Source organism: Delphinapterus leucas, chromosome 11 (genome assembly GCF_059928025.1).
Source record: "Delphinapterus leucas isolate spDelLeu-1000000601 "Yukka" chromosome 11, BTC_Dleu_Yukka2, whole genome shotgun sequence".
Taxonomy (NCBI): domain Eukaryota; kingdom Metazoa; phylum Chordata; class Mammalia; order Artiodactyla; family Monodontidae; genus Delphinapterus; species Delphinapterus leucas.
Window position 1 is genome coordinate 79,012,597 of NC_143139.1, and position 144,179 is coordinate 79,156,775.

Sequence of the window (144,179 nt, forward strand, 5' to 3'; positions counted from 1 at the left end):
TCAGATTTGCACGGAAAATAAGAACGACTGATCTTTGCAATTTAGTATATTGTATGATAGCGTAATATCTTAATAGACTATATTGAAGTAAGAGGCATACAACTTGCTTAGAAAAATCTATCGTAGAACTATAAAGATCCTGCTGGGCAATATTCCTCTTTTTGATGGGACTGAGAAAGACTGAGTTGCAGGGAAAATCAGGTAGAATCAGAACTAATCCACATGGAAAGATCATACTAGGTTATAGGATGCTAAAATAACATTTCTTTTAAACAAATTTCTAAAATGAAATATGTATGTGTGAACTTGTGTGACGTGGGAATGGAGGAATGTTGAAGGAACAGCATGGATTGTTTGCTTCCCCACATTAAAGCATATAAAGTTAGGATTAATTGAACCAGAAAATATCAAGTTTTTATCTGAGTAACCTTTGATATTCTAATTTGGTATCTTGAAGACTTGTATTAATTCTTTTTATTTTTAATTCCCCACAAATCCTCATTTGTCTTTAAGTATACCATGATCTTGTGATGATAATGTAATGTCAAAGCTGTCAGAATAATTTCAGCTGAGCAAAAAACTGATGTCTCATAAGAGCCAGAAGCCCTTGAGAGTGTTATGAAAAGGTTTCTCTCCGAAAGGAGGAATATTGTGATATGACCTTCTAGTCTATTAAACATATACTTTATCCCAACATACATACAATAACTATACTAATGACTATTAGTGAATTGGTCAGAATAAACATTTCCCTTAGAAATATTTAAAGTATATAAGGAATTTAATCCCTACTCGTAACCCTATCATATTGCTGTTTTAAAAATATTCAGCTAACTTCCTTCCACTCAGAAGTACCCCTCAAACCCCTACGTGGTATTCAGCACCGACCTGGGGATTCTTTCATCACTATTCTTGTACTTGCCATATGGAATCTGAGAATAACTGTACAGGAAGGAAGTAGGGACATTTACTCAATCCTTCTTCAAGCACAACTACTCTAAACTACTCACTAAAGCTAGTATTACTCCCCTCTAACCAGTTTGTCTAGCTTACTACCAACTGGGATGTGCTTTCCTTGTATTTATTTACTTATTTACTTACTTACTTCTTTCCTACTTACTTATTTATTACTTAATGCTTCCGTTGGAAAAAGAAGATCTAGCAACCAGCCAAGCAAAGATATGTGGTCTCAATGAACTTCATTTAGGTTCCCTGTTTTTATTTCTTTTAGTTTCTTATCTCACATGCCTGATTGTTCTGTTTCTTCTGTAAAATTGAAACAAAAATGCTTACACTCTTAGTCTAGGTATATAATGCCTGATTGTAATGATTCTGTGCTGCTTGAACTTCTGAAAGTTATGGCCTTGCCCACATGAAATGGATCGACACAAGCCAAAATCTTATTTTATTTCTATGCTTTTCTGTGATTTACAAGTCCTGAAAAGTTCCAGTTTATGTTAGAATACTGTTCATTTGGTTCACCAATGTAATTCTCAGGTCAATGCAGCTTACTGTATTAGAATTTATTTGAAAGACGCTACATTGCTACCTGCACATTTCCTTACGTTCATCAGTTCATACCCATATAATTATTAACTTGCTTTCTTATTGCTTCTTAAGAGTAATTGGGTAATTCATTTGACCTATGTTAATCCTACCTAAATGTGAAAGGTGATTTTCTTACATTATCCTCCAAAGAAGGGAAAAACATTTATAGGTGTATTGGTGGAGATATCGTTTCTAACTATTACCTGCCACTGAAATGCTCTTGTACAAAATACATGGCTCTCTGACCATGTATTTTGGTCTATGACTGTCATTGCATGACCTCAATTCTTGAATATCTGTTGCACCCATAAGTTGCCAGAGAACCAGAAGTTACCCAAGGCTGTGTCATTTTCAACTCAGAAGTTTGAATGACTAATTAGTGAGTCATGAAATCAACTTAGTACGTAGATCGTAATCAGCATAAAAAGAAAAAAGAGAAAAAAAAGAAATGTTAGAGCGTGTTGTGTATAATGAGACTAAGTATTGTTATCATGAACAAATTGTTTCAAAACTATTTTGAATGTATATGTGGTACTTGCTTGTGCTGTAAATATATATTTTTTTTTACCATGGATCTCAGCTGTTTTTTTTTTTAAAAGCCTGAAAATCCAAACCAAACCAAAAGTGAGCTGGATCTTATAGCTTCTAGTAAGGTTTTGCCTGTATGCTGGGTTTTAGAATTTAGAGTATTATTTTACCATATTCGAGTTATACTTTTCACCAGTTAACCTCAAGCAAATCAAATGAATTAGCTCATTGCAATATAAATAATAATGAAAGCTTAGCAAATGTTTCCAGAATTGTTAAGAGCTAGGCTATATCAGCACACTGAGGGTATAATATTCTTACCGATCAGACCATTTAGCTTTAAGTAGTTGTTTTAGAAACATGAATATTTAGTTACACAAGAGAAGCACAGAGACCACAGAAAAGGGATTTTGTTAATACCTTATTTTGTCATTGAGCCAGAGTAAATATAAACTATGACTGTATACTTTTGTTATGACAAGAAAGAAAATAACAGTTATCACTCTTCTAAAATATCTCAAGGTTAAAATTTTTGCCTTTTCACTTAAAAAAGTCTTCCTAAATGTGATCCTTTCATTATGAATGATATAACTGGGGATTTCCCCCTTGCCTTTGTATCCACCAGGAGTTAATGTAGAGAGGAAGCTCTGCTTGTCCTTTCATTGCACACTTGCATTTTATTTCATGACTGAGAAATGTAAGTGCTGCTCTGCGAGGTCAGCATGAGAGAGAGAAGAAAATTATCATTTGGTTGCGCACATGTGTATATGGTTTAATATTTGTTGTCATGTCATTCTTACCCTCTCTAAAGTCCACAGTGGTGTGTAATTGGTACCCCGCAAGCAGCAGCACCAGAGTCACTTCAGAGCCTGTCAGAAACGTGGGCTGTCGGGCCCCACCCCAGACCTAGCGAATCAAAATCCGCATTTTAACAAGATCGCCAAGGGAATTACATGATCATGAAATTTGAGAAGTGCTGGTATATAAGCTAAGTATTACCAATTGCTATATGGACGTGTATCCATTTCATGGATAACATTTTCTCTGGAAAAGAAAAATTAACAAGTGAGAAGAACCAGCAGCTTTTCGTATCTTAGAGCAGCTGTGGACCATCTAACGGTGTTTATTATTAACAGTGATGACCATGCTGCTGCTGCTGGTGAGAGCACCTATTATCAAGTGCTCCCACGTCTTGGCCATTGTGTCTAGTACATCAAGTAACACATTTCAGCATCTTCTTTCTCCTACCAGTTGGATGCTGTTTTACAGATGAGGCAGTAGAGGCCAAAGGTTGCCTAAGATCACCCTGGTGTGAATCCAGGCCTTCCAATGGCTAACATCTGTGACTGGTAGTCTCACCTTTTAAAAGTAAAAAAGCCTTATTTGTTTCAACTAGGGAGAAAACTTGCCACTTGAAAGATTCCTATGAAGGTATCAATTGACACTTGTTTAGATAATATTTTTAATTAACAGTGAGTTTTCAAATTTGCATATTTGAAAAGACAAGAAAAGCCTTAAGTTTTAAGCCCACATCAAACTTTAGGGTTATCAGTTCACAATCTATTATATACTGGGGGCGTGTAGCTGCTGTGTTGCATCTTGTACCGCCTTGGCTCTAGACATTCTGCTGGCATCTAGGGAACTTAGCCTTGAGAGCAAACTGCCTATCTGAGGACAAACAATTGTACATTTGTAACATGAATAGAAGACGCCTTACTTGAAACAACTCTAAAATTGTACAGAATGTAGGAATGCGGTTTGTCTTTCATGTGCTGAATTAAATCCTTTATAAGGATGACATCTTTTGAGAAAGGAGATGCTGTAGGAATGTCAACATTTTGGCATTTACTGCGTGAGGAAAATCAACTTACATAAAAAGTGCTATCAATAATAGCTTGAAATATTTTTTCTTTTTCTTTTACTTTGTGTCTATATGAGGTGATGGATGTTCACTAAACTTATTGTGGCAATCATTTCACGACGTATGTAAGCCAAATCGTTTTGCTGTATACCTTAAATTTATACAGTGCTGTATGCAATTATGCACCAATAAAACTGGAAGAAAAAAAACAAATTATGTAGAACTGGAAAAAATAGCATTAAGATGAGAGTTGGAAGCAAAACTTGACAAGGTCATGTTATGGTTCAGAAAAACAGTGCTGTGTCCTTCAGATCAACTGGGCAAACATAAGCTGGTGAACCATGTCCAGTAACATGGGGAAATGGAGGGTGTCTGGGCTTTTTTGTAAAGAAGCAAAGGTATACTGACTGCACATTCAAGTAGGGATAATGAAAAAAATTTTAAGTGTTAAATTTGTTAATGTCTTAAATAAATAAATATATATATATATATATATATATATATATATATATACACATAAATTCATACAATAGCAAAGAATATATTGTGAAAAGTAGTTCTTCCTCCACTCCTGCTCTCCAAGCCCCAGTTTCCATACTGAAGCAATCATTGTTAGTAGTTTCTTGTATATTTTTCAAAGATATTCTCTTTATATACAAGCTTTATGTACAAAATCCTTATTAAACAAAATGATAACATATAGTACACATGGTTCTGCACCACTCTTCTTTCACTTAAAATGTATCCTAGAAATAATTCCATGTCAGTACTTTGTTCATTTTAATGCCATGCAGCATTCTAAGGTATGGCTATAACATAACTTATTTAACCAGTTACCTTTGGTGATTTTCTTTAGATCATCCTCAGTCTTTTGCTATTACAAAGAGTACTGCAACTAGGATTACTGTCCATGTAATGTCAAGCATATGTAATATATGTATTCTCAGGTCTTCGTGTACACAGTAATCAATGTATGTACAAGTCTGTATTCTGCTTTTTTCATTCAACATAGTCATAAGAATTTGGTTTTCTCAGTCATCCTCATTATCACATAATGACTGCATACAAGTAATTGCCATAATTTATTTAATAATTTCCCTCTTTGGGAACATTAGTTTGTTTGCATTTTCTCTTATAGATACTACTGTGATGAAAAACTTTGTGTATGTAACATATTTTATTCTCTTGGAATTTTCTGGAGGAAAGTTCCTTTTTTCTCTCAAAGTGTAAAGAGCTTTTTGACTCATTTTGAAATTCTGAGTCAGAATTATTTTCATAGGAGCAGATAGCATTATTGAAATGCTTGTTTTGGAATCTTATGAGAAATGTCTATTTTGAATTATTTTTAGATGAACTCTTTTTCAGTATTTTAAAGATATAATTTTGAATGAATATATGCCTAATTAATATATAGCCATCAGCATAAGGCCAAAGGAGTGATTTTTTTTGCATTATGAATTTTTAAAGTCAGTAAATTAGGCCTTGAGGGAGGGTGTATGCTACAGAAGTGTTCATTTTTCATCAACGTGTATTTCTTGAGAAACTACTATGTGCCAGACCCCATGATGGTCACTAAGTCTACGACGATGAATGTGATGGGCACAGCTCACTTCCTAGCAGAGCATTTCTAAAAGCCACATCTAAGATTCTTTGTCCTTGATGTTGTGTTACAACACACTCTTGTTCTCCAACATTTCCAGTTTCTTTGTTCTTTTGCTTTTAGGGTATCTGACTCATCTCTTAATATCAGCCCAAGATGTGAAGAGTATAGAATATCTTACTCTCAGAAGGATATATATATATACACACACACACATATGTATATGTATGTATATAGTTTAAGAATCCCTGAAGCCATATTTTCCCCTACCTTTCTGATACTGAAGAAACCCTTTGTCGTCTTAGGATGAAAATATCTTTCTCTGTAGTTTGTGGGATCCCTAAATCATCTTATCCTCATTGTATATACTTTAGATTGCATCTAAATACATTTATCTTTTCAGCAATTTAGCCTAAATAAACCACGGGCAGGGACTTCGGACCCTCTGTTACAGGAACATCTTCATGTGAAAATAAAATGTAAATTGAGGCTACATACCATGATTGATTAATACAGTGCATGAGAACTGCAATTTTCACAGGTCAAGATAACCATTTTGCTCCCCTTTAGGGAACCAAATATAAAGAATCCCTATGTAAAATTGCACTTCAAAATTGCATTTTAACTTTTCACCAAAATCTTTCATCCCAGAAAGACCCACTAATTTCTTGATGAATATAACTTTATTATTATAGTGTATATTATTCTTTTTTAAACACTGTAGTGCAAACTTTTTACTTCATTGATGCTTAAACATTTCAATGGGAGAAAATAATTCTTTAGTAAATATTACATCAGTTTAAAGGTTACCAAGCAGATCAAGCTCTTCACTGACCAAGTGAATATTTCACTTTCAAAGATATTGTCATATCATTTTTTAGGAACTTTACGTGTGCTACCTAATATGCATTTAAATTTTACTAAATTCTGTATATGTTTGTGTATATCTACACATTTCTCTATGATTCAGTAGACTGACCTTTAGAAGGGAAAATGTGTATTAGGATGTAATGATACCTGTCTCTCAATCTAAGGTTGTATAAGCTATTGTTACCAGAGATACCCAAATTCGTTTCTCATTATTCTGTGTAAATATGATTTGAACTTTTATGTCAGGATATGTTCCAGGAGTTGGAATTTATAGAGTACTCTTCTTGATGAAAAAGGAAAGGGTGGAGACAACTTCTTAATGTCAGAATACCGCTTCCATAAGTTGACTTAAAGCTATTTAGCCATTAAGCTGGCTCCTCCTGGTAACAATCTGCTCGTAAGCCATTACCAAGGTAGCACAAAGGTGGAAAAGAAAATACAAAGGCATCTGAAAATGGAACTCTGGTAGATTTTTAAAATTCTCCTCATTCTATTATCCCATATCCTTAATGTTGAGATTGAAGTCCTCCTTATTGCCACTTTGCACATACCCTACTGTTTGAACCAAAAACCCTAGGAACTCCATGTCTGAGGTCTGAGTGTATTCTTGGTCCCAAATCAATCTTGTCACTTCTCAGAAAGCAATGCAAGATAATAAGTAGTATTCACCTGATTGCTTTCCTGCTCCGAGACAGCTGGTGACGCGTGTCTTCCTGATAACCAGGAGTTTCAGATCTAAGGCAGGGATAAAGGGAAGCTGGGAGCTTGCGGAATCTAAATTTGACAGTCGATGGCTGAGGAGAGGGTCAGAAGGGATAGAATCTGTGACACGTATGAGAAAGGAACAAAATTTATCTGCTCTGGTTGCAATGATTAGATGTCTCTTTGTCTGGCTTTCTTACAGTGGTTGACTGATTGTACCTGCCAGCTGGCTAATATCATAATTAACAAAGTTGCTACTACGTCTGCAAAGTTAAATCGAAAAATTTGCCAGTGATATGATGTCATTGTCACAAAGATCACAAGGGACTCGGAGTCGACTTTTGCTCAAGGTGGAGCGGCAAAGCTGTGTAGACAAAATGAGAAATCTCAAACTTGTTCAGCCAAAGGTAGGTTTCTTTTATAGTCCAACCTCCTGGGCTTTCTTATTAAGACTTTTGTTTGATGGTTAGTGGGCTTTTTTTTGGTTGTGTGACTAAAATGATTCAGAGAAAGATCCACATGCTTCTTGAGCACTTACAGCACATTCTCAGGAAGCTTTGGGTTTTTTCCAAATATAGAAATTCAGAAATATAATGAAATAGCTTTTGATGCTGAGAACGGAATATAAAGCAATGTATTTGCCTGTTGTTGTGTCTAGCTAATCTTTATCAGTTTACAGACTGTTTGGTAACAAATATCAATTGAGCATTTATATTGTATAGCACTTGGAATTATTTTGCTCAACAGCATAAAAGCCATTACTTTGCTTTATTCTATTGTGTCAACCTAGTTATAGGAGTGAAAAAAAACAAGCGTAGTTATAGAATATGTAGAGATTCTATTTCAGTTTCAAGAAATGCTCAAAGTGGGGGGAAAAGGGCTGAGGTCTTGACTTAAGTCAAACACAGTGATTGGGGCTTTTTCTTTACAACACTTAGAAAGACTGGTATCTTTTGAAATCATGTGCTATTCCTCAATGTCTGTCTGGCCATTGACGTTTATACCTGTATTTTCTTTTTACTGTGATTTGCTTTGCTTGATTGAATATTCACGCTCTGGGGAGTTTCCCGTATGATAGCCTTCACATATTGCTAATTAATGGATGTGAATTATTGATAAGGAGGGGCATGTGCCTCTGTGCTTCCTCTGAGTACAGAGAGAGAGGAAAGCATCTCAAAAAATATGCAGAAGGCAAAGTTTGGGTTATTTATGCTGTGTCACAGCACAGCTATAATCCAAGGCAATCAATTTGCAATGTAACTGAGGACAAACGTTAAGGTTCTTTTACTTTCCCCCCATGGTCATCCGGGCACTGTATCATGGCAAAAAAGCACAGTAATTTGTTTCTTGTCCATTGCTATTTATCTTTTGTGTTAATAGCAGTTTTGAAACATCCTGAAATAACATTTTAGAAACAAATTAATGCACAGCACGTACATTTTTTAATAAGCCCGTAAACTTTCTCCTGGTTTTATTCTTAACCACAGGAGACTAGATATTTTGAATATACTCATTTTAAAATGTGACAATCAGATTTCATACTCTCAAATTTAAAAAATGAATCCTTTTATGGGATTATAAATTGTAAAGCCTTTAAGAGTGGATAATTTACAAGACTGTTTATTGAAATTTTGGTTAAATTTTGACTTAACATATCTTCAATCTTCACTAAAATTTAATGACATTGATAAGAAAAACTGAAATTTGAGGTTTAAATCATTATTTTATCATATTCTGGACATCATTTTCGGAAAAGACTGTTATTTTCCTGATAAAGGCTCTCTTTCTTTTTTTTCTTTGACTTTACATCTCTCCCTTCCTAGTATCTGGTACATAATAGGCACTCGATATATATTTATTGAGTGAATGAATTAATGAATTTGAGTCTTTCTACTGCTATTCAAATATGGTTAACATTTGCTGTCTCCAAATCAATAACTTTTGTATGCAGTAAACATTATAGACAGAAACAAGTAGATGAATGGCACAATCACAGACAACAGGGAGGATTACGTTCCTAAAATAATATAATGTTGTTTTAACCTAAACCTCCATAATATTTTGTGTAATTGAGATTTGCTATTGTAAGAACTCAGCTGGAGGAGCAAAGGTCTATGAGGATTAGAAAGGGCTGGGAAAGTGGTTCACAGCTGATGCACCCGTTCTTTTAAACAGGATTATCTCCTGAGATGTGTAGAAATGAACTTTTGTCAGAGTTTCAAAGGAATTAATATTTTTGGTAAAATGTGCTAATGTAAAGAGTTAGAAGATTAGTGATGCATAATGAAGGCAATGCATTCTTTCACATGGAAATAGGGATATAATAAATGTCCTGCAGGTGATTGGGGCTGTAGCAATTTTATTCAAGATTAAAGTTTGATTGACCTTTGTTGGGGTGATTAACCCTTCTGAAATTAAAAGCCAGAGCTGAATTATTCTGACCAATTTAAATGCAAACATTGAGCAGGTCGTATGTCATTCAAATAATAATAATAATAAACCCTCCTATTTTAATTTTCATTTTTGCACGTCTGAATGAGATGCTGCTTTGGAAGGATTACAGCTCAGGCAAAAGCATGCTGGTGGCAGAGAATACAGAATAACATATAGATAATTGGGAACACGTGGGAAGAGTCCCAGGCATTATCCCCCCCCATTCAAAACATCAAAACCACCACCCCAACAAAAGGAGGGAGCCTGAAAGCAATCTCCACACACTGAAAATGTGTGCTCTCAATAGAAAAACAGTCTGGGAATAGCCTGAAAATTCTAGGAATAAATAACAGTGACATCTCTATTCTAATCCAGTGCCAACCACCTAAACTGCATATTAGATCCACATTAAATCCATATGACATCTTCTGAAAATGGGGGCTTTGGGGTACAGTTGCTTACGAAGCTGTTCATAAAAGTTGACTGTTTCCGATGACAGGAATTTCATTCCCCATGGTCTCTGATAGTCTATGGATAGAGTTGGTATTTTCAAAAACATTTTAAGAGGAGCAAACTCTAGTTATTTACCAAGCTATGCAATGATTTGGTTTTATTTTTCTTTTTTAAATTTTCTTGAAGCCTTGTGAAAAGTTGAGTGTTCACGTCGCTTCAAAAAACTGTTTCCATTTTTCATACCATATTAAATGTTTTTATTCCTAAGTCAGTGAATATTTTTAGTTTTAGGTCCACCACATGGTGAACGCATCTTCCTTTTATGTGTCTGTGGACTATTAAAATGATAATAAAGGTTCTCTTCCTTCCATATGTAATTTATTTCTCGCTCTTTTCATCAAAGGAGTTACTCTGAATGTGTCAAGGTAGAAAAGTCCAAGGTATTGTAGTGTAAAAATTAAGAAGCCCGAGGTGTTATAGTTTCTTTTAGTACATGCTTTTCATGTACTCTTTTAATGTCCTTTTGAACAATGGGCTTCTACTCCAGGCCTATGAAGAAAGTCAAAGATGAAAAACTTGTGATAGACCGACTGAGATTGTTCAGCTAGCAAAGTGACTCTGACATCCTCCAGAGAGCGGGATAATACCTTGCAGCATAGATTAATAACATGTTTAACTAAGATCTGTTTTCTATAAGGATAATTTCCTAATCCTTAATCACGGGGCCAGTATTCAACCATAAATGGTAAACAAATACTTTCTGTACCTTGCCTGATAAAGTGTAGATTATCAGCTTTAGTTTTGGTACATTGAATTGTCAAACTTTTTTAAAAATCCAGCTGTTCCATGATAATATTTTCACTAAAAAAATAAACACTACCATTAAATCAAATCCCTAAAATAAACATTACTCATTCTTCAGATATAAGTCAATAATCTTCTCTAATTTGATTATTCTTGTTTTACTCTTACCAGAACTGAATGAAAATAATTTGGGGCATTATAATTTATTGTAAATGCAGCATTTTCTAAGCATAAAATGCTAATATGCCAGACTACTGATAACATCTTGGTGTTGCCATTAATACGCAGCAGTCTTTTCCATAAAAGAAAATCATGGCACGAGAAGAGAAAGTCATACTGTCTTAGGGTAGAAAAAATAATTGGTGAAAGAGCAAGGTCAAATAGATTATATTTTGTTAAATCCCAAATCCAATCATTTGTTTTGCTTCAGTGTGTTTAGAAGACATTTTTATTTCTTTGTTGCCTTTGTTTCTGGCAATCTGTTTCCCTCTAATCCATCCAGTCCCAGACCTGACATTTTCGCTTTTAGTTATGAAATAACATTCTTTGCCATTAACAGGCCAAAATTAATCCGTCTGATATTTTCGTGGGGCACACATTCTAGTTGGAGTCCTTCTGTTCAAAAAAGCATACGGTTTTAAAAGTGACTGGTGGCATTATTTTATACATTGCATATTATTTGCTAGTCAACAATTTAATTCAATTCCACAAAAATTTAGAGTAGGGCTACCATGAGCAATTTTATTGTTCTGGGCTAAAGAGAGAGAACAAGTGGCAAACTCAAGGATTTTCAGCGTTTTAAAAATCAATACGAGTGAAAAAATAGTCAGGAATTTTTCAAGATGTTATTCTCTTTAACAGACACTCATTCTAGAATAAAATTAGTGGGTTATGTCAGTCCAATGAGTTAATTTTTGTAATTTGTTTGGCAAAATAATATGCTCTCAAGACAATAAATGCTCTAATGTTGACTTTCTGGCTAATTGTGAAGGTTAGTTCCCTAGCTTTGGTTTTCAAGTGAATTGGAAGGCTCCCTAATAGAGTGCAGTGGCCTCTGGCCTATTGATGCATTCCCTGCTATTTATATTAAATGATCACACCACCTCTACATAATACCTTGGAAGCTGGAGAACTGCTTAATATGATAACTTTGACTAAAATGCCTTTAGCTTTAGTATTTCTGGAGCCATCACTGTCTGACCTTTATTCCATTTCAACATTTATTGAGCACCTCCTATGTTCCAGGTACCCCCTCCAAACAAGGGAGTTGGGTCTATGAGCCACATTTTATGAACCAGAAACTGAGACTCAGGGTGGAGAGTGATTTGCCTGAAGTCACATAGCAAGTCAACGGCTCAACCTGGGTCGGAAGCTGGTGCCATATTTCAAGGTCTTTGAGACCAGAGCTGCCCTTGCATTGTCCATAGTGTTCACTTTGCCAAAACCTGGTTATTGTGCACACAGGATATTTACCACTTTCCCCAGATGAAGGAATTTCCTAAATCGCAGGAACTACAATGAAAGAATTAATTCTCTCCTGATTCATTGCTAAGGAAGTAAGAGAAGAGGTGGTTTAGAACGACACAGATTATTCACTGGCGTGTCCGGGCAATGAATGTCACTTAGTTGGCTCATTTCATGGAGACCAGAAATTATCCTCCGCAAATACTGATCATTTAGTTCATTGAAAACCAGTCTTCAGGATCTTTTAAAAATTGTCTTTAAAATGTGTGTGCTTACCTATCTTTCATTTAAAATTCATAAATAATTGTGTCTAACAGAGTCCGAGTCAGAGGAACCTCCATCCCACCTCATCTACTGTCATTGGTTGAATACTTGGACCACCATTGATAAATGTGCCTCCAGATTTTATAATTCCTGCCCTTGAAACTGGATATGAGCACAGAGTCTGTTAGATTTCTACTCCATAGGGTATTGTCCAATTGTTTATGCCAATTGAGTTTAAAGGAATATATGGAGACATTTTTTTAATAAATATTTTAAAAATATGAGTTCTATGGGGTGACTGCAATATGAGAAAAATACATCATGCTACTTGGCAAAAACAATTTTGCTTCTCATTTCCTGATCTATTATGAGAATAAAGGAATTAGCATGGGTTAGACAAAAAGTAAACCTCTGAAAAATTGGCCTAGGAGGTCCCAAAAGTTTGGGATTGACAGATAAATTTTTCCATTGGAGACTTGTTCCACCTTTTGAAAGTTGGTTCTTTTGGTCTACAAATTCTCAGAGCATGGCTCAGAGAACCGTGATGGGTCCAAATTCGTCTCTGTATCTACCCATAGGGCCTAGAAAAGTGCCTGATACAGGTAGGTACTGAGGAAATGTTTGTTAAATTGGATTGAAAGTGACTATTACCACTAAATAATGCTAGGCATGCTGAAATCAATACTTCACTTAAAGGCCTGGTGTCTGCACTAAGAAATAAACTAAGAAATAAAGTTTCAGACTTTCAAACTTCAAAGTCTGAAAAGGGAAGAGAGAAGTTGAGAGAGAGAGATGTAGAGATAGTTATAGCTATATTCCCATATCTACGTCAGGATATTTTTTTAAATGGCCCAATTTTCTCCTTTACTTAGCTTTACCTCTAGGCCTATCAACCTATCCCAGCCCTGACTTGTTAGTCATTAGTTAGTCACTTAAAACCTACCGACAGTGAAGCTAGTTTTCCTGAACTGATTAGAGTATTTAATCAAAATGATCAGATTGGATTATGTCTATAGGAAAACAGGGAAAATAATTCACAATATTCATTTTGAAAATGCATGAAAAAGCAACTAAAGGGCATTGTGTAGAACCAGGAAAGTTTAAGAGTATTTGCAGGAAAATAAGAAATTACTATTGTGATTCTAACTGCAAATGAAAGTACTTTGCAGCAGAGAAAATTAAAGTGTGTGATAAGACAATACATACTGAGAGCATCTTCCCTAAGAGATGCTATGCAGGATGGGAGAGCAAGTTTGACCAACATCTCTTCTAATGAGATAAATATTTGAGCATTCATTAACCATTTGAGTCCTGCGTGATGACGATTAAACCCTTAGGCAGATGTGAATCAACTTTACTATGTGGAAACATTGAGGAAAACATTTATGAAAAATATGACCCAATTTCCGAAAATACAGGCCAATTAAAGTTCGAGATTTAATTTAGGGATTTTTACTCTGTCTGCATGATGTATATATTAATGATGATGTCTCTCCTCTCATTCTTCATCTTCTTAAGCAAAAGGGGATTTTTACTTATTGACATATTACTGAAGAATCTAGTTTTTCTCCAAAATTACACTTTTTTTTGCATAAATGTGCCTAATTACCTGAATTCAGTTTTGATTAGCAGTGTTAATTGATGCAGCTGTGGATGGTATCTGTTTACCTAAATTACCATGTGCAAACAGCAATACGTCTGGAAGTGAATATGCTAAACTGAAAATACTAATTAGCTAAGACAGATTGTTATTCAAGTCACATCGTGGAGCTTTCTAATGAAAGCCTGGATGTGTCAGGGCTTTATGATATTCAGACAGAAATGTCTATATTATATATGATTTCTAAATTTAATTCATAAGAACAGATGGGATGTCAGCCAGTGTTCTTCTGCCTTATTCCAGTATTAATGTGAATATTTTACTCAACTGGAGATATATTCATACGGCTTTTTTTGATAAGAAACTGGTTGTGTGCTTTGACAGTGTGTCAGTTCTGTGCATTCAGAGTCATCTGTTTCTTGACCAATATATTCCTAGATTATATCCACCTACTGTCCCAAAGATGAAGATAAATAGACCACCTTGCACGTTTGATCACATCAACTGGCTAATTTAATGAAATCAAATAGCAGAAAGTTTAGTTAAATAGACAGCTTACACTGAGTTGTATTTTATGGGTGTTTTCTTCTTGCATCCCAAATTAATAATAATAATAATAAAAGTTTGATCAAAGGACTCTTAAGAATCAGCAAGCAGTTTGCAGGGCTGAAAGGTGATTTCTCAGTCTTCAAATTGCCTGGCATCTTTAATCATTTAAAAATGAATAGAAAAGCAGTGCTTATTTTCAAGCGCCCAGTTTTAAAGTATTAGAGCTTTTTTTGTCTGAGGTTACCATTACCTTTGTCCTAAAACATGATCTGCTTTGCTTAAGGATTCCCTCCAAAGAAAGCATTAATCTTTTACTGTCTGCTCAGGCACTCAGCGCTCATTAACAGCAATGTAACTTAGAGGTACCCAAAGATTATAGTACAAATCCTGCACATCATATAGTGAAGAAATAATGGACCCATATTCTTTTTCCCAAGAGGCAAAATAACTGTGCTTACTGCATAATGTCTCTTCTTCCCAAAGGCTGTGAAAATAAGGCCTCTTGACTCAAACTTAAGAGTCTAAGATCCCTTATTAGATATTTTAAGATGCCATGAGCAAAATGGGGATAATTTTCATGATGCAAATTTGAACATAATTATAGTTTGGCATATTTAATTTAGGTTTAAGTGAGAATTATAATTACCAAAAATTGAATTATTTCAATTATGCTAATTTCTATCCCCAAAGTTTTATGTAATTTGAGTTCTCTAAGATAGGTTTAGACCCAGCAAAATTACAATGGAATCTAGTACTAAAAATAAGGAATTTGTGAAAATGACTCTGCTCTAGTTACATTTTAGCTGCAAAAAATGTTAAAGCACTGTTAACTAGTCCAGGAGAACATGCAGTGCTTGAAATACCTTAAATCAAAGTAGAAAAAAGGAACATTACACACTGCTTGGACCATTTGCATTCCATTTTCTGTATCAATACCAATTGTAGTATATTATTGCTATATGTTGTCTAATCAATAAGGCTAATCCCAGTATTTTTAAAATAAAATTCATGTATGTTACAGTTATGGTTATTTAATAGTACACTTTGAAAAGTCACCTTCAGAATTGTCTTGCCTTTTATTATCATTTAACCATTAGTCTTTTCAAAGAGGCTTAATGTAAAATTCCTTTATTCTCAGAATTTCTTTATTCTTGAAAACTTGGAAGGTTTTATTTCCCAGTAGCTAATGGTAGTTTGCTGCATTGTTCTGTGGACAGGCCAAGAGATTTACTGTTATATAACCAAAGTGTGTGTGTGTGTGTGTGTGTGTGTGTGTGTACACACACATTCATAAAATCACCTAAGTGAAGAGTTGAATTCGGACACTAGAGTCAGTCAACCAGTTTGATTGTCGGGTGTGTTTACTTTCTGTGCTGCTGGATTCACCAGAGCAACTGCTGAATTAATGTAAGTCTGCTTTCCAAGCATAGATAAAAGAAGAAAATCCTCTCTATAAAGTTCAGCCATCTATTCTATTCAAAGCAGTGTTTAGGGAACCTTTGCTCACCATTAGATTCCCTAAATATTGTAGTAAAAGTTTCTTTTTGTCTCCATGTGGAGCCATGAACTTGTTCTACGTCAGAATCTTTTCTAGAATCTTTGTTGACGCATGTGTGCATTTCTACGTAATAACCTTAAAATGGGAAAACAGGTCAGTGATGTGAAATGTAAAATGGAGTTAAGGAGTTTTATCAGACATTCCAATGAATTGTCTTTAGGCAAATCACTTAACTTCAGGGTGCAAATTAGTTAATTTTAAGAATAAATATAGTCCTCTTTCTGACTTATTAAGGATTTATCACTTGTGCCCAAGGTTCAATGGATCTGTAAATGAAACGTAGGAATCTTTTCTTTGAACTCTAATTGGCATGTGGGGGAAGCAGGTCAGACTGAGTTAAAGGCTGAGGGACTTAATCCTTTGAAGAAATTTTGATTTAGTTTTATTGCTTCTAAGTATTACTAATATATTCTAAGATTAATTTGACTCTTTCACTGCTTTGTGTGTGCTGGTTTCTTTTCAGAAGGATAGTTTGTAGGCTCCCTGAGGGATGTTTCTTACTTCTTTATTAAATCTCCCCTCTGCCTTCACGCAGCTTTATGCACACAGGTTCTCGTTGAATGAACTGTGGTTACCACTGAGTAAAACTCATGGTCATTAACCCCATTTATAAATCTCAGTAACTTAAGTTACAGGATCCCATGTATTATCTGACCCAGGGGCTGTAAGACATTTAAAACTTTTTTAAGCTTCTGGTTATTTTGAAAAAATCGCATATTTTTGATCAGTTTATGTTTTGGTCAAAGGAACCCTAACATTTCACAAAGGATAGAATTCATTTGAACTTGCTCCCTGAAAACTATAACTAACATATGCTACACTTGAATTAATGCAAATTTCAAATGAATGGGATTTGAATTGGTAAACAAAGCTTAGTAGACAGGCAGACCTAAATGCAGATTTTGCCTGTCATGTGTCAGCCATGTGATCTTGGGGCATTTTCTCAATTCTTCTGGGCCTTAGTTTACCCATGTAACAGAGAGAGAATGATACCTACTTATAGTGGTGTTACGATGAATAAATTATATAATGTATGTAAACACCTTAACTCGATGCCTGTCATCAAGTTGACAATAAATAATAGATACAATTACTGTATAAAATATAGTTGCTCCATATTAACAACCAACAGACACAATTAGAGAAATACTTTTAATGTGGCATTCATTAACTCTTAAAGTTTTATGCAGTAAATTGATTCAGGTTTCCCACCAGTATATATACAAGCCCGTTTATCCCAGGTATATAGGTACACATGCGTATGTATACACATACACACATCATTTATATAGGAATGAAATTAAACACCCAGCTTCCGAAGGTATGTAGTTCATGAACCTTCTTTCTTATAGCTATCTAACACTTCATAGCTCAAAAACTATTCTGTACACATTATCACATATAATCTTCACAGTAACAGGATAAGGCAAATGGCATTACATTCTTCTTTATAAACGAGATATGCAGAGATGTTAAGTGACTTACCCAATGTCTCTTACTACAGTGAGGGACAGGGCAGGGGGATAGCGGGGAATAAAGGAAGGAAAATACACTCAGAGTCTTTATCTGGGCTGTTTGGAGAAAAGAAGCTAATGATGCTGTTTCTCCATGCAATATTGGCAGAGTAATGTCCTAAGAGAATATTACTACACTTAAGTATAGGACCCAGGGATGAGTGTATTATGAAATCCAGGACATTATCCAGGTTTTGACAGGTGGAGTGGAATTTGTTTCTCCTCAACAAAACTTTAGTAAGATATTCTGACTCATTGATTGTTCATAATAGTTAGACATTATCATTTCCACAGATACTACCAGGGCTTATGTGGAAATGGGGTGGGCCTTATTTGGAAAAGCTGGGGCCAGGAACTGAGGTCTCCCTCAGGCCTGGAAAAAGACCCAGAGGTCTAAACATGGGTGCAAGTCTAGGGATTTCTTAAGATATTAGCACCTGGAGCCAGATTTCTGAAAAATGTATTCTTCCTTCATGTAAGGAGCTAGGATAAGAGAGGGGAAATGACCCCAAAAATGCCATTCCACCCATTTATAATTTGTTATGTTGGGTTAAAATATTTCACTGATTCAACAAATATCTTACAGGTACCTTGTATTTGTGAGATATTGCAAAAAGCACTGTAGGTATATAGAATAGGGATATAGAAACATAAGATGCAGTGCCTTCAAGAATTTTACGTAACTATCCTATCCTTGTATACCTATTATTGCAACAGCAATATAGTTTAGGTGGTAAATTCTTCCTCCTTTAATTCTAAAATTATTGATATCAAGTAATGCGTTTGTCCATTCATATGTGCATTCAACGAGCATTTTATTCCTTCCTGCACTGAGTAGTGGAATATGAATGTAGCTTTTGAAATTGGATGTGCTGGCTATACATCATTATTTCTCCTCTAATTAAAGGTGGGGCAAATAATTTGAATCTTCAGCTTGCTTATCTGTATAAAATTGGTTTGATCATAAAAAGATTGATATGGGAATTGACAATATTTATAAGGCACTTCCCACTGTGCAGGGCACACACAGGTGCTATTATTTCTTGAAAGTGAATGCTCTTCCACTCAAGGGTTGTTAAAATGGTTGGAATGGATATACACGTACCTAGAGCAACTAGAGAATTCTAACATGTGAGTAAGTACACTCTAACATGGTCCAGACTCCATAGGTGCTGACGGAATTTAGAAACAGGAAAGGTCTTTTAGAGAAAGAGAAAACAGTAGCAAAAATGCTTTCTGAACAGGGTGGTGTCGAGATTCTAGCCATGCCTTTCCCAGTATATGCAGCCTGATGAGCATCTCCCTGGAGACCACTGTTAATTTAGGAACCTACAACATCTGTGCAGTTTAAATAAGACCAGAGCCCAAATCCAAAAACACATAGAACGCGATTTCTTATTCAGTGTGGTTGAATAGGACAACACCCATCCCTGGGCTTTGATTCATAAACTACATGGACCTAATTGACACCGGTTGTTGCCTTTTCAGATAGCATGCATGGTAGAGTTTTGGTGTATTTGGACTTGTTCAGGGCTCTCATGTCCAGAAGTTCCAAATTACTTTTTTGCCATTAGCTTGTCAAGCTTGTCTTAAGCCCACTTAATGAGGTCTGCCAGTGGAATGCCTTTTATGTTCTGTGGCCTTTATGCTTTAGTCTCAGCTACTCTCAACTGTGGCTAAGTTAATGAAGTTGCCACAGTGCTCGCTTGTCTGCTGCTTTTGAAAACACACCTCGTATGTGTTTGGGTATTTAAATTCTGTTTTCTGGCTTTTAGGGTTTATATCCTCGTAGTGCATTCAAGTGCTATGGAAATAAGACCAGATGGATGTGACAACCAGCCATTCGGGAAATTACATACACATTACATTTTAGAAAACCAGTGTACATATGTCTTTCTGGATGCATTCATATGCTGGATTATTTTTGTTGCATCCAAATGGTTGGGATTTCAATGAACCAGTTACCTAGAATGTCAGCTAGAGAATTCCTTTCGGAGGAAAAGCATAGCCTGCAATGAGCCATTTTGTCAAACCCAGTTGAATATGGAGACAGAGTAAAGGTCACTCTGCATTTCTCTGCCTTCCTTTAGTTTTCTCCTTAGTACTCTTCACTACAGACATTATATTATAAATTTGGGTATCATCCCCCTAGAATGTGAACTCTAAGGAGAGGAAATTTTTCTGCTTTGTTTAATACTGTAGTGCTTGATACATGGTAAGCATGCTGTATGTAATAGTGAATAAATTGACTATCACTGAGAAAATGAAGTGGTATTTAATTCCCCCTTGTGCTAAAACCAGCATAACATGGAGATTTTCTTTTGTCTCTTAAATGATGAACATGTGATGGTGAATAATAATGATGATGATCATACCGAACACTTATATAGTGTTTACTGTGTGCCAGGCACTGTTGTAGGCATCACAGGAACCTCTGGTGGGGGGACTGTTATTTTATGGATGGGGGATCTGAAGCACAAATACTATGATGTGACAGAGCCCGGGTCCAAACTCATCAGCCTGCCCTTCGACATTTCATGTGCTGTTAAAATGTGGCTTCCAGGGCTTGAAAATAAGTCATCTCGGGAGTTTATCCACCCTTTCGATTAGCAAAAAATCATCACATAACCATGATTTATTAGTTCTGTGCTATTCTTAAATATGCTATTCACTTCAACACAGCGGTGCAAGGAGAATTACTCATATTTCGCCCTAAGAAGTGGGAATCTATAGAGGCAATCACTTTTCATATTTTGTGTTACCCTCTTCATTGATTTGCCTGTCTACTTACTCTTCTGTGGAAAGGGGAAGACTAGATGATAAATGCTGTAAATAAATATTTCAAGTTTCTGTGCTCATTAAAATATTATGTTAACAAGCCCAAAGCATAATGTCAAGCTAAATGAACTGTTGGCATTGGGGATTCTACCTTGGCTTACTCATGGTTACTCAAGTTTTATTCTTACTAACACAAATGGTGACGGAATAATCAAATTTAGATTTGAAATCAAAACATAGAACTTTTAGCAACAAATGTGTCAGTCCAACTGGGTTTATTTAGGTTGATTAAAGATTAGTTTCTGTAACTCAGCACAGACCTCCCATGGGGGTGTATGCTTTGTCCCAGGTGAGTGCCAGAAAAGAATTGTTAATTCCCTACTAACTGGCAAAAATCACCTCCAGACACATAGGTAATCAGGGAGTGAACAGTATATAGAATGTAACGTATAACAGATCTTCAGAAGAATAGCACAGTTTTGAGGGATGCATTTGTGTACTGAGGGAACAGTGTTCCACAGCCATAGGGACCATATCTTCACTAGAATTGGGAATTATGTTCATTACCTGTACATTTCCCTGAAACCTTTCCTATTGTCTATCCACCTAGCTGTATTATTTTACCAATTCATTCAAATTAATCTTCCTGCCTTCCTTCTTTTCCTGAATTTATCAGTTCCATGAAATCTCGTTCAGAAATGAAATAGCTTTATTTTGGGTTTACATAGTCCTACATATTCCTTTTATATAATATACATTTATATGGTGTGCAATTTTAATATTACCTAATATGGTAGGATATCAATTCCTGCCCCTACTAACTGAATGAGATAATGAATGCAGAATTACTTAGCAATACTGAGTACATGGTAAGAAAGCCCAATAAGTGACATCTGTTACTAGGCATCAATTCCTTGTAAACATACTCAAATACACTGGAAGAAAACTGAAGAAATCCATTTTGCGCAAGAACTTTTGGATGAGCCCATGATTTTTCTCATTCAGGGTCAGATAAACAAAATCATACGTTTATGATTTAAATTACACTCTTGGATTTTATCATCATACTCTCTCTAGTCTGCTTCCTCATACCTTCCCTTTTATATATTATGAAATGAATTGGTCCTCGTCTAACGATCATCATTACCATCATCATCACCATGATAACTGTATCTCAGAAAAACACTTAACAATATTTACAGAGTACTTTACAGTTTATACGGCACCTCCTGTTAACGTTTTCTTCTTTCCACAACACTCTGTGGTTGACATTGCAAGTACAGAGGAAAGAAATCATGTTGCTAGTGTTGGACACATCTAAGATTCAGAGTCTAACTCTCAGATTGTACATCACAATGATAAATGGGAGATCTGTGCAATTATTAGCACTGTACAGAATTTTTAATAACACCTGCAGGCATGTCCCACCTTTAGAGAACAAATGTTGGAAAAGACTTTTTTGAACTAATCAGTGATTGAGCCTGACCTTAAGGAATGTAGACATTCTCTCCTGTGTCTCTTCCCCTATCACTTCCAGTTAGTGACCTTGGAAAGGGTTCTCAGACCTTGGCTTTCAGCTGCCCCCAAGCTCTTCTAGCAGGCAGAAAGCAAGCAGGTATTCAGGGTATAGGGCTAGATATATTTTGCTTTGTCATCAGGATCGTAATGCGGCAAGGCCAGAAATATGACAGGTCTCGGCATTTTTTAAAGACTTAATTTTTTTAGAGCAGTTTTAGATTTACAATAAAATTGAAAAGAAGGTACAGAGATTTCCCATATGAGCTCTCCCCTCACCCATGCATAGCCTCTCGCATTATCAATATCACTCACCAGGACAATACATTTTTTACCAAGGATGAACGAACCTACATTGACACATTGTAATAACCCAAAGTTCATAGTTTACCTTAGAGTTCACTCTTGGTGGTGTACATTCTGTGGGTTTGGACAAATGCATAATGACATACGTCCATCATTATAATATCATACAGAGTACTTTTATTGCCCTAAAATCCCCTGCTCTGCCTATTCGCCTCTCCCCTCCCCAGCCCTACCCCTGGCAACCACTGATCTTTTTCTGGGTCCATAGTTTTGCCTTTTCCAGAACTTCATATAGTATTGTCTTCTTTCACTTAGTAATGTGCATTTGGGGTTCCTTGATGTCTTTTCTGGCTTGATAGCTCATTTGTTTTTAGTGCTGAATACAATTCCAGTGTTTGGATGTACCACTGTTTATTTATGCATTTACCTATGTAAGGACATCTTGGTTGCTCAGGTCATGGAACTGATGAGGAAAAAAAATCCTAGGGATGAAAAAGTTCTACTCATTAATGTTGCTAATATTGCACTGTTACTATGACTCCACACAAGTATGTCCAACAGCTCTAGAGCTGAAGAGATGAATGGGACATGGTTTTTACAAACTATATGTGTCATTGGGTGGCATGAGAAATGGGAATGTGCCAGTTCTTATTTAAACAACAGTTCACCAGGTGACAAAACATTCAAGATAACAGTAAGGACTTATCTTTGGGTGCCATGTTGAGAGCTTAGTCATTGCAGGCACAAGAGGAAGTGGGAAATGGAAGAGGATGATTTAAGAGAACTGAAGGAGATATGCCTCAATCATTATTATTATCAAAAACGCTTGTTCTTTTTCTATCGTATATCCCAAATTGGATGCCGTCTTCATCCTCGAAGGGCTTATATCTTAGAAGGACATTGCTGTTTTGTTAACTTATTTTCCTAGTCATTGAGAATATTTGAAGAGTATATATTTTTGATGGTAAAGATGTAATCTTTCACATCTATATTTTTAATCAAGGAAATGTTGGTGTCAAAGTAAATTTTTGTGACTTTGACTATTCTGTTGTGGTGGGAGGGAAGAAAAATATTTTGATCGCATAAAGAACAAATGAAGAAAAGTCTACTAACCGAACATTAAAAATAACCAGTGGAGGTTGACTTGAAAGGTTTATATTTATTTGATCAAGCTCTAACTGACTCTAAGTTCTGAAAGCAGAAGCTTTGGGAAAGAATGATTTGGGAACATCGACAAAATGGAAAAAAGATATTAGATTTTGCAGAAATACAGGGCTGCTCATTCCCTGCTACTCACCTCGAGTGGTTTAAAACTCTGAAAATGATTCTAGAACAAACACATCTGCACATCATTAGCTTTAAAACCAGGCCCTGTAACAAGTCGAAATATCCTTATTGGAACAAATCGGTAGAGCCTCAAATCCTTTTTGGATTTCAGAAGAGAACATGTTTTACCTTACCATGTGACTGGTAGAGTGTTGAGAATGCCTTTTGTATACATGTGTTTTTATTTGATTTGTGAAACAGGCCCTTCCCTTTTATAGCCAGAGGAGCCATTCTCGGAAGGCATGCAGGCAATCAAAGTATTTTCAAATCCCGAAAGCCAAAGAAACGCTAGCTTTTGGTTTATTCACTGGGCTGTGTCTTTCTGAACATTTTCTTTTTTAAACTGGCCCTAAAGGGCAATAAACTAGACCTCTATTAGGCCTAAGCGAATAGAAAAGATGAGGATTAAACGACATTCAGCAGGAATGTCACTCAGATGATGTCTGTCTCAAGACGAATGGCCCATGAGGTAAGTTTAACCAGGAAAAGGTAAACAGAGGGCCATCGCTACGTGTTCACGCCGATCAAAACTTACTCACCAACACGTTTACTGCAAACTCAACTAGGTAGCATATTTGTCAAGAAAGCATGCATATGAGGGGTTTTCTTTCTCAGTTTCCCCCCATTCCAGTCTCCTTACTATGTATCGGCAGTGTGCTAGGTCTTGATGAGGCAATATAAACCTTCAGGAAACTGATGGGTATTTATTACTGAAAATGTAACTGTTGACGTAGAAGCAGGTATTAATAACAAAGGGTAAAAGTTCAAGACCTGTGCTCCACAGAAAGAGAATGAGGTGATGTAAGCCAAGTTGGAATTTCAAATCTCTACAGAATTCAGTATTTTGTAATGAATGTTTCCTTTGCCATTTTATATGCCAGGAGACCAAAACACACAATGGTTGTTAAGTAATTAGCATCCATTAAAAGTTCAAAGTTGAAAATGAATCGAGAAAATCAAATGGTATTATTGGCAAAGGAACCTTTCTTAGAGCTCTAAATGCTATATTGACAGCCATTAAAAGTAACGAAATATTATAAGAACTGAAATAATGTCGACGGTGTCCAAATATGGGGACATAGCCTGTGTTTTGACAGTCCAACATGGGAATTGTTCAGGGAATTCACCTGTGTCAGATAATTTAAGATGTGGTTGACAAATCCTTACTACCTTTGAATCATATAAAATATTTGTGGACTACTGTCAGTTGCTGCAAAGTTAAATTTAAACCCACACTCTTGGCTTCATGAAATGAAATATTTCTGTTGGATCTTTATTTTCTTGACTTTATTATTTCCAGTGCAATTTATACTGCCACCTACATAACCCCCTGCCACCAGGGATCCGAGACCAAACATATTTTGTGGCATCTCTCCTTAATAAGTGTCTTTTGGTCATACATTCACCCACATACATGCCAAGTGGGGTTGGGAAAGTGTGGCTGGAAAGTAGGCTTACCAAATCTCAGAAACCCCAGATTATGGAGTTTTCACTAAAGCCATCGAGGGAGGTGAGTTGAGCGACCTTTGCTGAGCATGTACTATATTCCAGTTTACATATACGGGTTTCCCCCTGCTGTCTGAAAGTAGAGCATTTCTATGAAACCTTTCATAGGCCAAAATGGTGTAAAGCAAAGAAGCAATCATCTTAGGATACATCTTGGTAACTGATGCAAAAAATAAATCGAGGTAAAGCACAGATGTTCACAAACACAGTTCAAAGCTATGGCGGCTTGTTGCTGAGATGCTGAGTGTCGTTCCCAGGGAAGGGGCTTGGCGATGCCACTCTTGCTGCTGGGATGCACTGCCTCTAGAATGGCTCATTGCAAAACAAACACTGAATGCTCTTTTCACTTTTCTCCTTTTTTCGTAAAAGTGAAAATCCCCTTCGGATTTCTTTCAATTAGTAAAAAAAAAAACCAGGTATTAAGTGTAGGTCTTTCATAAAAGTGAATTGGCCTAAACTTTCAAAAATCAGAGGATACCTATATAACCTCTGATTGATACACAACAACCCAGAAAAGTAGACAACACTCTCACTATTTTATAGACGAGAAAAGTGAAACCGAGTGTGTTTAATAAACTTTCCAAGGTTACCCAGATCGGATTTTTAAATGAGGGTTGACTCTAAAGACCATATTCTTCCTAGGACAACACACCATGCTCTCTTACTGCCTTGAGAGGCTGTACCAATTTAAAGTACAAAAAGAATCAGTGGTGTTTATGGTCCACTGTTAACAAACACGAAGCCCTGACCCACTGGCCCCTCAGTCCTCTTGGTAATTGAAATCACCAGGCCTGGCATTTCTTATGCCATCTAGGGGAAGATAGAAAGTCAGCTAAAGGAGGGAAAAAAACACAGAAAAAGAGAATATTAGCTCTGTCTATTTGGTGGTGGCTCTTCGAGGAAATAAAAGGACGATACATGTTTTCCTCCTAATTTTTCTGTTTAAAAGAGAACCCAGGGTTGCAGGGGAAATGCCTGGGGTGAAGGGCCAATAGAGAATATTGATGCTGTGATAATGAGCAAAGGGGAGTTGGTTTGGGGCTTATTTCTCCATCACCCTAGTCATTCCATCCTTCACAGAATGAGAATATTCTGTTCGGCTTCCAGGCTGGGGTTGTCATGTGAGAAGTGTACGTTAATTTCATCTTTTCTCATAACTTTCTTTTGGGGATAAGCATTTTGGTTTTCTGCTGTTTATTATTTCAAAGGCATCTATATGCTAATATGTTTTATGCTAATTATTTTCATGTTTTCCCCTTAGGTTATGCTTCATATCATCCACCAGGGAGGATCATATCTCTTGAAAACTTTCAAATTTGATTTTGAAAATTATTCAGAAAATTTAAGCCATGCTATCTCTCAGTGTAGAAAAGCATAGGCTCTGGAGATTCCTATAATTCAAAGAAAATGGACTGGGATAACATTTGAGTTCTCATGCTGCCAAAATCCTCTTGAGGAGAACAGCCAGGTACACAAAGCATTTAACATTGTGGCATTGAAATGTGGGAAGAATAATTAAAATAAAAATCTAATAACAGGTTTTCAGAAATCACTAAATTACTGTTTGATCCAGAGAGGAGAAAGGAAAGACTGCTTCCATCCTCCACCGCATCTGAAGTGTGCTAACTGCTTCTATCACTGTGAGTACCGTATTTTAATTGTATGTCATCACTCCTTAGTGTCATTTCTAGAAAGTTAATTGTCATGATATTAATGCCTGAAACTGAGTTTGTGCTTACAGGAAGAATCAGGTGAGAGAGGATTTCATACAGTAAGCTAGCTTGATGTTTTCTTCCAGTTTTTTTTATTACAGAGATTTTTTTTTTCCGAAATTGCAATTGGGGGAGTAGGTTGCAATTTTTTAAAAAAACATAGGAGTGAGCCAATTAATCTGTCTTCAAAAAACCTTTATGCAGGCATCTTCATCTGAGGATAACCAAGGCACAGAAACTGATTTCTCAACATGAGATATTAAAACCTTGGAGAGTATTTTACATTTTTCCTTTGGTCAGGAAATGGACTTCTTTTGTCCCCAGGCACTTCAGGGGTGCAAAGAAAAGCCCCCCAAATCCCACTCCTCTGCATTGTTCTCTGCCCTGCTGTGTGCTTAAGAAAAGCAAGGATTCAGAAGCACTGGGGGAGTCACACTCCAGAATTCAGTTCATTTTGTGACTCGTCTTTTCTCTCTCTGCCTTTGATAGCTGCACCTCATTTCATTTCTATTTTTTAAATGCTTTCACTTTTAGACCTCAGTCGTGTCTTCACCCTGCAAGAAGTAGAGCCCAGCTGCTGCTATTTCTCCTCTTGCTTCACTTTAATGCCTCTTGAGCTCTAAGGTAGCTTTGTCAGTAGGAGAGTTCCCTTTCGGGGTCTCCTTCTGGAAGGGGGCAGGGCAAGTAAGCTAGGCTCTCCTCCAGACAGAAGAGGCTCAGAGTCAGCCTCCAAAAGGCAGGTGAAGACAGGTACCAGGACGACCTGTTTTGGAACAGCCAACCAGCATCTCAACACGTAACAGTCTTCACCTCTCTCCAAATAGGAAGAATCATTGCTGGGGATACGTTTGGTAAATTGGCTAGAATCAGTGATTGTCCGTTAAAGGTAAAATAACATTTTGTTGAAACCTGGCTGTGTTTGGTACATTCTGTTGAAATAAAAGACCTACAGTAGTTTATGTGCTAAACCTTTGTGACCCATCATTATTTTCTTTTCATTCTACTTATTTGTCCGTGACAATAACAAAATAGCTAACCATTTTCCCTTTAAAAGTTGTGGTTAGAGAAGGATCCCTTGAGCTAACACATTCCATATTTTTTCCTTTTAACAACTTTATTGGAGTATAATTGCTTTACAATGGTGTGTTAGTTTCTGCTTCATAACAAAGTGAATCAGCTATATGTATACATACATCCCCATATCTCCTCCCTCTTGCATCTCCCTCCCACCCTCCCTATCCCACCCCTCTAGGTGGTCACAAAGCACCAAGCTGATCTCCCTGTGCTATGAGGCTGCTTCCCACTAGCTATCTATTTTACATTTGGTAGTGTATATATGTCCATGCCACTCTCTCACTTCATCCCAGCTTACCCTTCCCCCTCCCCGTGTCCTCAAGTCCATTCTCTATGTCTGCATCTTTATTCCTGTCCTGCCCCTAAGTTCTTCAGAACCTTTTTTTTTTTTTTTTTTAGATTCCATATATATGTGTTAACATACAGTATTTGTTTTTCTCTTTCTGACTTACTTCACTCTGTATGACAGATTCTAGGTCCATCCACCTCACTACAAATAACTCAATTTTGTTTCTTTTTATGGCTGGGTAATATTCCATTGTATATATGTGCCACATCTTCTTTATCCATTCATCTGTTGATGGACACTTAGGTTGCTTCCATCTCTGGGCTATTGTAAATAGAGCTGCAATGAACATTGTGGTACATGACTCTTTTTGAATTATGGTCTTCTCAGGGTATATGCCCAGTAGTGGGATTGCTGGGTCGTATGGTAGTTCTATTTTTAGTTTTTTAAGGAACCTCCATACTGTTCTCCATAGTGACTGTATCAATTTACATTCCCACCAACAGTGCAAGAGGGTTCCCTTTTCTCCACACCCTCTCCAGCATTTATTGTTTGTAGATTTTTTGATGATGGCCATTCTGACTGGTGTGCAGTGATACAGTAATCAAGACAGTATGGTACTGGCACAAAAACAGAAATATAGATCAATGGAACAGGATAGAAAGCCCAGAGATAAACCCACGCACATATGGTCACCTTATTTTTGATAAAGGAGGCAAGAATATACAATGGAAAAAAGACAGCCTCTTCAATAAGTGGTGCTGGGAAAACTGGACAGCTACATGTAAAAGAATGAAATTAGAAGACTCTCTAACACCATACACAAAAATAAAAAAATGGATTAAAGACCTAAATGTAAGGCCAGACACTATAAAACCCTTAGAGGAAAACATAGGCAGAACAGTCTATGACATAAATGATGGCAACATCCTTTTTGACCCACCTCCTAGAGAAATGGAAATAAAAACAAAAATAAACAAATGGGACCTAATGACACTTAAAAGCTTTTGCACAGCAAAGGAAAACATACACAAGGTGAAAAGACAACCCTCAGAATGGGAGAAAATATTTGCAGGTACAGCAAAGACGAAAACGAAGCAACTGACAAAGAATTAATCTCCAAAGTTTACAAGCAACTCATGCAGCTTAATATCAAAACAACAAGCAACCCAATCCAAAAATGGGCAGAAGACCTAAATAGACATTTCTCCAAAGAAGACATACAGACTGCCAACAAACACATGAAAGAATGCTCAACATCACTAATCATGAGAGAAATGCAAATCAAAACACATTCCATCTTAATGCAGCCCAGCTAAGAAAAAACTTTCTCTTCTTGCTCTTCTCTGAACATAAGTCAAAGGTAATTCAAATAGAAAAGCAATTCGCGTACAATTAGGCTCCAGAATTTATGAGGTGTAGATGAGCCATGTAATTTGATTAAGGAGGCTGCTATGAGTGTATTATTCCGTTGGAGAACTAAATTCTGTGAGGACAGAAAAGAGATCTATCAGCAACTGTTAGCCTGTAGTAACTCTAGAAGGTGGCTGCAGTTGGTGGACTTGAAGCAAACATTTGGTGGGCTTCACTTGGTCTATCTGAGCAGTGAAATTGGCTCAGCACAGCTCCAGAAATGCTGTATGATCCGAGAAGAGTAGCACAGCTGGGTCCTGAGCATGGTTAAAAGTACACGGCGTTGAAATGATAGAGACTAGAATCAGAGAAACTGGATTTGCATCCCGCATCAATACCTGCTAATTGTCTGACCTGGATGAGTTTCTTGGCCTCCTGAGCCCCATTCTCCCCATGGGTGAAATGGGAGGAAAAAAAAAAAATCACACTTACTTTTTTAAGTTGGCTGTGAGGATTAAATGTGTGCATGATGCCCACACCTAGTAAATACTCAGTTAATGGTCATTACTTCTATTATCATCATTATTCTTACTGGTCAATGATACTTGTAGGATTTTTATTATCATTATCACTATTAATGATGTTAATGGCTATGTGACAGGTTCAAAATTTTTCCTTATGGAGAACTTCGGTAGTTGAAATTCAAAGATGCATACACTGGGTACTTTTGCTGCTAGTAATACAGGTCCTGTGAAATGAAGATGTGGACAGGCTCAAGCTTTAAATGATTCACTGGAATCCTCTGGAATTCCAGTGATTCACTGGAAGCCTTTATACCACCGCAAACTTTCAGTAAACACTTTTTTGGTGGTCAAAGCTAAGATTTTGCACAGGATGGAAAAATTTTTAAGGCCTCCAAATGTTATTGCTTGTATTAACCAATGCCAAATATTCAGTAAGATAGGAAAAAAAGTCACTTCGCATCTCAATATTTTTACCCTCACTGCCAAGAATTCAGATGTCTAGCTAATGAGCTGGCTTTTTCACTTGTCTTTTCCATACCTGAGATTATGAAAATCTTCTAGTCTTGCTGGTATTAGTGGCCTTGTTGATTACAGGGTACAATTTGAAATTCCTGAATCTCATGAGGTGTGGAATTGCTCGGGAACGAAGGCCTTCTAGAGGAAAAGCCACCTTGCTGGTTGAAAAGCCCTAGTGAGCTGCCAGGCCATCTTCATGGAGCCAGAGCTTCATATGAAAGCATGCAGTCAGGTCTCAAGGCCATTAAAAAGTTCAGCCTCGCTTGCTAAATGGGAGGAGCGTAACTAGTTTGTGCTTGCCTCCAAACACATGGCTGTTCCCAGACAGAAAAGTCAAACATTAATTAAACCATTGCAGGGTTAGAATGGATCATGCCATTCTGTTTTGAAAAGTCAGCTTTGACTTCTACTTGCATGCCAAAAAAAAAAAAAAACCCCACAAATGCATTTGCTAACGAAGGTTCTTATTGCATGCAAGCCACATTTAAAGTAAAAGAGAAATCTTTTTTCTTCGTATGTAGAATGGCTCTAATCACAACAGAGCCTTCATGAAAACAATATCTTGAGTGTATGCTTATATGTTTTATTTAATTTTCATCCTTTGTATTTAATTTTCCTCCTGTGGATTTCCCTCTTTCACGAAGCCATCCCCCAAAGTAAATGCTTACAATAAATTAACATCCATACCCCGGTGTATTTTAAGGGGTTTCATTTTAAATGTTCACACTTGGATTAAAGTGTGGTATCATTTACCTTCACAATGCTTAGCATATAGTAAAGGGTAAATAAATAGCAATTACAATAAAATAGCCTTATCAGAACTATAGTGATACTTTTCTAGATTTCATTTCCATTCTGTCATTCTTCAGTGAAGTTGGTGTAATTTCTCCTTGAATGGGCAACACTTAGGATTGTTCACAGTCACAAGGAAGAGCACAGAATAAGAGAGATTTTCATTTATAAGGTTGCCTTTCTCTTATCTACTAGTCTTGCCTCCCAGACTGTCTGTCTGTCTCTGGAAAGCCAAGTCAATAAAAATGATGAGAGTTGGCATCTCACAAATGGATACCCTTAAACCATGAAGTAGTAATGCTGTGCAGGAAATATTTTTCTGACCTTTTCAAATTGCATCCAACTGTCTCGGGAATTTCTCAGTGACTAGAGGTAATAAGGTTCAATCCGTTTTACTGGCTGGCTTCAAATTTAGTTCTGCCGAATCTCTAACTTATCAATTCTTTGCATCTTGGCTCTGGAATCCATTCAGCACAGAAATCCACGCACCTAACCTTCTTTCCCCTCCTCAGGTTTTGCTAAAGGATCACACTGTGGAATCTACAACCATGACAACTCTCCACTTATTGCCCCTTCAAAAACAAAATATTAGCGTGGGGAAAATTAGCGGGCATAATGTCTTGTCAGAAGCCCTTGTTTAATTAGCTTGTAGATTTCAACTCCCTCTTACATCTCAGTTTTTACCTATGTGATTTATGCCTCAGTAATCTTCATTATATAAAACTTTTTCCACTTCACTATACCAAGGCACTCTATAGAATATTAAAGAAGCAAAAATATGTGAATTTCTTTTGTGTTAAGTTGATTTTGGTTTTTCTTCTGTGAGTCCAAATGCGATGAACACACTCCCTTAGTAAGGATGGGAGTCATCCAAGTGTGACTTGCTAAAAGGCAGCTGGGCGGCCCCATTCTTCACTGTGTTCCCTGAAGGAGAACAGAAAACAGAAGCTGGGGACACATTTCTTGACCTCACCAAAGTGTTGGATGTCAGGAAGCCTTGACGAGGAGTTAAAAAGCTTGTCTTACTTTTCATATTTAGAGCATCTCTGTGCTGAATGGGATGCGGGGGGAGATGTCAGTGTTTTCTCATTTGTAGGAAACACCAAATTCAACACATTTTGTCGCTCCCATCCATTGCCTTTGTACTGCCTTCTTCAGTGGTGATTAGAATCCTGGCTGGAAGTTCCTGTGGTCAGTGGAGCTTGGAGTCTTTTTCTGGAGCCTCTCTGTTCATGGGCAAACAGCCACCAGGAAGAGGAAATCTTTTTGAAGTTGTCCTTCTAAGAATCTGTATTTGCTTGTGCAGTGATTGTCAAGTTTGATCACCATAAGATATTTGGCTTTATAAAACTGGACTGAATGTCAATATTATGACATAGCGTGAGTGTGTTTCGTGTTTGGGAATTGCAATCATTGTTGCTTTTTTGTGGTCATCCATTTACAATGCTTGGCGTCAGTTTATTTATCTCTTGTAAAAATAAAATACAGTGTGTGTGTGTGAACAAAGAAAAAAAAATGAGATTATTTCAAACATCCCTATTCGGAAAATTGGTTTAGAGGGAAGGGGACAAAGGGCAGACGTTTTTTTTTCATAGCTGTGTATTTTTTTTTTTCTTGAAAGAAACTGAATCTACTTATACCAAAGTTCATCTTCATAATATAGCTTAACTTTTCCATTTTAGAAAACAGAAATAATGATGTTGATGAAAGTTAAAAAGAAGCTTACAAAGTATGTTTAAGGACATGAGTGTTTTTTGTCATTGCTATTTCGTCACTTGAAATTCAGTTCATCTTGACAGAGTCACAGTCCTGATTTTGTCCCCTTACAACCTGCGTATATGGTTAGCTGGCATTTTTTTTTGGTAGAGATGAGGCATTTTGGTGGTTTTGCATTATCAGATTACCTAGCAGTTGCAATGCAGCACCGTGATTTTTATCACTAGCTGGGGAAGAATGAAGACCTGCAGAGGAGGTAACTAGAGCAGGTCTGTTCCTTGAATGCAGCTGCATACACCCGATAGGTTGTTAATGCAGGTGCGTGTCAGGTGTGTGCACATCTGCATGTATGTGTGCAGCCATGTGTGAGGAGTGCACGATAACTTGAATTTGGGGTCAGAAGGCAACAACTCCAAAACCAAATGGATTCCAGTTTCTCCCTGGAAATGATATCTCAGTAAATTGGAAACTTGACTATATTGACAAACCCTTTCAAAACAAGAGTAGCTTAGGGACTTCCCTGGCGGTCCAGTGGTTAAGACCCTCTGCACTTCCGATGCAGGGAGCCTGGGTTCGATCCCCGGTCAGGGTGAAAAACAAAACAGAGTAGCTTAGCCAACTAGCTCTGATTATTACACATTTGGTGCCTCCTTTTCCCCATTTCTAAATAAACCATCATTCCTGCCCTTCAGGACCTGGAGTTAAAACAAAATCAGTGTCCAGCCCTTCCACTGAAAGTGTAAAGTGATTTGAGTCTGGTGAAAGAAAGGAGCGAGGGTGTGCCAGGTTTCATTTGGAATGAGTTACTTTGCTTTGCTGACTGTTCTTAGAGTTTGGGGGCATGCTTTGGGAGCTAATCAGGAACCTCCAGGTAAAGAGGCACAAGGGGAATGAGTAGTCTAGCGTCCAGTTAGCAGTGCTGTGAATACTAACAGCTGCTCCGTATTGACTGCTATCCACCAGGTGTGTCATTGATAACTCACAGCCTCCCTTAATCTTCCTAGGAGCCCCATAAGACAGGCACAACTATCTTTGATTTACAGGGGCCGAAAGTGAGGCTTAGAATGGTTAAAACTGAGTTTGCTTGTAAGTGGCAGGGGCACTGTATGAAGAGAATTATTTTTATATGGAAAAGAAAGAATTCATTTACTGAACTCAGTGAGTTTTTGACATTTTCTCCTCCTCTACCACCTCTTCCTCCTTTCTTCTTCTTTGCTTTTCCTTCTCCTATTCTTTTCTCAAAGAAGGAATGAAATGAGGCCAAAACGGTAAAGCACTGCCCCACTGTGTCTTCAACAAGACAGCCATTCTTCTCTCCATCGTCATAGAGTTGCTTTCAGTAGAACTACATATATAATTATTCTGAAAGTTTAATAAGAGCCAAGCGTTCTGGCTAGTGGCTTAAATTACCTTATACATAAGGTAGTTTTTATTACCTTAAAATAATAATACAGAGGCAGAAGATGGTGATCATATGCTGTCCTCACAAGCTCACATTCAACCCTGTCTAATCTATCTTTCATCCGTGGTAATGATTTACCAGGATGAAAGGATGGATGCAGAAAGCGGAAGTTCAAAGCTATTTTTGTGAGTAATCCAGTAAAACCTACTTCTATAAATGTAATCTTTCTAAATCAGGATATCTAGGAAACTGAATTCCTTCAAATATACAACTAAGATCTTTTTTCTTCTTCTATTTTCTTCACATCTCAATATTACAAAAATAAATATTCCCGATTGCCAAAGCAGGCTTGTTATTGTGGCCTTAGCTCAATGACGACATCGACACATAAGGATTACATTTCATTCTTACAGTGATGTACTTTAATTTGTTTCTCCGTGAAGGGGCTCGGTTATTTATTCTGGGTAAACTGGGCTTGTGTTTCCACAGCTCCACTTGCTCTCTGATGCCAAGGCCAGCAACCTGACGGGGCCTCATTTCTCCCTGGCACGTCAGGCAGAAAATTGATTCAAATCTAAGCCAAGTGGTAGAATCTCAAAAGCTCTGTCACCACTGTTCACGGCAAATATATTTCTTCCTAGAGTGGGTGTTCTGAAATTTTGGTCTGTGTCTCACTTGAAATAAATAAGCCCCTTGAAAAAATTTCAAACAGGACTACACAGGAAAGGCAGCATGGCTTTAGATGGAAATATGATTTCAAGGTTTGTCTGTCTGTCTGTCTGTCTGTCTCTGTCACTGTCTCTCTGAGGTCTCTTGAAAATGCATGTGATCCCAGTACAGAGTTCTTCCATGAAAGCCTTTATGTTTTGCACAAGGCCCCTCCGACTCCCACTATCACCCTTATTGGAAATAAACTCAGAATAATATAAACAAACAGGAATAGATTGTTCTGAAATGATCTGCCAGACACAGTTCGTCTTCAACACTTTGCTTTCCATTACTGCTGAAGGAAGGGAAATGACAGCATCGGCTTTAAATCTGTAGACTGAGTAGTGGGCCCCTGCCTGTGCTTCTATGATATAGTGGCAATCTCCACTTATTGTCCGGGTTCAGCAGTATTTATTATTCCTTAATTGGAACCCCACTGATACGCTGGGGGATTTCCTCTCCATGGCAAGGCAATATATCCATATAGACATAGAGCATAGCCACCATGGCCTATTGTAATACTGTAGTCAGAAATATCAACGTTGGGATCAAAATTAAACCAACACCTAGGCTAATGGAGTTTCTAGACTGCCTCTTGATATTATTAGGAACTCACCATGTTTCTGTGTTTATCTTTGGACTTAAAGTGATGTCAGCAGAAATTCAAATTGAATACACTTTATCACAATGTTTCCTCTTCTGTTTGAACCCCTCACTGCGTTGCTTTCAGAAGTGAGGAGAACACTGGCAACATTACCAAAGATTACACATTACAAGGACACAACAAACACCAGAGGTCCGGGCACTCTATATAGAAATGTTACTGTTTTATTCTATCTTTATTCTACTTTCTATCTTTTTAGGTACATCAATATAAGGTCAACTTTAGGAAAAGGCCTGGAAAGTCTTAATTTTGCTAAAATTAAGTTAATTAAAATGAAATTAACAAGTAAATCCCCTTTATCTTAATTTTCAGTGCCAAAACAGGTGGCGTTACTTTGGACATCAGAGGGCCCCTTCATTGTGTTTATTTATGGTCACAGCACTTGCATTCCCTTCTCCCTTGTGCTATTTGTATTTTTGTCATTGGAGTCCGTGAAGACCCAATCATCAGTCCTCTAATTTTCCAGAAAAAAAATGTTGATTTATCGAACTGGCTGCAGAAAAGGAAGAAGAAGAAGATCAATCTGACATTGTAGGTTAATAGTAGGAAACAAAACACATTCATAATTAGAGGAGAAAAGGACTTTTCTTGTTCATTCCAGTTTATAATAAAAAGCCCCTCGCCAAAGTGTCTTAGAAAATAATGCATTCGGACTGAGTCGAATTACCGCCTAGCAGATTCTATTTATCTGTAGCTCAAAAAGCAGCTGCGTTTTTGTAAAAAGCAATGAATGTGGCAGTCCTACTTAAAGGTAGAAGAAAAAGAACACCCCTTGTTTTGTAATAAGGGGATTTTCCATTTAAAAGAGAGAGCGAGCCTGTTGTGTGAAGTACGATTATTACATTCACTGTATTCTATCTCACCCACCAGGAGGCTAATAATGAAGGGGCCAGAGAAGGAGGCCAGTGCTACGAGGGTTATCTCTCAGCCTCAGATGCTGGATAAGTCGAAGAAGGCAGAATCGCTTTTGGATGACATTCAGAAAGGCCGGAGTGATTATTTGGAAGAGAAAAGCCTGCCTATTCTTTTCCAAGGTAAACAGTTCATTTCATCTGTCAACTGCATGTTTTATTATAAAAATATGTTTATATAAAGATATCTATAAAGTTTGCCTTTAAAAAATTATTTTAGGTGCCTGAATATTCCCCCAGCCTGCCTGTCGGTCCACTGATGAATCACTAGCAACCTGCCTTAGACAAAGGATGCACTCGGAGCCCCGCCACACCTTAAGCCACGCTCTGAAGGATCTGCCCAGCTCACTTTTAATCATGAGCAAGGAATTACCCACGTGGAGTCAGCAGAAAATGAGAAAGTAAAGCTCGTGATGCGAATAATTCCAGCAAGTGCCAAGGGGCTAGTTGAGGAATGGCTTCACGAGGTGAATATCTTTAGCTTGTACTTAGGGTTTGGGTAGCGTATAATCATTTTCTCTTTTAGGAGCAATGCCTATCGTAAGTGTCCTTCCCAGCTAAGAGCGCTTAGAGCATTTGTCAGGCTGTTGACAGATTTGATACCAGTCTCGTCCTTGTTGTTATTTACTGTGACTAATTTTACATCTGCAAATATGCAGCAACCCACTGGGGCCGGGAGGCTGTCGAGCCCGTGGCTGTGAATAGCTGTGTGTATTCGTGTGAGTGCCTGTCCGGTAATCTCCGTCTCTGTGTGCGTATGTGCCCTTGTTCTCGTCTCCTCTCTGTTGTGCACGTAGGCGGGGAGGATTGGCCAGCCAGCAGGTTCTCAGATGTGATCCGAGGCTTTCCTTTGATATTTGGACCAGGAAAAAAAATGATCGTGTCACATCATGATGAATGGTCAATCTGAATTTTCAATTCATACAGAAGGCGAAGGGGGAGGAGAGTATGAGCTCAGTGATGAGACTAACCTTTTCCCTTTGGGCAGAGCATGATTCAAATTAAACATCGCGTTCAGTATGAAATTTGAAGGCCTTTTTTTTTTTTTTTTTTCTTGTGCCTGGTTTAACTCCTTGATGGGCTGCTCTTTCAGGGAGGATCCCTTCTGTCCACCTCTGTGCCTGAGTCTATTCCCAGCAGCAGCCCGTAGTTCCTCTTCCTTTGTTCTATTTTTCTGAAGGTCAGGTCCAAAAGAAACCAAGAAAAGCATATTTTACTATCTTCAAAACTCTGTTATTCACAAGATAACATTCTCCCTAAAACATGTTATTTCTTGATATCCCAAACTAATATCTTAAATAAACAAACAAATAAATAATGTTCTAGTTTTAAGGGTAATTTTGCCGGGGAGGAGGGGGAGGGAAAGCGAGGGATCCTTTCGAAAGACCCTTCAAGGGTCCTCTGCTGTAGACCAGTGTCTGCTGGCAGGGGGAGCCTCAGAGGAAGAGCAGCAAACAAAAAGCCCAGATTTGCTCTCACTTCCCTAGTTCCCCACATAACTGAGTCACAGGATCGCCATGCCAACCTGCAGCAACTTTGGCCTCAAGCAAGCATGTGCCGGGACTCTTTGAAACCGCCCTTCAGTACTTACTGGTCCAAGGACTCAGGCCCAAATGTGTAGAAAGAACTGCTGTCCGTGGACACGCGAGGCTGCTTGCCCATCTGGGTACATCCTTGCTGCCTCTGTTAGGCACCAGCAGGACTGAAGATGTGACTGATTCTCTTTCTGGAGTTTGGTGGCTTGTGGGGAAAGGGATAGTATTGAAAAGGCTAAGAGACAAGGTCATTCTTCCAATGCATCTTCAGAAGGAAAATGTTAGGGCTTTTAAATTCCTTTCCTACAGGGAAGAGGGTTGTGGTGGAGGACCTGAGGCAGCTGGGGGTGGAGGTTGAGGTGGGAGGGGGATGGGAGGTGGAAACAGAGGAGTAGCTGTGTTTATTTTAATACATCTCATTTAACCCTCACCTAAAAACAAATTGGAGAGGTTTGGGAGTGCATTAATCTGGACCCAGTTAGCAAGTCTTTCTCCTTCAAAAGTGCAACCTGAGATTAATGAATATAAACTAGAGTTTCAGATGCAGTGCTTAAATCATTTGCATGTTTCATGCATGATAATTGAATTTATGTCTGCACTTCCTTTCACTTACCTATTTCCAGTTCTGTCCCTGTGAGTCACATAAAGCAAGATTTCATTCTCCTAACCCCTGGGTTGGAAGAGCTTGCCTAGACCTTACTCCTAATGAGAAACTCAGGTGCTTGTTTCTTTTATTTGAATTTGAATAATACGATATTTTTCACAAAGCGGAGGCCAGGGCTTAATAGTCTGGGATGCTGTTTCGGGAGTTGGTAAGTAAGCACTCCAAGTTTATTTTTGAGAGGCCAGAAAATCCATGGGAACTGAAGGCATTGAGTTTTCAGTGGTCCCAGAGAATTGGGTTTCAGTGTGGCCACTTTTAAGTGTATTACTAATGCCAAAAGCAAGGTCACTTTAATCAGCATAAAGAATGTTCTTGGACTCTGCACCGGAGTTACTTAGATCACAGGGATTTAGTGCACAGTATCGTTTCTGGCATAGTTAGATATTTGCTTCCGTAGTTGGGGGAGGGGATGGCATCAGCCTCCACGAAGGTCTGTAGATGGTAGCACTTGTAGTCCCTTAGCATGCTATGGTTTTCCTTCCTTTTTTTTCTTTCTTTTTTGTTATTTAGGTGTAGAAGGCTTAATGCTGACTTAGTGCAAGCGGGTGCTAAGGCCCTCCTCCCCCCCGCTCCAACATGAAAAGCCTAAAAGCTGGCAGTGGGTATGAAAGAATGCTTCCTAGGGAAAAAGTTGAAGCCAGAGGCTTGAAATAATCCCCCTGGGTTCAGTTTGTATCAGTGGTTTGTCTGTCTTCTGTGTTTCCTCATGTGTTTCCAAGTCCAATGTCAAAGTAATGAGCTTTTCTCCAGGAATTGTCCCCAATGTCCTTTGTTTTTGGTGAATTCAGTGGTTGAGTGTTGCTGAGTGTCTTCTGGTCTCGTTTCCTAGTCCTTGTAGCTAAGCATGTCGTTGAAGGGTAAAATCTTGTTAATTTGTGATGTCACAATTTAAGTGTGCTTCCTGTCACTTATGTGTAGTTTAAAATGTTCCTTAAAATAGCATGAAATGATTGGTTAGCTTTGAAATGGTGGTGAAGTCATGTGAAGAAAATAAGTTTTGCATCCGGCCAAGATAAATTCACTCTAGTGCTTTATGGCTTTTTATTCCTATGTGATAGTAATAAAGTCTCATGTAGGGATGGAAGCCATGAAATACATTGTGAAAAATCATCAACTAAGAAGGGGCCATCAGTATAGAAAACGTTAGCCTGTGGAGCTGTGAACGTGGAGAAATGATTTAGCATATAGCTTTGCTACGTGTGTGGTGTTTCTTTGAGTTTCTTTATCCTGAGATTTTGACAGCTAAGGAATTTAGGTTACAGGAGTTGATTCATCTTTGTAATCATTGATTTACATGCACATTTGGGTTTGCACATTTCTGTTTATCATATATTTTTCTCCGTTTTCTATTAACGAATGTGCTCTAGGGGGACTATTTATAACCCGCCAATCTGGGAGGCAGCATTTGGTCCTCCTATGCCTCCTTTCTCCTGATGTGGTCTTTCTTCTGAAACAAAGAAGAAATAGTCAAATCAGATTTGCCCTCTTGGAAATGTGGTCCAGATTGCTCTACTCCCAAGCTCCAAAAAAGGTAGACGTTGGGTAGGCTAGATCCACACCTCCTCAGATCCATGGAGCCACAGAGAGTTGTTTCCAGCTTTACAGGTGTAGTATAGTCGAGAAACTCCGGGTGTCAGAGGAAAGGGGGGCTTTGGAGCAGAGTTGGGTCCTAATCTCTCTGCCACTTCAACTTCAGGAACTGGGGCAAGTCATTTAAGCTCTGTGAGCCTCTTTATCTTTAAAATGTGGAGAAGTAATGCACCTCAGGGGGATATTGTAAGGATTAAAGGAGCGTTAGGCATACCAGTGCCTAACAAAGCATTTAGCATGTCAAAAAACAGTTCATGAAATATTACGTTTTCCCCATCCTCTGTCTCTTCCCTCTTTTGTTCCCTTTTCTCCCCCTCTCCCCTCAGATGTCAGTCTAAAACCAACCCCTTTTAGAGAGAAAAGACTAGAGTGCCTAATAAAATACAAGCAAGCAACTAAAAAAAATAAAAAGAATGCCTAGTTGCCTCCTTTCCATATGTGGCTGAAATCTCTCTGTTGGATCAATAGTTTAATTTTTTTCCTTGAACTGTTTTAATGTTGATTGACCTATTTTCACTGCTACTGTTTTCTGTATATTTATTTTTGCTTGATTGTTTTAATATTGACTATTGACCTCTACTCATTTTTACTGGTTTTCTGTATTTTTTTTCAATGAGAATTCCAATAAAACTTATTTTTGTTATCTTTTGCCTCTCCATTTCCTCCACACAATGGGATTTCAGCCTGTGCTCTGAAAATGTCTGGGCTGCTCCAGAAAGATAAATGATGCCTTTTCCTTCGAAACTGCCCACTGGTACTACCAGAACTCTGTCCTCCCTTCATTTGCATATCAGTGTGCTTGGGGAAACTGATCAATTTAGTTGTAACTTTGATGCTAGTATAACTTTTAAACATACAGGAATTATAACAGACTTTATCACTAAAGTCTATAGAATAATTGTGGATAAGTAAAAGGACTTCACAAGTACACAAATGCTGAACCTTTAACAATTACAGAATAATATAAGTGTATTGCTATAAAAAATAGAGTTTAGTGAAAATCTGTGACACCGTATTTGTATCCAGAGTTCTTTTATTATAACTGAATTCGTTCTTTAAACCTCATTCTTACTCCTATATATCCAGATCCTAGTAATATCCCTGATCCTTAGTAATTACTCAAATATTAGTGGATTAATTAATGAGAAAGGAGAGGAAGGAAGAAGATGGGGGCAGGGAAACAAAGAAGTAAAAGGCCATATCACCATAAGATGTAGACTGTATGGTTAGGAACGTAGGGCATACACACTCAGTTAAACGTCTACTACAAGAGTGTAATTCTGGAGTAGGGCAGATACTACTAGGACATTCAAGATAAAATGTAATGAGTGACATATACAAAATTAAGCATTCAGAGCACGGAAAGTTCCCTAGAATCAGGGAAAGAGCTATGTCAGGATTTAGGACATCAGCCAGATTTCCAAAGGCAAGAGTCAAGGACTTAAAAATTAATTTATCAAGGAATTTATGAAAAGCTCAAGTGAGCATTTCTTGGAAATTTTTCCAACGTATGAAGTATTCAACCCTGGAACACATATTTACTTCTAAATATCTTCACAAGTGCCGTTAGAAACAGATAGAAGATTTTAATGGACACACTTAGATTAATTAATTACTGCTGAATCCCAGTGGGCTGCATTTAACTCTTACCCATGTGAGATAGGACAAGTCTAGACGACCAGCATGCCTCTGATTTCAAGGATGGCCATGTATTTGCCCAGTCTTTCCCCTCCTTTATTTTTGTATGGTTGTCTTTAAACTCCAGTACTTGCTGTAACTATGAGGCAACTTGTGCAAAAGTGGTTGCCTGCAAGAAGGGCTCAGCATCCCCCAAAGCGCCGGGTATTGAATGTGTCACAAGCCTTTCAGGGTGATTGTTTGACAGTAAATCTCGCAGTCTGTTCCTATGTCAAGTGGAACAGAATGCTGCAATAAAGAGCGATTTCACTCAACAAGTGAATGAGTAAAGCTCTGTCTCACCAGTGGTCATGGCACAAGCAGGAGGCAAGAGCATCAGAAAAGAATAAGAGTGTGAATATGGGGCAGAACAATGCTTCTCACTTTGTTTCCTTCCCATATCTTTATCAGAAGTTTCACTTCATCAGAGGTTTCACCAACAATATTATCTTAATCAATGGAGGATAATATCTGTGGGATCTGGATTTGGGCAGCTTAAGAAAAGCTACACATTGCCCTATACATTCAAATCCCAAAATGGTGCTATGGAATTATAAGGCCTCCTATTTGGTGAAATAAAGAGTTCAGAATTCTTCTCTTGTTCTTTGGATAGCCCCGGGGACTCTGAAGCCATGGTTCAAATAGCAAAGCCCCATCTCTTTAGTCACAATTTGGACCTTGCCAAGTAGGCATGTACTCTGAGTTGTCTTTGCCCGAGTGAGAACGGACTTATGCTGACCCACACTCTCACCTGCCTACCTTTATGACCAAAGTCACTCACACCTGCATGTCAGGCATGACTGAGTGGGAGGTTCATTACTAGCTCTGGATCAGAGTGGGGTCTTCACAGGAGAACCGAGCCCAGGACCTCAGTGAGCGCCAAATAACATGACCCTCTTGGTCATGAGCTTCAGGTCTTCCATCTCTAAACCGTTCTTGGAACCGGATCTCCCAAGCATAGCTACCCCAGACCCTGTATTTATAGATTAAACTGTCCTTGGATTTGAAACACTGGTGGTCAAAGTGTGGAGGGGGATGGGGTTTGAAGAGATCTTTCATGATGCTACTGGATGGCTCTGCCCTTCACAACATTCCATGAAACAGACCCCCTAGACATGTGACAATCTGCTGCATGACCTCCTCACCTTTCTTTTCACCTTTAGTCGTCCTCGAGATGAATATAAAATAAACTGGTTGGTTTAAGGTAATAGTATTAGCAGCCCTCCTGGTTCATTCTTTCATTCCATTAGCTCTTTTCTCTTTCATATGTTTAATTAGGCATGACGAAGTAAAACTTTCTAGCCAAGAGACATAAAAATATTCTGGGAATATGTGTTAATAGGGAATATATAAGTAACTTATTGGTCATCCAAAATCAGGTTACACAAAGAGGGCTCAATAAATATCGATGACTTAATTGCTTGCTGAATCAAGTTCAAAGTGCTTACTGTAACCCACAGGGCTCCACCAGGTCTGCATTTGTCCTCTCTTTCTGACATCATCTCCTGCCCCTCGTCCACCCAGCCCAGCCTTGTGGATTTTGTTGTATTTCCTGAATATACCAAATGAACTTCTACTGCAGAGCCTTTGAAATTGCCATTCCCTCTACCTAAAACCCTCTTCCTGGAAATCTACAGGTCTCACCCTCTCGTTGCCTCAAGTCTCTGCTCAAAAGTCTCTTTATCCGTGAGACTTCTCAAGTGACTATGCCCTATAAAATAATAAGTCCCATATATGTATATAAAACATATATATATAACATACACAACTGAGTCACTTTGCTGTGTATCTGAAACTAACATAACATTGTAAATTAACTCTACCTCAATAAAAAAAATAATAATAAGTCCCCTCCTTCTCCATACTCCCACCACCTTATCCAGATTCATTTTTCTCCATAGATAACACTTTTCATTATCTAATATACTACATATTTACCTGATTTTTTAAAATGGATTGATTGCTTTTCCTCACTAGAACATAAGCTCCAGGAGGCCAGGGGATGGATCTGTCTCTTTTGTTCACTGCTTCATCACCAGAGTCTAGAATCATGTCTGCACATAGTAGACACTCAAATATTTGTTCAAAGTAATTTTCATCGGGCACTTCCTGGCATCTGTGTGTCAAGATACTGACAATATATAGCCTAACAGCAAAGAATCACTTGTATTTCTCATCATTCAAATTAACCACGCTTTAAGCATTATCTTCTCGTAAGACAAAAATTTTACTTTTCCGGTTTCTCCTCTTATAAGTAATAGTGTGATGTGCATCTTTGTCCGTCAAATTTAATCCAAATTCTTCCCTAGGAAAAATTCTTAGTTGTGGAATTACTGAGTCAGAAGTTAATGGGCGTCTTTATGGCTCTTTATTTCTATTACCAAATTGCTTTCCAGGCATGTTGTACCAATCCACACTCCAAGCAGAAGGAAAATGTCAGAAAATTTTTGTTTGACTTTTTTTTGAGCAGCATCACACTGATTTCTACCAAGTTAACCAGATTCCCTTGCTCTCTCAGTTCTTTTGACTGATGCCTCCTGAGAATGTCAAATTGTGCTCTTTTTATTTACATTTTGAACTTTGATTCTAGATCTAGAATGAAAGAAATTACTTTAGAAATGGAAGGAAGTCAGAAATTATATTTTCCAATTCCTCTGTTATACACAGGAACAGTGAATTTCCAAGATCATCCCGTTGGTTGCAAGCAAGGCTGGGAGTGAGGGACACAGGGCTGCTGGCTCTCAGGTCAGCACCTAAAAATATGTGAAAACAGTGAGTCAGCTCACAGGGATCAGAGTACACCATGCTACCTCTGAACTATCGGTGTCTACCTGTTCCTCATTAAAATCCATGTCAAAATGTCCACAAGAGTATCTCTTGATGTTGAGAGATTAGTGATATTTACGGTGAGTAGGATATCATTTTTAACTTGAACTACCTGTACTACTGGCTGTGTTAACTTGTTCTGGAATCCTTTGTTTATCTCAGTCTCTCTTGTACAATCTGACCCCTTCACATTTACCTTCTTTCTGAATTTCATAGTTACAGGACATCCAAGAAACGAGTAGCATTTGCTGCATTTCTTTGAATATAAGTAAAACAATTAGGTAACTGGTCTTTTTTACCAAAGAAGAATGTTTTGTGCTTCTCTGAGCTAACACGAAATTATCATTTGGGCACTGTGGGAATGACTATTCAAACCAGCTCGTACATTGATAAAAATCTATGCACCTTTGAAGACACCTATCTCATGTATAAACACATATAATCTCCCATTTCTCTCTAGAGAAATGTACACTAATGAAAAACTTAGAATTGTATCTTGCCGTTCCTTTAAAATCCTCAGAACTGGTCCTGTATTTTTTTTTCTCACATGTATATGCCCTCGTAAGATCTCTTTTCAGATGAGGTGTTCTTACCTTATTCATGGATTGAAATGTTCCAAGAGTGCCATAAGTGAAGATCAAACAGTGCTTAACATCCGTGGTCAACAAGATTAATAGAGCTCTGTTTATTCCAGAAAGATCTTGAGGGATCAATCAATTGATAGCTTAAATAGGGCACTGTGTCCTGATAAAAAGCACTTGTATGTGAATATATGTCTTAGCTTCGGTGCCTCCTCTAAATGCAGGAATTCTGAAATTCCAAACTATTTATGGAGAATACACTATTATTTACTGATAGGCATTAATATCTCCCAAGAAAATGTAGGAGCCCAGGTAAAATAAACAAATAGCTCAAATTGACAGGAAACTTCCAAAGGGAAACAGAAAGAATGGATTTAATAGTCACTCACCATAGCTGTGTGGGATAGATGTGTACATGTGGGCATATCAGTTTGTTTCAGGAGCACAAATTTATTTTAAATTCAAGGCCAGAAAGCTGTGAGGCTCCCCTGAAAGAAACCAGACTTGAAACAAGTAACACTTGTGATTCTGAAAATTTTATTTTTACTTTAAATATGTATTTCTTAGTTATGGCCCCTTCTTATTTAGATTATAGGAAATAATTTCAATAAATATTTTCCACAGTTTTATCAAATCCAAATCTTTAAAGCCAATGGACCCCCAACATCTGTCAGCAGCTATGCCCTCTCAAGTCTAGTTAATAGCCTTTTCTTAGATATTCAAAACTTCATTCCCTCTCACTCCATTTCTACACTCTCTTTCCCTTCAAGGCGCACAGAAACTCAAAACAATAATCCACCAGCCTGTTTCAGGCCGTGCCGTTTATAGACATCATCTTGATTAATCCTCTCGGCAATCTCACCAGGAAGTTTTTGTCCTCATTTTTTTTTTTTTTTTTTCAGATTTAGAAACTGAGGGGCTGAGAGATTGTGATTCACCGGCTGCTTTTCACATACTCATTATGTCCCTGGTGTCCATCCTCAACCCCAGGGCATGACTCACACCAGGTGTGCCAGTTGTTGAGATATTGTGTCTCGGCTCCAAACCCCCTTCTGTGTCTTGTATATGGTGACACTATAGGATCCCCTACTCCTTCTCGGAGGATTGGGATTGGAGTGATTGCCCAGCCCACCCTACACACACACACACACACACACACACACACACACACACACACACACACACACACACATCCCCTTCCTCATTTCCTCTAATGGTTGAGCCTGCCCAGGAAAGAGAGGATTTGTGACCCTGTCCCCCATCACTCCACACCCCGAGCCACCCCAGCTGCTGTTTTCTGTCTATTGTTGCCAACATTTTCCCATAATTCTTGCTAAAGGTCAGAATGATGCTAGAAAGGGCAGAGCGGGCCTTATCGGGGCTAAATGTCCTCTGAGTACCTGAGCAGTGAGCTTCCTGTCTCACATGAGGGAAGCAGGGTGCCGAGGGTCCCTGGGTGCCTTGGGGAGGCTTTCCAGACCTCCCCCACTTCCAGAGAGTGCAGTTGATGAAGGTCTGTAACCTAATTCTGCTAGGGCAAGTGACACCAAGAATAAAGGAGAGTGCTAGAGCAGATACTTCAAAGTGACTCAGCATCCTTTTGCAATCCACACAAGGAGCTTTCTGTATTCACAGAGTACATTGTCCGATGATGGCTAGCGAACATGACAGTAGAATCACAATCAGAGGGCCCAACTCTGCCCCTGGCTAGATGTGTGAGCATGTGAAGGTCACTTGCTCTCTTGACCCAAGTTCCTCATCTGTAATCTGGGATAATTTCCATCCTTAATCCGGGTGGTTTTGAGGCTCAGCTCAAGAGATGCATAAACAGAAATGCTTTCGTGAAATACAGCACTTTGGAGATGTAGCATCTAGAGGGTTATTAGGTTGGAAATTGACACAAAATGGCAAAAATGTAATTTCACTTGAAATGGAACTTGGCGATTTTAAGTTCATTCACTGGTTCATATGCCAAGCCCCGTACCAGGGGATGGGACGTTGCCAAGAGCAAGGCAGGCGCAGTCCTCAGTGGGGACTAATGGCACTGGGGGAAGACACAGACAGAGCCTGCGGTCAAAGTAGAATGAGGGTTATGAAAAGGGGCTGGGGCTCAGTGGGTATATGGAGGGCTCCATTTGGGGGATCAGAAAAGGCGTCCTAGAGACGCAACATTTAATCCTGGTTTCAGAGGTGGGAGGCCACAACTTCCTGAATACCCTAAAACTCTCCCATTCTCTGATACTCTCCTACTCCCTGATTTACACACCTTAAAAAAAAAAGTCCAGCCATTCCTTCTACTGTCACACAGATGTAAAAATAAAATTAAAAGGAATTCTTAGTCTAAGGATAATAACTGTTTACATAAAGCATTTTCCAATCTGCTCCTCCTTGGCTAGCTGAGCAGGGCTCAGTATCTACTGAACCGTGTTTGGGACATGCAACGCCATTTCTCCTAGTGGGTATAAAACGGGAGCCATGGGCTTCCCTGGTGGCACAGTGGTTGGGAGTCCGCCTGCCGATGCAGGGGATGCGGGTTCGTGCCCCGGTCCGGGAGGATCCCACATGCCGCGGAGCGGCTGGGCCCCTTGAGCCATGGCCGCTGAGCCTGCGCATCCGGAGCCTGTGCTCCACAGCGGGAGAGGCCACAACAGTGAGGGGCCCGCATACCACACAAAAAAATAATAATAATAAAATAAAATAAAAAATAAAACGGGAGCCATATCTCCATTTCTTTGATGGGATAGAAATACATTTTCCTGTGGCTGCAAAAACAAACCAGGTTTTTAAAGTCAACCCCTCCAACTACTTTCCTAAATAAATCTCACCTCTCCTACATGCACCAAACTTTCTCAGAGAATTGTCATTGGGCGGACAAGCTATTTAACCTCTCTAAGGAGGAACACTAAAACCACAGGGTGCTTCTTATGGGTTGTTGTAAGAGCTAAATGAATTATAACTTAAAATAGTGCCTGGAACATAGTAAATGTTAGACAAGTGTAGCCAACATTATTATGATTATAATCACCATCTCCTTCTTCCTACCTCCTACTTACTCTCAGTTCACTACAGCTTGCTTATAACCCATGACTCATATCTGTATACAGTTCTTGTTAAGGTCACCAATAACCTCCATGTAGCTGAATCTAAGGGGCTATTTCAGTTCTCATTTTACTGACGTCTCCATAGTGATCTAGCCTGTTGATCAGAGCCTTTTAAACATGTATATTCTCTTCTGTTGACATCTACGACACAATTTCCTATTTTCCCTTTTATATCTCTGGCTACGGCTCCATTTCTTTTGTCGGCTTTTTAATATTTAATATGAAGTTACTCAAGATTTGGGCCTGCGTCTTTTCCTCTTCTCTCCCTAGGTAAGTCTCTTTAGGCCTGTGGCTTCATAACTTCTTGCCTATCTCTTCTCTTAGTTCCAAATCCATGTACATAACTATCTTCCACTACATTCACTAGGATGTTTCAAATGTATTTCATTTGTATATCATTCAAAACAAATTAGTTTTCTTCTACCCTCAACCTGGGCCTCCTCCACAGTTTCCAATATCTGTGAATTATATCCATTGCATAAAGTAGAAATCCAGGAATAATCCTTGGTATAGTTCTTACCCCATTTCCTTTTTTTTAATTGAAGTATAATTGATTTACAATGTTATGTTTCTGGTGTACAGCAAAGTGATTCAGATGTATATATATATACATATGTATGTGTGTGTATATATATATATCTGTATATATAGAGTCTTTTTTATATTCTTTTCCACTACAGTTTATTATAAGATATTGATTGTGCTATACAATAGGACCTTGTTGTTTATCTATTTTATATGTAATAGTTTGTATCTGCTAATCCCAAACTCCTAATTTATCCCTCCCCCCACCCCATTTCTAATTTCAAGTTATATCTTTTATGTATCTATTGATTCCATCCACTTTTCTCTGACCCCACTGCCACGACCCAAGGTCAAATGCCAGAATGACTGCAGTAGCCTGCAGCTTGGCATTTCTGACCTATTCTGCACCCTCTCTGGGTCTCCAGTCTCACAGCACAGGCAGACATAGCTCTTCATATTCAAAACTGACATGTCAACTTCCTCTCCTTCTTAAAACCTTTTTAGTGTTTTCCAATGCTGTTAGAAGAAAGGCCAAAGTCATCACCATGCCTTCCAAAGTACTACAGGATCTGGCCCCTGGCCTCCCTGTCCCCCTTGCTCTGTGCACTCTGTTCTCCTTCGTGTCCCTCAGTCCTTTAAACAAGTTTGTACTTTCCCACCTCTTTACACTCATGGCTGCCTCCATCTGGAAGGCTCTCCAGTTCACCGCTCCACCTCCATCTTTCTAGGAAGGGACGTCTACTCAAACTTTAGACTCTCCTCCTCCCATACGCCACCTCCCCAGCTTCCCGTGCTAGATCAGGTTCATCTGTTACATATTCCCACAGAAGTGTGTGCCTTTTTTTCAGGAATTTTGACTCAGTTTGTAATTATTCATTGTGTAATTAATTAATGTTCTTATCCCCAAATATGACTTAGGCTCCGTGAAAGAAAGGGCTTTTTCTGGTGTTGCTTCTGTTTTCCTGAAGCAACTTACCAGAGGACCTATTATCTAGAAGGTACTCAACATTTGCTGAGTAATTGAGTGAGTGATTTCCCCATCCTGGGTTATCAGAGTATTTCATGTTTCTTTTCAAAACCCTCAAATCCCCTCCAAAGCTTGATCTTACCACATTCTAAGAAAGATTTGAAGATTATAATTAAATTTTTTGGCTAAAACATAGCAAGGGTTTCTTTTTAAATAGATGTGGTTTCCCTATAAAAGTGAGATTCATTAAAGCACAAGTTGGGGCTTCCCTGGTGGCGCAGTGGTTGAGAGTCCGCCTGCCGATGCAGGGGACACGGGTTCGTGTCCCGGTCCGGGAGGATCCCACATGCCGCGGAGCGACTAGGCCCGTGAGCCATGGCCGCTGAGCCTGCGCGTCCGGAGCCTGTGCTCCGCAACGGGAGAGGCCACGGCGGTGAGGGGCCCGCGTACCACAAAAAAAAAAAAAAAAAGCACAAGTTGAAAGAATGTGTGTAAACAGCATCAAATGGAGTACACAAGATTCAAATAGGAGAGAAGCCACAATTAATTTGAAACCTAAATTGTATTTGTGCATCAACAAAGTTATAGAAAAACAAGTCATTAAGTAGTTGCTATTGTGACATAGATTCATGCTCTAGTTGAAGTACTTTGCACAGCTGTAATCTCAAACTACCTCGAGGTTTGCCGCGTTCTTTAATTTTCTGATTGACTAAATGGGTTATTTGACATTTTGGCAGATCATAGAAATTACAGAATAACAAAGACTTCTTTCATTCCTCATTATTTGCTCTCTCTGAGCTTAATGCAAATTCTTTACAAAGGTATGATATTTCCTTTTCTATAATTTTATTTCAGTGTTGTAGTTTTATTGATAATAGTAGCAGTTCCTACACAAAAATTTCACATTATTAACTTAGCATTCTCTCTAATTAAAATGTAATGCATAATAAGATATAGACTTCATATCATATTCAGACTTTTATCTTCTTGTCACTTGTACAGAGAACTGTGTACTTTTATATTCTTGTCATTGGAACAAAGGATTTAAAAAAAAAAACAAACACTCACTGATGATGGAAAATTTCTTCAGTTCTAGCTGCCAGTGCATCCTTTGGGAGATTAGGTATTTCCAGGTGGCCAGTTAAGTGATGGTTTGGACAGTGTTTACATTGATTAGACTGGCCAGAGGAGGGCTTTTAGGTTCCAGGCTCATTTTCTCTAGTCTATTCAGTTAGTACTGATTATATAAATATATAATAGTTGTCACTCGTCCACTGGGACACCCACAGACCTCTATTTACAACCTCCATCCAACTTCTAACTTGGGTAAATTTCCTTAGGGCAACCTCGCTAATCAGGTTCTCATGCCCACTCAAGGACAGAGCGTATTTGTCACCTGGCTGATTGCCTAGGAAGGCAACCCCAACAAAGGTACATTGAGTTTCTACTAAGTGATAGGAGCTGGTCTAGGCATTAGAAATAGACACTGAAAAGACACCAAGTTCTCTTTAGCACAAGATACTCAGACTCAAGTGAGGAAAATAATTGTGATGTAGTATAATAACTGCTATCTTGAACAATTTAACCATCCCCTACCCAACTTGGCAAGCAGGGAAAGCTTGTCAAGGAACTAACATCTCAGCTGAGATTTGAAGGAGAAATAGGAGGAAATGCAGGGAAAAGGGGTGGAGGGGGAATATGCAGCATTCAGAATGAAGCAGCAGTGTATGTTAAGGTTGGAAGCATCATCCACCGTGACAAGATTCAAGATATGTAATCAATTCCAATTCAGTGCATCCCAAGCACAGGCTATAAGACGGATAGCTTAAAAAGAGGTGATTCAAGTAGAGAACTGAAGGGTGTGTCAAATAAGGAGCTCAATTTTATCTCTTATGCAGCGGGAGAGCCACTTAAGATTCTGAGACAGGGAACACTGTGGTCAGCTTTGCTTCTCAGGAAGATCTCTCTGATTGCAGGGGTGGGACGAAAAGATAAGATGGAGAAAAGGAGACCCATTTGGAGGTTAAGGCAGTAATCCACTACCGTGCTCATCAACCTACTATAGCAGCAGCGGAGATGGAGACCTCAGGGGACAGATAGGAAGGCTACTCAGGAGGAATATTAGGCAGGAATTTGCAACCACCTAAAGCAGACAGGGAAGGAGGAGTGGAGTTGAGGGCAATGCTTAGGCTTCCTTGGGCTCCTGCGTGGATGGCATCAGTCCCTGAGATAACACAGGCTTCCTGTTGGCAGTGCGAATTAAAAATAGGTAGATACACTCCTGGATCCTGGAAACTTTAAGCAAAAGGGATCCATAGCATTCATTAGCTGGTCACTTTCAAGTCTGTGCAAGAGATTTGAGCCTGTGGCCTTTTTCCTCCAAGGGAGTCTTCAGTTAGGCGGCCCTTTGTCTTCTCAGGTCACCCTCCCTCCTGAATTTCTCTTTTGTTAACACATTTCAGATTGTGCCGTAGTTGTCCCTTAACTGTTTTCCTCACTAGAACACCTTTCGGACAGGAACAGTGTCTTATGACTCCTTACTCAGACATTTGTGAACTCAACAAGATACTCAACATCCATGGTGTCTCCTATGTGTCAGGCACTAATCATGCTCAGGACCTTATACAGTGCTTGGCACACAGGGGTCCCACAATGAATGTTTGAGGCATTGAATTCAGGCCAGCATTTGACTTGATTGGCTACTAGTCAAAGATCTTCACTCTCATGTGAGGAAATCTCAGAGTGTGAAATTTTTGCAGACAGGTTGTCTAGACCAGCCTTTCTACGCATGTGGGCCAAGGACCAATACTATTGACGTCACCTGGGAGCTTGTTAGAAACACAGAATCTGAGGCCCCACCCTGACCCACTGAATTAGAATCTGTGCCGTAATAAGGGCCCCGGGAGATCGGTGTGCACAGTAAAGTTTGAGAAGCCTGGCTCTGGAGAGTCAGTGTGAATTGCTGTGGCCCGCAGTTGAGTTGTGTACACATGGTGATTCCCCAGTACTCGTGATTATCCCTCAGCGTGCTCCAGTCCAAGCTAGACTTTCTTGGAGGAGTCTATGTGTAGCAGGTTTCAGACCACAGACATAAGAAATCCAATGAGGGAGAAATTATTTAAGGATGAGATTCCAGAAGAAGGCTTCATGTAGAAAAGGTTATCTTGAGGGATGAATATGATAATTTTTAAACTTAATGAATCATACATTTGATTATAAAAATTAAAATGGTAAAGACTATTTTAAAAAATATGTAAACCCTTCCCCAAATCCCATCATTCTTTTATTTCTATATTGTTTTCTCCCTTTTTTTGTCTATGGGCGTACATATTTCTCATGCCAAAGCAGAACTAGTCAATAGAAATGTAATGTGAGCCACAAATTCAAGCCAGACATATAATTATAAATTTCTCAAGATCCACATTATAAAAATTAAAAAGATACAGGTGAAAGTAATTTTAATAACATTTTATTTAACATATTATATACAAATATTTTCAATACAAAATTAATGAGATTAATTCATATGTAAATACATCCTTTTGCGTGCTAGTTCTTCAAAATCCAGTGTGTATTTTACACTTAATACAAATCTTAGTTCAGACTGGCCTTATTTCAAATGCTTTATGGCCACATATGGCTGGTGGCTACCATATTGGCAACATCATTCTAGAAGGTATGATCTACACAGGACATTTAAGGGATTCAGAAATAGTGAATATATATTAACTATTATTGTTGTTGTTGTTTTCTTGTCGTTGTTGTTAAAATAGAGATCTGGTTAAGACAAATCCCATAGAGTCAGACCACCGTGTGGATTACCCCAAATACTGGGTTAAGGGATTTGAATTTTATTTAATGGCCATGAGAAAGCACTGGCAATTTTGAGTAAAAATGCCAACTGGGCTGTGTTAGATGAATTGGAAGAAAGGGCAGTTGGAGGTGAGAAGACCAATTAGAAGTCCAAGAGAGAGGTAATTATGGTGTGGATTCCAGCCAAGGCAGGGGAAATGGGAGGAAAGGAGCAAATGGGATAATGTTCACAAAGACATGGTGATTAATTTCATTTGGGATGGGGTAGAGAAACAATAGAGTCAAAGATGACTCCGTGGCAGATGGGAAGGTCAGGGGAAGAGTTTGTCTAGGGTGTACGGAGGAGTGATTCTGTTCAGGTTTATACATGTTGGATTTGAGATCTAAGTAAGATGACGTCCTGATCCAAATATCTAGCAGGTAATGATTGGTATGTGGGCTTGGAATTTATCTAAAGGAAGGGTTAAACCAAAGAAGAAAGTAGAGAACATAACAGAGGAGATCTGTAGGGGAATATGAAAACTGTCTTTAAATACCTAACGAATTGATATTTGGGAAAGTGATCACAGTTTACCAGTGCAGCTCTGAAAAGTAAAAATGGCATTAGTCAGAAAAGTCATAGAGAGGCAGAGTTTAGCTTCATATGTAAATAAATTACCTAACATTTAGATAATGGTCCATTCATAGAATAAGTGGCCTCAAAAGGTAGTAAATTCCTTGGCCCTTTTTAGAGCAAACATTTAGAAATAAAAGCACATGTAGATACAAATCAGATGTCTCTCTTCCTTTCTAACAGGACATTGCATCATTTCTGTAAGAGATTATCTAAACTCCAGTCTTAAACACATAGCCTGAGTAGACTGTTAACCTCTATTAAACTCCTTTATTCATAAGTGGCTGTGCTTATGCCATCCCCATTCATAGTTTAACCACTGGCAGACAGGTTTGATTAGCCTACCTGGAGTCATCCTTCCTGTGCTTCTCTCTGAGCCTTTCTGACAGAGAATTCTCTCATCACATGGCTCTTCTGTTCTCCAGCCAGGGACCAACCTTTTGGCTTTCTTCACTCTATTCTACCACTGATATCTATTAAAAGGGCATGAAAACTTCGGCTTCTAGGAAGATTTCATTACTTCCTTTACTCCTCCTCCCTCTCGTTAGATTGAATCAGAACCAATAAAAAGAACATTTAGTCAATTATGGGGTTAAGTTGTGGTATGATGTGAAAAGAAGTAAAATGTGAACCTTCATGAGGCTGCATGGTCTCTCTCTCTCCTTCCCCTTTCCCTCCCTCCCTCTCTCTCTCTTTCCTCCCTCTTCCTTCTCTTCCTTCTCGTTTCCTCTTGGATCTTTTTCTTACTTTGGCTTGACATTGGAAATACTGGTGGTTGGTTAGAAACAGGCTTAATATCCCACTACGAATAAGAATTCTTTCTCTTCCATCCTCATCTTTTTACAAAACAAGCAGGATTCTGGGAGGATTTGGGACATGCCAGATGACACCATTGTGTTTTCTCTTTTAGTTTTAGGCACAAATCCTGAAAGCAAAAGTTTTGTGGATCCACGTGGCCCAGGTTATTAACTAAAACCTCCTCCGTTAGAGAGAGTACAGTGTAGTCGGTAAGAGCATAGACTCTGGAGTCAGGCAGCCAGGCTCAGTCCTGGCTCTACCGCTCATTAGCCGTGTGTCCTGGGTCAGATTGCTTAACCTCTGTGTTTCTCCCATTCCTAACCTGTAAAACAGGGATGAATTATTTCTGCAGTTGTGTGACTTGCACTGAGAGTAAAGCAGTATCCAAACAGATGACATTCATGTTCTGATAAGAGTTTGCATTCTAGCAAAGAAGACAAAACACAAACAAATAAATATATGATTTGTTGAGTAGTGATAAGAGCAAAGAAGAAAAGCAATGCAAGGTAAAGTGATAGAGAGTGATGGAAGGGGTACTAGTCTGTGGAACAATCAGGTAAAGCCTTTGTACGGAATCGTGTCCCAGCAAAGACCTTGCATATATCTGGGTGATGCATGTCCAAGCTGAGGGAATGGCAGGTATAAGGTCCCAGTGAGGGAAGCTTCTCTGGGTGCTCAAGGAATAGTAAGGACCAGCATAACTGGAGTAAAGTAAGGGAGGAGAAAGTGGCAGAAGATGAAGTGAGGAAATAGAGGACAGATCATTTTGGCCTGTAGGCCATGGATGTTGGATGGTATTCTAAGTGAAACGGAAAGCCATTAGAGAAGAGTCAGAGGTGACTGCAAAGTATTTTGCCAGTGCAGTTAGAATTCTGCATAAAGTTGTCATTTACTGAGGTGAGGGAAGATGGAGAAGCAAAATGGGGAGATCAAGAGTTTATAACCAGACACATTAAATTTGAGAGGCCTATTAACTTTTTAATTGAAAAAGTCAAGTAGAAAGTTTAATATATACCTTTGGAGTTCAAATGGTGTGGTTGCTGTGAGTCCATATGAGATGAGAACTAAGAATTGACCACTGAGTTTGATAACAAAGAGGTCATTAGTGACCTAGACAGGAATATTTCAATGTTTTAATATTTCAATGCGAGGATGAAAACTTGACAGCAGTGAGTTAGAAAGATAATGGGAAGATTCTGCTTCTGGCTATGATGATTGAGCTTATATCAAACCAGTCTCCTGCTGAAATAACTAGAAAAGCTGGATTAAAAAAAAATCTCTTTGAAGATATTTGAGATAATGCTAAGACTGACAGTACTGGAGAAGCCAAGAAGAGAAGAGAAAGGAAGTACATGGAGGGAAGCTCAATATTTGTTGCTGTCTTTTTTTCCCCATTTAAGGCATTTGCCTATTCATAAGTGGTACTGAGTAGAGGCTAGGAGACAAGAAGAAAGTGATAGCCAAGGAATTAAGAAGCTGACTGGACCTATGGACAGTCTAACGGAGCTGCAGAGAAAAAATTAGAGGGAGAGCTGGTAAATGGCTCAGGATTTCATTTGGAGACCCTGAAGGGCCTCATCCTGAGAGCAAGAACAACCAGAAACAGACCAAACTTCCCAAACAGTAAGCCCAGCTTCTACTCGCCCCAGTCACAGCCTGCAGTAACAGTCTTCCAAAAGCAATAATAAATCCTCTGGAGCAGAGTGTCCAAGAGAACTTTTCATGAGGAGGTAAATGTTCTATATCTATGCTTCTAATGAGGCAGCCACCAGCCACATGTGGCTAGTGAGCACTTGAAATGAGACTAGTATAACCAAAGAAATAATTGTTCATTTTATTAATTTTAATTTAAATTAATTTAAGTTTAGATGGCCACATGTTCTATTGGACAGTGTAGCTCTGGAGGAAAATAATATATTTAGAGCCTCAAATTATCTGTATAATTTTTCACACATCATGTCTACTTTCAACCCAAAATTACCAGGCATGTCAGAATATAAGAGCAAATGACCAAAAGACAAGAGAAAGAAATTATTAAGAAGAACCATAGATGATCCAAATGGATTAACTATGATTAATATATTTTTAAAACTTAATGAAAAGATGGGGAATTTCAGCAGAACACTGGTACTAGAAAAAATAGAAATAAATGGAAATTCTAGAATAGAAAATTTTAAAACTCAGCAGATGAGTTTAATCATAGAATAGAAACAACTTATGAGAAGATTAGGAAACTAGAAGACAGATCATTAGAAAGTGTCTGGATTGAAGTACAGAGAAAGAAGAATGGAAAATATAGAAAAACATCCATATGTCGTATGAAACATAGTAAAAAGGTCTAACATACATGTAACTGAAGTACCAGAAGGAGAGGAGAAAGAATGGGGTATAAACAATCATTCAAGGCATAAAAATTTCCAAAACTGAGGAGAGGCTTCAGACCATATTCAGGAGGGATGAGCTATGATGGTATAAATTTCAGAGTCATGGGCTCAAACAGTCTATCAGTTCTTAGACTAAATGAATCAAAGCGCTGTATCTCTTACCTAACCAGTAGAAGCTGGTATAAATCGATGCACAGTGCTGGATTAGTTATCAGGTTACCCCTATAAATCTAAGTAGTTGATCTTATTAGAATAACCACAGTTAGAAAAATTAAACACAACAGAACGATGCCTTGAAGAAAACATAAATGAAAACAATGATTTTTGTGTTGAATACCTGACTGCCCTCCTTACCACACTGGAAACTTGCAGCGTAAAAACGATGTGCCCATTCTAAATTCTTATTCACCTCCATTTTGTTTTAAGAAAATAGACTGGACCGTATACTTTAATCTGCCTCCTGGTTCTCTTTTCCATATTAATCAGAAGTCCCTCACTTACTTTAACTTCTTTTTTAGGGAAAGAATGCAGAGAATGAAAGTACCAACAATGAACCAGATACTTAGAATGGAAAGCTTACATAAAAGTAAAATAATGGAAGGAGAAAAGACCTAAAGGTTATTTAGTTCAGGGAGTTCTGGAGGGCTTGGAAGAAGGATGGGACAAAACAGGGGTGGGAAAAAGGTCTACAGGGGCTCTTCTGATTTCCTTCTTCAGCCAGAGCTGTCCCGAGTGTTCAGTTATGGTTTTATTTGAAGAAATGTTTCGATTGATTACATGAAGGTAAAAAAAAAAAAATACTTTTCAAATTAAATGGCAGCCACTGGTCTAGTCCTACCCACTCAGTGAGGAAACTGCCTAGAGAAGAGAATAGCAAAGCTTTAAGTTACAATTGTGTGGAGCTTCAAAGCAAACTTTTTTTTTTTTTTTTTGCTGCAAAAAAAAACCTCCCAAGCTTTATCCAGCAGGAGTACTCACGTGTGAAATCTTACATTAGTCAAGTTGAGAAAGTTACCTGGATAATTTTCCTGGCAAATAAATCAGTAATCTGAAATGATTTAGCATGGGACTAATGACACTTTGTATCATTTTAATTACAGTAAACTTAATTACAGACAGTTTAGAGACTTAGAAAAATGGCTACGATAATGGCACGTCATTAATTCTAAGGAAACACAGCTTCCTGGGCAACACCTGCTAGATACATGTAATTTCCAAGTTAATATAGACTTTTAGAAATTAATAGTTTCCTTGCTTTTAAGCCGCAGTGAACTCCCAAAATCTCTACCCAGCTATGCCAGTGTCCACAGTGGTTCATTTCAATATTTCATAACTTTCAGAGACTGGAAAAATTCAGTACAAGTATTGAGTACTGGACACAGAATAAGTAGAGGCTGACTCCTCTCCTCGGAACTGCACAATCTAAACATGAATCTTTTAAGAGAAATAATATGTGCTTAGTGCAAGTATAGAAGAGAAAATAAAAGATGGCACTCTCCACATAACTTTTTCATTTCCAACTACAAAAGTTGTGTAAACAGTAACGCACTTATTTTTATCACGTCTTATGTGTCTGATGGGCTAAGAAACATATTTATGCTCATTTTCTTCAGCCTTGATCAAATGGTCCTTCAGCTTCAAACATGAAAGCTTTCAAATCTTCTAGTTCTTAGATTTCAGGCAGAATTTTGCCTTCATGGGCCATAAGTATCACGTAACTGTAAGAAGGTAATTGCAGCCACATGACACATCCATGTTCTTTGTCTATCACAGAGCAGAATTCTTATATTTTAATGAAGTCAGGCTTATCAGTTCTTTCTTTCATGGATCATGTCTTTGATGTTGTATCTAAAAAGACATCACCAAATCCAAGGTCATGTAGGTTTTCTTCTATATTATTCTTTAGGAGTTTTATAGGTTCAGATTTTATATTTAGGTCTGTGATCTATTCTGAGTTAATTTTGGTGAAGGATGTAAGGTCTGTATCTAGATTCATTTTTTTGGCATGTCAATATCCAGTTGTTCCAGCACAATTTGTTGAAAAAACTATCTTTGCTCCATTGTATTGCCTTTGCTCCTTTGTCAAAGATCAGTTGACTAAATTTATTTCTATTTCTGGTTCTCTATTCTGTTCTGTTGATCTGTTCGTCTAGTCTTCCACCAAAACCACACCGTCTTGATTACTGCAGCTTTATAGTAAGTCTTGAAGTCAGGTGCTGTCAGTCCCCCAACTTTGTTCTTCTTCAATACTGTGCTGGCTATTTTAGGTCTTCCTATCAATCTCCTTGCCTCCTCCAATTTTACTTATCATCTTACTTCTATAAAGTGGTTTCCCTTAGCTCTATGCTCTTGAGCAAAGTAAGTTATCTCACAAATTCTGTTTCCTTCCCCATAATTAAAGCGCTTGTGTTAGAAAAAAATGCCAAAATTTCTTAAAATTTCAATATTCACTGATCCCCAAATCATTCTTTTTACCAGACCACCTCCCTGCTTAAACTTCCATGGCTCCCCATTTATCTACATTGTAAACTCCAATATTTTTTAACTTAGGAAAATGTTCTTTTTTTTTTTGCGGTATGTGGGCCTCTCACTGTTGTGGCCTCTCCCGTTGCAGAGCACAGGCTCTGGATGCGCAGGCTCAGTGGCCATGGCTCACAGGTCTAGCCGCTCCCCGGCATGTGGGATCTTCCCAGACCAGGGCACGAACCCGTGTCCCCTGCATCGGCAGGCAGACTCTCAACCACTGCACCACCAGGGAAGCCCAGGAAAATGTTCTTTTAAATTGTGTACCAACTTACCTTTCCAGTCTCTTATCCTTTTGTTTTAATCATGATTTACTCCATGAATGTTGGTTGGTGCCAGGCTGCACTCCATGTTCTTCCTACTTCTGTAATTTTCTCTTTAAGCCTTATAACTTTCCCCACAGAGAGCTCCAGGAGACTACTGCAAATAAGAGTATAACCTGAGACAATAAAATAAAATGCTTAACAAAATTTAAGAGATAAAGGAATGAACAGAATCAATAATGAAAAATAGGATCTTATAAAGTATAAAAAGATTTGAAAAGGAACAAAATAGAGTTTTCATAATGGAAAACTAAATGGCAGACTAAAGCTTAAATATAGCTGAAAAGAGAATCAGTGAACAGGAAGATTGATTTGGAGAAATCATCCAGAACGCAAAACAGAGAGATGAATAAGCAAAAAATTTAAAAGAACATTTAAAGATGTGAAAGCAGGAATGAAAAGTTCCAATAATGCTTCTTTTAAGAGTTATAAGGAGTGAGAGAGGTCAGGAGGTAATTTCAAAGAAATATTGGTTGAAAATTTTTCTTTAAAAAGTAAAGATTAAAGTGATTACAGAAACTGATTAGAAAGCTCTTGCAGAAAATAAAAATAAATCTACTACTATATAGATCCTAGTAAAATTCAGAACATAAGAGACAAATAGAAAATATATATGGAACAAGACAAAAATATAGATTGCCTTCATAACATTTTCAAACTGACAATCTAAAATTCTATATTTGGCTAAACTTCCCTACCAAAATAAGAGTGAAATATAAATGTATTCCTTACCTTTAAGGAATTTATACACTGCTAGAAAAGAGATGAAGATTGGCTATCTAATACCATCTAAATGAGAGGTCAAGCAAACTATTTCCGTAAATATTTTAAATATTCTGTGAATCTTTTAGACTTTTTTGATCACATAGAGTCTCTGTTGCATATTCTGTATTGTTTTACGTCCCTTTAAAAATATCAAAACCATTCTTACTTACAAAATCAGGCTCTAGGCAGATTTACCTGAGTCATATTTGCTTACCCTGATGTAAACCCTCAACTTGTTATTTAATGACCTCTACTTTCTTTGCAAGCTTTTTTCTTTTTTTTCTAAAACCAGTATGTTGAAAAAAATATCAACTCTACATTGGATTTTCTTTGTTCCTTTGGTAGAAATCAGTTGTCCATATATATGTGGATCCAGACTTTCTTTTAAATATTGTTCCACGGAGACACTCTACTCTGATATATTTAACAGAATAGAATATGTTTACTACAAACAATAGCAGAGGAACATATATTGTGTTTCTGTACTGTCCCAAGTGCTATGGGTGACCCAGGCAGGGCACAGTTTTTGGCCAGCTGGATTCAGAAAAATGTGCCTCTTTAACAAGTTTATGATTTAAAAGTGAAGCAGGGGCTTCCCTGGTGGCGCAGTGGTTGGGAGTCCGCCTGCCGATGCGGGTGACACGGGTTCGTGCCCCGGTCCAGGAGGATCCCACGTGCCGCGGAGCGGCTGGGCCCGTGAGCCATGGCCGCTGAGCCTGCGCGTCTGGAGCCTGTGCTCCGCAGCGGAGGGGCCACAACAGTGAGAGGCCCGAGTACCACAAAAAAAAAAAAGTGAAGCAGTCAACTGGAGGCTATATCAATTCATATTTATCCCTGGAATTATGATCAAATATACTAAGATAATAAAAATTAATAGGATTCTGATCCTAAGTGTGAGCAACTCAGTTGAATATTCACATTTTATGAATACCCTGAGCAGGGCAAACAACGGCCATATTACAGGGGTTGGTTACAAAGATGAATATAACAGTCACCTACTTGGAAGACTTCAGAATCTACAAACAAGAGAATTTGGGTGAATTAGTCAATGAATAATTTTAAATTCATGATTATCAGTTTCAAATGATTGTGTATTAAAAGGACATTGCAGACAAAGTCAAGAGGTTATTCTTGGACACTTACCATAAGTCATTTAAAGAACAAAACCAAGATGCTTCTGCCATACAGATAAATGTCTAGTTATTTCATGATTCTGTTTTCTTTGGGCTATAATTTATTACTTATACAAAATTTTTAAATATATCTATTTCCTCAGGTACTTATTTGTTCAGATACGCTTTGTCCTCTTGGTATCAACCACTAAGCTCAGGGAGCATTTAGATTAAAGACTCCTCTAAATCTTTCTTGCTTTCTGCAGAAAGTGCGGCTGTCTGTAGTGTGTGTGTGTGTGTGTGTGTGTGTGTGTGTGTGTGTGTGTGTGTTGGGTGGAGAGTGAGGGGATTATGTATTGCTGTTGGTAGAGGGATGGGAAGATCTCCCTTAACAACAACAACAAAAAAAACCCTACTTTCTTTCTTGGTCTTTTAAACAACCAAGATATCCCTGTGACTTCTGCTCCCAACCATCAATTACATCACTCAGTCAAAACCCCAGCACAATCACCTTCCAGCTCCCTACATAACTAGTTCTATACAACATAACTCCAGCCATCTCAATGCTGAGGCCACAGTATTAACAGAATATAGCAAGTTGCTTGTGATGCTTCACTCACAGTAATCAGAAAAAGAAGTCAAGCAGGCACATTTATCATGGTGACCTCAGAGTCTGTAGGTGAGATGCTCCGAAGGGAGAAGATACCTTTGATTAAGTTAAGACAAACTATAATGGATGAGAGTTCTGCTCAAGTCCAATAAATCACCAGAGCCTTCCTAGGCTAGCAGGAATAAGAATCATTGGTAAATTAAAACTTGCTGCAATGGCTATGCTGATACCTTTAGTGTGGATTCTGCCTGGACACCTCTGCAGAGGAAAGCTGTAAAGGAAGTCTAAATAGTCTTGAGAGGATCTTTGTGATTGACGACTCTAAAACGTATTACCCAGTGGACTTTTTCAGGGCTATGCTTTAATAAACCTCTGTCTCTTTTAACTGTGGGATGTGGTGAAAGGTCTCTGGGCTCAATTTTTGCAATCAGACTGGCAGGCTGAAATGGCAATGGTATTAGGACCATTGTGTATGTGGAACAGCCTCTCTTCTGAGGGTCTGAGAGTCAGAAGGTGTCATTTGAAATAAGAAAGTGTGAGTCTTTTTGTTTTGGGTTTCTCTATGTCTATACATTTTAAAAAAATTTTTTCCCTGGGATTCTGAGGCCATGAATAAAATATGAGTGTGTTCTATTTCTTTTTTTCCTTAATGAGAGATTGCCTTGGATGGTAGGCCATTCCCTGCACAAAGAAAGCCACACGGTGGATTTATTAACTCTTAGCAAATGTTTGTTCGATTCTGAGTAATGAGGAGGTTGGCCAGTGCAGCAAGATAAAAGGCTTTCCCACTTTATGTTTATCCTCTGGGTAATGAAAAAACAAATTGGCGATTTTGTATTTTTCCTGTTGGAAATTCATAAGGTCACTGGGGGGAAACAGAGAAGGTTAACTGGTATGAACATTTGCCTGTAAGCATGGTGTTGGGAAAGAAAGGTCACAAATGGATGAAATACCCCAAACCATAACTAGTGCCACTGCAAATGTAGAGCCCTAGGAAAAGAAATTACATTCAATGAAAGCAGAGCCTTGGGAATAGCACTGAATGCATGCAAGGAATCCCTCATTTTCAGCACAGACACATTGAAAAAAAATCTTTTGTAAACCAGTAGGATAATATCTCCCTTTCAAAAGTTTTTCACTTTTTTGCCACTTTCCATTATCTCCCACTCCGTTGGCCTTTTTTTCCTTCCTGCTTTTGTATTCTGTTTCCCCAACCCCTTTGCTTTTACATCTCCCATCACAGAGAAAAGCTACATGCTAAGAGTAGCAGGTAGCTAAGGGTCGAAGGGAGATGGGAGGAGAGGCTGGCGAACCTGAAGCTGTAGACTTCTGGTGACTGGTAATCTACAAAGAGTTCAGAGCATTCAGACCAGCCTTAAGCTTCAGCTGATAACTTTTCTTAATATGGAGCAAGATTAGTCCCTTGTTTCCTTTGTTAGACTCATGAGGAGCCAGAGAAATGGGGTTGCCTGCAAGTTTGCAGAGAATTTCAGTTGAATATTTTGCTGCAAAGTTACATCAGTCATTCCCTTTGGATGAATAAACCAGTTTGGCTAAGCAATCTGTTAAGTTAGAAGGCAAAGACCATGGTCATTTCCTGCCAGCAATCTTATTTCTCTGCCCTGGGAAAAACTACTTTTTTCCTACACCTTTAGGAATCCCTATTCTGCTCTACAACAATCTAGATTGGGTTAAAATTGGAAGAAAACTCTTCTGGTTGACTGATTGCTTTCCCAGAATATGAAATAATCCCTGTCCTCGATGGGGAGGTATCACCAGAATAGGAAAACTGAAAGAAGAATTGGAGAAAGAAAGAAGATGGAGGGGGAAAAGGGAAAGATGAATGGAAAGATGAAAGGGGTAAAAGACCAGTCTTTGAAAAGGAGGAAAATTATAGAAAAGAGGAAGAAACTGGGAGAAACCAAACTGGAAAGAAAAGTCAGTATAAGCTAGGGTAGACGAGGGTCTTGGGAAATAAGTTCATTCAGAAAAGGATAATGTTGGATTTCAATTATCCCCCTAGTTCTGTCCTTCACAAGTGGAAAATTACAGGGTTCTGACGGGAAAAATACCACCTCTTCATTCTGTATAGGAAGGAAAGGAAGACCAGAAGGTGCTCAGAGGAAAAGAGTCCGTGTGTGCATATGTTAACTCTGAACTTTGAAGCTTTGAAGAAAACTATATGGTCATGGAATCTTCAAGTCAGAGAGGACCATTGACATCTATCTAATCTAAATTGCTCATTTTGCAGATGAGAAAATCAAGGTCCAGATTATTGGGAGGGCTTATCCCACATTGAGACCGTCTGTTATAGTGATACAGTTGGGAGTTGAACCCAAACTTCTGCCTCCCTGTCATAGAAATTCTATAGCTGTTGCTGGAGCTGACCATTTATTTCTCATTGTAGATGCCTGGCCCCTGATAGAGCGCTGGGCTCCCGCCAGCTGCTCGCCCCTCACAGCTCTGACACTAGAAACCACAGGGGCTACAAAAGCTTTCCAAGCAGGGGAGTGATGTAACAAAACTGGGTTGGCAGAAGATCATTCTAGCAGCTGAGTGTGGTGAGCAGGTGGGGATAAAGAAATCACAACACCGTAAAGCCCTGATAAAGTACCTGTGTGACCTTGAACAAACCCGTTAATCCCTGAACTCAGTTTTCTCACATATAAAATAACGGCATTGGATGGTCCCATGCACCTGTAACGTTTCATGATTCTGAACCACCCCTATATGCAGTCATGGCACTTAACGTTACTTAATTGCAACAGCTGACAGGCTATGACATGCCTGTCATTTATTTCCCTCGATGTTGGCCAAACAGGCCCTGAGGTAAATTGGCCACTCCACAAACAAATCCCTGAGGAATGGCAACTCTAGCGACTTGCCAGAGGCTGGGCCATGCCATCCAAATGGGGAAAAGACAGGAGCACACAAACATGTGTTTAACACTACTCCCTTTGATTAATGACTATTATCCAAGGTAATAGTCATAAAGTACAAAGAATTTACACAGCAAGAGACTCTACACCAGTTTCCCCAACCCCAACTAGCTAATAGGAGTAGAATTCCAGGGGTTCTGGCTGAAATAGTTCAGTATCTAATTGAAGGCAAAGAAATAACAGTCAGCTAATTCTGTCACCTGGTAACATCGTCATCACGGAGAAAACCCAACTCCTCAATTGTTTCAAACCAGTTGCTCTCTTATTTTACATTTTAAAAGTTGTCATTTCAAAGGAAAGACAGTCTCTTGTCAGAATCTACCATTTAGAATCAGGTTGATAACAGCCCATTATATGGAGAAGGAGGTCAGTAATGAGAGTTCTAAAAAAATAGTAAGCTCTTGTCATATGAAGATAGAAAAGTCTGCCGAAAGAGAAAAATGTTATGGAGAGAATATTGTTCGAATATTCTCAGAAATGTTGAGTGAGCTGTTCATAAAGCATTCTCTGAGGTTTGAGAAAAATTAAGTTACAAGTGCTAAATTAACAAACAGCTTTGGGATATTTGATAAACACGGGGAAACTACACTAGAATTTATTATTGGATATTCAAACATTATACCCACAACCAATAAGAGGAGCAAAAGCGATGTTGGGGAAATGGATTTGCCTGGAAGGAAGAACCAGGTAAACATTGAACGTCCACCCATTCAGAAGTGAAATGGTGTGTGAGTCTAACTCACTGATCAGACTGAAGAAAGACTTGCGATTAGGAGGAGGCATCTTGTTCTTTACTAGATTTTTTTTCCTTAAAAGGAATTCAAAGTCAAATCCAAGAATTGGCCATTGCATAACTAGGGCTTTTATTTTTACGGTAACCATTTATTACAGATTTTCATTTATCTTAATTGAGAAGTCTTCTGTTTGATTTCTTGATTAGAGATTTGTCTTGGGTGCCATGCAGTGATATTCAGATGAGTCTAAAAATCCAAATAAATATTAATGGTATGGGTACCAACTCTGTCAAGAAAAGCAGCCTGAGATGGGAAATGAAAGAACAAAGAGAGAGAATTTATTAATTCTCCTAACAAAAACATTGTAGGGCTTCTATATGTCAAACGCTGTGCTATGAACATATAGATCTCTGAGTTTTCAGAAGTTTCCTTTGAATATTGTGTTGAATGACCGTTTTCTAACAAATGCTTTCATTCATAACTTATTGGAAGTCATATAATGGGTTAATAAAAAGAAAAGTAACACACTGCCTCGCTCAGTTCTACTATCTGATAGTCTTTTAACCACAGATAAATCAATGAATTTCTCAGCACAATTTTTAAAAATATCTCATGGCTGTGAAATTTTAAATGAAGGTAATACCAACAGTAGCTTTTGGTCATCTCTCTTTCCTTTCCTCTTCCCTTTCCCAATTTTTTCAGTTGTAGGATAAATAAGTACTTTATATATAAGTACTTTTACTTTTATATTATCAAGGGTGATAGCATTTACATGTTGTTCTCCAATTATAATGGAATCTTTACTGATTTACCTAAATGTTGAAAGCATTTAAAAGCATTCCCGTTATTATGACCATGTACATATGTTTTACTGAAGAGACAATGTGTACTCATATTCCATCTCTTTCTTTATGTTTCTCTCTGCCACTCAAGAATACAATGTTTTCAGAACCAAGGTCAAAAGATTCTTTATTCCTACACTTCGTTAAATTCTAATTTGTTTTATTTGGGGGACACAGTATTCTTATTTGTTTTCTGAGTTTTTGATCATCTCTTATCCTGAGAAAAAATGTTATTGATGTAGTTCAGCTCTTAATCATTGCAGCTACTCTTTGAGATCCATTCCCTTCTACCTAAAGCCATGCTTGTTGGATGACAATAACCTTTTGTTCTATAATTAGTTTTTCTTTTTTGGCCTGTTGTACAGCTGTCATCCTGGTCATTCTTATCATTGGACTCTTGGTTTAGTTCCTCCATTTCTTATATCCTATACCTTCATTTTCTTGTTCTTAATCTCTGTTTTGCTGGAGTACATCCTTAAATAAGTACTTGGAAATAAGAAGATAAACTTGAAGAGTCTTCACATATCTGAAAATGACTTTACTTACATCTGACTACTAGTTTGATTAGTTATAGAATTCTAGAAACAATATAATATTCTATGAATTTTGAAGGCCCTGTTTTATTGTTTTCTAGCATTTATTACTGATGGTGAGATGCTTGATGATGTTCTGCTTTTTATTCTTTTGTAAATTATCTTTTGTTTCTCTTTGGTAACTTTTGAGATCTCTATCTTCGGTGTTCAGAAATTATAGAAATTATACAATGTTTTTTGTTGTGGGTCTTTTTTGGCACTTGAAAAACTCTTTTGAAGGAAAGCTTCATCTTCTTTCAATGCTGGAAATTTTTCTTCATTTTGTTTTATTAAAATTTTCTTATGTATAATCTACTTAGAAACGCACAAGTCATAAGAGTACACTTAATTATTGATTACGAGCTGAAAACATTCTTGTAACCAGCACTAAGAATGAGAAATGGAAGGATTCCAGCACCCCAGAAGCCTTCCTCATGCTCTCTTCTAATCATTCTGCCAATGTAACCACTATCCTTATGCCTAACAGGAGGTTTCATTCTTCCTGTTTTTGCCTTTTGTATAAATGGACTCAATATATTATTTCTTTCCTAATTTCCTTCTATGCAAAATTTTCATCCTTTCTCTGGAACTCCTAGTAGTCAGGTTTTGGACCTTCTGGATTGATACTTTGTATCTGTTATCTGTTCTCTTGTATTTTCCATCTTTTTTTGCTCTTAGTAGTGGAACACATTCTTAACTTATCTTCTAATATTTTACTTTTGGGCCACTTTTTTTCTCTGTTACTTTTTCATATTATGTAGGCTATTGATGTAAATCTGAGTGGTGTCACAATAGGCCCCCAAATATAGTGACTTAAATAATAAAAAACATTATTTCATTTGCATGTAACTGACATGAAATGGATGGACTGACTGTGCTACGTGAAGACTTTCAGAAAGCCAAGTTCCCTCCATCATGTCACTCTGGGTGTATGCACATGTTAAAATATTAAATTTGTACATATGAATTAAAAAAAAAAACTTACTCTCTTTCCTTCAGGATTTTGAAATCCTTTTGTCTTCTCTTTAATCATTCAGTAGATCTTTAGAGAACTCTGACTCTTAAGGAAATCTTACTGCTGTCAGAGGTTTGAGGGTATATGTTTTGGCTTCTACCTTCTTTCCTTATATATATTTATTATATTTCACAATATTTACCAAATATGTTTTATGATTTTTCCCCTTGGGGTCATGTTAGTTTCTTTTCTGACTTGACTATGACTTTTTCCACTTATTTTTTACTGTTCTTGTTTCTTGTTTGATTTTAATGAAGTTCAAGAGAGAAAGTATGGTAAGATGATCATAAACCACATGCATCCACCATTTTGAAAATTTTTTTCTGGAAGAGTATTTGTAAGATATACTCATGCCTTGAGAAATGATGTGATTCATACTAGACCCACTGGGTGGGTCTATCACCAAAAAAGAACCTAGATCTGTGCAACAGTGTTGCTGGAATACAGCAGAGCAGCAAGGCAAAGCTATATTCTTTTCATATGTAATTAGAAATGAAAGGAAAAAAAAGAAACAATTAACATCCTAATATTTTTGAAATGCAGATCTTCTTTTGCCCTGAAGACAAAAGTTCAAGAGAAATACTTGAACTGCTTTGTTACTCATAAGTTTAGCAAGGATTACAATTGGGCATAAACTTGATATGAATCAGAAACATTGTGCTATTGTGAAAAGCTACCATTATTCTGGGTCATGTTAAGTAAGTATGAGGCAGAAGAAACCAGAATCGATACTTCTTCTAGCAATCTTTGTCAGACCTTTATTTTAAAAAAGTGTCTAGTTTAGTTCATAAATTTTTATTATGCATCTTCTTTCTTTCCCAGGTTCTGCACTGGGCACTGATGATGAAATGGGGAAAAGTTTTATCCCCCCACCTGCATGCTTTGAGGTGCCAAGTTCCTCTCTGCTGCCTGTACTGTGTGAGTCCCAGTCTCCAGAAACACCTTCCTCAAAGTTTCCCAGGTACCCATTTCTCTGTTTCAGGAGGAGCTGTCCAAACCAGCAGCTGGGGTGCCTCAGGTAGCCCAAGGAATTCTGGGACTCAAACTATGAAGACCTCCTGGGTCTCAGAGCTGGTACCCCATTCCAGGAAGGAGGCCTAGCAAACAAATCTCTTCTGCTGACCAGTATGATATTTCTTTCCAGGATCACTTGAGCTTCCAGGATGGTGCTGACTCATATTGTTTATACTGACAGAAATCACTGGGAATTTGCCTGGGACACTGCCTACCTTCAAGGCAAACCTGGGGTAAGAATCACCCTTTCGGTTCGTGGAGCAGAATGTTCAGAGGCCAGGTGCAAGAGAGTGCAACAGGACCAGGGCAAGTAATTTATATGCTAGAAAATGAGATGGGACTTCCTGGTGGCTCAGTGGTTAAGAATCTGCCTGCCAGTGCAGGGGACACAGCTTCGAGCCCTGGTCCGGGAAAATACCACATGCCGTGGAGCAACGAAACCCGTGTGCCACAACTACTGAGCCTGCATGCCACAACTACTGAAGCCCGTGCGCCTAGAGCCCAGGCTCTGCAACAAGAGAAGCCACCACAGGGAGAAGCCCACACACCGCAATGAAGAGTAGCCCCCGCTGGCCGCAACTAAAGAAAGCCCGCGTGCAGCAACGAAGACCCAATGCAGCCAAGAATAAATAAATAAAATTTTTAAAATTGTTTAAAAAATAATTTAAAAAAGAAAACGAGGTGCCTTGTATCCCACAGAAAGAAGTTAGACCTATTATTTTTTTAACATCTTTATTGCAGTATAATTGCTTTACAATGGTGTGTTAATTTCTGCTGTGTAACAAAGTGAATTAGCTATACATATACATATATCCCCATATCCCCTCCCTCTTGCGTCTCCCTCCCACCCTCCCTATCCCACCGCTCTAGGTGGTCACAAAGCATGGAGCTGATCTCCCTGTGCTGTGCGGCTGCTTCCCCCTAGCCATCTATTTTACATCTGGTAGTGTATATATGTCCATGCCACCCTCTCAGAAGTTGGACTTCATGTTGATGTCAGTGCGGAGCCAGTGAAGGGCTTTAAGTGGCGAAGTTACCTGGTCAGGTTATTGTCACCTTACTTCAAAAACTAACAAACAATACCTAAGGAAGTAGAGCAAAGAGAAGCAAAATGACCAGGGGAAAGAAGTCCATCCTTAAAGGAAAGATTAGAGGGATAACTTAAGTTTTATTGTCCCTATAAATGATTCGGGGGAGGAGGACATGGAATTTCTCTACAGCTTTCTGAGAGGAAATGGACTTAATTTATATCAGGGGAACATTTGTGTGAACATGAAGAAGACATTCTTTCCTCTGAGAAGGAACACAGGAACGGGCCACCCAATGGGTCTCTATCCCTGGAAACTTGAAAGAAAACATATCACCTCCAGTGGCTTCTATCTTCTTCTTGCCACAAGGATGATGATGAAATCGAGAACCTTGGGAATTAGCGAGGGAACTTTCAGTTTCAAGTGACAGGGATGCATCTCAAGCGAGTTTAAATGAGGGGAAATTTATTGGTTTACGTAATTAAAAAGGCAAGGAACTAATCTAACTTTAAGCATGGCTGGACCCAGAGGCTTAAAATGTGTCATCTGGAACCTATTTTTCTCCATCCCCTCCCTTTGCTTTCCTTTTTGTTGATCATGTGGCCCCAAGCTGCAGTTCCTATTACATCCTAATTCTTTAGCAAACATACTCCTCTCTCAAGAGTGCCGGCAAAATTCTAAATTGACTCTGATTGTCTTGGTGTGAGTCAAGAGCTTACCCAGGAACCAATCACTGAGAGTGTGTCGTTTGAATAGTCTAATTGGTCACTCGAGTCATATATTCATCCTTGGAGCTGGGGAAATTGGGCCAGCCTCACCTAAGGGCCTGAGCACGATGACGAGCTGGTGGTGGGTGATTCCCCAAATTATACTGGAGTGTTTTAATAAAGAAGAAGGAAAATGTGCTGGACAGGCCAAACAAGCAAACAACAACAAAACAAAACCACCCTGCACACACGTACATGTACACACGTATATGTCCTCTCTACCTTTTATAGACTCTTTAACGACTATATTTACCAAGCTTCGTATCTTAAGATTATGAATCCAGCCAAAAGTATTCCTAGTTTTACTCAATTTTACTCTGTGATCAGTTACGCTTTTCCCGTCATGCTCCACAAACTTGTTTTGTTTCCATCCTGCACACTTTACAGTGAAAGCCAAGGCATAAGGAAACTAACTGCTTGGCTGTGGGTCACCCAATAAAATGTGTTCCTGTATATTCTCTGGACTGGAAATACCTCTTGGCAAGAATATAATGGGACTAGCTGCCTTCATCATAAGGGAGAAGAGCCATGTGTAGCTTATGTCTGGAATAAAAAATCCAGTGTACAACTTTCAAGCAACAGATTGTCCCCAGCAGTACTGAGCCATGGGCAATGACAACTGAAACCTTCTCAGGCTGTCCCCTGTACCTTAGTTGTGTTCTGAACTGAGAGCCCCAGCTGAGAGTGGTAGAGGCACCGTGCCCAGTTAATCCTTAACACTCATGCCAAGACTGCCGACAAAGGGTCCCATTGTCACAGCACAGTGGGGCTATGGTACCAGAACGCTAGGAACTGGATGGTCACCACCAACTCATTGACTGAATGTTGTCTCCCCCTCCCTTCCCAAAATGGAAATCAATGGTTGGCACTTAGCATTCATGAGCAGTCTAACAATACCACTCTCGATGCGCACATGCTCATGAGGAAAAGGAAATGGATAAGCTAAAGGCAGTCTTCACCTCCAAACCTCCGAGGGGTTGCACACATCACTGAGGAAAAAATTGATTTAGCAAAATTATGACTGGTCCTGACTGCCCTTTTAATTGCATGCTAAGTTCAGTGATGGTGTGTCCGATTTTCCTCGTGCGTTACAAAAATAAAAGAAGGAATAGAAAGAAAAAATATGGGAATCAAGAGTCCCTGAAATTTCCGTTTAAATTTTCAGTTTCAGCACTTGCCGTGCTGGCTCTTTCTCTTTATTGCTTGCTAAAACTGATCTCCCTTTCAATGTTGGAGGTTATTCTCTTGAACCATTTCAGACAGTTTTCTGTTATTACTTTAATTCTCAGTAAGCTGTTGGCAATTGCTATCAAATTGCTTCATGGATCAATTCTTCCCTCATAGCCCATTAAATTTTGCTTTTTCGTCCAGAGTAAGAAGTCACAAACACATTTGGTTACATTTGGTCAGTGGGCCATAAGCCCTTAACTCCTCTTTAGAACTTACTGCGATAGACTCCCATTAGAATTTCTTAATGCCCCATATTTATGGAGCTTTACATATTCAGTACCATATCTTGCTATTATGGAAAGGTCTGTTGGGATTCAATGTTATTTCCTTGGATATGCAATTAGGAAGGGGTGTAAGTATACCGGATGTAGTTATTGGCTAAATCCCAAGTCTTGTTGGTGATTGCAAAAATGGCCACAGATTAGTCCTTTCCCTTTATCGTGGCCACTTGGCAATGTGACTTTGCAGCTCCTTTTGCCAATAAGTGTGTCTCTTTCCCCACCTGTTAAATGGGAGCTGGTCCTGTGACTTGCTCTGATCAACAGCATGTGGCAGGAGTTGTGATGTGTCTGTCCCAGGCTGGGCTTCAAGAGGCTGTGCATGCTTCTGCTTGCTCTCCTGGAAGCCTGCTTCCGACAGGTGAGCAAGCCCAGAGGAGCTTGCTGGGAGGCGAGAAGCCACTGGAAGGAGAGCCACGGTGTCCTGGCCTACAATAAACCAAACCCCAGCTGACTCTAGACATGGCTCAAATTACTGACCACAGAGCTAAATTAATGGTTATTGTTTTAAGCCATTGAATTTGTAGTTTATTATGCTATAAAAATTTATTGATAAAATCCTTATCTTATTGGAGCTGGTGGTCCTTGCCATTTTTAGCCTGTAAATACCACCTTCTAGCTTCTATCCTAAACTAAGAAATCCTTGCTGTACGCCTAGTTAGAAAATTAATGACGATAAGGATCTATGACTATAATATTTATGTCTATGATGGTATCAGCCCTCTGTTAAAAGAATATGAACAGAGGGTTATTGTCATTTAAGTAACGCTCCATCTTATCAACCCGACATTTAAGACCCTGCACAATTTGGTTTTAGCCTACCCTTTCAGCCGTGTATCTAATTCCATTCAAAAACATTTTTCCCGGACTATCTGGATTACTCTATTTTTACCAAATTTCAATGCTTTCCCACCACCTTCCCTTTCCTCGTACTGTTTCCACTACCTGGAATGCCCTTCCCCTTATCTCTGTGCTGTAAAATCCCACATAACTGTCAAGGTCCGTTTCAAACGTTACCTCTTCCATGATGTTTTCCCAAAACATCCTGATCAGAAGGTATAATTTCTTCTTCCCTTGGAATGCTGAAATGTCTTGGCATCTAGCCTTCAGGAGTCACCAAAGGGCCTTGGGTTCTCGTTGCTTTGACCCCTGTGATGCTCTGGTATAGGACATCACCTCTACCATTGTCATCATCCAAACTACTGAGCACTCGTCAGAAGCCAGACCCTCACATATTAGCTCATTTAGTCCTCTTCATTACCCTGTCTGGTAAGTGCCATTGCTTTCAGTTTATATGTGATAAAAATGAGGCTCAAAAACCTAAGTAACTGGGACTTCTCTGGCGGTCCAGTGGTTAAGACTCTGCATTTCCACTGCAGGGGGCACGGGTTTGATCCCTGGTTGGGGAAGGTCCTTCATGCCATGTGGTGAGGCCAAAAAAAAAAAACCCTCAGTAATTGGTCTAAGGTACCACAGCTCCTGGGTGGCAGGTGTAGGATTAAGCCTGAGCTTTCACTTTGTCCCTTAGGTCTCCCTCACAGCCCCTGTGCAGGGACACACAGCAGTTGCTAAATCAAGGCCTTGGAGAGAGCATTGCCAGAGCTTTGACGGTACGTATCAGCCCAAAGGAACGTCTGTACTGAGCTCGGGAGTCAAATGAAGGGGAGAAATTGCTGAGAAGAGTCAATGGGGGTAGCCAGTCAGTAATACGGGGCTCTATCAAGACTTGTTTCTTCAACTTCCTTTGGCTAACCTAGAATGTTCTGAAATGTTTTATGAGTTATAATTGCCAGACAGTGGCTCACCACTAGAGACAGTTAATAAGCTTCCTGCTATTTGCTGCTAATTGCGAACTAATAACTCCCCCACCCCCATACTTTCTGGTCGTAATCAATTTCTGTTTGTGGAGTCTAGCTTGTCTGTAGGTTGCCTATGTGACTGACACCCCAGAGGTTGGCCCTAAAGAATCAGATTTCAATATGGCAGCTGCCTTTTGGCCTAGGTACTGGGAGCACGTCAGCAGCTGAGATGCAAGATAAGAGACGGAAAGCTTGGCTTTGCTGCTCTGGAGGTACAGGCAAGCCTCTCTTTTACGAGGACTTTTACCAGGACTTAGTTTGTTTGTTAGTTTGTTTGTTTGGAAAGCCACAGATCATTCTCTCACACGCATCAGGAAAGTGGGACAATTTCCCTATACTTGTGAGTGATTTCTTCTTAAAATAGTAAAAAAAGAATGGAACTCAAAAGGCATCATGTTTTGGTTATGGAAAGGTGTTCTTGTAGACAGAAGTATCTGGATCCTCACTTTGAATGGCTGGAATGATGAGGCTGACTTCACGTCCTGCAACCTGCCTGGCCACAGTCTTGGGCACAAAGACCCAGCTGGGGATCTTCGGTTCGGTCAGGAGGTGGCATCTGCTTGAAAGGGGGAGCTCACATTGGGGGTCTCTCATTTGGAGAGGTTTGGCCTTGAACCTGGGTGCTATGGGATGCAGACTTCCTGACTAAACCCGTGCTCCCATCAAGGAGTTTCCTGGGTCCCAACCTCAAATGGACCTCCCCCCCCCCCTCCGCCAGAACCTTGGGTGTGGCTGCCTCAGAACACAGCAAACAAGCCTTGAGGACCACAGCCAGATTCCATTTCACCTGAAGAAGCAGCTGCCCCCTACAGAAGGCTCTGGCTGTATGTAGATTCTGTTTCCACCCAAGCGGTACCTAATCTGGGAGATGGTGATCTTTGCCAAGTTCCCTCCTTGGCTTCTTAACAGTCTTGACCACAGTGGAGTTGCAGCGGGCTGGTGCCAGACCCGATCCCAGTTCAATTTGATACAGCAAATATCTATAGACACTAGAAAGGCCCGGCAGCGTGCTAGGCCCAGAGGGGAATCAGACTTGGTTTGTATTCTCCAAAATCTCTTTAAGTACATGATATAAATAAATGGCATTGGAGAGAAAAAACAGAGAGAGCTTGTAGTACAAACTGCTTCTCGCTGTGTTTTCCATGCTTTTACTCCATCAGGTTTCATTTGCTTCCTCTTTCATGAAGTCACTTTCTCATGTTCGGTTCTCAGAACAGCAGCAACAACAGCTAAGCCATGTTTCTTTAGCGTCTTCTTGACAATTACTGTGCTTCACTCTGAACTAATAACCTACCTTTTGCAAGAAGCTGTTCCTGGAGGCTCATGATCACACTCTTGCAGTGCCTTGCACATAATCGGTGTGCCTAAGACGCTTATATACATATAAGCGTCCTTCCTCAATGTGTCAAGGAAGGATAGCCAAGTGGTTCAGTGTGTGTCCTTTTATCAGGATGCCTGAGTTGGAAGTGTGGCCCTGCCACTTACTTGCAGTGACACTAGGGGCAGATGTCTTTACCTCTCAGAGTTTCTCAATGTCTTTGTCTGTCAAATTAGGATAGCAATAGCAATAACGATACCTAAACTGAAGGTTGTTATCAGGTTTAAGCTGTAAGCTCAGCAGGTAGGGCATGTTAGGCACTTAATAAATATTATTATTACTGTTATGATTTTTTTCTTTGCCAAGCATTCTACAAAGTGCTTTATCTGCATTCTTTTCACGGAATGTTCATAGTGTACACTTTGAAACAGGTATTAACATATATATATTTATTTCCCAAAGCAAAATCAAGACTCAGAGAGATAATAAACTTATCCAAGGCCAGAGAAGGGACTGACTCAGAGATCTATTCTCTCAACCCTCAGCAACCACAGAAGTCACCTTCTGTGCTGTGAGAAAAGAAAGGCTCTTTATGACCTTAAAAAAAATTTTTTTTAAAACACTCTGTAAAGTTTGTGGGAGGCTTATTATTCCAGAATGGGCAAAGGTTATTCTACACAACTCCATTGGTCGGTAAGTCTGGCGGTCCTTGAAGCAGGATAATTCAGTTCAGGGCTAAGTTTTCTCCGCAATCTCCTTGCAGAATACTACTGTTATTTCCCATCAAATAGAACACACGGGAACTCGTTTCCTTTGTTACTGGAACCTTTCCTTTCTCAGGCCACTCGTTATACTGAGAACGTGCAGCCAGGTTATAACTTAGCATCTCTTCAGCAGTCTCGGTGTCCCATCCCAATTTGGGTCTTCATGAAAGAAAACTAAAATACAAACTGTCTCTGATCAGCTCCCTACCAATCAACATCCTGGACAGAGCCAAGTGTGCACTCGCTCACTGTGCCTCAAGGGACCAAGAGTGTCTTTGGCAGGGTGGAGGGGGCTCGAGGTCCTAAGCAATAATATTTCTACAGCACTCAAATCTGGAATTTGGTCCCTCCTGGTCTGTATGACCTTGGGCTTTTCTGCAATTGCTTCTTTTCTTATAAAGCAGATTCCAAAAAGGCCCAGCTCCAAGTGGGTCTCCTAGTGATGACGGTGGCAGCTCCCAGCAGCAAGGTCTTCCAAGAGCTACTCCTTGTTCATGAACCTACTGTGCATGACACCATGCCTGCCCCTGGGGAGCTCTCCTTTAGTGTGGGACTCCTGGCAGCAGCACCTTTCAGCGATGGCAGCTGCCGGTTTCCTGTACTAGAGGCCGTGGACCATCCTCCCTGCACTGACCTCCATACCTCTCAGGTTCTATGGGATCTTAGAGCCCACACTGAGCATCATCTCTGGAGGCAGCTTCCAGCTGGGCCTGTGCAGAGCCCTCCACTGACAGCGGTGAGAAACAAGCTTTTAAAGAACATCACCTCAGCCTTCAGAACTGCTTCAGGAGTAACCATCGCTACTGCTAATGATAATAAATTAATATTAACAACAGCTACCATTTTCACACACTTCCTGCATGCAGGAACTATATTAATATATTTTATCTTCATCACAATTTTATGAGGTAAATGCCCCAATACCCATTTAAGACATGAGGAAATTGAGGACCAGAGAAGCTAAAGGACCTTACTCAAGGTTACTGGTTGGTAGGTGGCAGAGCCAGCATTTGAACTCAAATTTGTCTGACTTAAAAGCTCTTGCTTTTATCCTCAAATTTCCATTTGTCAAGTGATAGGCCGTTCTGAGAGCCCTGGACACGTTGCCTCACATAAAGAACGCGCGGACAGTGGGTGCTGCACCAGCCATCCATCCTTCTGAGATGGCCCAGGGATCCACCTAGCTCAGGCTGAGCCCTCAGGATTCTGGGGAGGCTTCCCTACCACCTGGAAGTGGCTGTCAGGACACTGGACACAGCTTAAATTCATCACCTCTCTATCCTCTTTGCCAACACCTCTCCCTCCCACCTCTACAAAGCAAATCCCTAAGACATGCAAAATTCCCAATTTTGGCTAACCTACTTTCCCTGAAAACCGGTGGCAATGAATGCGTCTTACATGAAATAAACTGATTTGTGGGTCTCCCAGGAAGCAAGCTGAACTCAAATCTGATAACTAGCATGCAGCTCCAACTTTGATTATCCATGAGTGGAGTACCCACGGTAAATGTTTAATCCCACATGAAGTAACATATGCCAAAGGGCTTTGAAAAGTATAAAATATTCTGCAGATGTCAAATATGATTATGCTTGTCAATGCCACACTCACCCTCCCAGCGGGTATGTGCTGAGGGAATATATGTGACGTCAGGGCTAGTGGGAGCCAAGTATATTGAGAACATAGAGACTCTGATGGGGAGGCCCAGTGATGTCAGGGTAAGAGCCCTCATATAGCAGTCAGGAAACCTGGATCTGAACCCTGACCCTGCTGTTAACAAGCTGGGGAAGCTTTGACAAGTCACTGGCCTTCTCTGATCTTCAATTCAATAATAATTCAATAACAGTAGTAATGACATACATAAAACAACAATTGCAACTATTATCAATGGATGTATACTCACCCCAAGCCATGTGCTTGTCTAAGAGCTTTGCATACAATAGTTCATTTAATTCTCACAGCAGTCCTCTGTACTGTTAACATCCCATTTTACAGATGCATAAATAGAGGCTCAGAGATATGAAATGACTTAAACTGGCTTCATATCAAGCAAGTAAGGAAGCCTGTATTTGGATCTAAGCCAAATTCTTTTTTGCTATTCATTGCAAAATCAAGTGACTGGTGGGTTATTTGTGCTCTATCTCTAGTTCACTTGTAGAAAATTAGCTATGGTTAGGTTTAGAATTTGTTAAAATCCCAGAGGGAACAAATAGACTCCTAATAAGTGAAGCAGGCACATGATTGATTATGACATTTTCCTAATACATGAGCTATGCCTGCTCTCTCTTCGGAAAATGCCTTTTTCAGACTGAGGGCATTGCTCCCAGAAGAGGCTACCTTGGGAGAAAATGGAATACTGTACTTAACTCCTCATGTTTCAACTATCAATTGAGCCTTCTCTCTTGCTGCTTCTAGACTGTGAATTTTTTTATGGAAAGTGCTGGAACTCATCTACATCCCCAGCACCTATCACAGTGCTTGTCACACAGTAGATCAACATTCAATGGCAGATTGAATAGATGTGTTTGCAGGATGAATGAATGTATAAATGAATGAATGTCTGGCTCTTTGCCCTTGTGATTCTTTGTCCTTTTCTAGTAGAGCTAATTGACTTCCTGGTAGAGCTAAATGACTAATCTTGTCCTCTGTCCCTTGGAGTCAAAGAAACCTAGTTCAGCAGCTCAGGTATTGAGTCAACCTTGGAGCTCATGTTTCTCTGCTGTTGTAGGTCTCTGTCTGACTTCTTATGAAAAGGTAGTGGACATTTGTTGTTCATGAGTACCCAGAACCCAGTTCACCTTCTTTCAGAAACACCTGATCCCTCCTTTCATTTCATGTGACTCCTATTGGGAGGACACTCTTCTCTTCCCTCCATTCCTTCCCTAGGAGTGAACCCAGGGTCCAGATATGAACAATCAGGGTACCCCATCCTCTGGCCAGAGTAATTGCTTGCTTCATAAAAAAGCACATCACAGGCTTCCCTGGTGGCGCAGTGGTTGAGAGTCCACCTGCCGATTCAGGGGACACGGGTTCGTGCCCCGGCCCGGGAAGACCCCACATGCCGCGGAGCGGCTGGGCCCGTGAGCCATGGCCGCTGAGCCTGCGCGTCCGGAGCCTGTGCTCCGCAACGGGAGAGGCCACAACAGTGAGAGGCCCGCGTACCACACACACACACACACACACACACACACACACAAAGCACATGACTCACACTGCCCCAGTGAATCATAGGACTTTTGTTGAGCCAATAAGGAAAAAGCAGCCCTTTTCCACTAGGGACACTAGACCAGTTCAATGCAAGCCTATAGCTGCTTGTGGCCACCTTGCTGCTGCAAGAGAATAGCCTGTGTGACAGTGAAGCCAAATTAGGAAGAGTTGTGTTAAGAGCTGAAGAGAGATGTATTCTTGACAACACAATGTACATACTATTTACGGATTTATCCATGTTTGGAACCAAGTCTGCTAGGGGACTTTTAATTATGTAATCCAATAAACCCAGCCTCCTCTTGTGTGTGTGGGAGATCTGACCACCAGCCTGAACTGGTATATACTATTGTTGTTGAGTACTATGCTTTAAGGACCTAACCTAACTTGTTCCCACTGCAGGATACAGCCAGCTCTTCTGACCAGTGTCTGCCCCATGCTGGTGGTTGTATGTAGTCTCTAAGTCCCTGTTCTTTAAGTGTGGGACTGTTCCGTCACTAACAGAGTCCTCAAGTTGCTGTTGTGACATATGTTAGTGGAGAAAACTGGTGGTTTTCAGTTAAAGATAGAGTAGCATGGCTTAATAAGTAAGAGCCTTCAATCTCAGGTAAACAGGGTCCAAATTCCACTTTGACTATTCAGAAGCTATATAAGCTTAGAAAGTTGCTTTATCTCCATGAAACTAAGCTCTCTTGACTATGAAATGGGGATAAAAATGTCCCCACTGCAAAGAATTAGATAAGTTATGTAAAGTGCCAAGAGCTTGGCAATACATAGTAAATGCTCCATAAAAGGTATCTATTGCATTCGTTTTTTTATAAGCCTTAAAGGTAATCTACCAAAAAAATCCTCTTTGGTCCCCCTTAAAGCTGTATACTGACTATTTTATGAAAAACAGATATGCTTGTACTTGGAAATAAAAAACTATCTTAAGGAATGACCACTATAACAGATTGTGTGATTCTGAAATCTTCAGACACTGGAGGTAGGTGGTTAGGCATATAGAGTTGTGTAATGTGAACTTTGGAAGGAAAACAAAAGACCCTGAGGATTGGCTTTTTTTTTTTTTTTTTTTTTAGTTTTAAAAAGTTTCTGAAGATGTTTCCTTACCTCTCTCTTTTTTTTTTTAACATCTTTATAGGAGTATACTTGCTTTACAATGGTGTATTTGTTTCTGCTGTCTAACAAAGTGAATCAGCTATACATATACATATATCCCCCTATCCCCTCCCTCTTGCGTCTCCCTCCCACCCTCCCTATCCCACCCCTCTAGGTGGTCACACAGCACCGAGCTGATCTCCCTGTGCTATGCGGCTGCTTCCCACTAGCTATCTATTTCACATTGGGTAATATATATATGTGGGTTGGTTTTTTTTAATTGACAGCTCTTGGGCAGAACAATAAAGATATAATTTATAGGGCACCAAATAATTTACATGAACACAAGAAGTATGGAAAGCCATTTTAGATTTCATTAAAAAGGATTAGAGAAATATGGGTAGGACTTCTTGATATGAAACCAGCTAAATCAAATATTACAAGTAAACAGTTATGTGGAGGGCTCTATTACAATAATTTATTTACATGTATGCGATACTGTGCTATGAAATTTTTAGAAGACAGGCATATAATGTAGAAGGAGGCAAAGATAGTCTGCGCAATTTTTTTGAATGGAAAAAATAAAGATACAACTTGGAGTGAAAAAGCAAAATAATTGTGGTAGAAAAGAAATAGTAAGGAAAACATAATTATATACTGAGAGAGCAGTATTTCTAAAGACACGAAGGTCCTTAGAGAACGGATAAAGTACGGTTGGCAGCGACAGTAAAATGTATTGTCGGGGAGGGGAAATTTCCGCCTCTACCCTGCTTGAGTTCTTGTGGCTGAACTAATAATAAAATTGACACAAGACAGATTAGCAGGAGAAAAAGAAACAAATTTAATTCCTGTGCACGGAGGTCTCATAGAAGTGGGATCTAAGAAGGGGTGAAAGCAGGCAGCTTTTATACTTTTTAGACAAAGAAACAATGAATTTGAGAGGAATTGGCAGGACAAAGAAACTTCAGCTTGGCTGCTTAATTAGTAAGGAATTTAAGCAAAGTTTGGGCTTGGGTAGTGAATTAGTAGAGAATAACAAGGTTTCTTTTATACTGTCTTCCCAGCTCTGAATTCCCTGTCTCTGGTGGTAAGGATGTCTTCCTACCTCCGGGTACAGGGAGGCCTCGTTGCACTTGGGAGATTTGCTTCTTGCATTCAGGGAGACAGAGAGGAGGGTCCGAGTGTCCCTCTTGCACTGGCTGTTTCTTAAGTGACTTTTAGTTCAAAATGATCAGTATGACATTGGGGCATATTTTAGGGTGACCTGCCCTGGGCCCCCATGTTAAAGGACTCGCTGCCCAACAAGCATAGAAGCCAATACTATGGCACCGACCATTGAGAAAAGAAAGAACCTTATTGTGAGGTCTCAGAAATCCCGGTAAGGAGACAGGAGGCACAGCTCAAATCTGTCTCCCTGATCGGGGGTTCAGTTTTATGAATTAGGGGAAGAGGGCTGGAAGTGATGGCGGGGCAGGTTTTGATTAAATGAGCTTATTTACAAAACAGAAATAGACCTGCAGACATAGACAACAAACTTATGGCTACCCTAGGGGAAGGGGGGAGGGGTAAATTAGGAGTTTGGGATTAACAAATACACACTGCTATATGTACGAAAGATAAACAACAGGACTTACTGTACAGACCAGGGAACTCTACTCAATATTCTGTAATAACGTATAAGGGTAAAGAATCTGAAAAAGAACACATATATGTGTATATATGTATGTATATATATATATATATATATATAACTGAATCACTTTGCTGTACGCCTATAACTAACACAACATTGTAAATCAACTATACTTAAATTAAAAAAAGAAAAAAGAACTTGGCTGTTTACGCTAAGTGTGGGAAAGGGGCTTCACCAGGTCTTCCTGGACAATGGATCCTTCACTTCTGAAAGGGTCCTGGCCTTTAGATTCTTGTCCTGTCCCTGTCCCTTGGTTTCATGGGGGGAGAAATTTTGGTTCCAGGTGTTATTTAAGATCAAAATTTTCTTCTCTGCGTGTACTTCGGCTGCATGACTTGCGGTTTTATTCTGTTGTCTCTGAAAACCAACTCAGTATTTGTTAGGAACAGGATAGTGCCCACTTGGGGTTGGTTCTGCGGCTACATTTCTGTATACCATCCACAGAGTTCTTTCCCTGTCGATACATTGCGATTTTTGTTCACATCCCTTCTACAGCCCAGCATTTACTTACCCTAGGAAGCAATTAAATGTATTAATAAATTTTAACTAATGGGTCTAAATTCAGGCCTCATGCTCTAACTCCATCACTGACAAAAGTCTTCTTTCTAGTTTCTCAGAGTTGGCTCTTCCCCCCAAATTGATTGCCTTAGGAGGAAGAAGAATGAGAGGTGGGCACCCTCCTAAGAGCTCCCCTGATTAAGAGATGAGGGCTCTGCAATTGAAACCAATTTCCTTTTTGAAATGAGGCTGAATCCCATCTCTGTTGTCCCTTTAAATGTCACATCTGCCCGCATCACTCCATATGTTTTGCATAAGTCAGGGATGCTTTCCCACCTGAGCTGAGGAGGGACGGCGTCTTGGACACTGAGAATTCATCGTCTTTATAGATGCTGAATGTGCTCAGTGTTAGAAAGAAAAACCACAAAGCAAGGCCTTTACAGAAGGGTCTGTGAAATCCCCTAATCCCAGGAATTTAGTCCTAAGAATTATTTCGAATGCCATCCCAGGGCTCCTTTAGCGACATCAGAGAAGAGTGACTACTAACAGGTTGGTAAAAACCACTTGCTAATGGTTGAGTGGCTGCTGTGTGGTTATTATTTTCTTTTCACTCCTGGGTGTAAATGTCCATTGGGCATGCACATCCAATGCTGTCGATCCTGGTTGGAGATCAATCTAGATTATTGGATGGGAGGTCGAGCAGCAATTCTGCCTCTTAGCCACCAGATGAATATTGCAGAATCCAGGCAATGCTCCGTGTCTAGTGTGTGTTGTTTCCATAGGAAAGTTACCCTTGAATCTTTTTCTACTCCCCCCTGAAACTTGTAATTGGTGTGTTGTGTTTAAATCATAGTCTAAGTTTTGTTTGCTGTTAACTCTCCCAGGATATCTATCTTGAACAGAAATAGCAAGAATAGGAGGCGAGTGTTTTGCCTAGAGAATTAATCTAAGAACTCAAACAGCATCCTTTCCAGAGGCAAGAAAATTGATAGAAAATGATGGGTGGGACACAGCTTGCTGTCAGAGTAATCATCTTTAGTTGTAGGAAGGTGGGGGGCAGGTGAGAATGATCACCATCAAGTGAAACACGTACCACAGAGAATGCATTTCTGGGAGCACATTTTGATGGCAATGCCTCACCAAGCGGCCAAATCTCCCGGCAGCTCGGCGAGCATCATTCTGCAAATGGCCATCGCGGCCTGGATTTCATCACTTCACATTTGCACCTTTCAGCTTTTAAGGGCCATTAGAACCTAAACACTGCCCCATCAAAGCTCGATCTGAAAAGAGTTGTTGCTGGCAGCCGGATAGCCCATGGAATCTCGGCCTTCGACAGTTCTTAATAGGTAAATACCTTTGCTTATGAGAGAGAATGATGATCTGGAAAGGCTGATGCTTGAAAACTCTGACGGTGTCCACGAGCAATTGGAAATTTGACACTGATGCCCATCACGCTCTTATGCTCGTGTCCCTGCCCCGTGGGGTGGGCTGGAATATCAGAGACCTCACCTTTTGAAAATTTTGCCTAATGTGAGACATTAAAATTAAAGGTGGTGTTTACTGTTCAGTTATTACACAGATATTCCCAGATTTACAGTGAGATATTATTTCTCTTGAAATGCTTCCTGTCCTTGCCAGTTACTGAATGCAATCAGATAGCTTTGCGTGGGCTGGCATACCAATTAGAGGCCTTGTCTGGGTTACGTGTGATGTCTTCCCTCCTAAACTCGACAGCACGTCTGCACGTAAACAGATACAGAGAGAAGAAAGCTCAATTCCCAGAAAAACCTAGAAACTATTTCTGTTCTTAAAATTACACGTGTACGTAGACTCAAGGTGGAAGGCAAAATAGCCATAAAGCTTGGCGAATAAAGGAAGGTTAATGAGGGAAAGAATCTGACAAAAATATTTAATTAGAATGCAATGGCCTGGCCCTATTATCTTGTATTATTATACATCTTGTCGTTAACCAAATCTGTAGCTAAACTGTGGGCATTTGTCTTCATTATGTAGTAAAACAATATAATGAGCAAGTTCCAAACAATGAATAACTACCCTAAACTCCTCCCAAACCTGCAGAATGGTAAATGTTTCTATTTCGATTCCATGGGCTCAGGGAGCTAGAGCTCAGCCCTGCTTTGAGAGAGGAAGGAATTCTTTTGTGTTTAAAATTGTGGGTAGATGCATCAAACCAAGGTGTCTTACAGTGTGCCATCCAATAAACTTGGCATCCCGAGGCCCAGAGGTCTGTCTCTGCTGTAAACTCACCAGGGGAGACCCTTTTTGGATTGCAGTTTCCTTATCTGTCAGACATGATGGATCTGTATCATCTCGAAGGTCCCTTCTGGTGCTAATATTCTGTGTTCAAGAAAATGATATGAATTGTTAATTCTCGTTTGGGGTCTAGTTTAACTGATAGGCAGGAAGCCATTCTTCATTCATTCATTTGTTCATTCACTAAACATTTATTGAATGTTAATAGAATGCCAGCTGCTACTTCAAGTATGAATGGTCCAGAGATGAAATTTCTGCCCCTAAGCTAGTGCTGTTGTTTCCAGTCCTAACTGCACATTAGATCAACTGGGGAAATATTTTAAAACCCTGATGCCTGCGCCCTAGCCCCAGAGATTCTAATTAAATTGGTTTTCAATAGGGCTCCATTCTAAAGTATGGTTTGGCTTGAGAAACTCCTGATCTAGAGGAAGATGCAGAAATTACAATACATTATACTGTAGTGTTAAGTATGGTGTTTCTGAAAGACACGCCTTCCACTCACGAGAGAACTAACAGGGTACAGAGGAAGTTCTCCTGTAGGAAGTAACATCTGAGGTCAATTTTAGAAGATGAACAAGAGTAAAGCTGGCTGAGAGGTGCTGGGATTCAGGGTGGGCTGCCCCCAAATATGCCACAATGGCAAATTGATGATTTTGAATTGAAGTTATAGACACAGCCAATGCAAGAGGGTCACTCTGACCCTCCTCTCTGGCTCTCTGAAATCGGGAAATAAATCTTCCATGTGAAAGGTGCATTCCCAGCATCTGGAGGTAGAAGGACACCCTTATTGGCAGAGACAGGAAATTCAGAGTCAAGAAGCCTGTGTAAACAAGCCTGTTACGTCTTTAATTTACTACCCTAAGCCCAGACTGAACAAATTCTTCCTAACTGAGTACCTGAAACCTAAGTTTCTTTGTCCTGTCAATTCCTCACAAAAGTATTCTTTCTTTGTCTAAAAATATAAAAGCTGCTTTGGCTACTTCTTAGGTCTCATTTCTATGAGACCTCCATGTGTAAGAACTAAAATTTCTTTCTTTTTCTCCTGCCAATCTGTCTTGTGTATCAGTCCAGCCGCAAGAACTCAAGTGGGGTAGAGGGGGGGATTTCCCCTCCCCGACACAAGGAAAGCAAATGTACTCCCAGAAGAGAGAGCTGAAGAGACATCAGACAACCTGGAGGTGCCCAGAATCCCTAGAAGTTCAGTATGGCCAAAGCCCAGGGGAAAAGGCTCCCCAGATAAGGTTTAGCAATAAAACACTTTGGTACACACTGCTAATTGCTCCTCAATAACCCTTCATTTTAAGCGGGGGAGGGGGAGGGGGGGGGCTATAGCTACCCAATTAGTAACCACATTCGCCAGGTCCCTGGCAACTAAGTATGGCCACAGAACTAAGTTCTGGCCAATAGGAATGTGAAAAGAAATGAATGATGTGAATAACCTCTAGGTCTCACCCTCAGGAAAGCAATCTGCTTGCATCCACATCCTCTTTCTCCCTGCCCATGAGCTGAAACACAAAAATAGTGCTTCAACCGTTGGTCAACAGCATTCGAGGGAAAGGGAGAGAACAGATCAGAAGAAATCCCTTCTCTAAATGATAGCCCGATCATCCACTAGCTTGGACTTATACCCCAAGGGAGAAACAAAGTTTTTATTTTGCTTGAGCAACTGTCTGATATTCTTTGTTACAGCAGTATAGACTCTTAATTAATATTCCACTAGAAGGTTATTCTGGTGAAGAGAAAAATCACTACTTTTGGAGGGGTAGCTTTTATAAACATCTGCTTTTGTGAAGCTTTGTTGTGGAAAGTATAACACAGGATCTTTTCAAAATCCTAGTAAAGGAAGAAACTTTCTGAGTGATCATTTTTCACCAAGTACCCCTTGCTCTGCATGCAGTTTTAGTACCTCTAACACAGGCTGGTGTTTCTACATATCGCAAGATTGTAGATAAGTGTTCTTCATTCAACAACCAAGTCTGTTCTTTGGTTAATGAAGGCCCAGTTGTAATTCCACAGATTTGTATTGTTAGAATGGGCCTGGAATTTGTCTTTTGTTTAATATTCTGGAATATGATTTTGGTGGATGATTCCCAGACTTCAGGATAGTACAAGCTCTCAGACATTTTATTGGGTTTTGATTGAGAATATTTGCAGGAGCAATTTCCAGGAGAACACTTAGGTGATACGCCTCAGAAGGCTGCAATCTCAGGTCCCAAGGGAACAGAAATCACCAGTGGAAACATGACTATTGTAGTTGGGGAAATCGATCTTCTTGGCAGGACATAAATCCCACCCACCCCCCCTCGGTCGTCCTACGAGAGCAGAGGTGTTAACATCATCAGGACAGGAGAGCAAAGAAAACTGGTTTGAATGCCAGAGACTTCACTCCCGCTTCACTCTACGTTCTTCACAGACCTGCTTGCAAACACTGGGCAACTGGGGGAAGTTGGTCCTGTGTGCTGTGGTGCCTGCCTTCCCAACGGATGGTGGCTTCCACCTTCGTTCTCCAGGGCTGAGTGTCCTCGTTCAGTCTTGCCCCTAAGACTATATCTGGGCTGAGGACCCTCTCCCCACCGTCTCTAAGACTCCTTTCAGTCTCTCTTGCTGCTGCCTTGGTTCACATTCCCATGATCTTTTGTTTTTTATTAATTTTTATTGGAGTATAGTTGCTTTACAATGTTGTGCTAGTTCCTGCTGTACAGCAAAGTGAATCAGCTATACGTATACATATATCCCCTCTTTTTTGGATTTCCTTCCCATTTAGGTCACCACAGAGCACTGAGTAGAGTTCCCTGTGCTAGACAGTAGGTTCTCATTAGTTATCTGTTTTATACACAGTAGTGTATATATGTCAATCCCAATCTCCCAGTTCATCCCACCCCCCCTTCCCCCTTGATATCCACGTTTGTTCTCTACATCTGTGTCTCTATTTCTGCTTTGCAAATAAGATCATCTACACCATTTTTCTAGATTCCACATATATGCGTCAGTATATGTTGTTTGTTTTACTCTTTCTGACTTACTACACTCTGTATCCCATGATCTTTTATCTGAGCTACTGCAGAAATTGGCTCCTAACTTGTCTTCCACCCTCCCTCCATCGTCTCCACTCTAACTTCACACTGTAGCCACAGACCCTCCGAGAGCACAAATCCAACCATGCTACTCCCCTGCTCCAGCCCTCCCATGTCTTCCCTTTGCCCACTGGATTCTTATCAGACCAGGTCAGCCAAATTCCTATAGCCCCCTCGGTCTTATTCCTCATCCTTCTTCCCTAGATTGGCAGATGCCTTGCTTCCCTTGCCTTCGGGAGTGGGTGACATCATTTTCATTGCAGGGGGTGAGGGAGACACTCCCCTGAGATACACTCAGGGTATCTCTGAGCCAGAGTTCCCACTCTGCTTCCATTTGGCTCAGCTCTTGGGGAGCAGCATTTCTGCATGGTGAATGCAGCCAAACAGTCCAACTGCTGTTAGCATACCTGTAACTGGCTTCTCACTATTTATGCTGCTTCTGCTCTCAGGATAAGAGATCAGATTGACTGTGGATGGTTCTTACAATATAACTAGCAAGTGACAGTAGATGCTACTTTCTTTTTTTTTATTGAAGTACAGATTTTTTTTGGCAGCAAAAATTTTGAGATTTAATGTTTTTTGTTTTGTATTTTTGTTTGTTTGTTTTGTGGTACGCGGGCCCCTCACTGTTGCGGCCTCTCCCGTTGCGGAGCACAGGCTCCAGACGCACAGGGCCAGCGGCCATGGCTCACAGGCCCAGCCGCTCCACGGCATGTGGAATTTTCCCGGACCGGGGCACGAACCCGTGTCCCCTGCATCGGCAGACGGACTCTCAACCACTGCGCCACCAGGGAAGCCCGAGATTTAATGTTTTAAATAGATCTTGTACTTTCCAGTTCACTGTGGTGCCCACCACTTTTTAAAAAATTTTTATTTTATATTGGAGTATAGTTGATTTATAATGTTGTATTAGTTTCAGGTGTACAGCAAAGTAATTCAGATATATATATATATATATATATATATATATATATATATATATATTCTTTTTCAGACTGTTTTCCCTTATAGGTTACTACAAAATATTGAGTAAGTAGATGCTTTCACTTTCACATGTGGTATGATTCTACAAAGCATGAATGTCTCCTCACAACACACACACACACACACACACACACACACACATCTGATTCCTAAGAATCAAAACATTATTTTAAAAACCTAGGGCAGCAATAGAGAACAAGAGAATAGTAAATAGGGTGACAAAGTATCAAAAAAAGAAGATGAGAGAGAATGGTTTTGAAAGGGAATTAAAGAGACCAACTCTGAAACTTTGAATACTTCTCAGCTTTGTCAACAGCTGCCCCTAGGCCCAGGCATCTGTGGTTTACAGACAGAGTTGATTGGCTTTAGGTGGCCTGTGGATCAATGACTGTAAAGACGCCTAACATTTGTAGTAACCTATATGAAAACCTTCTGAGGAGTTGGGATTCTTGGTCACTAGCCCTCTTTCTCTGAATCTCTCAAGAAATAAGGAAGCAAGATATTTAAATGCAAACAGCACAAGCACCGAGGATAAAAAAAAATGGCTTTCGGTCCCAGTTATCCCATTTACTAGCTGGGTGCCCTCAGATAAGTAGCTTAACCTCCCCGAGCCTCAGTTTACCTAATGGCAAACATAGGAACATAAACACCAATTCACCAGGCTACTGTGAGTCTCAATGAGATAAGCATGTTCAGTTGGCAGTATTGAAGCAGCACATAGAGGTGATCAATAGATAGTTTATCTCATCTCTTCTGAGCATGAATCCCATCTATGTTAAATGATGGAAAGACTATTTGCCCTGTCTCTTACAGGGCTGTTAGGATCTTTCATTACATAATGTTCATTGAAAGACCCTTGTACATTATATAGCACTGTATGTATAATGTAAGTTATTGTTGTTGCTTTGTTAATTATTTTTATGATTCCTCTAGTGATTATTTATAGGGACCTGGAGGTTAATGATTCTTAGTCTAAGGAATACAGATACCTGGTGCATGGGTAATACATGTCATTCCTGGCAGCTGCCCACTCATATTGGAGAGAAGGAAGAAAACCAATGTCAGAGAAAGGCTTGGCAATGCCCTGGAAAGCAGAGTGAATAGATACCTAGGTTGCGACCTGGTTTTTGCTCTCAGATGATACGAGAAAGCTCAGAGCTGCTTTGCTGAAGCAGGGTGATTGTAAAGTCACAATATGGCGTTAATCTTCTATGATTGTTGTCACTGTCTGGTGAACCTCTACCTTACCTCAAAACTCAGCTCAAGCATCACCTACCTTATATGGGTTTAGCTCCTTCTTCTCTATGCTCTCACAGCACCCCATACTTACCTCTTTTCATGCAGCTATCCTACTACATTATACTCTATCCATCCATCCATCCATCCATCATTCAGTAAATAGCTAGTGCATGTCTCTCCTGGGCTGGACACTGAGCTAAGCACTCAGGTTATACAGGCGGTTCATTCACCTATTCCTTCCACTAGACTGAGAGTCCTGTGGCCCTTTTTCATTCATGCCTATATCCTAGAGGCTTCGCCAAGGGCCTGGTACCTAATAGACACTCAGGAGATGGTTCAGTGTGGTGATTAAGAGCACACCAAGTCTTGTGTAAGTTGCTGAAGCCTTAACCCTCATTCTCCTCATCTGTTATAATAATACCTACCTCTACATTTGCTCTAAGGATGAAAATAAAACACTCCCATAAAGCACTTGGAAAGGTACCTAGGATCTAGTAAGTGCTGTGTAAATGATAGCCTCAGTCATAATAAATTACTCTGGCTTACACTCTGAGGTATAGGAGGCTGGTCTGTCACAATGGATGGGGCAGCTCATGCTTCTTTGTCTCCTTTCTCCCATCCCTCCCCCCCCGCCCCTCATCACCAATGCCCCCCGTAACCACATACATATTCAGAAGTATCTTCTGGGTCCTTCTTGCCCAGAAACTCACCTGGGGTAAGGAATCTGCTAAGGTCTCTGACAGGCCTTCCCAGTACCAGGTGTCATCTGTCTAGTTTTTAGCAACTTTGTCCCTTTCTGTTCTCATATCCAGAAGCATCCCAAGGGGCAAAACTCACATCCCAGCACAAAACACTTCACTTTAGAAGCAATACCGAAACTGTCTGGCCACGAACAATGTCCTTTTCCCTAGGATTAATGTTTCCTTTTCATAACTGCTGATCAAATTAAGACTGCAATGTGAGCAAAAGCAGAGAGTGGCAGAAAGGAAAGTACAGAGCACAGAGGATTCTTCCCGCCCTCCTCCACTGCCAACCGTACAAGTCTCAAATCCAAAACAAAATTAAAGGGAAAGAGAAAGAAAGGGACCAAATTGATTAGGTGCTGGTATGCAGTTTAGAAAATCAGTTTAACTGAAGTTAAAAAAAAAAAAAAAAGTGCTGTGGTTGTTCCTGTGATTGGATTTAAAAATTCATCTCCTCAGATAAAATCCACTTTGTCACTCTGCTGCCCTCTGTCCTGCCTCCAAGTCATCCTGATGTTGGGTCAATAGTCTCTGAATCGTGTTTCCTAGCTCCATGGCCAGTCACTGTGATGCTCACTTAATGACAGTCACCAGGAAGAATCTTAATCAAAATGTGGGTTTGGGGTCAGTTAAACCTGGGCTCATTTCCAGATCCATGCCCTTTGAGTTATGTGGCTTTGAGCAAGTTTCTGAACTTCTCTGAGCATGTTTCCCCATCTGTAAAATGGGTATAATAACACCTACCTCCCAAGGTAGCTATGAGGATTGCATAGGATATATACATTGCTCAGCACACAGTAGATGCTCCACAGTTGAGAGTTCCTTTCTCTTTGACACCTGAAGATGTTACTCTTGTTTTTGTTTTGGTCTCCTTTAACATGTAAATCCCCGTTAATGGTGTAACTCTTTAAATTGTTATCAATCTGTTATTTGCTCCCAAATGGGTTTCAGATTTTTTTTTCTGAATACAGGCTTTTATAGAGGAAGAAAGAGGACAGAGAGAATGTGATGGATACAGAGTAACCATGGGATCCCAGGGGGAAGACAGCTGTGGAGAGTGGAAGGATTACAGAATCAGGAGACCAGGAGCCCAAATCTACGTTATATATAGTAGTGTGTATATTTCAATCCCAACTAACACAACATTGTAAATCAACTATACTCCAATAAAAAATTTTTAAAATCGTATCCGTTTCCTCCCTTCCTTCCTTCCTTCTCTTTCTTTTTAAATATTGACACTGCAAATCACAACAGTCACATTGTACAAGAAGTGAGTGAGAAGTCCAAAAAAGTGATCTATTCCCTAGGCATAGGATTAAAAGTGTCCTGCTGGCATTACTGGATTTTGTAGCTGTGGGCAGAGTCATGACTTGAAGCCTTGGCTATTTTTCTGCTTCTTGTCTCTTTGGGCAACTTTCACATGCTAAAGGGACACACACACACCCACACACACACACCGTGCATGCAACACAATGTATGGCTTTATTTATTGAATTCCTGCCATATAACAGGTATTAAGTGTCTTATGGAAATTATAATTTAATTTTCAAAACTCATGTATAAATTTTTTATATCAATTAAGATTTTTAGAAATCCAATTCAAACAAACCAAAACAAAAGGAGAATTTATTGACTTATAGAACAAACAAGTCTAGAGCTACAGCAGGATCTAAGGACTTAACTCTGTCTTTCTCCATCTCCCACCTCTGACTGTCTCTGTCAGGTTTGTGTTTAAACAGGCTTCTCCAAGGCTTCCAGTAGCTTCTGGCCTAATTTCTATCGGCTCAGTTACTCCAGCACCCAGAGATCATTTCCCCAATCATTCCCTAAAATATCTTCAGTGGGAGTCTCATTGTCCCAGCCTGTGTCACATGCATGAACTTGAAACAGCCCCCATGGCCAGTGGTCACAGTGCTCAGAAAGTCCAGAGGCAGATCCCGTGTCCTCTCCCAAGAGTCTGAGGTCATCCTCTCACACCACATGCCTTGAGAGTGGAAGCCATGCTCCTCCAGAGATAACTAGACTTATGTTCCTGAAAGTATAGAAATGGTGAGAACAAGAGATGTGCACTGTAGTACTCCAGGAGGTGAGTAGTATTGTCCTTGTTTTGCAGAAGAAGAGATTGTAGGTTAAAAAGACTGAGGGACCTGCTCAAGGTCACAGAGCTGGCAAAACGAACCCAGGACTTGAGTTGACATTGGCCACTTTCAGGGTTTTCACCCTTATCCAGGTCCATGCTGCATAAACTAGAGGTTGACACTGAGTGAACCAGTTAAGTCTTAGTGGTCCCTAGATTGAGAAAACTCATTTTTGCCTGTTTTAATATCAATATAGCATGAGCATTCCTTCCCCCTTCACTATGTTCAATCCCTCTTTCTCTCACTTTTCCTCCTGGACAGATAATGGCTCTTCCTATCTACACTTCTTCACAGGCAGAGCCTCTATGTAAATAAGTTCTTATTAGTAAATTTGGAGGGGGGCGCATATCTAATCTGCTTCCAGCTTTTTAAATAAAGGAAGTAAGAAGTTCTCAGCGATGTCAGCCTTGTCAAACTGAAATGTGTGGAAATCTAAGTGTGGCCGCCAGGGGGCCCATGGTGGGTATAGATTTTTTTTTTTTAATTTATTTCTACATTTGTGTTAAGGTCAGTGTATTCATTTCACAGTAGGGAAGGATGAATTTTGACATTTTTATAAGGGTGATTGATTGGTTTGTGTCCATTTGTGAGACTCAACATGGCAAGAGGCCATGGCTAATGGAAGAGGAGGGGGAAAAAAACCTCAAAAATAACTACTTTTGTCAGAAGTCTGCCTATCACCGTTTTGAAAGCTGTCCAGAATTGTGGACACAGATCTGAGCAGAAGATAGAAAAGTGTTCAACACACATTCATTAAAGTACAAAGGGAAGGTTATTGACAAGGATTTCATTTGAAATATGCATCCCAGCTGCCCCTGCTTTTTGCTGACAAACCTTCTGTGTCCCTCTCACGGAGGTATTACAGAGGAATGACATCTTCACAAAAGGGACCTTCTGCCTGGAACCCTCTTGCCCACACTTCATGGTCTCCACTGACGGTTCGGCTTATGTGGACCTTCCTTGGGGTGCTGGAGGCCTCCTGAGCCCTCGACTAGCTCTATATATCCTGACCTTTGACCTCCACACGATTATAATCAGAGCACCTGTAACTCCTCCCTCAATCGTTGTCCTCCTGGCTAGACTCTGAATTTGATGAGCTAATGAGGCTAGGGGACATGTGTGTCTGCTCCTTGTCATATCTTACTTGACAAGCAGAGGACATAAAATTTATGGCAGGAGTTACCAAATACCTATTAAATGAATAGCTTTTAAACCATTTCAATCTCTGCCTTTTGAGCTGTAGTACAGAGTCATGCTCTCATTTGAGGGAGATACGCCCTGGCTGATTTTACTAGCCATACTCTGGCACCATGGATAAAGAAGTGGACCCTTCTAAGTAGACATAAGTCTTGGAGAGCCCGTAGTACCATGAGTAAACTGTAACTTGAGTGCTTCTTATCTGGTTAGGTCATTGCTAAAGAAAAAGCGGAAGTAATGAGGTTAGCAGCGTATGTTGTTATATTACTGCTCTGAACACTGATTCCTTTCCTTTTCTCCAAGGATGAGAGCAAGCTTCATCTAAATTATTATGCTTGTAGGTGATTGATAGGGAGCTGTGAACATTTAACTGGAAAGCATTTCTCTATAAAAACAGAATACTGTTCCTTGGTGATTCATCACATTTTTCTGTGATGACCTCATCTACTGTTTAACCACACTGAAGCTTCCATGTTGACCCAGGACTGCTTATTCCTATGACCTCATGTGTATTAGGCTTTGTTTTAGAGCATCAGAAGTCAGAGACCTCTGTGTGAAGGTCAACTCCGGTCACCCCAAAGTCCTAAAGCTGGTCCTTCTAAAGGCGATAACCCCACGTTTGAGCATTCCATGATGTCAGTGATATTTCCACAGGGCCTGGAGGTGGAAGTCACATGGTTCCATTGACTCCACAGACAGTTCCTGGAATAGTTAATAAGTGACATTTTTCAGAGATTCCCTGGGGTCAATAATATCTAGAAAGGTAACCTCAAATATTGTATTTTCTGTTGGGATTTCGCTTGCATGCTATTATAAAGGGATGAAATTATTCACTCATGGATATTCCTAACCTCTTCCCTCTCCACTCTCTCCCCTAAAAGAATTTTGGTTTTATGGTGAATTATTTCTCCTCCTCTGTTCTAAAAATTCCCAGGGTGGTTCTTTGGGTTTCCACATTGCAGAATCTGAAGGGTAGGGAGAGTAGAAAATACCTAATCCAGGAGGGGTTTATGGCAGCAAAATGGGCCTGATCAAAGTGCACTCCTCAGAGGCCATGTGACAAGTTGAAGGGGAAAGAGTATGATGGGTAGGGAGCATATCTGTGCGTTCACACCAGCCTTACAGCATGGGATGGAAGTACAAGGAGAGATGAAAAGGTATGATTAGGAAAAGAGCTAGAAACTCCCAGATATTGCAAGATATTAGAAACAATTGGTGACGCCTAAGGTCACTAATAACAGTTTCATGACTTATGTACCACAATCTGTTATATGATTTTCAAGAGACTTTAGGATGATTGGAAATTCTATTTTGACCACCTTTCTCTGCTTAAAGCTCTACAAGTAGGTCAGGACCCAAACAAATAGACTAGGCCCAAAGCATTATCTCTGACTTTCCATGTGTGTCACCAAAATAAATGGGCTTCTTCCACAACTAGTTTCAGGTCCTGTCTTAAGGACCTTTCCCTTTGTTTTAATACCCTCTGATCCAAGTCTCTTCTTCCAGCTCTTCACATCTGAACCAACCTTGGGATTCACTTCCAGACTAAGTGACTATGGAATCTATATTGGGGGTGAGTATCCATCTGTGAACGTTCTCTTACTCCTCCTTAGTATAGAATTAATAACATGCAGACCAAGCCTTGTCACACAGGGTCAGGCTGCTGCTAACTGGCCAAGGGATCTGTATCTGATGTGGCCCTCAGAGTTGAGTTGAAGTACATGGATCGCATCCCTGATGGTTGCTTCAAATGAACCCCATGGGTTCGCCTCAATAACCCTTTCCTGTGCCATCTCCTTAACACAATCTAAACTTCTGGGGCTGTGTTTTATTACTGCATCCTAAATCATCACTTGGAATGAAGTGTGTTCCCAATGCACAACACACCGTGTGCCTTTTTCTAAATTTGCCCTTTTCAAAAGTCAAAGGAGAGTTAGTCACACACAGATTTTTCAAAAGTTCAGCCAACCCCACTCCTGTCTCTTTCAATAGCACAGCTCTTCCTCCTTCCCCAAACCCTGTTTATTCCTTCATTTTTCACCCATAAACTTGGAATCTACCATTCCATCTTCTTCCCAGAAGCACTGCCCCGGGAACAGGGGGATAATAACCCAACTGAGAAGCTTCTTTTTCCAAGGTTGAGCAACTAGCATAGTATTTGACACATAGTAGGTACCCAATAAATATTTTCTGAATGAATGGCTCTCCTTCAGAGATACCCAGCAGTGTGTTCTCATGATGTCAGGAAGAGTGGAGAGTCAAGTTATCTAAATAATCCACTTGTAAATCGCTCAGCAGCATTGTATAAGTTTTTATTCATTCAAACAACTCATCTGCCTGGACTTCAGGGCAACATCTGGGGCCATGGCCTGGTCTTTATACCTCTTTCAGAGGGATAAAGAACTTGAGTTTGGTTAAGTCAAAGGCTTTGGTTCAAATCTGGTTCTATCCCATTCTATCTGTGTGAATTTAGGGAAGTGATTCAACCTCACTGGCTCTTATCTTACCCGACTGAAAAGTGGGGATGATAATGCCTTCCTCACAGAGTTATAATGAGAATGAAATGAGATAAGAAAGCCTGGCATATGGTGAATGTTCAATAAATGGTCCCTGCTGGTATTGATTGATTCACTGAAGAGTCTTCTCTGGAAAATTAGAAGTTTTGAGTAGGTAAGTTAGCATAGATTCACTTTAAGGAGAAACAAAAATCTATTTTTATTTTTATCACAGAATGTTGCTCTACCCTCCCTCTGCAACTCATCTATTCTGTATCAAAATAGAAAATTCAGGGTCACCTTACCTAGGCAGGGGCTAATTTCCCCTCTAGAACATAATTTCTCATAATCCTGGACATAATAACTCCTCGTATGCTTGAAAGCCATTAGTCAACATAAGCTCCACAAAGTAATATTTTCATTTAATTTAACATGTTTGTTGTTTTCCCAGGCATAATGGAAATAGGTCTATGGTCACAAGCCTTGCATCCTGGGCCATTGCCCATAGAGGAAAACTATCACTAATTAGCACCTTTGTGCGGGCCTGTGGAAGGGCTGCTTTTCTTTTTTTTTTCCTCCTGCTTTCATCCCTTTGGCAAACATCCCTTGAAGGCTAGTTGTAAATGCTAATGAAATCGCAGTTTCTGTTGGAAGATGAAATCCCAGAATATTTGAAAGCTCAAAAACTCACTTAACACTGTGGTGCATTGTCAGGTATATTAATATTCTTTTGAGACTTGCTTGTTTATGTAATTTAATATCTATTTAAAGAGCATTTGTCCAAAAGAGAGGCGATATCTATGATGCCTCTCACTTCTACACCATCAGCAGGGAGAGCTCATCCTAGTCACCTGGTGTGGGTAAAATACATCATCTTTATCCTTCGAGTTTCAAGGTAATTTGGTGATAAGAACTACATAAATATATAGGTGGGTAGATGCAAACTGTCAGTCTCTCAAGAGGGATATTAATATCCCTAAAAGAATATGATATGACTATTTCAAGTGATGCACTTTCTTAGAGCTCTGGCCTTGCTAAGATGCCTAACCCATTAAACGCAGAAAACTGAACAGCAGGAACACATTTTGCATTTCATTTAATCCTCTTGATAAGCAAGTCAACCCACTTTCTGATCCTAGCAAAAATGTCCGGGTATCAGGCCTAAAGCCTATGCACCCATCCTAAGACTCCACATGACGCCACGTGGAGAAGAAGAAAAATATACACTTTAGTTAAATAAATGACTTGAACATGGACGGAGCGCACTCTGGAGAGTGAAGCGGTCTTGGTTACTTCGCCATCATTTTAAATTCCAGCTTCCCAGTCTATTTTAAGTACGTCGTTGCCGTTTCTCCCACACAGCCCTCTTCCCTCTCTTTATCTGCGATTATACACTGGCGTCTGATGCTTCGCTATAGAGTTTTGGGTCTTGACAGTATTTCCCATCACGGTGGGAGAATTTTCTCTTTTCCCAGGCCCTAGAGATCAGCTTTGTCTTTTGTGAGAAGGAGACTTTCAAAAGACAGCTGAAGTGGATAAGAGCGGCCCTGGGCTCGCCAAGGAGGCGGCTGCACATGAGCTGCCAAGCGCGGCATTAGCCCTGCTCCAGCTCGGCTCTGGAATAGCTGGTTTTGAGGGGTTTGGCTTAAGCCTATGGAAATAAAAAGACTTTTCCATTTTACCTGTTCCCTGGGATGGCCCAGAGTTACCATTCAGAGAGCACAGGAGGCCCCAGCCAAGAGGAAAACCAACAAAACTTATTGTAACTTAGCAGCAGAATCCCACAGCACAATGGCTCTCGCGAGGGCAGACAAATACAGCCTTTGCTTTCCCGGCCTCTGCTACTTCCTTGGTTTATTTATACATTCAATAACACCATCAACGGGAACTTGAACCCTCCTCTCCTTGAGTCTACGCTGCCAGGAGTAGACGTATGAGCAAGAGCTTTGACATATCAGTCAACAAGATCGTTGCCCAGGTTAAGTAAAGAGGATGTTGTCATGTGTGTAATACAAGACAAAACCATTATGCAAAAGCAATATCTCCTTAAACACAAATTACTCTAATTAGGTTGGGACAGTGGAGGGACTGATCTGTGAAGAAGTGAACAGCTTATTGTGATAATTATTTATCCTTTCAAAATAATTTTTCATCAGGTGAGTCAAGACATTTTGGAAGCTCTCTCTTACACCCCAGAGCTGACTTCCCCTTACTCCTCTGCTTTTTGAGCTGCAGCAGAAAGACCAATGTATCATATGAAGGTGATTAGAGGTGGCCTAGGGATTGGAAGCTGGCATTAAGTGAGCTCAGACTGGCCTGTAACATAGGCTCTGAGATGCATTTATTGCGTGGTTCTGCGGGAAGCAATGCATGGAAGGAACATTCGTGTTATTTTTGGCTTAGTTTTCAGTAAAATTAATCTTCATTTCGTTGTACTGAAAACAGCAAGCAAAAACAAATGCCTCTATCAGAAGCAATTACTTTCTGCACAATAATGTTTTGGAATAAAATCTTGGTTTTGGTGGAGACATATTTCCACATACAGAGACTTTTTGCTGTGAATAAGAAACAATCCAGTATATGTAATTTAAAAAGATACATGTAATAGAAGACAGTTACTACCTACTCTTGATCACAAAGAAAAACCTAATGAGATTGATATTAATGTTGAAGCCTGTATTTTAGCAGTGTTTGTAACTTTTTTCTCCAATGGGAACAATAAATGTGCTTTTATCAGGAGCCATAATATAGTCAAACATTTAAAGTTCTCCAAAATCTAAAAGGAAATAATACACAATAGCTCCTTGGCATGATGGTTTGGCTGATGGAATGAAATGTTAGCCTCACTGTAGTTGGTGGAAGCAGAAGTGGCTCCAGCATGGATGTTAAGAGTGCCAGGTATTTGATCTTGGTCCTGAATAGCATAAGAAGAGCAAGAAAGGGCTGGGAGACCGGAAGAAGGCTAAATGCTATAGGCAACTATTTATACTTGAATATGGACATGGTAGGCAGCTTCTGAAATGGCCCCCAATTGTCTCCATCTCCTGGTTTTCATGGCCTTGTGTAATCTCCTCCCCTTGGGTACAGTGACTTAATCATAATGAATAGAATATGGCAGACAGGATGGGATGTTACTTCCAAGATTACTTTACAAAGAGATGGGGACTTCTGTCCTACTCGAATTCTCTCTCTGGTACTGCCTGCTTGTTTGCTCTGATGAAGCCAGCTGCCATGGTGGGAGATGCTCTTTGGAGAGGCTCAAGTGGCAAGGTGACCTCTAGCCAATGGTGGGGGAGGAACTGAGGCCCTGAGTCCAACAACCAGCGAGGAATTGAATCCTGCCAACAACCAAGGCTGCTTGGAAGCAGCTCCTTCCCCAGCAGCACCTTGAGATGACTACAACTCAGGCTGCCACTTGGATAACCGCCTGTGAGAGGTCCTGAGCCAGAGGACCCAGCTAAGCTGCACCTGGATTCCTGACTCACAGATTTCGTGAAATAATATGTGTTGCTTTAAGCGACTAAGTTTGGGAGTAATTTTTTATGCAGCAATCGCTAATGAATGTAGTGGAAAACTGAACGTTTTATCAAGTTTATCAAATTAGGCATCACTTCTGGAATGGCTCAAGCCTCACTATTCCTCTTTTCAAACGATTAAAAACACCAATCTTGTCTATGGCTAGGCACCCGTTTTCCTCTTTTCCTAGCTACTATCAAGCATTCCACTTGGTCAGGGTCTGGTTCTGATTACTGCGGTGCTAGGTTTGATCCCTCAAATCCTCTGGAGCTTTCTGATGGCTGCTAGGGCCAGAGATCATAGGGGTTACAGTGATGCAGAAGAGTTACCGTAGATGGGAAAACACCTCACTCCCAAAGTTCTTCAGAAGCTGATCACAGTTCCATAGTGGTAAGAGCGCTAGGCCTGATCCATGGAGCTCAACTCAACAATTGACACCTCCTGCATTATCTCCTTGACAGCTGTGTATCTTGTGCAGGGAAAGCACCATGCCAGGTCTCTGAGGAATGCCAAAACAAATAAAACAGTTCCTGCCCTTTAAGAAAGCCCAGTATAATGAGGAAGACAGGCACATAAATAAATAACTCTAATATGAAGGTGGAGTAAACATCTGAGTGAAGTACTCTCTGGCTGCTTTGAAGTGAATGATTAAGAGAAAGGAAAGTTTGGGGAAGTTACTTTCTTTAGGACCCTGCTAACCTGGGACAGAGAGAGGTGCTTTCCGATGACGAAACTCCAAATTTTCTGAGGGAAGATGGAATGGAGGGAGTTTGAACATGGTATGGTTTGGACTATGTTGTCATGCTGATCATTGTGTAACCTCCAGAAAACCTGGTCAAACACCCAAGCTGGTGGGTAGTGAGTATAGCTTGAGATGGGAAATAAAATAGGAGTTAAATATTGACCTGGATAGAGTGTGATCTTGGAGCTGACTTAATTGATGTCCTCTTTCTTCTACTTTTGGCAACTTGTGAGAGCAACACCCACCTTCCCTGGTATTACATCGTTTTTCTTCTCCAAGGAGGCAGTCAGGACTCTCATGGACAGAGGCTTTGGCTATAAATTCCCACAGGTTAACAGGATAAAAATATGGAGAATAGAGAGGGAAGGGTTATATTTCTGCCCTTTTCCAAGGCTGTGTGCCCACTCCTTCTTTAATCCTCCCTAAGAAGAAAAAATACTGATATTATTGGTAGGATTACAAGATGTTGATTAGATCCCATTTACTAGAATGTAGGTTTGCCTTGTGTCAAACTGTCATGCATTTACCTCAGACCCTTTTCTTCTTTCTCCTTTAGCTAAGTGGCGGAGGGTTAGGTGGGGAAAGATTTGGAGGCAAGACCTGCCACAAGGAATCTCCACTGTCTTGCTTCTACTCTTTCATCTCATGAACTGCTTGGGGGTTCTACTGAGACTTAATGGAGAAACGCCCTTCTAAGGCTCAGGGACTAAGCCACAAGCTCCAACCTAGTATTACTGTAGCTGTGAATTGGGGGCATAAGGCTTTGGCCCAATTAGTGACTGATTGGACTATTCTTTCCCATTGGACTATTGGTCTCTGTGTATGAATGCATGTGTGTTCCTTCAGAATTTCAAATCTGCTATCCTAAAGATGTACAGTGCCATGGTGCTTCAGGGAATAAATAATTTGATTTTGATGAGAAAATCTAGGAAGACTTCATGGAGATATGAACTGATTCTTGAAGAATGGGTAAGAATTTGGTTAAGTGGGTATGAAAGGTCAGGGCATTCCAGCATGTTCCAAGTTTAGGAAGCTAACTCTGGTGGCCCTGTGGGAGAGGCATTAATGCTAGAGGCAACGAGAGGTATTAGGAGACAGTTGTCATAATTCTGAGATGAACCTGACAAGATACTACAAAGAATAATGCTATACAGACAGTGTGGTATCATCAGAAGTGGCATGGGATGAGTTCTTTTTTGACAGGAGACATCTTAGTAAAATCTCAGTCAAACTTGTGATTTTAAGATAGCTCTTAGGGCTTCCCTGGTGGCGCAGTGGTTGAGAGTCCGCCTGCCAACGCAGGGGACACGTGTTCGTGCCCCGGTTCGGGAAGATCCCACATGCCGCGGAGCGGCTAGGCCCGTGAGCCACGGCCGCTGAGCCTGCGCGTCCAGAGCCTGTGCTCCCCAACGGGAGAGGCCACAACAGTGAGAGGCCCGCGTACCGCAAAAAAAAAAGAAAAGGTAGCTCTTAGGTTAGAACATGAACTGTGCTTAAAATATTGTATCTGGCAAAGAAGTGTTATAAAAAGGAAACAAAATGCTTGGGATCCTTCTTTGAGGAGACTTATGTATAACCTATTTTTACAGAAAATACCAAGATATTCAAAATGTTTGAAAAACACTTCTGAAAAATTTGCCTTAGAAGTGCAAATAGATGTGATTCTTCCATCGCCAATTCTGAATTGTGAAGAATAACACTGAATAGAGATGGTGAGGCAAGGGAACCTGAGCATGAATGGGCTGAAATGCCCAAACATGTTCAAGGACGTAGAAGAGTACATTGAATTGGTGAGCATTATTTATTTTCATTCGTGGACATTGCACTTGCTTATGAATATTCAAAGCTAAATAATGAATGGTTCTGACCATAAGAATCTTACATCTAGTGTATGTCATCTGGAAGAAATAAGTTCTGAACAACTTAAGGAGATGAGAGGCATCTGTTGGTGTAAAGAAATGGGGGGCTCATTCCTGCTAAGAGGAGAGAATTGTTAAGTGGTAAGTATGTAGAAGTGACTTAGTACATTCCTTTGGTAGAAGAGGAAATTTTGAAAAAATTAAAGGCCAGATGTGAGCAGCTTTGATGGCCAGACTGAGGATGTTGGTAGAAGCCTTGGTGATGGGTAGTTATCACACAGAGAATAGCAAGTCGTTGCTTTCTAATGAAATCTGAAGGATGCTAAGAAGACTCGCACTTGAACTAAAAACATCCTCTTTGAAATGGACATTACTTTGCAAAGGCAATAAACTCTCTTAAAGCACAACTGCCTTAGAAAATCTAACACATTAAGCTGGCCTTCAATCATTCACATTTTTATTGATATTTTAGATAATATAATGCTTTCCTCCTAAGATCAGTCTCTCCAAGGTTAAAAAGTTTTCAGAGACCAAGAGAGGACTGAGAAGAAATTTAGAAGACCAGGGTATTTTCCGAGAAGGACATCCTGAGTTGGGTTTCTCAGGAGGACATATTTCATAAAGAGAGAGAAGACAGATGAGACTGGGCAGAGGTGGATTAGAAAGTTAAAGAAAATTGGATGTGGTATTTAGACCAAAGTTTGCAGAAAATTCTCTATTGGAGGAACACAGAAGAACCAATAGCCAAGATGCCTCTCCTCTTACAATCATAGTACTGAAAGAAAAGTCAACATAGGCCAATTAGCAAAATGTTGGTTCTCCATGGTAAGTTGTTATCTCAGGATAGGGCAGGCCAAGAGAGTTGTATATGGTATTGGGCCTGGCTGGAAGGTCAGGATAAAGAGAGTAGCAATATAACAAAATAACACATCTGGGGCTTCTGTTCGTATAGTACAGTGGTCAGCCACGTTTTTCTTTAAAAGTCCACTTATTAAATATTTTAACTTTTGTGGGCCATATGGTCTCTATTGCAAATAATAAATTTTGTTATTATAGTGCAAAAGCAGCTACAGACAACAAAAAAAATGAATGAGCATGGTTGTATTCCAACAAAATTTAATTTACAAACATAGGCTATAGGCCAGATTTGGCCTATAGGCCATATTTTGCCCATCTTGGCGTTGAACAAATATGCTGGTACAATAAATTTTTAAACATTGGAACCAAGACTAGGTTCAGCATATCCTAGCCAATAAGTAGTTACAGTTAAGGTAAAGAGTCCAGAATTGGGATCTAGGTATCAGAATTGGGCAGCACGGCCCAGACTGCTACTGTGTCTGTCCTTTGGTAGAACTCCTTGTTCAGAGTCCGGACAGACCAAGAGAAGGTGGGTCAGGATGGAGACCAGAGGAAATCTCAAGATGAACACATAGTAGCTTGCAAGGAGGAGAAAGGGACTAATTTGGTTCAAAGGGAAAACAGCATATAACCAAGTGAAATATATGGATCTAATGTTAAGTCCCTTCTCTATGGACAGGTAGGGGTTGGCATTTATGATATTGACTGGACACTGCTTCACAGGCAGAGTGGCGCGTGGTCCGGCCCGATCTAACAAGCAGCAATTTCTCATATGTTTACATCTCCCTCAGCCCTGGAGTTCGGCCCCCTCACCAGAAATGTGTTTATTAATATTCCACACAGTTAATTATGTTTCTAAATTTCTTCATGGAATTCAAAAAAGTGATTTGATTTGGGACATTCCATTTACACTCAGAGAATGAAACTATAATTCATCTTTTATGCCTTTCTGCCTTGCATGCCAAATAATACTCAAATTGTCATTCTCTCTACAGAACAAAATACCATCTTGAAATTGTTTATTCTTATTGTTTAAAACAATTTTGATTCTAGATTCTTTTATCTCAAGTTCTTTTATCTCAAGTAAGCAATACACATTTAAGAAATTAAAAGTCAGATTATTTTTTCTCACTGGAATAATTTTCTTTTAGGCAGAATATTGTTTTGTCAAAAACTGGGATGTCTCAATGCTTTCTATAATTTTTTTTCAGATAATACTAGATGGTGTGTTAGATAATTGTCCAGAATCTGAATCCTAGTTCTAACTCTGCTACCTATTAACCTGTGTAACCTTGGGGAAATTGTCTATATTCATTTTGCTTTATTCCATTGTGTTGCTTCTCTTTTTCATCCCTGGGGAAAAAAAGAGATGTTAATTCTTACTCTGGTTCTCTAAGTAAGAATCTGATGTGTCAACATATTCAAAAGTATACTGTAAAATTCTGTAAGAACAGTAGGCATTACTATTCATCAAGCATTTATTTTGTTCTTAGTTTGTACCGGGAGCTGTACAATAGATGAGGGTATAAAAATGAATGAGACTAGTCTCTTCTTTCCAAAAACTAACTACATCAAATGGTTAATTACAATAGATAACACTTTTATAGTACTCACTATGTTCTAAGCACTCTGTATAGGTTTCGCTTCATCTTTGCAGTATAAGTACAGGTACTGTTCCCACTTTAAGATGAGACTATTAACACAAAGAGAGGTTAGGTAATTTGCCCAAGGTCACACAGCTAGTAAGTGGTTGAGTCAGAATTACAACTTAGGATGCTTGATTCCACCATGCTTGTGCTCCTACATCATATGCTGTATTGAATATTAGGACTATAAATACTTAACTGAAGGTGATTAGAAAGCCATTAGTGATTTTAGAAAAAGCAAATAGTTAGGAAGAAGTAAAAGTAGAAATGGCCAGAAGAAAGAAATATTTGTCTAAATGTTTTCCATGAAACACAAGTCCCATAGATGCTCTGTGGGAAAAAAAGGATTGTGTGGTCAGATGTTTGGGAAATATCTTGACCTTCCTCAGAAGCTTAATGTATGGTAACCTGGTAAAGTCCTGCTTAAAAGTGCAGCAGAAAGGATAACTAGCTCCTTTTGCTGGGTCTAACGGTTCCCAAAAGGATTTGTCCTCAGGATCCTTTTTCACCAACACAGTTACATGATTTCTGCTGAACATTCTGTCTCCCTGAAACACTGGTGTAGAACTTATATTTAAAGAAACTTGGCATGGAGTAGGGTATTGATTTGAAACAGCAAAATGAGAATGAGAAAGGGCTCTGACCAGGGGCAAAATAAGGAACTGCTGAAGAGCTTGTGAACACAGCTGGTGTTGAAAAACAACCACTGGTGATCATGCCAACTGGCATGGTTATGGGGTTATCTGTAGCTGTGCTCAGCAATTGTGGAGTAGGGGCACAGGAAGTGGGAGTTTGGGTTGATCTAGGATTAAAGACTGGCAAGCAGATGAAGTAGAATATAAGAAGGGAGGAAATGAATTTACTATTAATATTTTAAAAGGACAAGGCAAAAATGATGTTGTTTCTTGTACATTGTACAATCTTTAATAAACCTAGAGTCTTCAGAAATGTCACTGTGTAAGCAACTTGACAAAGAAAACAGAGTAACATGCTCATCAATTTTTTTAAAAGAATATTTATTTATTTGGTTGCACTGAGTCTTAGTTGCAGCTTGCCAGCTCCTTAGTTGCAGCACATGGTCTCCTTAGTTGTGGCAGGCGGACTCTTAGTTGCAGCATGCATGTGGGAATCTAGTTCCCCGACCAGGGATTGAACCCGGGCCTCCTGAATTGGGAGTGCGGAGTCTTACCCACTGCGCCACCAGGGAAGTCCTGTACTTATCAGTTTTGAGGGAAAGATAACTCTCTCCCTAAGTTTATTTAGCGTCCCTTACACGTTCCTGTTGGGGGTCTGACTAGGACTTTCAAAGCACTGATGCTCAGACACCTCTGACATTATTCCCAGTACTTAGTAAATACAGGGGTCTCTGAGGCATCTTGACCAGAGAGGGCGCAGCCTAGATTGTTATCTCAGGTGCTGGTGGCTGAGTAAATGGCCTTGCTCAGTTGTGCCTAATGCACAGAATCCAGCTAAGGAAAGCAGTTCACATGGCAACTGAGGAGAGTTGGAGGGTGGGTCTCTTGAAAGAGAGAGAGGGGGCAGGGCTCTCCTAGAAGGCAATGGGAGGGGCTCGGTTCCCTCAGTGGTTCTCCCAGAAGAAATAGTGCCCTCTTGCAGCAAATCTCGGTTGAGTTAGTAAGCACATCCATCACTTCCTAGGGCAGGGGTGCTTAAACATTTAAGTTTTCAGGACTCCTTTACATTCTTAAAATTTATTAAGGTCCCCAAAGAGCTTTGGTTTCTGTGGGTTATATCAATCGGTATGCTTTATATTTGAACTGAAAACTGAGAAACATTTAAATATTTATTAATTTATTTCAAAATAGAAATAATAAACCCACTACATGTTAACCTAAGTAAAATAAAATTTCATGAGAAGAGTGTCATGGACTTGCATTTTTGCAGATCTCTTTTTTTTTTTTTTTTTTTTTTTAGCAGTACACGGGCCTCTCACTGTTGTGGCCTCTCCCATTGCGGAGCACAGGCTCTGGACGCGCAGGCTCAGTGGCCATGGCTCACGGGCCCAGCCGCTCTGCTGCATGTGGGATCCCCCCAGACCGGGGCACGAACCCGTGTCCCCTGCATCGGCAGGCCGACTCTCAACCACTGCGCCACCAGGGAAACCCCTTGCAGATCTCTTTAATGATTGGCTTAATAGGAGACAGAATATCCTACCCGTTTCTTCAATCAGTCCGTCATAATCTGTTGCACACATATAATTAGAAAAGGGAGAGGCATTTGATTGCTTTTCCATATCCATTGGGAACATTCTTCTTTGAGACCAAACCAAGACTCAAAAAGCGAAAATGGTAGTTTCTTAATGGTTAGTTGCAACGAAGAACCTGAAACCATATTGATGAACTCTTGGTACTCTGTTATATTAAAATTCATTGCTCCATCTCAGACTTTAAGTGGATGTTTTATCCATGCAGGGCTTTGTAACATCATGCATTGACCATTTGGAAAACATTGGCTCACTGAGATATGCAGATCTTCCAAATGTTGATATATGTCATTAAATGATATAAAATACCACATTTATTAATATCACCTTCATCTTGGCAGAAGAGTCTTTAAGTTTTGAAAAGCTGTCAAGCTCAGAGCAGCCGATACAAGTTTTCCAAAATTCTAATTTTTGCTTCAAAGCTCAAATCTTATCATTGGCAACAAAAATTGCCAGTGTTTTCTTTGAAATGACAGGTTCACTTAGGGTGACCGACCAGCCTTCTTTGCCCAAGATTGAGGGCTTCCTGGGTAAGTGCTAGCGTTTCAGCACTAAAACCTGGAAAGTCCCGGGTGAACCTGGATGAGGCAACCTAGGTTCATTCACTTTTGAGAAAATATTCATCAAAAACTCAAGTCAGAGTAACTTCAGTCATTCCTTCCAGCAAACTATGGTGTTCCAAACCAAACACAACTAGTTCAGTGTGTAAATCAAATAACCACACAAGTGCTTTTCCTTCAGACAATCATCATTCTTTGGTATGCAGCAGACATGCTTTGATTTTCCTATTTTGTCACTCAGAATACTAAAAAGACATGTACTCAAGGGTCAATGTTTAATAAAGATATTAATTTCTACTGTTTCACTACAGGCATTCCTAAATACAACTGACATTTTTTTAAACATAAGCATGTGACTCTGACGTGTATCTTAACTACAGTGGTTTGGTGCCACTGCCTTAACTCATGCTTAGGTTATCAGCAGTTTGTCCCACCATGGCTTCTGCACCATGTGGATACAAGGTCAACAGAGAAAATAAAAAGGTAAATAGTGTCTTGCTGTATCATGAAAATAGCTTTCATCTCATGAACTGCCTATCCTCAAGAGCCTAGAAACCGTACTTTGAGAAGCCCTGTCCTGGCGCGTAAGCCTTGCCAGGGGCTCTGTGTAAGAACTGGTTCAAGCATCTGCCCCTTTGTGAGCCCAGAATTACATCCTCTTTTCCTCCCTCCAAGGATCTTTCCAGGGTTCGGGAAGGTTTTCCTTTTAAATTCTCAAAGCACATGAGCTTCGAATATACCTTCCTTTTGATAATAGAATTCTGACCCTATGTCCACGCTTCTGAATAAACTTACTTTCAGTGATTCGAAAGCTCTCTATCTTCATCCTTGCAAGAGAATCCACCTTCTATGATCCCAACATGGTTTTCTGGCCCTATCCATCTAAAAAAGAGTGCACACAAAGCAAATTTAATCTCCATTGGGTCACAATCCTGCTATATATTTTAATACACTTTAATACCCCAGTGGTCTAATCAAGGTAGAAAACTAGCATTGAAAAGAGAAGAATGGGACCATTTTCAAATTCGTTAACGTACTAATTTTTATTATTTTACTACAGGTATTAATAGATTTTATTTTATAACATATACTAAAATTTAGTATCGGGCTGTAACATATACTAAATTTTTTTTTTTTTGCGGTACGCGGGCCTCTCACTGTTGTGGCCTCTCCTGTTGCGGAGCACAGGCTCCGGATGCGCAGGCTCAGCAGCCATGGCTCATGGGCCCAGCTGCTCCACGGCATGTGGGATCTTCCCGGACCGGGGCACGAACCCGTGTCCCCTGCATCAGCAGGCGGACCCTCAACCACTGCGCCACCAGGGAAGCCCTATACTAAAATTTGAGGTTGCTATTGCCAGTAAGAAACCTCAGTTGGAATTATAAAAATAAAAATCACATCTTGTAACCCTGAGGCCTCTGCATAAAAACAAGGCTTTGTAATAGAAAGTAGACTGAGCCACTTTTCCTCAAGTCTTAGAGCTGTGCAGGGTTCTCATTATCTGTCACAACATCTGCCATAGGCTGATGAAGAATGAAATAAATGTAGTACGGTGGTGACATTTTGTTACATTTAGGGTTTGAAATAGCTTTTTTTATTAAAAAAAAAAAATGAAAAGAAGCTCAAGACAAGATTGGCAGGTAGGCATATTCCCTGGAGACATACACTGCTATTCTTTGGAGTCAGAAACATAAGCTAGAATTAATTTAACTACATGGTTCTACTTTCATTTCATATGGCATTTTACAGTTTATTAAACATTTAACATGCACTAACTTATTTCTCTTCACAGCATTCATAAAGTAGGTATATACTTTCTCTCTCCATTTGACCAGACGAAGCCAAAGCTGAATGATTTGCCCAGGACACATCAAAATAACCCTGCCTGCTGACCCAAAGTGCAGTGTTCATCCAGGGCACAGCGGTGGCTTTATGGAAACCTTGGTGGTGGAGAGGAAGAAGCGGGGCCTGAGAAGCGAAATGTGGCAGACCGAAGTCACTTGTTGGCCTCTGCTAGCTTCTTGTGCTAGGCTGTTGAGAGCACAGCATCATTCTCCTTCTACCTCTCACCAGGGAACGCATTTCCTGAATCCCTTGCCAGAGTGTTTCCAGATTAGGTGGAAGGTAGAGGAGAGACAGGTGTGATTTTATTGGTGCTTTAGCAAGAGTGTGTGGAGATACAGCCTCAGTGGGTCTGAGGTCTACAGCTGCCTCCCCGTGGTTTGCTGTGCTGAACCCAAGTCAGGGTTATAAACATTAGCAATCACTGCAGGTGGTTTCTCATGGTTCCTGCAAACTTCCTGACTCTCTGAAAGCTAATGGAGACCTGAGAACAGGCAAAGCCTTTACTTGCTTGATCTTTGAAACTCCAGCCCTTACCACCATGTTCTAAACATCTATATTCCCTAAATTAAATTCCTGCCAGCTTGAAATACCTGAGAGGCTTATTATTTTCTGAAAAAATACCAACTGGTGACTCCTCAACCCCGCAAAAATGACAGTAAGATTTTTTAAAAAGAAGCATAAACCTTTAAGGACAACGAGAATGTGAGTTAAAACAACACAGAGATGCCAACAATTTTTTTGGATGATAGAATTGAGTTGAGTAGTGGTAAATGACATATCAGAGAAGAGAAAACTGAAACTCAGCTCCATGTAGTGGTGAAATGCTGATTAGAAGTAAGCAGATTGATGCTGTACTATTGATTCCTGGAAAGTTTCAGGTAATTTTGAAGTTTATAACACAGAATGAGATAGAAATAAGTGGATTGATTGAAAGTCTGTATAAGTATAGTTCAGGAGCTGGAAAACTTTCTGTAAAGGGCCAAATAGTAAATATCTTAGCCTTATACTTCATATGGTCTCTGTCACAATTATTTAACTCTGCAGGTGTATTGCAAAAGCAACCATAAACAATACTTAAACAATGGACATGACAGTCTTCCACTTTATTTACAAAAACAAGTGGCAGGTCAAATTTGGTACATGGGCCATTGTTTGCTGACCTCTGTTTGGATCATTAGAACTTTTCATCAGCTTTCATAGTTCTCCCCATCCAGGACAAGACAAGAAATTTACTCTCTGGAAAGACTGAAATAAAGTGATTCTATAGTTGGGGACACTAGACACAGCTGGGGTGTGGATATGGAGTAAAGAATCACATAGAAAATAGAACTACATGCAAGCCTGCTAACTGAGCCATGCGACCCAGAGAGACCTTACCTAGCCTGATTCCTAAGAAGCATTTTTTTTTTGAAAAGTGGACGTAAATAACAAAGGAAAATTGAAAGTGGTTGCCTAAGGGGAATGAGAATCAGGTATGAGGTGTTCTTTCACTTTATAGGTATCATAGTAATTATTTGACCTTTAAAAACATTGCATTATTATTTAGATAAAATCAAAATTAAATTAAGAAAAAAACTAAAGTAGAGGAATTCAAGGTACTGCATGTATGTTTCATGGCCCCACAGAGTAGGCAGTGTGGGTATTACTATCCTGATCTTCCAAGTGAAGAGGCTGAAGGGTTAAATTCGGTAGCTGAATAACATAGAGGGAAAGTTATTGCACTGGAGAAAGGAAATACATTGGGTTTATGGAGATTCTCTTGGTTAATCCTGACCTGTTTCCTCTCTTTCTGATATTTAAGTAAGTGTATGTTGGTAAGTTTTCAATCCCTTACCTGTTCCAGTGGGCGCCATCACTTCAGGGGAGGAAACTACGGGGCAAGTAGATGACAGAGCTCATAATTCACACGCTATGGCTGCGGAAATTTACTTGGAATCATCACAACTGCCTTCCCCAGTTAGTTTCCCCAATGATAGTGGCAATTCTTGCCACTATCAAGATGCAAAAAAACCTACTTAAACAGATATGGCTAGGAGGAAGGAGGAGTCCACAAGAGAAAAGGTTTTAGCAGCCAATGCTTGGATATCACATCTGCCTCTCATAACCTGGATGACGTCGCGCAACTGACACAGAGCCTCAGCTTCCTCTTCTGTTAACAAATATTTGGGGGATTGTGATGGTTAATTTTACATGTCAACTTGACTGGATTGTGAAGTGCCCAGACATTTGGTTAAACATTACTCCGATGGTGTTTCTGCGTGAGAGTAACATTTGAATTGGTAGATTGAATAAAACAGATTGCCCTCCCTAAAGTGGATGGTCCCCACCCCATCTGTTAAAAGCCTGAATAGAACAAAAAAGCTGAATAAAGGAGAATTTGCTCCCTCTCTGCCTGGTTGTCTTCAAACTGGGACATTATTCTTCTCCTGCCTTCAGACTTGGACTGGAACTTATACCATTGGTTCTGCTGTGTCTCCCGTGACTGAAGATCTCAGGACTTCTCAGCCTCTACAATCATGTGAGCTAATTATATATATATAATTATTATATATTAATATGATATATATTATATGATATATATTATGCATTACATATAATATATATTATATAATTATATATATTAATATTATATATACTATAATAATATAGGAGAACACTGACCAACACAAAGGTACTAATACCTTACCTTTCGCCTTTGGATTTTGGAGAAAAAGTTTTATTTTGTATCGTACTCAATCAATTGTAAGTATATGCACACGTACAAAAAGGTAGGTCTTATTATTATAACCATCTTCTTGGAAAAAAAATAAAGAAAAATCCAGAGGTGTAAATATTTGTTGATTTCTCTTTGAGAACAAGCAGTAGAAGGTAGTAGATTAGAGTGTGAACTTTGGGGTTAGATAGAAACCCTGCTGCCACATGTTAGCTATAGGATTTTGGACGAAGTACCTAACTTTACATCATCTCAGTATCCTCTGCTATAGAATGGAGTCAATAACACCTTTTCATAAGCCTGTTTTGAGGATGAAATGTGATAACATAGATAACACCTCTCACTCAGTAAATGGTGGCTAATATTGTCAAAGGTCAAACAATGACCAAGACCACTTGATTAATGAAGATGGGACTCCAACTCAAGCCCTCCACCCCTGACTGTTCAGCCCCATGACCTCCCACTTTATCAGCACTCTTGTGGTTGGAGAGCCATCCCCCTGATTTTGCTGGGTGAGAAAGAATTTCTCTGGTGCTGCTTGAAAGGGAATGGACAATTTTCTACATGACCTTCCTTAACTATACACATTTAATGAGAGAAGGGAAGCTTCATTTGGCATGAACAGTTCCTTTCTTTCCTCTGCTACCTCCTGAAATCGGGCTGTCCCCTAAAGGGAGCCTGTGATCTTAAGTCTTGGACTCCTTTTAATTAAAGCTATGAATGGCTAATGATCAGCCTGCCAGGGGTGAGAGTTGGGTGAGGGACCAGATAGAAGGAAGTCCATAAGGAGTAAGACGTCAGTGGTTGTACAGACTATTGAATACCAGGCATCCAAGACCATGATGCATAATTGCTCAAAATGATTTCTCAGACTTGGCACGTATGTATTAGACACAGACCCACCAAAAGCCTTCATCCTTCTGAGACAGTAATGGGGCACTTCCTTTTCAAATGGGAAGTGCCTTTCAGGGCTGCATAACCCAAGAAACTTGAAATTCTGCAGGTCAGCAACAAATAATGATAATTTGTTTCTGGATAAAATCCTGAATCTGTCATCTTTTTCAGAGTGTTGCACATTTCCTGGAATGTAGGACACAGCTTACAGTTCTGAGCAGCTTTCGAGAGTGTGAATTAGATATCCTGATACAATGAAGGGTAGCTCAGGTTGCTATTCCAATTTTGATTACAAGAGTCCCCTTGAGGCTTTGCCTATGGGTAGATGAGTACTTTGAAAACTGTAGAAGCACTTTAAATGATTTTTATTTTTTCTCATGTCTCTGTATTTATTTTATAAAAATAAATTCTTCTTGTATATTATAATACAGTAAACTATCTGGATCTGTGGTTCTTAATTTCTTTAGGGGTTTGAAGGAGGCAGAGCTCACAGACTTCTTGGAACTTCTCTCCACACAGATACCTACACACACACAGACACAAAGACACACACACACAATTTCATATTGGATTTTTAAGGAATCCTTGTTCTAAGAGCCATTGATTGGGATAAGGGATGGAATTAGACTGAGGAATAATATGTTCAGGGCCACAGAAGGAGGATTCTGGGGAAGATGGCTGGATGTTTGTATGCACTTTCATGAGTCAGCTTCTTGAAGAGCCCATTCAAAGGGTTTAGGTCCTAAAGGGAGAAAAGAAGGAAGGCAATTGGATAGAAAGAAGAGAGGAGGGAGGGAGAGGAAGAGACATGGAGGGTGAAGAAGGCAGAGAGGCAGAGTCAATCAGAAGCTCAACCAATACTACTGATTGATTATCTCCTCTACACCAGGCACGGTCCCAGGAACAGGGCAGGCAGATATACATGAATGTTGTTTTGTCTGGAAAAGGTTCACAGAACAGAAGGGAGCACACGTGCAATCATTTAGCCCTGTACATGGGTGCACACAATGCCCGGAGAGGACAGTGGGGGACACTCAGGAAAGGTTTCAAAGCAGAGGAGAGATTTGAGTTGGGCCTGAAATCTAACAACGATTTCAGCAGGCCAGGTGGGTTTAAATATTTTTAGCCCTCTTGAATACCTGGGGATTTGTACTGGCGGCATGACTAATGTCATTGTTTGGACCTCCTATTTCAACTGGAATCATTCAACAAGTACATATGAGGCATCTGCTCTGCGGCAAGGACTGGGGGAGAAAAAGAAGCAGCATAGCCTGCAATCTGCAGGAACTTAGGCTCTAGGCAGGTTGAGGATGCTGGTGAACACAGACCAGAGAGATGCAAGGGAAGGCAGGAAGCAGGGGGCCAGGGCAAGGCAGTGGGGACAGCCCAGAGCAAGAGGCCTCTTCTGGGTTCAAAGCATCCAGGGCAGGAACTGGCAGCTGAACCCAGAGAAGTGGGTACGCCTGACTCAGCGTCCCAGCACCTGGGCTTTTCCCAGTAGGGAGAACATCCATTCATTAGGTGCTGAGGAGTTCCTCCTCTGTCTCTTCCATTTTCTCAGCGATGTCATTTTGTGAATAAAAAAAGATTATTCTTGTTTGTTTGTCTTCGTTTTTGTATAATCCCTCGAAATGCTCATCTGGAATAAGAAGATCCTTGGAGCCCAGCAAGCTTCTGGTTATGTTAGCAGAGGAAATAAATATTTTAAAAATGCAATTGTGGTGGTATTCCATTTTTAAAAATCTATTTAAGCTGTGCAAGGAAGGTAACACATCTTTTCCGTCTACCCTTCTAAGTTCTCAGCTGGGGCTCTGTAACAAAAGACAGATTAACAAGGAATATTCAATAGCAAACTAATTGAATACATTTTATGTGACATGAGCCTTCATAAGGAAATGAAGACCCCAAGAATTGGCTGAACCTGAGTGTTTTACATTAGGTGTGATGAAGAGGGGACAGTCTGAGAAAGATGTGACACGACAAGGGGGATGAGCTGAGGGTACAAACCTGGGGAAACTTAGTAAGACCTGTTCATTCCACTTGGCATCCCTGTGTCTTCTGAGATAAGGACACTCCTTTCTTGGGTTGGGGCGGGGGTGTGATCCCTCACCTGAGGGCTTAGGACCTGCTTCAGGGGAAGCTCAGAGAGCCTTTCCAGCACCTGCTATTTCTCAAATTCTTTCAGCTTAAAATATTCAATATTCCAAAGCACCCTGTTTTGGGGTGCTGTGTCCTGAATCCCATCACCTGCTTTCCCCAGCTTCTAATAGATTTTATTATACCTCACATGGTTCCCTGTTCTTAGTTCTTGGCTTAACTTCCTTAAAAGAGAAGGAAATGAATCCTCTGTCATTAGAGAGGCAGCTAAGGAAAATGGAATAAGAAATACTTGTCCCACTCAGAGACTATCTGAGGTTCTTCTAGGAGTGAGTGTAGTCACTGATTTGTCATTTCAAACATGTTTATCCAGAGCCTACCCTATACTAGCCACAGTCCCAGGACCTGAGGATGAAGCAGAGCAGGAAAAATCAGTAAAAATCCCTGCCCTCCTAGACCTTACATTCTAGCTAGGGAGATGCACTAAAAACAGATCATTAATTAAAATATGTAATATCTCAACTTGATAAGGACAAATAAATGAAGAAAAATAAAGCAAGGAGGAGGCATGGGAACGCTAAGGTAGGGGAAGGTGGCAATTTAAAATGAATTGGTCAGGAAAGGCCCTACGGAGAGTGGCATCTGAGCAAGTGGCAAAAATCCTACAAACAGACTTCCATGGGTCCACAAAGCCCTGTTTTACCTCAAGAGAAGTATTATAATCCTTTGGAAAGTCCCCTTTTTAGTGGTAAAATAAAATATAAAATTTACCATTTTAAACTATTTTAAATCTACAATTCAGGGGCATTAATTACATTCACCATGTTGTACAGCCATCACTATTTCCAAAATTTTATTGTTTCAAACATAAACTCTGTAAACCATTAAACCATTAAGCAATAACTCCCCATTCCCCTTTCCTGCTGAGCCCCTGGTAACTTTTTCTTTAATTTTTTTTACTTAATATCTGTTTTCTTTATTAATTTTTTAATTTAACATATTTATTGGAGTATAATTGCTTTACAATGTTGTATTAGTTTCTGCTGTATAACAAAGTGAATCAGTTATACATATACATATACCCCCATATCCCTTCCCTCTTGTGTTTCCCTCCCGCCCTCCTTACCCCACCCGTCTAGGTGGTCACAAAGCACTGAGCTGATCTCCCTGTGCTATGCGGCTGCTTCCCACTAGCTAGTTATTTTACATTTGGTAGTGTATATATGTCATTGCCACTCTCTCACTTCGTTCCAGCTTACCCTTCCCCCTCCCCATGTCCTCAAGTCCATTCCTACATCTGCGTCTTTATTCCTGTCCTGCTCCTAGTTTCACAGGACCGTTTTTTTTTTTAAGATTCCATATATATGTGTTAGCATATGGTATTTGTTTTTCTCTTTCTGACTTACTTCACTCTGTATGATAGACTCTAGGTCCATCCAACTCACTACAAATAACTCAATTTCGTTTCTTTTTATGGCTGAGTAATATGTGCCAAATCTTCTTTATCTATTCATCTGTTGATGGGCACTTAGGCTGCTTCCATGACCTGGCTATTGTAAATTGTGCTGCAGTAAACATTGTGGTACATGACTCTTTTTAAATAATGTATTTTTTCAGGGTATATGCCCAGTAGTGGGATTGCTGGGTCATACGGTAGTTATATATTTAGTTTTTTAAGGAACTTCCTTACTGTTCTCCATAGTGGCTGTATCAATTTCCATTCCCACCAACAGTGCAAGAGGGTTTACTTTTCTCCAGACCCTCTCCAGTATTTATTGTTTGTAGATTTTTTGATGATGGCTATGCTGACTGGTGAGAGGTGATAAATCATTGTAGCTTTGATTTGCATTTCTCTAATGATTAGAGATGTTGAGCATCCTTTCATGTGTTTGTGGGCAATCTATGTATCTTCTTTGGAGAAATGTCTATTTAGGTCTTCTGCCCATTTTTGGATTGGACTGTTTATTCTTTTGATATTGAGCTGCATGAGCTGCTTGTATATTTTGGAGATTAATCCTTTGTAAGTTGCTTCATTTGCAAATATTTTCTCCCATTCTGAGGGTTGTCTTTTCGTTTTGTTTATGGTTTCCTTTGCTGTGCAAAAGCTTTTAAGTTTCATTAGGTCCCATTTGTTTATTTTTGTTTTTATTTCTATTTCTCTAGGAGGTGGGTCAAAAAGGATCTTGCTGTGATTGATGTCAAAGAGTGTTCTTCCTATGTTTTCCTCTAAGAGTTTTATAGTGTCTGGCCTTACATTTAAGTTTTTAATCCATTTTGAGTTTATTTTTGTGTATGGTGTTAAGGAGTGCTCTAATTTCATTCTTTTACATGTAGCTGTCCAGTTTTCCCAGCACCCTTATTGCAGAGCCTGTCTTTTCTCCATTGTATATTCTTGCCTCCTTTGTCAAAGAAAAGATGACCATATGTGAATGGGTTTATCTCTGGGCTTTCTATCCTGTTCCATTGATCTATATTTCTGTTTTTGTGCCAGTACCATACTGTCTTGATTACTGTAACTTTGTAGTATAGTCTGAAGTCAGGAAGCCTGATTCTACCAGCTCCATTTTGCTTTCTCAAGATTGCTTTGGCTTTTCGGCGTCTTTTGTATTTCCATACAAATTGTGAAGTTTTTTGTTCTCGTTCTGTGAAAAATGCCATTGGTAATTTGATAGGGATTTCATTTGCTTTGGGTAGTATAGTCATTTTCACAATGTTGATTCTTCCAATCTAAGGACATGGTATATCTCTCCATCTGTTTGTATCATCTTTAATTTCTTTCATCAGTGTCTTATAGTTTTCTACATACAGGTCTTTTGTCTACTGAGGTAGGTTTATTCCTAGGTATTTTATTCTTTTTGTTGCAATGGTAAATGGAAGTGTTTCCTTAATTTCGCTATCTGATTTTTCGTTGTTAGTGTATATGAATGCAAAAGATTTCTGTGCATTTATTTTGTACCCTGCTACTTTACCAAATTCATTGATCAGCTCTAGTAGTTTTCTGGTAGCATCTTTGGATTCTCTCTATATATTATCATGCCATCTGCAAACAGTGACAGTTTTAATTCTTCTTTTCTGCTTTGTATTCCTTTATTTCTTTTTCTTCTCTGATTGCTGTGGCTAAAACTTCCAAAACTAGTTGAATAATAGTGGTGAGAGTGGGAAACCTTGTCTTGTTCCTGATCTTAGAGGAAATGGTTTCAGGTTTTCACCATTGAAAACGATGTTAGCTGTGGGTTTGTCCTGTATGGCCTTTATTATGTTGAGGTAAGTTCTGTCTATCCCTACTTTCTGGAGAGCTTTTATCATAAATGGGTGTTGAATGTTGTCAAGAAGCTTTTTCTGCATCTATTGAGATGATCATATGGTTTTTCTCCTTCAATTTGTTAATATGATGTCTCACATTGATTGATTTGCGTATATTGAAGAATCCTTGCATTCCTGGGATAAACCCCACTTGATCATGGTGTATGATCCTTTTAATGTGCTGTTGGATTCGGTTTGCTAGGAGTCCGTTGAGGTTTTTTGCATCTATGTTCATCAGTGATATTGGCCTGTAGTTTTCTTTTTTTGTGACATCTTTGTCTGGATTTGGTATCAGGGTGGTTGTGGCCTCGTAGAATGAGTTTGGGAGTGTTCCTCCCTCTGCTATATTTTGGAAGAGTTTGAGAAGGATAGGTGTTAGCTCTTCTCTAAATGTTTGATAGAATTCGCCTGTGAAGCCATCTGGTCCTGGGCTTTTGTTTGTTGGAAGATTTTTAATCTCAGTTTCAATTTCAGTGCTTGTGATTGGTCTGTCTATATTTTCTATTTCTTCCTTGTTCAGTCTTGGCAGGTTGTGCTTTTCTAAGAATTTGTCCATTTCTTCCAGGTTGTCCATTTTATTGGCATAGAGTTGCTTGTAGTAACCTCTCATGATCCTTTGTATTTCTGCAGTGTCAGTTGTTACTACTCTTTTTGCATTTCTAATTCTACTGATTTGAGTCTTCTCCCTTTTTTTCTTAATGAGTCTGGCTAGTGGTTTATCAATTTTGTTTATCTTTTCAAAGAACCAGCATTTAGTTATGTGATCTTTGCTATTATTTCCTTCATTTCTTTTTCATTTATTTCTGATCTAGTCTTTACAATTTCTTTCCTTCTGCTAACTTTGGGGTCTTTTTTTTGTTCTTTCTCTAATTGCTTTAGGTGTAAGGTTAGGTTGTTTATTTGAGATGTTTCTTATTTCTTGAGGTAGGATTGTATGGCTATAAACTTCCCTCTTAGAACTGCTTTTGCTGCATCCCATAGGTTTTGGGTTGTCATGCTTTCATTTTCATTGTCATTTGTTTCTAGGTATTTTTTTATTTCCTCTTTGATTTCTTCAGTGATCTCTTGGTTATTTAGTAGTATATAGTTTAGCTTCCATGTGTTTGTATTTTTTACAGTTTTTCTTTTTTCCTGTAACTGATATCTAGTTTCATAGCATTGTGGCCTGAAGAGATTCTTGATACGATTTCAATTTTCTTAAATTTTCCGAGGCTTGATTTGTGAACGAAGATATGATCTATCCAGGAGAATTATCCATGTGTACTTGAGAAGAAAGTGTATTATGTTGTTTTTTGATGCAATGTCCTATAAATATCAATTGAGTCCATTTTGTTTAATGTGTCATTTAAAGCTTGTGTTTTCTTATTTATTTTCATTTTGGATGGCCTGTCCATTGGTGAAAGTGGGGTGTTAAAGTCCCCTACTATGATTGTGTTACTGTCCATATCCCCTTTTATGGGTGTTAGTATTTGCCTTATGTATTGAGGTGCTCCTATGTTGGGTGCATAAATATTTACAATCATCGTATCTTCTTCTTGGACTGATCCCTTGATCATTATGTAATGTCCTTCTTTGTCTCTTGTAATAGTCTTTATTTTAAAGTCTATTTTGCCAGATACGAGAATTGTTACTCCAGCTTTCTTTTGATTTGCATTAGCATGGAATATCTTTTTCCATCCCTTCACTTTCAATCTGTGTGTGTCCCTAGGTCTGAAGTGGATCTCTTGTAGACAGCATATGTACAGGTCTTGTTTTTGTATCCATTCAGCCAGGCCTATGTCTTTTGGTTTGAGCATTTAATTCATTTACATTTAAGGTAATTATCGACATGTATGTTCCTATTACCATTTTCTTAATTGTTTTGGGTTTGTTTTTGGAGGTCTTTTCCTTCTCTTGTGTTTCCTGCCTAGAGAAGTTCCTTTAGCATTTGTTGTAGAGCTGGCTTTGTTGTGCTGAATTCTCTTAACTTTTGCTTGTTTGTAAAGGCTTTAATTTGTCTGTCGAATCTGAATGAGATCCTTGCTGGGTAGAGTAAACTTGGTTGTACGTTTTTCCCTTTCATGACTTTAAATATGTCCTGCCACTCCCTTCTGGCTTGCAGAGTTACTGCTGAAAGATCAGCTGTTGACCTTATGGGAATTCCCTTGTATGTTATTTGTTGCTTTTCCCTTGCTGCTTTCAATATTTTTTCTTTGTATTTAATTTCTGATGGTTTGATTAATATGTGTCTTGTCATGTTTCTCCTTGGATTTATCCTGTATGGAACTTTATGCACTTCCTGAACTTGGTTGACTGTTTCCTTTCCCATGTTAGGGAAGTTTTCAACTATAATCTCTTCAAATATTTTTTCAGACCCTTTCTTTTTCTCTTCTTCTTCTGGGACCCCTATAATTTGAATGCTGGTGCATTTAACGTATTCCCAGAGGTCTCTGAGACTGTCTCAATTCTTTTCATTCTCTTTTCCTTATTCTGCTCTGTGGTAGTTTTTTCCACTATTTTATCTTCCAGGTCACTTATCCATTCTTCTGCCTCAGTTATTCTGCTATTGATTCCTTCTAGAGAATTTTAAATTTCATTTATTGTGTTGTTCATCATTCTTTGTTTGGTCTATTGTTCTTCTAGGTCCTTGTTAAACGTTTCTTGTATTTTCTCCATTCTATTTCCAAGGTTTTGGATCACCTTTACTATCATTACTCTGAATTCTTTTTCAGGTAGCCTGCCTATTTCCTCTTCATTTGTTTGGTCTGTTGGGTTTTTACCTTGCTCCTTCATCTGCTGCATATTTTTCTGTCTTCTCATTTTGCTTAACTTACTGTGTTTGGGGTCTCCTTTTTGCAGGCTGCAGGTTCATAGTTCCCATTGTTTTTGGTGTCTGTCCCCAGTGGGTAAGGTTGGTTCAGGGGGTTGTGTAGGCTTCCTGGTGGAGGAGACTCGTGCCTATGTTCTGGTGGGTGGGGCTGGATCCTGTTTTTCTGGTTAGCAGGGCCGCATCCGTTGGTGTGTTTTGGGCTGTCTGTGAACTTTGTATGATTTTAGGCAGCCTCCCTGTTATTGGGTGTGGTTTTGTTCTTGCCTTGCTAGTTGTTTGGCATGGGGCATCCAGCACTGGAGATTGCTGGTTTTTGGGTGGAACTGGGTCTTAGCAGTGAGACGGAGTTCTCTGGGAGAGCTCTCACCAACTGATATCATGCAGGGAAGGGAGGTCTCTGGTGGTCCAATGTCCTGAACTCGGCTCTCCTACCTCAGAGGCTCAGGCCTGACACCAAGCCGGAGCACAAAGACCCTGTCAGCCACACGGCTCAGAAGGGAAGGGAGAAGAAAAGAAAGAAAAAAATATATATAAAAAAACTTTTTAAATAAAATTATTAAAATTAATAATAAAAATAACCATTAAAATAAAAAATTAAAAAGTAATAATAATAATAAAGAGAGCAACCAAACCAATAAACAAATCCACCAATGATAGCAAGTGGTAAAAACTATACTAAGATAAATGTAAACATAAGAAACCACTCATTCGCAAACATCAAACCCCAAGTCTATAGTTGCTCCCAAAGCCCATTGCCTCAGTTTTGGGATGAGTCGTTGTCTAGTCAGGTATTCCACAGATGCAGGGCACATCAAATTGATTGTGGGGATTTAATCCACTACTCCTGAGGCTGATGGGAGAAATTTCCCTTTCTCTTCTTTGTTCACACAGCTCTTGGGGTTCAGCTTTGGTTCTGTCCCCGCCTCTGCGTGTAGGTCGCCCTCAGGCGTCTGTTCCCCTCCCAGACAGGACGGGGTTACAGCAGCGGTTGATTAGGAGGCTCTGGATCACTCAGGCTGGCGGGGGGGTTGTGGGAGGGGTACAGTAGTTATAATTGGAATGCGGGATGTGGCGGCAGAGGCCAACGTGACGTTGCGACAGCCTGAGGCGCACCATGTTTTCTCCCAGGGAAGTTGTCCCTGCACAGGCTCCAGGAGGGTGGGGGTGGGGCGGGGCGGTGGTTGCCAAGAGTGACCTTTTCTTGCACACAGGATTCTTGGTGGCTGCAGCAGCAGCATTAACATTTCGTGACCATCTTTGGTTTCCAAGCTGATAGCTGTGGCTCACGCCTATCTCTGAAGCTCATTTAGGCAGACAGGGAAGTAATCCTCTCTCCTCACACACACCGAAGCAATTGTCTCTTGCTCTTACGCAGGTCCAAACTTTTTCCCAGAGTCCCTCCCAGTTAGCTGTGGCACACTAGCCCCCTTCAGGCTGTGTTCACGCAGCCAACCCCAGTCCTCTCCCTGGGATCTGTCCTCTGAAGCCTGAGCCTCAGCTCTCAGCCCCCACCCAACCCAGCAGGTGAGCAGACAAGCATCTCAGGCTGGTGAGTGCTGGTCGGCACCAATCCTCTGTACAGGAATCTCTCCACTTTGCCCTCCACACCCCTGTTGCTGCGCTCTCCTCCGTGGCTCTGAAGCCACCTCCCTGCCCACACCCTGTCTCCGCCTGTGAATGGGCTTCCTAGTGTGTGGAAACTTTTCCTCTTTCACAGCTCCCTCCCAGAGATGCAGGTCCCATCCCTATTCTTTTGTCTCTGTTTTTTCTTTTTTCTTTTGGTCTACCCAGGTACATGGGGATTTTCTTGCCTTTTGGGAAGTCTGAGGTCTTCTGCCAGCATTCAATAGGTGTTCTGTAGGAGCTGTTCCACGTGTAGACGTATGTTTGATGTATTTGTGGGGAGGAAGGTGATCTCCACATCTTTCTCCTCTGCCATCTTGTAGGTCCCCTTCCCCTGGTAACTTTTAATCTACTTTCTGTCACTATGGATTTGCCTAGTCTAGATATTTCATATAAGTGGAATAGTACAATATTTGTCTTTCTATGTCTGGCTTATTTCATTTAGCATAATGTTTTCAAGATTCATACATGCTGTAGCATGTGTCAGAATTTTTTCTTTTTATGGATGAATAATATTCCGTTGTATGTATATACCACATTTTGTTATCCATTAATCTTTTGACAGACACTTGAGTTGTTTCCACATTTTGTCTACTGTGAATAAAGTTGCAGTGAACATCAGCATACAACTATCTGTTCAAGTCACTGCTTTCAATTCTTCTGGGCTTATATCTAAGAGTGGAATTGCTGGATCATATGATACCTTTATGTTTAGCTTTTTAAGGAAGACACTAAACTATTTTCCATAGTGGCTGCACCTTGTATATTCCCACCAGCAATGTACAAGTATTTTGATTTTTCCACATCATTGCCAATATTCGTTTTGTTTTGTGTGTGTGTGTGTTTTTTAATTACACCTGTCCTGGTAAGTATGAAGTGGTATATCTCATTGTGGTATCTATTTGCATTTCCCTAATGACTAATTATGTTGCCCATCTTTTCATGTGCTTATTAGCCAGTTGTCTGTTTTCTTTAGAAAATATCTATTTAAGTCCTTTGCCCATTTTAAAATTGTATTGCTTGTCTTCTTGTTGTTGAGTGTTAGAAGTTATTTATATGTTTTGGATATTAAATCTGTATTAGATATATGATTGGCAAACATTTTCTGTTTGGAGAGATCTTTTAAATAAAAATTTTATTACAAACGATTAAGGAATGGGGCAAAATAAAGAAGTGAAGGAAGCAGAGAACAGACTATTCTTTGGGAAATTAGGTGTTAAAGAGAATGAGGCAACTAGGGAAGATTTGTGATAAAGCTGAGGGATAGTTAAATGTAACAGAAGGTGGAAGAGAAGGAAGGAGACAGTGAAAAGTGATGGATTCAAAGAGAGGATAGTTGATGGAGAAGGTGGTGACGATTCCAGAGAAAGGAGTGGGTACAAGGCTATAGAAAGATGGAAGAATATAGCCAGAAATATGAGTCTGGCAAAAGGATGACAGTAAAGAGTGACCTCTTTTTCCTGATTTAAGAAGGAAAGTGATAAATCAGGGTTCCATGTCCTCCTTGCCATCTTCATGGATGTGAGAAGCCAAATTAAAATAAATCAGGTCAGTGTCATCTAGAATTTATAATTTCTCCCTCATAACTTCAATATGCTTCATGAATAGTTATTTATCATCAAAAGAGCCTCAAAGTTAGGCATAACACCTATGTCTGTACATTACAAACTTGAAATCAATTGTCTTTCAAAAGCCCCTGGATTTGCTGGGCCTTCCAATTTCCAGGCCAAAATGTTTTGCAAAGACCTGCCTCCCACTGCTCATTGTTAACGGCAGTGATGATGGGACTCTTTGTTTTGATATACCTGTTCTTGTAATTAAAGACCCTGACCAGTTGTTCCTGCAAAACCAGCCTTGTATCACCTCTGCTCTTGACGTGTTCCTCACCATATTAAAAGACCTAAGAAGAAACCAATTTAACTTGGTTAACCCAGGTTTTAAGAAACTCATTCGAACACAAAACACTTTGTTTTATATTAGCAACTATTAACCTCCCAAGGACCGGAATTCCAGAAAATACACTTTGGGAAATGCTGACATGGATGAATAATTCCTTTTCTGGAGTGTTCTGCGTCTCCTTAGTTTTATCTCACAAATGTCAGAAGAAAACCTGCTTCATCTCTGCCAGTGTTTTTCTTGCCTCCTCTGTAGCTCCTTTGCACTTTGCTTTTCTCTAGGAAGCATTAAGAGTGGCATTCCCATGAATGGCATTCTCCAGAACCTAGTCTCATACTGAAAGCTGAAATATAATGAAATCTATGTACATATATATATGTATATGCATACAAGCACACACATGTCTATATTATCGTTGTTATTATTATTATTGGCTCAAATTCTTTCTACCGTTCTAATCTTTGACACCTCTATGGCAGTTTTATGGGCAACAACAGTCCATCGCATGGAATTTTTGAGCAGAGATAACTCAGTAGGGGTGTGTAAATGTGCCCCAGGGATGTGGAGAAGGCTGAAAATTGAACCCTGTCCAACACACAGCCTAACAGCAAGGTGGTGTGGCAGCACACGCCCATCCTGCCCATTTGTACTTAGAAAGGGGCAGTTGGTTCATAATGAGCTGGTTCAACAAGCCTATAGCTTCTTTCCTGCTGCTGTGAACATGAGCCCCTACTGTAATTGTAACAAAGTGATTCCATAAACAGTATGACCATGTATTAAACATATGTGATAGCATCAGATAGACACCATAATAACTACAGGATGTTAACAAGCACAAATGTGTTTGTGTTTGACAAAGCATAACACAAAACTTCTTTAAGCAGTGCCTTTCCTTTTAAAGGGCACCAGCAAATCTGGAACATAAGATTCAAATCAGATAAACAACCAAACAAGCAAGAATACACCAGGAAAAAGAAAACCTACAAAATATGGATCCCAATTCCAATTTTCAGAGAACATACTGAGTTCCTTATCCACAGCCTAGAATCAGAATTAAAAGGTTATTTAGGTGTAAAAAACTGAAATTTAGTGTAAGAAAGAAGTACACTTGTTGGGAAAATAAGTGCTAGTTGAGATATTTAGAGGACAAGGAGAGATAGAACCAGACTCAGGTCAATATGAAATGGCAGGCATCTATTAGAAGACATGGGTCCCACTGCTGCCACAATGGTGACCTCCCTAAGGGTCAAGATAAAGGAAAATGATGAAGAATATAATCTCATTATGGCAGCAACATATAAGAAACAGACATGTACATCTGTGAAAAATACAAAATTGATGGGAAATCAAATGATCAGTACCTGAGGAGCCTGTTTTGGAGAATACATTTCACTCATTGTGCTGGGAAGTGGGAAAAACACGGACTGGACATTAGGAGACCTGAGTTGTGAACTTCCCTGGGTAGGCTAACTCCTATAACAAACATTTCCCAAATATGAGTTGATTTGCATAATAAAAGTTTATTTCTCACACATATCACAGGCCTATGTGGTCCAGCGGTGGGTTCTGCATAACCAAGGCATTCAGAGAGCTGAGGTACTTCCCTCTATTGGCTCCATGATTCCTAGGGCTTCATAGTTGTCCAGATCACGTCAGATCAGGAGAGGAAGAGAGAAAGAGAGAATAAGAGGGACTGTGTGAGAAGCTTTATATGCTCGGAACCTGTAGGTATCGCTTCTACCCACATTCTGCTGGCCAGAACTCAATCATATGGTCCCATCTATTTGCAAGGGAGGCTGGGAAATGTAGTCTTCCTGTGAGTCAAAGAGGAAAATGAAAGGGGTTTATCTCTGCCGCATAAACCTACAAGTGAAACTTTTTTGTCACACTTTTCTGATCAGTGGTCAGTTCCCAAATCAGACAGAACTGGGTTCAGAGCCACATTTCCCCACTTATCAGCTATATATATGGCCTTGGACTAGCTACACAAATTTTTGGAGTGTCATTCTTCCTTGCTTTTAAATTGGATAATAGTAGTATATTCATCATAGAGTGCCTATGAGGATTAAGCAATATGAATTATATCTAGAATTTAGCATAGTTTCTGGCATAGAATAAGCACTCATTAAAGGTTAATTATACTGCAAGATTCATTTCAGGTCTAAAGTTTGAGATCTTATTTTTCTTATATTTGTTATTGGCTAGTCAGCCTATAGCCATTGTCATCAGAGAAGGAAAATGTTTCAGAGTTGGCAAACATTTGACATCTGTGTCACCCCTCTCCTCTCCCATTAACATTTTATCCATTGCTAATTGACAGCCACATTCTCCCCCTTTAAGTTTAACAAGTCCGCAGAGTCCTTATAAACTCGGCATTAGAGTCGGCATACATGATGCAACATATCTGCCACTGTGAATTTAAATTTTATCCTAATAAGAAGTGAGATCAAAAGCTCTGGGACTGGGCTTCCCTGGTGGTGCAGTGGTTGAGAATCTGCCTGCTGATACAGGGGACACGGGTTCATGCCCCGGTCCGGAAAGATCCCACATGCCGCGGAGCGGCTGGGCCCGTGAGCCATGGCCGCTGGGCCTGCGCATCCGGAGCCTGTGCTCTGCAACGGGAGAGGACACAACAGTGAGAGGTCCGCGTACCACAAAAAAAAAAAAAAAAAAGCTCTGGGACTAGTTGCACCATACAGGTAACAGGTTTGGATACAAGAAAGATCTTGATTTCAAAATTGAATTTAGCATTACTCAGAGAGGAGAAGAATGTAAAGTAATATCCAGTTGTATGAAGTCTAGCTGGGAAGCACGTAAGCCATAATAAAGAAAAGATAATAAGGATAACTGAAGCTGATAAAGAATTTTAATGACCATGTATCCCCAAATCAGAAGCTAAATTCAATAAAATCAGAGCTGATGAAAACCTATTTGATTTGAGTGGTAAGACATTTTCAGGCAGATCTCTGGATGCTATTTGTGTGCTGTGATGAGTTCAGGAATCCAGGTGGGAGAGGTGCTGCAATTGTCTGCATCTGCAGAAAAGGCAGGTTGAGTTCCATTCTCAAGGAACATATCCAAAAATACAAGGGAAGAAATTGGTTCATGCTTAGGCAGGAGTTGATCGAGGAAAGATTTTTTTTAATAATATGGAAAGAACCCCAGAGACCAAAGTCTCTTTCATAATAGCAGCAGAAAAAGATGGAAAAATCCCAAAGAGAAAACCTGCAGGGGCATAGCCGAGTGACAAGAAGTCAGAGGAAATTAATAAGAGGCCAGACGCAGCCCTCACAAACCAAAGATTCCAAGTGGCAGGAGGAAAAATGGCAAACTTTCTGCAAGTTCAGAATGGTGCAGAGAACCTGTGAAAATCAGGGCAAATGGATCTAAAATGAAAGTTTCAAAGTGAGGAAAATAAATTCCATTTTAGATTAGGACAGGGCTGCAACTGAGGAGTCTGTGAGTCATGGGGAGAGGCTGCCCACATATAGTGGTTTTGCCAGGCCATGCTTTTATCTCTAGTTCCTCTTTTAACCCTCAAATCTTCTTTCCTCTCTGACAATCCCTCATCGACGGCCACCCTGTCCTTCCACGCAACTCACACGGGGGAAGAAACACAGTGGTACAAAACAGTGGAGCAATAAAACAGCCCACAGTTTGAATCCTAACTCTAGTACTTAATGCTTACACCCACTATTTCCTCACGTGTTTCTCAATAATGACTAACTATCATTATTGAAAAGCAAAAGAATTCCACTTTATGGTTCTCATTAGTGAAAAGCAAAGGAATTCCACTCTACAGTTCTTCTATAGATTGGTGCCCTAAATATTTTATTTGATTGCTTTGTACAGCATTGAAAAAATAAATTGGACAACTTCTATTCCTGGTCATGAGAGACTAACAGCATCCAGACTCATCTTCCACCATAAATAATTATAAAAATGGACAAAATATGTAAACAGCTGCTTTTGGACATTGGACCATAGGCAACAGAGGACTGTGGTCCTTGATAAATAAAGGAAAAAAAAAACAGAGGTTAGCCCTAGCTTTTTTCCCAGAGGCAATTTCTGGATCAATATGCAGAAAGGAAGAACCCAAATAAAGCCCTGCACTCTCTCAGAGTTGAGGAAATGGAGACTGTACATTGGGAAGGCTGAGGGAGCTAAAAATTTCAGGGGAGAGTGTCAGAAACAATGGAGCCATAAGCAAAAGTGCTTATGAAATCTACATAGGGGTCACTTTGAGCCTTTGGCTGAATACCAATAAGTATTCAGTATGGCTGAATGCCATAAGTAAGGTGAAACTTCATGAAATCAAGCGAAGAATAATTTTCAAGGAAAGAACAATTCTGGGGACTTATAAGCTAATGTCCCCAGAGCTCACACAGGGCTAGAACTCTTTATGTTTCCGGAAGCCAGAGTGGAAAGACTATATTGAATACATGGGGCTTTCAGTAGAGACTTCAGAACACTCACAACTTACTAGTGGGACTAAAGTAACCCTACACTTACAATAAATAAAGCTTAAAATCAAGTCTCAAAAGATCAAAGTGATCCACAAGTAACTTCACTGCCACCAACAATTTTTAAAGGAAGAGCAAAAAAAGCAGCACTTAACCTTGTAAAATTCATAAAATTCATTCAATTAAAATTGCAGCTAGACATGCAAGGAAGATAGAAAATGAGTCCTATAAACAGGAAAAAAAAATCAATCAATATAAACAGATCTGTCATGACAGAGATGATAGAATTGGCACAGAAGGATGTCAAACATGCTCAGCATGCTCAAAAATTCGAAGGAAAATATAATGTAACAAGGATAGAAATAGAAGGTATAAAAAAGAACAAAATGAAATTTGAAATAAAAAATAAAATACATGAAATAAAAATTTTACTGGACAGGATTTATAGCAATTAGACACTATAAAAAATTCAACAAACTTGAAAAAGTAATAATAGAACCACCCCAAAATTAAGCACATAAAGAAAAAAAAAACTTTAAAAAAACCCAAGAAGAACCTCAAAGAAAGTATCAAGTGGTCTAACATACATATTATCAGAGTCCAAGAAAAGGGTGTGTGGGCAGAACAGAAAATATACTTAAAAGAAATAATGGGAGACTTCTCTGGCAGTCTAGTGTTTAAGACTCTGTACTCCCAATGAAGGGGACATGGGTTGGATCCCTGGTTGGGGAGCTAAGATCGCACATGCCATGCTGTGGGGCCAAATAAAATAAAATTTAAAAAAGAGAAAAAGAAATAATGGCCAGAAATTTTCAAAATTTGACAAAAATTGTAAATCTAAAGATCCAAAAAAGAAACAGAATGCAAGAAAAAGAAAAAAACCCAAGATTCATTACAATTGAATTGTTGAAAAACAGAGATAAAGAGAAAATCTTAAAATTGGTCAAAGGAAAAAAGTCAAATAGGTATAGAAGAATAACAAGAAACACCTCAGACTTCATGAAAATTATGTAAACCAGAAGCAACAGCGTGATGAATTTAAAGTGTTGAAAGAGGGGGTTTCCCTGGTGGCTCAGTGGTTGAGACTCCACCTGCAAATGCAGGGGACACGGGTTCGAGCCCTGGTCCGAGAAGATCCCACATGCTGCGGAGCAACTAAGCCTGTGTGCCACAACTACTGAGCCTGTGCTCTAGAGCCCACGAGCCACAACTAATGAGCCTACACACGGCAACTACTGAAGCCCGTGTGCCTAGAGCCTGTGCTCCACAATGAAGAGAAGCCACTGCGATGAGAAGCCCATGCACTGCAAAAAAGAATGGTCCCCGCTTGCCACAACTAGAGAAAGCCTACGCACAGCAACAAAGACCCAATACAGCCAACAATTAATTAATTAATTTTTAAAAAAAGAAGCTTCGTATGTTTCTGCCATCGCCATAAAAAGAACTTCCCCTGGGCAGCTGCTGCCCCATCAAGCTGGACTCCAGAATGAACCCACTTGGATCAGAGCCACCCCAACTGCCCACAGACCATCAGGGAAAATCAAAGCTACTGCGGATGCCACAGCTTGAAGCAGAGTCATCCAGCCAAGCCCAGCATAGAATAACAGAACTGCCCCATCCTGCCTGTAGAGCCAAAGTGGGCGGGCGGGGAAAGATAAAAATAAAAGTGTTGAAAGAAAAATAACATTGTCATTCTAGAATTTTACACTCAGTGAAAATATCTTCCAAAATTAAAATAAAAACTTTTTTAGACATGCAAAAGCTAACAATTTATTGCTAGCAGTCCTGAACTGTAAGAAATACTAAAGGAGGGTCTTCAGGAAAAGGGAACAGAATACCATATGAAAAATCTGAATTTACAAAAAAGAATGAAGAGAACAGGAAGTGGTAAATATGTTGGAAATATAAAAAATATTTTGTCACTTTAAAAATTCTTTAGGGGATACTAGCTTAAAGTAAAAAAAATAACAACATGTCATAGGGTTTGTAACGTGTAGAAATAAAATGCATGGCAAAAATAGCACAAATTATGGAAGGGGACAAATAGAAGGTCTTTACGTTATATGTGAAGTGGTATAATATTATTTTATATAGACTGTGCTTAGTTAAAGATGTAGACTGTAAACCCTAGAGAAACCAGTGAAAAATAAAAGAGATTATAGCTAATGAATAAGCCTTGGAGATAAAGTGTAGTTATAAAAATGTTCAATAAATCCAAAAGAAAGCAGGAGGGCTTCCCTGGTGGCGCAGTGGTTGAAAGTCCGCCTGCCGATGCAGGGGATGCCGGTTCACGCCCCGGTCCGGGAGGATCCCGCATGCCGCGGAGCGGCTGGGCCCGTGAGCCATGGCCGCTGAGCCTGCGCGTCCGGAGCCTGTGCTCCGCAGCGGGAGAGGCCACAACAGTGAAAGGCCCGCGTACTGCAAAAAAAAAAAAAAAGCAGGAAAAGCAGAGAAATGAACAGAAACAAGTAGGACAAATAGAAACCAAATGACAAGATAATAGATGTAAAATAAACATATTGACAATTACATTAAATAGTTGGTCTTTTCAGACTGGATAAGAAAACTTTTATGGTCTGAATGTTTGCATCCACCCCAAATTTATATGTTGAAATCCTAATGTCCAGTGTGACAGTATTGGTGGGTTGGGCCTTTGGGAGGTGCCTAGGGCATGAGGGTGGAGCCTTCATGAGAGGGATTAGTGCTCTTATAAGAGAGATCCCACAGAATTCCCTAGCCCCTTTCACAATGTGAGGACGCAGAGAGAAGTCTATGACCTGGAAAAGGGCCTTCACCTCACCATGGCAGCACCATGATCTTGAAATTCCGAACCTCCAGAACTGTGAGAAATAAATTTTTTTTGTTTATAAGCCACCTAGTCCATAGTATTTTGTTATAGCAGCCTGAACAGACTAAGACAAAAGCAAACCCCAAATATATGCTGTCTAAAAGAAACTGACTTTAAATATAAAGATACAGATAGTTTAAAAGTGAAAGGAAGGGAAAGATATACAACACAAACACTAATCATGGGATAGAGTGACTAAATTAATATCAAAGAAAGTGGACCAAGAAACGTTACCAATGACAAAAGAGACATAACCTAGTAATAAAACACCAATTCATCAAGAAGAAATAACAAACTTAAATGTGTGTGCACTGAAAAACAGAGTTTTAAAATACATGAAACAAAAACTGATAGAAGAAAGGAGGAAATAAAAAATTCACAATTATGGTTCAAATTTCAAAATTCCTTTTACAACTGATAGAACAAACAAAAAAAATCAAGAATATAGAAGACTCGAACAACACTATCAATTTAACTTGACCAAATTTATAATTTTAGAACACTCTATCCAATAAAAGCAGAATATATATTCTTTTAAAATGCACACATATATTTACTAAGATATTCTATTCTGGGCCATAAAATATCAGTGAATTTCCAAAGATTGAAATCTTAGAACGTATATTTTATGACCACACAAAATTAAATTAGATATCAAAAATACATCTTCAAAAATTTGGAAATGAAGTGATATATTTCTAAATAACTTATTGGTAGAGAAGAAATCACAAGAAATATTGAAAATATTTTGAACTGGAGAAAAATTAAATCAAATTTTGTGGCTGCAACTGAAGCAGTGATTCAAGGAAAATGTATATCTTTAAATGCTTACATTTTAAAAGAATTAAATTCTAAAATAAATTATCTAAACTTTTATTTTAAGAAGAAAATAGAAGAAAAATAAGAGCAATATAAGTGAAAGGAAGGAAATAATAAAGATAAGATGGAAATCAATAAAATAGAAAATGGATAAATTGTAGAGAAAAACCAATAAAATCAAAACTTGGTTCTTTGAAAAGGTTAGTAAAATTAATAAATCTCTAGTTAGGCTGATATTTAATGAGGAGTGAGGGTAATGAGGAATGAAATGGGAGATATCACTACAGAAACTACAGGTATTAAAATAATAATCCAGAAATATTTTAAACAATTTTGTACCACTAAAAGTTGACATCCTAAATGAAATGGATACATTCTTTGAAAGATACAAATTATAAAGCAAACTTAAGAATATAAAATTTCAAAAACCCTATATCAATGTAAAAAACTGAATTTAAACTTTAAAACTTTTCTCAAAAGAAAACCCCGACCCCAGCGGATTCACTGGCGAATTCTACAAAACATTTAATGAAAACATAAAACCAATCCTGGGACATTACAAGAGAGAAAAATCTGTAGAACAATATTCTTCATAAACATAGAATCAAAAATTCCTCAATAAAGTATTAAAATCAAATCTAGATATATCAAAGTAATACACAATAATCAAGTGGGAATGTAAGTTTGGTTTAACATTTGAAAATCAATTAATTCACCGCCATTGTAATTCACCAATGTAATTTCTTTAGGAAAATAAAGAATTTTTGGTTACCTCAATAAATACAAGAAAAGTATGTGAAAAATTCAGCATCCATTAATAATAAAAAATGATGGAATTAGATACAGAAAGAAACTTCTTTAATTGGAGAGAGAGCATCTACAAAAAATTTCAGGAGATACTTTACTTAAAGATAAAAGACTGATTGCTTTCTTACTAAGACTGGGAACAAGGCAAGGATATTCACTCTTACAACTTCTATTCAACATGTCCTGGAGGTTCTAGCCAGTGCAATTAGGAAAGGAAAAGGAATTACAGGCATACACATTCAAAGAAAGAAGTAAACTTCTATTTTTTCTCAGATACATAGAAGATCCAAAAGAATTTATTAAAACATTAGTAGAACTAAGTCATTTTAGCAAAATTGCTAAAACACACAAGTCAAAATACTAAAATCAAGTGTTGCTCCATACTAGAAATAAACAATTAGAATATTAAATTTCAAAATACCATACCATTTGGAATCTCACTGTGAGTATTCATAGCAGTTTTATCTATAATAGTAAAAAGAAAGTGAAATAATCCCTATGTCCATGAACAGGTGAATAGACTTTTTAAAATGTGGTATATTCATACAATGGAAAACTACTCAGGAGAAAAAAAATTACAAAACATGTATGAATCTCAAATACACTTATGCTAAGATAAAGAAGCTAGAGACATAACAGTCCTTAGTACTCAATTCAATTTTTATGAAACTCTAGAGAAGACAACTCTAATATATCGTGAACGAAAGTGGATCAGCTGTTTCCTGGGGTTTGGGGGTGAGGAGGATATTGGATGAAAAAGGGAATGATTAAATCCTTTGTGTTGGTAAAATATTCATCTCGATTTGATTAGTGTTACAACTATTTATCAAAACCTATTGAACTGTAAACTTTAAATTGTTGTATTTTATCTTATGTAAATGATGTCACAATAAAGTTAAAAAATAAGTTGAATTTGCCATTCTCTCTCCATTAGGACCTGTCCCTATGGCTCCCTACTGCCTCATGCCAAGCCCACTTGCTTCTATGAGAGGGCCAGGAGCAGAGTGAGGCAAAAGGTAAAGTACTGATAGAAGACAAAGTCTAAGGAGGCTCTCACTCTGTGTCATGCACAACCCTGTTCTTTTACATAACCCGCCTTGCCCTACAGCCTGGCCTCCATTCTCACTATTCTCTTAAAGATCACCAAAAACAACAGACTTTCTGTGCTTCTACTTACCATCCATACAACCTTGAGCACTGTTGACAATCCTAATCACCTTGGGGTCTTTTATGCTTATTAGCTCCCAATTACAGGTATGCTTTGGTTTTCTACACACTCCTCCTTAGCCTGTCCCTCCACTGCTGTGGTGGCAATTATTCTGCTCTTCAAAGGGCTTCTATATCTTCCTTTGAGCTTTGCTTTCTATTCTGAGCTCCAGATCTAAATTTTCTCCAGTCACTGTATAGTAACACAGGAAGTCTCATATTTACTTTACACTTTCCACCAGATAAATATAAAATCATCAGCTTTGCTCCAAATTACCTTCTGACTTCCCTCCTCAGATGTTCTCCTAGTCACACTACCCCCTTCCATCACCCCATCCAGTCAATTCTGTCTCTTATACATGTTGCCTCTTTCATTCTCGCTGCTACCACCCACCTCCCCTCAAACTTGCAGTATAACTCAATACCTTTTACAAGTGTTGCCTGAAGACTCCCAGCCGCTCTATGCCTCCCAGTCTCTGTTATTCTCATCCACCCCACCCACTGGTGTCATCTTCCTGTAAATCTAATAATTCATCCTCCTTTCAAAATTCTTAAATGACTCTCCTTCAAGTACTGAGTAACAGAGTCCTAGTTTATGTTCAAGGTCCTCCATTCTTCACATCAAACCCCACTTTTTGCTCTTATCTCCCATTACTCCTCTACTCAAATCATCTAAGGGGAACATTGCACTTTCCCTGGATAGACCACCTACTGCATGTCTGGCCTCTGTTGCTGATAATTGTATTGGTTTGCTAGGGCTGCCATAGCAAAGCACCACAGACGGACTGACTTAAAAACCAGATATTTATTTCCTCACAATTCTGGAGGCTGGAAGTCTGAAATCAAGATTTCAGCAGGATTGGTTTCTTCGAAGACCTGCTCCTTAGCTTATATATGGCCATCTTCTTCCCTGTGTCTTCATATGGTCTTCCCTCTGTGTATGTCTGGGTTCTAACTTTCTCTTATTACAAGGACATTAGTCATATTGGAATAAGGTCCACCCAAGTGACCTTATTTTAACTTAATTACCTCTTTAAAGGCCCTATCTCCAAATACATTCTGAGGTACTTGGGGTTAGGACTTTAACATACAAATTTTTTTTTTTTTGCGGTACGTGGGCCTCTCACTGTTGTGGCCTCTCCCGTTGCGGAGCACAGGCTCCGGACGCGCAGGCTCAGCGGCCATGGCTCACGGGCCCAGCCGCTCCGCGGCATGTGGGATCTTCCCGGACCGGGGCACAAACCCGCGTCCCCTGCATCGGCAGGCGGACTCAACCACTGCGCCACCAGGGAAGCCCTAACATACAAATTTTGAGGGAGACACAATTAGCCCGAAACAATAGCTATTGGTTTAGTATGTCTTTGTTCTACATTACAACCCATCCAGTCTCTACCCAGCCTCAAAAACCAGATCAGATATTACCTCTGTCTTGAAGTTTTTCCATATGGGCAAACCAGATAGGCCCACTTACTCTGCCGAGCCCCGGTAATATTCGGTTTGTACATCTGTCAGTATATGAATCATAGTCACTATGCATTAAAGCTACTAGTGTATTTTTCTTCTTCTATAATGTAAGTTCTCTGTAGCAGAGAAGGTGTTATTTTCATTATGGTAACTCCCTTGACCGCTAGCATTGTTCTGCCACAAATAAACTTTTGTAATTGAATGGGGTACTTCTAGATAGGTCAGCCTTCACGATAGGAGTTCAGGAGCCCAGAAAGGGTTTTTTCTGGTCTCCCATCTCCTCATGTCCTGATGTACTTCATTGGTTCACTTACAGCATTGATTCTAGATGAAGTACAATATCTTGATAAGTGTGGTGATATTTTAGGTTTCTAGAGTAGATGTTAATTTTGAGAAAGCATGAAGAATATTGACAGTTGGGGCAGGGAAGAAAGTGACAAAGGAGTATAAACATTTATTAAGGATTTACTGCAGGATAGGTCTTTCAGAAACTTTTTATTCTTTTAATCCTCATGGCAATGCTATGGAGACGGGCTGTAGTTTTTCCACATTTTACAAAAGAGAAATCTGAGGCTCAGAGAAGATAAGTGACATGTAGTTAGCAGTTATTGGTAGTTAGTGGCACAACCAGAATTCCAATGCAGGCCCAGCATGTTTCCAATACTTGACCTCAAACTCTTTCTAAGAAGTCCCACTCAACTGTAGCTTGGGTAAATCTGAGAGTAACATAATACAGTGGTCCCCTACCCCTGGGCCATGGACCGGTGCCAGTCTGTGGCCTGTTAGGAACTGGGCCACACAGCAGGAGGTGAGTGGGAGGCAAGTGAGCGAAGTTTCATCTGTATTTACAGCCGCTCCCCATCGCTCACATTACCGCCTGAACTCCGCCTCCTGTCAGATCAGCAGCGCCATTAGATTCTCATAGGAGTGCAAACCCTACTGTGAACTGCTCATGCGAGGGATCTAGGTTGCACGCTCCTTACAAGAATCTAATGCCTGATGATCTGAGGTGGAGCTGAGGCAGTGATGCTAGTGCTGGGGAGTGGCTGCAAATACAGATTATCGTTAGCAGAGAGGTTTGACTGCACAGGGACGGTAATAAATCAACTGCTTGCAGACTCATATCAAAACCCTATCAGGGGAAGGGTAAGCTGGGATAAAGTGAGAGAGTGGCATGGACATATATACACTAACAAATGTAAAATAGATAGCTAGTGGGAAGCAGCCTCATAGCACGGGGAGATCAGCTCAGTGCTTTGTGACCACCTAGAGGGGTGGGATAGGGAGGGTGGGAGGGAGACGCAAGAGGGAGGGGATATGGGGATATATGTATAGCTGATTCATTTTGTTATACAGCAGAAACTAACACACCACTGTAAAGCAATTATACTCCAATAAAGATGTTAAAAAACAAATAAACCCCTGTCAGTGAGTGGCAAGTGACAATTAAGCTGCATCTGGTGGCAGGCCTTATAGTGGCAGTGAGTTGATGTATTTCAATTGTACAGCCGCATCTGGTGGCAGGCTTTAAGTCAGAATCCGACAATTATTTTAGTCTGCACGTGGCCTGCGCATTATTTTATCTATCACTTCTGTCCGCACCTCTCTCCCACACTGTGCACTGGTATCAGTCACAGTCACGTAAGCTAACCCTAGCGAAAATGAGTAAAAAACAAGCGTCACTGGAGAGCTTCTTTGAAAAGGGGGAAAGACCCAATGATGAGAAAGCATAAGACTCTAAGACTGCCAGCAAAATGAAAGCTGCAGTTAAAAGAAAATATGAAGAGTGCTACTCAAATTATGGGTTTATTGCAACAGGTGATTCACATTCTCCAAGCCTGCTTTGTATAATATGTGGCGACTGGCTACCCATGAAACCTTCAAAACTGCTTCGCCACATGGAGACCAAGCACCCTGCATTAAAAGACAAGCCTTCAGAGTTTTTCAAAAGAAAAAAATGTGAACATGAAGAACAGAAGAAATTTTTGAAGGCCGCCACTTCATCAAATGTGTCTGCACTGAGAGCAACATTCTTAGTGGCTAACCACATTGCTAAAGCTAAGAAGTCCTTTACTGTTGGTGAAGAGTTGATCCTGCCTGCTGCTAAGGACATTTGTCGAGAACTTTCAGGAGAGGCTGCAGTTCAAAAGGTGGCACGTGTTCCTCTTTTGGCTAGCACCATAACTAGACAAATTGATGAAATAGCAGAGGATACTGAGGCACAGATTTTAGAGAGGATTAATGAGTCACTGTGGTACGCAATCCAGGTTGACAAGTCTACTGATGTTGACAGCAAGGCAACAATGCTTGTTTTTGTGCGATATGTTTTTCAGGAGGATGTGCGTGAGGATATGTTATGTGCACTTTTGTTGCCAACCACCACCACAGCTGAAGAACTATTCAAGTCTTTGAATGATTACGTATCCGGAAAACTGAACTGGTCATTTTGTGTCGGTACATGCATGGATGGCGAGGCTGCCATGACTGGACAGGTTTCTGGTTTCACTACTCGGGTCAGAGATGTCGCTTCTGAATGTGAGTCTACGCACTGGGTCATCCATAGAGAAACGCTGGCTAGTCAAAATCTGTCAACTGAGCTTAACGTTTTTCAGGATGGGATTAACATTATCAACCACATTAAAGCACATGCCCTTAACTCACGTCTGTTTGTGCAGCTCTGTGAGGAGATGCACGCAGAGCACGCACGTGTTCTCTTATATGCAGAAGTGAGATGGTTTTCTAAAGGTAGATCACTGGCCAGAGTTTTTGAGTTACAAGAGCTGCTCCAGAGATTTCTTTTAGGAAAACAGTCATCACTGGCAGAACATTTCAGTGACACAGAATGTGTCGCAAAACTTGTTTACTTGTGTGACATATTCAACCTGCTCAACGAACTCAATCTGTCACTTCAGGGGAGAACGACAACCGTGTTCAAGTCATCAGATAATGTGACTGCATTCAAAGCCAAACTGGAATTATGGGGGTGACGAGTGAACATTGGGATTTTTTGACATGTTTCAAACATTAGCAGAGATTTTGAAAGAGACTGAGCCAGGGCCTTCTTTCTCCCAGCTGGTGCATGATCACCCATCTCAGCTTTCAGAAGAGTTTGAGCATTACTTCCCAACCACAGAAGGCCCCCGAACTGGGAAGGAACGGATCCATGATCCATTTGTGAGTAATCCAGGTGAATCGACTTTGTCCGTGCTAGAAGAGGATCAACTGCTTGAGATCACAAATGATGGTGGCCTTAAAAGTATGTTTGAGACAATGTCAGATCTCCATACGTTCTGGATTAAAGTCAAGGCGGAATATCCTGAGATTGCCACAAAAGCACTGAGAAGCCTGCTTCCATTTCCAACATCCTATCTTTGTGAAGCAGGGTTTTCTGCAGTGACAGCAATAAAAACGAGATTACAGAGTAGACTGGACATAAACAACACACTTCAGGTGTCACTGTCTCCCATCACCCCCAGATGGGACCATCTAGTTGCAGAAAAACAAGCTCAGGGCTCCCACTGATTCTACATTATGGTGAGTTGTATAATTATTTCATTATATATTACAATGTAATAATAATAGAAATAAAGCGAACAATAAATGTAATGTGCTTGAATCATCCCGAAACCATCCCCCTGCCCCGGTCCGTGGAAAAATTGTCTTGCACGAAACCGGTCCCTGGTGCCAAAAAGGGTGGGGACAGCTGACACAGTATATGGTATTTCTAAAGTGAGAGGCACTGATCCAAGTGCCTTAGATACAGTAATTCATTTCATTTTTAAAACTTAGGAGGTAGGCCCTATATCATCACCATTTTACATAGGAGGAAACTGAGGCACAAAGATGTTAAGTAACTTGCCCCAGATTAAAGTAATTAAAAAGTAGAAGGTCCAGGATTTGACCTAAGCTGACTAATTCCAGAGCCGCAGCCCTAAACTACTCTGCTGTACCGCGTCTCTTCACAAGTGGCCATCTTCCCTTGTATCCCAGGCACCCCTAGATTCGCATTCCCACTTGGAATCTCTGCTCGTCAGCTGTCTGGTGAACAGCCGTCTGGAAGCCAGTCAGACACAGACACACGAGACAGGTCAACCTTTCCCAGTTTCTTTCTTTCTCAAACTCTTCATAGTTCAGTAACTGCTGAAATAACAGGTGCTAGACATTCACTTTTCACCCTTCGGGAGACATGCTTCCCAGTCCACATGCCAGCACACATACCATCCAGCCCAAGCTGGGATGAGAATTAGGGTTTTTTTTCTTTTATGAAAAGTGCATTTCACACATCTAGTTGATCTCCATGGGTTGCTTTTTGGTTTTGGTTTTATTTTTACTTTTTGAAAGAGGAACTTGTAAATTGGGAAGTTGTCCAAAAGTGTATCAATTATTTACACATACAGTTGTACGTGCAAATACTGTATTTCTGCAGACATTGTCCCCAGCTGCTGCTAAAATGCAAAAGGACATTTTACTAAATGTTTTACCTGTGGCAACTTGCTTCTATTTGTTGCCTTTGAAGAAGAAAATTGAATTTTACCACGGAGCAATGTGAGATGTGTTCTGATCATCACACCTCCCCTTCTGATTCCCATGGTAGGCGGAGGACTTTTTCAGACTCCTTAACTCACTTGGCCCCTATGGAGATGAAATAATTGATCTCATTGGTAAATGTGGGAAGAATGGCCGGCTCAAATGCTGCTCCTCTTTTATGTTGTCTTGAACTGCTTCATGACTAAGAGAGGGAGTTCACCTTAAATCTGTGTGGCAGCTTCATACGGCAAAAGACACTTTCCCCACAAGACTTCAAACTAACTTTGGATTTAATCATTACATAAGAAGCAGAAGGCTTCTCGGGAGGAATGTCTCTCAGGCCTAAGCTATTCCATGAGGGGAATCAGTGTCAGTGGATATAGCAGCATAAAATAAAAATGCTCACAAGATTTTGTGGAGGCCAAAATACTGAATAGAGTTCACAGAGTGTGTCGAGCTGCCACCATCCAAATTTCTAAACCTTGCTAGAATGTAGGAAGACCTCAAGGGCCCTTCTGTGAAAATGAAGCCAATATGGAGACAAATGCTTTGTCTCTTGTACATGGTAAACACAGAGTGCCAAAATTTAGCTCTTGTGGGAACATTTCTGTCGATAGTGTTTAAGTTCATAGACTGTGATTCTGGAACAACTGGCATCTATTAGATAGTATCCTGGTGAGGCTAAAACTTCTCAGAATCCATTAAGTTCCTGGAGCGTCTTTGCCAACACTAATCGAGGTGATGCAGAGGACCCACTGTATGTGGATTGCTTCTTTGTTCAAATTTGGAACACAACCATTTGAGAAAATAAAAGAGATAGAGAATGAAAATACAGAAAAAGACTAAATCGGAGTGAGTAGCCAGTTCTAGAAGCCAAGCAGATTTATGACTACTGAATTTCAGAATCCCACAGACCTACCTACTGGGTCTCCCTGATGCTGAGGCCAGCAGTGTCCTCTGTTCCCTCCACTGCAGCCAAGGCAAAAGCATGTTCCTTGCAGGAAGCTCCCCTCAAAGACAGGACAGTGAGCTAGGATAAGCATGCTCAGTTATTACTCTTCTCCAGTGTAAAGGTGGAGAAGCCAGAGAAAAATTCCCCTCCTCATGGAAACCAAGAGTGGGAAAATGGTGTTTCCATCTAGCAAAGCCAAAGTCCAATATAGCTCAATATTCCTATTTCACATTTTGGATCAATCTGTAAAGCATTTTACCGTAACTTATG